Raw genomic sequence first — 144179 nt, forward strand, 5'->3', positions numbered from 1 at the left:
GGAAAAATTTGAGTTCATTTCTGTTCATTTCAGAAGCTGTACTTCCTCTGTAAAAGTGACCATGTTGAATTTGAACTTACCATGGATCACTGAATAAAATTGTTTTCACCTTTCTGAAATGAAAGGTAGTAGAACTAAAGTCTACTGTTATTTTATTCCCTTTCTGATAACTCATAGAATTTATTATTTGTGCCACACACTTCTGCTCTTGAATATGTCGCCTAAATATCTCATTTATGCTATTTTTAATGTTCCCATCTTTGTTGCTCTAGCCTTCTTAAGCTCTTTGTGGAAGAGTAAAATATTTCTTCTGTGGTGAAACATATAAATATTTACAGTAAGTGGAATAAATAGATTATAAATAAACAGTTCAAGTCAAATTTTATTACAAATTAGTTACAAAAACTTTTATTTTTAAACTTTTTTTGTATTTAGGAATTATAAATACCAGTTTATGGACCTGTAATAATATGATACAAAGGAGTCTTATTTGTTCATACTGAATAGTAGTTCTATCTTTAAATTAAGTAAATTACAACCTGAAGCTTAAAAATACACATATGCATATACACATATACAACTTGCAAACAGGGATTAAAATAATTTTTTATCTAAAGCCTTAAAAAGGTTAGATATATGCATTCACAACATTGAATCAGAGATTTGTTTTGAGAATGAATGTTGATGCTTTTAGCAGAATAATAATCTCTTACAGCAAAATATTTCTTTATATTTTGTCAAACACTATTAAATTTACTATGTATCAATCTTCCACCAGTTCTGTAAAGTAAAAAAGGCAAGAATTATTGTTTTAAAAAATTACCTCAATATTTATCTGGTTACCAAAGAAAGACATTCTTGCAAATAATGTGAAAGATAACAGAAGAAAAAGTTAGGGCTTTCCCCCTCGTTTTACAGAAGAAATTTGAGAGTCGGAGAGGTTTAATGGCTGATTCTGGGTCCGTCGGCTAGGAAGTGGTGGAGCTGGAGTTGAAATCTAGTCAAACTCTAAGACTTAAATGGGTTTTATTCTTTCAATATTATCTAGTGAGTGCCAGCAATGCCAGGGTCTCTAGTAACCTCGCTCACTGCACCACAGTGCCTCTGCTGAGAAACAAGAGGAAAGACACAACATTGCACAGCGTAAAATTCCTGTAGGAATCTAGATCTAAAAAATCTAATGGGACTGTAATGTTAGCAGAATTGTTTACTTTCGTTTTAAGGGAAATGTTTAATTTTCTAATTAAAGTAGAATGTTTCTTCTCCAAACTCTGTTTAAACTATTTGGCAGGCACAATCATTTTAGTGCTAGTTGGGGACCTGCACACTAATGTAGATTGGAGCTACCTCAGACCAGCCGTTCCCATAAATGACCACACTTATCTGATAAGATGTGACCTGGAGGATGTGCAGCTGCTAGAGTCTATTGATGCCTGAGGCAGGAAGGGATGATGTAAGCCAGTTTGGTGAACTACTGAGGGTCTTTCCAAAGTCATAGTCTTGCCCTTGATTCTATTGAGAAGTACCTTGGATTAAACTGTTCCTGACTTTCGCTCTGCCGGTGTGGCTCAGTGGATTGAGCATCATCCCATAAACTGACAGGTTCATGACAGGTTTGATTTCTGGTCAGGGCACATGCCTGGATTGCAGGCTTGATCCCCAGTAGGGGGCGAGCAGGAGGCAGCCAATTAATGTTTCTCTCTCACTTCAACGCTTCTCTCTCTCTCTCTCCCTTCCTCTCTCTTTAAAAAAAAAAATCAATAAAAACCTATTTTAAAAAATAAATAAATAAACTGTTCCTGACTTTGGAAAACTAACATTTAGTGAATTGACTTAGAGACATTTGGTCTAAGTGTCAACTTTATGATGAAGGACCTCAAATGGAGGTTTTGATATTATTTCTGAGTTATACACACAGTCTGTATCTAATTTCCTGGAGCTGCTGTAACAAAGTACCACAAACTGGGTGGGTTAAGCAACAGAAATGTAATATTTCACAGTTTTGGAGGCTAGAAGTCTGGAATCAAAGTCTCAGCAGGGCTGTAAGGGATAATCTGTCCCATGCCTGTCTTCTAGCTTTTGGAAGTGTAGGCATTCCTTGGCTGATAGGTGGCATTCTTCCTGTACCATCATATCATCTTCTCTCTGTGCATGTCTGTGTCCAGATTCCCCTTTTGTTAAGGACACCAGTCATATTGGATTTGGGCCCATCCTAATGACCTCATTTTTATCTGATTACTTCTGTAAAAACCCTATTTGCAAATAAAACCATGTCACTCTCTGGGGCTTAGGATTTCAACATATCTTTATTGGAGGTTGTGATGGTTAATTTTATGTGTCAACTTGGAGGGTGTTTTGTTTTGTTTTAATCTTCACCTGAGGATATTTTTTCCACCTATCTTTAGATAGAGTGGAAGGGAGGGAGAGCGGGGTAGGGGGGTAGAGAGAGAAACATCGATGTGAGAGAGACACATCGATTGGTTGCTTCCTGCACAACCCCAACCAGGGCCAGGACAAACTGCAGCTGAGGTACGTGCCCTTGGCTGGAATTGAACCCACAACTCGGTCTGCAGGCCGAGGCTCTAACAGCTGAGCCAAACCAGCCAGGGCTGGAGGGTGTTTTTGAATATGATTAACATTTAAATTGGCGAACTTTGGATAAAGTAGATGCTCTCCATAATATGAGTGAGTCTCACCAAATCAGTTGAAGGTCTGAATGGAACAAAAAGACTGGCCTCTTTGAGCAAGAGGGAGTTCTCCTGTCCACTACCTTTGGAATTCATTCGCACCATTGCTTCTCCTGGTCTCCAGTCTGCCAGCCTTTGGACTAGAGCTACATCATTGATCCTCTTGGGTCTCCAGCATGCAGATTTTAGATTTGCCAGCCTTCATAATTGTGCAAACCAATTTCTTATAATGAATTTCTTTATACACACACATATGCATACACACACACACATATATGCATACACACACACACACACACACACACACACACACACACACACAGTATTGGTTCTGTTTCTCTGGATAACCCTGACTAATACAGGGTAGGGGAAACAATTCAACCCATAACACAGTCCCAGGGATACTCTCGCAAGTTGAAAAGAGACATGTAGCATAGAACTTTAAAGCCTGTGCCTTATTATCATAGCATACCATCTGTGGTATATTATAAATTTATGAATTAATATCTTAAAAATTCTGTAGTCATCTTGTGACTAGTACCATTATTTTTTTGTATTTAAAGTATCAAATAGACATCTTTGAAATATACCATGAATTTCTAGTCCTGTTTTGGAATTTATTTCTATTTTAATATCTGGAAGCCTCAAAAACTGAAAATAGCTTAGTTCTTTCTGAGCCTTTGAGACTCTACTTAGCCATCACTTCACCACTTAGCACCTCTCCCATTTGCTTCCTGTGGTTAGGAACGCCTTGCTAATTCTCACCTATTGGTCTTTCACTCTCCTGCTTTCTCTCTGACAGGTCCCATTCATCACCTGCTCTGGGAAGTCTCCCAAATAAACGCCAGGCTCATATAATCACTTTATAATTTATTACATATATAATTCATGCTAGTGTAAGAACAATTCTCCCTTTCCACTTTCCACACCGTATTCCTTAGCCTCTTTTACACTTCAGTATGCTTTTGTGAAAAAGTTCTCTCCAATGGCCTATAGGTCAGTCTAAGGAATTTGGATTCTAAGGCGTAGTAGGGAGCCACTAAAGCATGAGAAGCAGGTGAGCGAAATGATTCCATGTTTGCTGGAATGGTTCCTCTGGCTCTTCTGTAGAAAATGGACTAGAAAAGGCAAAAATGGAATGAGAAGACAGACAGGAAGTTCAAATATTAATCCACAAATGAAGATTTTAGCTCTAACTGGAATGGTTGCAATGGAGACTGAGGAAGGAAAAAACCCCACTTGGTAATGGGTTAGAAACGGGAATGAGGCAAGAAGAAGTTTCCAGTAATGACTAACAGATATAAAAAGATAGTCAACCTCACCCATAAGATAAATGCAAATGAGTTTCTATAATGAGATAACATTTTGGTAACACACTCTGTTGGTGAGACTTTGGGAAACAAACACTCTCATTTAATGCTGGTGGGAATGCCAAATGGCACCTCCTCTTTGGAGGACAATTTAGCAACATAAACATTTACTCCTTGACTTAGTAATCCCACATCTAAAAATCACAGGCAAATATACCAAATTGGTACATGTACAAAATGATTCCTCCTAGCAACATTTGTCATAAAAACCAATGAGTACACTGGGGCTTGGCTTGTATTGCTTACAAAAATTGATTGTTAAATTTTCAGGAATTTTGCAATCTGTTTGTTAAACATAGTGGTTGCTGAAAAATAAATTATATAAACTTACAATTAAATAAACTATATTTAAAAGCAAAGGTAAAAGAGTATCAAAATTCATCATTCATTAATTATTTTATCCTACTTTATTATTATCTATGTTCTTGATGGTATTTATAGGTATTATATCTGAATGGTAGAAAAGCTACACCAAGGTGTGCTATTGTACATCACTTCCCAGTTTCACATCCAGTGACATGAAGTCAGTAGCTTGAAATCAGCCATGGTGGGAGTATTTACACCACATAGAAATTTGCAAACACTCCAAATCAGAGCTTTTTCCTCTGGATTAAGCTGATTGTTAAATATTAACCACACACAACTAGCAAAATAGTCAAACATCCACCAAAAGGGTTCTGATGAATAAACCATGATATAACCACTCTATAAAGTACAACACAACTATAAAAGGAAATAGGGTTGTTTTTAACTGCTATGAAAGTGATCTTCAAAGTACAGAGGCAAGTGAAAAAAGCAAGTGGAAGAAAAGTAAGTATAATATGTTACGTTCTACTTTTAAAAAGAGAGAGGACACAATGACATACATTTTTGTTAATTTTTTTTAAATAGCAGGCTAAAGTGAAAAAGTTTTTTGTTTTTTTTTTTTGTTTTTTTTTTTAATCCTCACTCGAGGACATTTTTCTATTTTTTGTTCAGATAGAGTGGGAAGGAGAGAGAAAGAGAGAGAGAGAAACATCGATGTGAAAGGGACACATCAAGTGGCTGCCTCCCACACGACCCATCCAGGGCCAGGGACAAACTGCTACTGAGGTACGTGCCCTTAGCAGGAACCGAACCCGGGTTTCTCTGGACCACAGGCCGACGCTCTAACAGCTGAGCAAAACCAGCCAGGGCTAAAGTTAAAAAGTTTTAAAACAACTGCATATAGGGAGGGAGAGGGAATAAACTGTAAGAAAGGACAGATGATGGTCTTCCTTGAATGTACTTTGTTTGGTAGACTTCTTTGGAATCATATAAATGTCTTAGTTAAATATTATTTATATTTAAAAAGAAATCCCTAAAAATCTTAAGCAAAATGAAACAAATCACTCTATACAGTGAGTTGTTGGCATACTCACAGAGAGAAGAATTATTTCAAATGAATTAAGAACACATTAATTTAATTTTCCTAGTAGAATATATTCTGAGGACCAAAGTAAGTAAATTAAGGTAAAAAAATCTTGAACAATTTCCCATAATCATATTGTTAGTGATAACACTAGTTATGTTATCTTGAAATTATTTTATGCAATATAGGATAAAGAAAATAAGTAATTGTGTTTATACCATTAAGAAAAAATATTTTTTACAATAATAAAAATAGCATAAATATAAAATCAAAGAAGTAAAAACATTTTCATCTTAAATGTAAAATACTGGGAACTTATTTTTTTTTAAAAAATATTTATGTTTTCTTAGCTTTGTACACTGAACAAGCCTAGAAAAAGTGCAACAGCAATGAACACTCTTAATATCCAGATTGTGGTCTCCAAATACCATTTACCAACACGACTCCTTGAAGAAATGGATGATCTCAGTCTTGGAGCAAAAAATTTCTAAGATGATCTTGTAGTAGCTTATTATTCTGGAAAACAATGAGGCTACCAGAGACTATTGAGATTTGTCAAAAGAACTCAGGAACCCTGACTGGGTAGCTCAGTTGGTTAGAGAATTGTCCCAGTATGCCAAGGTTGCAGGTTTGATCCTCAGTCAGGGTACATACAGGAGGCAACTAATAAATGCATAAATAAGTAGAACAATGAATCAATATTTCTCTCTCGTCCCTTCCTCTCTTTCTCTAAAATCAATAAAATAAAAAATAAAGATTTAAAAAAAGGACTCAGGATGCCATTTGCTGACATTACAGGGTGTCATTTTCATCTGCATGTATGCACTTTTTTTTTTTATACACACTTCTTAAGAAATTTTCAAGTACTAAGTATATTGCACACAGTGGGAAATGAGTTAGCTTCCTCTCAAATAATATACCTGTAGTCATCAGAGTAATATTAGCTATGCTTTCATTTTTTAAAAAAAAAATTTTCTTTATTGATTTTAGAGAGAGAGAGAACAAGATAGAAACATCAATAAGAGAGAATATTGAGTGGCCACCTCCTGCATGCCCTCCACTGGGGATTAGGCCCACAACCTGGGCATGTGGCCTGACCGGGCATCAAACTGGCGACTTCTTGATGCATGGGTCGGTGCTCAACCATTGAGCCACACCGGCCAGGCTATGCTTTCATTTTGATGAAAGAAAGATATATCATGCAAAGTGTTTTTTGGCTTAAAAATTTAAACCTTAATAACAATACTAGAAAATGGAAAAGGCTTATTTTCCCATCTATGTTTGTTAGATTTTAAATTTGGCTTAGAGCCCTGGCCAGTTTGGCTCAGTGGTTAGAGTGTCGGCCTGTGGGACAAAGGGTCTCCCGTTCGATTTCGGTCAAGGGCAGTACCTCAGTTGCAGGTAGGTTCCCAGCCCTGGTCAGGGTCATGCGGAAGCAATCAATTGGTATGTCTCTCTCACATCAATGTCTCTCTCTCTTTCTCTCTGCCCCCTTCCTTCCCACTCTATTTGAAGATAAGTGGAAAAATATCTTTGGGTGAGGATTAAAAATAAATAAATTACTTAATTTGGCTTAGAGGTCAAGATGTAATAATTTTTTAAAAAGAACTCAGGAGCCAAATGGAAGAAGCTTCTACTGGTCAAATATGACATAATTTAAGCATCAATAAAAATTATTACTGCAATGAATTGAAACACATAAAAACATTTTTTTTTTAATCCTCACCCGAGGACATTTCTCCAATTTTGTTCATATAGAGAAGGAGGGAGAGAGAGGAAGAGAGAGAGAAACATTGACGTGAAAGGGACACATGGAGTGGCTGCCTCCCTCACGACCCCAACCAGGGTTGGGACAAACTGCAACCGAGTTACATGCCCTTAGCCGGAATCAAACCCGTGACTCATTGGTCCTCGGGCCAACGCTCTAACCGCAGAGCCATACCAGCCAGGGCTAAAAGGTTAAAGTTTTAATTTTTATTTGTTTATTTATTTTTTAATCCTCACCTGAGGATATTTTTCCATTTATCTTTAGAGCGGGAGGGAGAGAGAGAGAGAGAGAGAGAGAGAGAAACATTGACGTGAGAGAGACACATAGATGGGTTGCCTCCTGCACGACCCTTACCAGAGCCAGAGACCCAAGTGCAATCAAGGTATGGGCCCTTAATCAGAACTGAACCCAAGACTCTTTGGTCCATGAGCTGAGGTTCCAGCTGCTGAGCCAAACTGGCCAGGGCAAAAGGTTAAATTTTTTAAAATATGACTATCTAGTTTTTGTTTTAACTGGGGGGGAATGAAGATGCCATCTGCTGATATTACAGAGTGGGGCAAAAGTAGGCTTGCAGTTGTGAGTAGATGAAACACAGAGTTTATTCTTGTATTATCATTTTTTAATTATTATATTATTTTCCATTCAAGACAGGAAGTGGCCAATAGTAATGAATAGTGCTGAGAGGTCAAGGAAAATGCATGCTGAAATTAATTATATCACTGGTAGCAAGTTCAGCTCATGACTCACATTACAGTTTATTTCTGTCAGAATACTTTTCAATAAAACAATGGTGTGATTCTAACTTGATAAATAATAGAGACATTTGCTTCTACTATTATAGATATAAATATAAAGCTTCACCTAAAACAAATCTTGCCTTAAAATACATGAAATATGCAAATTTAGACACTCAAAATATAATTTAGAGAGGACTTTTCTGTGGTTAACAATAGAATTTCTTACTGAAATGATTCAGCCTACTATTCTTTTATATGGGGATTTCTCCTAATACATTTTAAATACAATTCAATTTTCAAATCTGTCAGACATGACATTTTATAGACACATTTTCTGTACAGCTATACTATGATTTTTATATGTTTTAGTGTTTGCTAAGATTAGGAAGAATTTAAACTTTCAGAAAGAATAAAGCTTAAAAGCTGTTAAACACAAATTATTAGCTTTTTTTTAACCACTCAAAGATTACCTTCTTTAAATTTTTTAATCTTATTTTAGTTTCTATGAATAAATTGTTGGCATTTATGTTCTTGGGTTCTTAGGGAGAATCTTCATATTCTCAGGAAAATTATTTGTGATTAGATAATAGTGAAGAACTCCATTTTCATCTGCATATATGCACTTTTTTTTAATACACACTTCTTAAGGAATTTTCAAGTACTAAGTATGTTGCATACAGTGGAAATGAGTTAGAGAGCTTCCTCTCAAATAATCTACCTGCAACCATCAGAGTAATATTAGCTATGCTTTCACTTTGATGAGAGAAAGATATACCATGCAAAGTGATTTTTGGTTTAAAATTTTTGAACCCTAATAACAATACTAGAAAATGGGAAAGGCTTACTTTCCCATCTATGTTTGTTTGATTTTAAATTTGGCCTGGATGTCAAGATGTAATTATTAATGGTCTGACTCTAATCTGGAAGGAAGGGGGAAAAAGGAAAAGAATAGAAGAAAATGACATGATACTTGACATGAACTGCTTAGTCAAAGGAAGACCATGGAAGTGGATGCACTCCTCTTTCCTAGTGTCTACAGTGAAAGAAAAGGAAATAATAGATACATTGGAGCTGCCAACCACAGGACCAGAGCAGGTTCACCCCCAGCACAGTGACAGTGACACAGTGGGTGTTCAGTAAATCAGTATAGAACAAACAAATGAAGCTTGTGTTTGCACCTGTAATGAGAAGCAAGAGGCAGTGTGTTCAATAATAATAGCCAACTAGTACTGCATGGTTTTCATGTGCCCAGTGCTGCAAATAATTTTAATAGCCATGATTCATTACTATTTCCCATGTGCTCTACTACTTCTTTCCAGACAATTACTAATTGAAGCTTCAGAAGGTAGCACTATTATTATCACCATCTCTCATTATTTCATCTTACAAATGAGTACAATAAAGCACAGAGAGGTTAAATAGCTTCCCCTAAATGACAAAGCTGGTCAGAGGTAATTCTGGGTTTGAACTGTTTGCATTCAAAACTTGCTCTTTTAATCTTCAGGTCATGCTGTCTACTTTCTGTATCTTTAAAAGCTTTCTAGTCACTGCATTTGCTAAAATCCTTCCATTTCACCCAATTCCTTTGGGTGTGCCTTAGTACTAAACTCTTTCAAGGCTGTCTAAGGAGACTACTACTACTACCAGCAGCTTCATCTGCCACTCTTGGAATGTACTTGTCTTCCAGAATCACTGACTTTCGGAGCTGAGTAGCAGCAAGAGATCAGTATAAGGTAGTAGCCAAGAACATGGGCTTTGGCCTCGGCTAGATTCAAATCCTGGCCTTGCCCCTGTACCAAGAATTTCTTCAAGTTCTGCTTATTATAATCCCACCTTGGGAAAATAAGCATGTATGGTGAGAAGAAAATAGTTGCATACTACTGACCACCACTGACTACATTAGTTCAACTTCCTACTGTTACTAAACTCTGGCTCAGCCAGCCAGTCAGGGCAATCCATTCACTGAGGAGTGGGACCCTATTCCTAATGAGTAAGCCTCATTGTTAATGATTCCTTACTTCTGATAAAGCAACTGTGTAGGAAATGGAGCAGTGAGAAGCTGGCCTATTCTTCTGACAACAGGAGAAGGGGAAAAGTCAAGACCGTAATGACATTAAAATTAGTCCAGCAGTTTTCTAAAGGCAGTCTGTGTATTCCTGGGGTCTCCAAGATCCCTGCAGGGATCTGCAAGGCCAAGCTATTTTTATAACAAAACAAAGGTGTTACTTTTCTTCTTCATTACAATAATATTTACTAGTGGTGCAACAGCAATGATGAGGCCCTGGCTGGTTTGCTCAGTGGTTAGAGCATTGGCCTGTGGTCCAGAGAGACCCGGGTTCCATTCCCACTAAGGGCACATACCTTGGTTGCAGTTTGTCCCCGGCCCTGGTTGGGGTTGTGCGGGAGGCAGCCACTCGATGTGTCCCTTTCACATCAATGTTTCTCTCACTCTCTCTTCCTCCCACTCTATCTGGACAAAAATGTCGTCGCATGAAGATAAAAAAAAAAAAAGTAATGGTGAGTAAAACTGTTGATCACTCAGGAAGAATCAAGGCAGCGACAGCAAACTGCACTGGTAAATATATTCTTCACCATCATACTGTCACAATAAAAATAAAAGTCCAGGTTCACTTAGGAATATCGTTTATATAGTAATAAAAAGGATGAACTATCAGAGCTACACTCCTTGTAAATGTTCTGCAGATGACACGGGAAATGTGCACAGAGCATTGCAGCAGCATGCTGAGGGAGGGTGGCTATCTCCAGGAAAAGAATTTTACGCCACTGAGTTACAAACAGAACCAATTTATGTTTTCATGGAACATCATTTCTACTTGAAAATAAGATTGAAAAATGATGAATTATCATATTGGGTATTTGAAAGACTTTAACTTTTTTTAATGAACAAATAAACCTGACATTACAAGAAAAACATGGTATTTTCTTGCCCGTAATAAAATTTATATCTTTAAAATTTTTTAAAATATTTTCTCTTTATTGATTTTAGACAGAGAGGAAGGAAGAGAGAAAGAGAAATAGAAACATCGATGAGAGAGCCCTGCTCTGTTTGGTTCAGCAGTTAGAGTATGGGCCTGTGGGCCTGCAGTCCAGAGAGACCTGGGTTTGGTTCCCGCTAAGGGCATGTACCTTGGTTGCAGTTTGTCCCCGGCCCTGGTTGGGATTGTGTGGGTGATAGCTAGTTGATGTGTCTCTCTCATTTTGATGTTTCTCTCTCTTCTTCCTTTCTCCCTCCCGCTCTATTTGAAGATAAATGCAAAAATGTCCTCGGGTGAGGATAAAAAGAAAAGAAACATCGATGAGAGAGAATATTGATTAGTTGCCTTCTGCATCTCCCCCACTAGGGATCAGGCCTACAACCTGGGCATGTGCCCTGACAGGCAACCTCTTGGTGCATGGGTCGATGCTCAACCACTGAGACACACCAGCTGGGCTAAAATTTGAGTTAAAGAGAAAATTTAAATTTTGGAAAACTTGAGTTCACCACAGTGAACTTGATAATTTCTTTACAATTAAAGCAGTGGTTCTGAACCTGTGGGTCCCGACCCCTTTGGGGGTCGAACAACCCTTTCACAGGGGTCACCTAAGACCATCGGAAAACACATATTTCCGATGGTCTTAGGAACCGAGACACGGCTCCTCTATCCATCTCCAGGCGGGTCCACCCACATGCAGACACGCCCACATACAACATGAGGAACTGTGTTAAAGGGTCACGGCATTAGGAAGGTTGAGAACCACTGAACAGGCTTTCCTGATGAGATTGGTGGTGATATTAATTTTAAAAATTGTTTGATGTTGTATAATAAAATGAGTCAATATTCAGAAGATATGAATAAGTCAGTAAACCAATATTTTTCCAATGATTAATGAATAATGTTACCAAACATGCATTAGTAAAAGATCCACTTAAAGTTCAAAATAGATGGGACAGACAGAACAAGTGAATTGTCCAATATCAGAAATAAATTGTTGAGGGTCTGAGATTAGAATCTGGCTTCTAAATTCCTATCTCCCAAGAAAAATTTCTAAAAATATGACCCGTGCTTTAGTGGTAGTTAGCCTTGTTAAGATTCTGAAGAAGGATATAACCCCAGTCTTATTCCTGATCATCAGAACTTAAAATTTAGAAATACTTCCCAAATTTTTAATGCTAAAACATTTTGAGAACTTCTACATTTACTGTTTATTTTTTATGCATCTATTGACAAAATGCTACAAGGTATTATATTCAGTCTACTGACAATATGTGGTATACATTTTTATCTTAATTGGACCCCTTCCAAGGATCCAAATCCCAGAAATTGGAATTCAAAGGTCTTTATCTAAACTTTAGAAAGAATTTATAAACAGAGGTAGCTATCAGATTCAGACCAACACAGAGGCAATGTGTGTGCGCGCGCGCGCGTGTGTGTGTGTGTGCGTGTGTGTGTGTGTGTGTGTAAGAGATACTTTTCTCAAGAGAAGTCTGTCTGGTGCCTTTTCCAAAATTCTAGCAGCTTGGGCTTGGTGGGAGAAATGGGCTGTCTAATCTCCTTTGTGAACCTAGTACTTCTCTGACCTTAACCAGTGCTCTAGATATATCTTATTTCACTCAGAGATATAATAGCACCATATTACTGTATTGCCCAACCAAACCCAGGTTTGAAGCAAACAGGAGCTCCAAACTAAGAATGGCCTCGTACAAGTATAAGGCGTTGTCAGTGACTCATCATATTCTGCCCAACATTTAGGCACAGATAATTTCAGAGAAATCTTACACATTATGTAGCCAGCCCTCATTTTTTAAAAATGAGGATACAATAGCTCAGAAAAATTAAGTGGCTTGCTCAAATTTTTACGCTGAGTTAATGCCAGAGATGGAATTGAAAACCACAGGCCTTTCTCTGTACCGGGACTTGATCACCTAATTGCTTTTTTCCTTGATTGCCAGTTCCCCATCTCTAAACTAAGACTGAGGTTTTCCTAACCACAACAAAAAGGATACAGTGTGCTAAAGAACTTGTTAAATAGAATCAAGGAACTCTATTTAATTTTCTAAAGAGAGAAAGGCTTGTCAAATGTCAAGAAGTTTTATAATAGTGTAGTCAGTTGATACAGGTTCTTAGGTTTCAATTACAGGAAAATATTATTGCCAAAGTCTGCAAGTGCTATCCTAATTTTTCAGATTACTTCCTTGGAAAGTGTGCTTTTGATCTGCTCTTCCAAAGAAGAACAAATGTGCAGACTTCAATGCTTAATAAAGTTGAAAGCTTCTCCCTGGGGTAACTGAAATTTTTATCAAAGGGGCGATAGACCTGGTTGCAGCTGCAACAAAGAAGTGCCATATAAAGCCAAGTGGAAAGCAGTTATCCATCACTGGTGGTACAGGGCCATTGAATGTGGTGATATTAATTGGAACCCATTGCACAGGACATTCCACTACATGCTGGGCAAATGACCCTGAAAGTTTTGAGTCTCTCAGGTGTATAAAAAACGTTCAGATGTAAAAATAATCATACAGATGGTGAATTCACTATCCTTGAATGAGCATAGCTACCCTGAAATCTAGGTAGCTGAAAAATTTCTTTTTTAAATAATGCCCTTTGAGTGAGTCCCCATATATGCATCTTCTTTTACAACCATTTAAAATTTGTCTTCTAATAATTTCACACAGAGCTTTCAGCATAGCAACATTCAAAAGAATAAAATCAATGAAACATGGCAATTTTACTTTTTTACTTTTGTGCTTTGGGAAAATTGCAATGAAAAGATACAAGGCAGTTCAAGTCGGAATTTCTTTATTTCTTCCAAAATGAATAACTTCTAATCTAACTGAAAAAATTAGAGGGAGTTAAGACCAAGGTAGGATGGAACATGTTTCAGGTATGTGGGGGTGCAATCCTTATGCACTTAGGATTTAAACTCTCATATCTTTAGATGCTCATATTGTTCCTGATTGCAGGTTGTGTGTAAAGAGCAATCACTGCATTTGTCTTTTAGGCAACAGCTATTTCTGAGCTTTATCACAGCCTCTTTACCTTAGTCTTTAAACTAAATGTTAAAAGAAAATCCCACAATGTATAATAATATCAATGAATAATAACCTTAAAATGTCAGAAATATAGTCAAGATATAGCCAACTGATGAGAATAATCCCTTTCTTGAATTCCCAAATTTTGCCCAATTTTATAAATAAATTGTCTAGAATACAAATCATTGAAAATGTAAGCTCTAGATAGATAATGGCCGGAGGATGAATGTCCTTTAAAATATCATACTTCAAACCAAGTGTCATTTACTTGTGATTCAAAGTCTCACATTCTTATGTACATCAATCTTTTCATCAAGCTATACAACATATGCTAAAAAGATGCTGAGTTTATATTATGTTCAAGTTCTATTTTCCCCTAAGAATCAACACATAATGTTGACTGGATTTTGGATTAATGTGTTTGTCTAAAACATAACATTCATAAGAAGTCCAAACATAGAAATCAATACATTTACAAACACATTTTCTTAAACTAATTAAAGCAAACGGAATAATTATACCTTTTTCTCTTCCATAACCATAACTAGGATCTCCTCTATATTTACCTTTCTACCAACTGGTAAAACTTGAATGGCATCTGCCTTTCACAAAATGATCACCTTTGAATCTGTTGGAGCCCCCAGAAAGCAGGCATTATTATTGCCAAGGAGAATGGGGAGGATATTTACAACCAGAGCTCATTTGACATGGGAAAATGTCTATGGATAGCCTACCTATTTCTTACGGGTCAGATATCAACGAATATATTATTTAAGTAGAAGTAACATGACCTCTTGAATCATCTCCATTGGGTAGACTGGAACTGGTGAAAGACAAATGACAGATGAAAGAATGTGAGATTCCACTGTGGGCCTTGCTTCCTAAGTAGTGTCTTGCACTGAGCGACAGTCAGCACCAAGATTTAATGGCGATTACAAGATAGAAATGGTAAAACTTGCCAGATTCTCTCTTTATAATGAATAACTCTGGTCATTACTGGTTTCATTAATTACAACAGTAATAATCCAACATGGTTATCATTGAAAAAAGACTAGCAGGACATTAAATAAATCATTTTCATACCAAGTCATTATGTTGTCCATAACACTTTCTCCCACAACTCTCTACTAAAATTGATGTGGCCGTAATATTCTGGAAAGGTTGTGAGCAAACACTATTCTGTACGTGGTCTTACCACAAAAACACAACAGTAGGTAGAAAGCTATAATAGAAATCTCTTTCTAGATTATCTCCTTTCATAAATGTATATCACCTAGTACTACCCAAACAATTTATCTGTATGCACATTGGGTAATCAAAGTTGAAAATTTTCATTCCCCAAGCAGAGTACAAATGTTTTAAAACAATCATGCTTTTATGGTATTATTTTTCTTAGTGGCTGATAAACTGTGACATTTTACCTGCCTAAAATACTTATCAGAGAGATCTGAGGAACATTTGATGGTCCACTGAACTAAAAATCAATCACCGACAATATAACATAGTAGGTTTAAAATCAGACAAATCTAATTTGAATTCAGACTAGAACACATACCAATTCTGCAACTTAGATCTGGTTATATAAGTTCTCTAATCCTCAAGTTTTTTTTTAATTTTAAAAATGAAAATGATAATACTTTCAATATAGGGTTGTTATGATTAAATGTGATAACACATTTAAAACCTTTAGCACAGTGTCAGACATATAGTAATTACAGAGATAAATGGTAGCTATCAGGACCTCCACCAGACTTCATAGTTCTTTTAAATTAGAAAAAAAAACCTGTAGGTATCAACTTAGAAAGCAGAGCATGAACTGGATTTTAGCCTTTCCTGGCCATATCAGGCAGGTGCTTCTTTTCAGTGTACAACCTGCACAACTGTATTCAGAAAACTTGGGAGCTACTATAAACAATGGCACCTGAAATTTCCATCATTTAAATAATTCCTTGTTAATATGCTTTATTCCCTCTCTCTAGGAAGCACCTGCTATTTGGACATTCAATGAAAATAAGAACGTGAAGAGATAGATAATTTAATATACACTATTTCTGGTATCGATAGCAGAAAGATATCTGAAAAACCCTCCAAAATTTGGAAACTAAAATACACACTTATGAATAACCAATGGGTCAAAGAAATCAATAGGGAAATTAGAAAGTCCTTGCAACTGAAATAATATAAATATAACATTTCCAAATTTATGGAATATACCTTAAGGAGTATTTAGAGGGAAATTTGTAGCATTAAACTCTTATCTTGTGTGTGTGTGTGTGTGTGTGTGTGTGTGTGTATGTTACATGCCCCTAGCGGGAACCGAACCCGGGACTCCCTGGTCCTCAGGCCGACGCTCAACTGCTAAGCCAAACAGGCCAGGGCTAACCTCTTATCTTAAAAAAAAGAAAAGTTTCAAATCAATGACCTTGGGTTTAATCAAGAAACTAGAAAAACAAGATCAAATAAAGCCCAAAGTTAGCAGAATAAAAGAAATAATAAGACCACAACAGAAATCAATAAAATAGAAACCAAAAACATTAGGGATCAATAAAAAGAAAGGCTTGTTCTGTGAGATCAATAAAATTGGCAAACCTATAGTCACACTATCTGATCAGGAAAAATGAAAGAAGATACAAATGACCAAGATCAGAAATAAGAGAGGTGAATTAACTTCAGATTCTACACATATTAAAAGCATAATAAGGACATATTATGAACAACACTATGCCATCAAATTCAACAACTTAGGTAAAATATTAAAATTCCTTGAAAGACAAATACTACCAAAGCATTTCTTTTGGAAATGTCATTTTTGCTCAGTAGGCAAAAGCAGGTTAGCATATATAATGAAAGAGAACAGAGGCAACATGGAAAATTATAGGGCATAGTCATAATGATAGTTTTTAATACCCAGAAATTTTTAGTTCCTTTCTGATCAGTTCTTTAGCAAAAAAAAATCAGTAGAATCTGAGATTATAATTTTAAATATGTCAAAGATGTGATGGAAAGCATTTTACTTTAAGTCCTGAAAAAATAGTCATTGTGTTTTATATACTTTTAATGTAAGATTTTAACTAAAAAGTAGTTTTAATGCAGTGAATAAGGCAAAGTGAATGATTTCTTGTATTCTCCAGAATTATATTTGTATAAACTTGGATAAAATATCTATCTATAATCTTCATAAATGACATGAAGTAAAAATCTATAATATATAAGGGGCTTCCACCAATTAACAAGAAAGACAAATGAGGCTGTAGAAAAATGATCAAAAGATATTTACATTGTGACAATTCAAAAGAAAAAATTGAAATGTCCATAAAATTTAAAATATTAAACATCTTCAACTTTCTTAGTTATCAGAAACATACAAAGTAAAACAATGAAATAGCATTTTTTACCTATTACATTGACAACAAGTAAAAGACCTTAATAATCATTGCTGACAATGAGAAAATGAGAAGTACCATAATTTCTTTTATAAATTTCTATATCTTGAGAAGAGCAACTTAGTATTATCTAGCAAAGTTTAAAGCGCACATATCCTGAAGAAAACACAAAACATAAAAGCATCACCTCAATGGATGCAGAAAAAGCATCTGACAAAATCAACAGACTTTCATGATAAAAAATTCAACAAACTAGAAGCAGAAGAGAATTTCCTCTACCAAATAAAGGGTATCTACACATAAAATCTACACTTAATAGTGAAAGACTGAATGCTTTTCTCTAAGATTAGGAAAAACATTGTGTCTGCTTTCACTACTTCTTTTTAACACTGTACCAGATGTTCTAGCCAGGGCAATTAGACAAAAGAAAGAAATAAAAGATATCAGATTAGAAAGAAGCAAAACTATCCCTATTTGAAAATTATATAATCTTGAATGAAAAAATCCTAAAGAGTCCACTAAAAACACCACAAGAACTAACAAAGAAGTTCAGCAAGTTTCAAGATACAAGATCAATATACAAAAAAATCAATTGTATATGCTAGTAATGACCAATTTCAAACAAAATTAATAAAATAACTCCATTTATAATAACATCAAAAAGAATAAAATACTCTGGAATAAACAACCAAAAATAAGAAGTCCAAGACTTGTATGCTGAAAATTACAAAAAATTTTTGAAGGAGAGTAGAGAAGATCTAAATAAATGGAGACATAACCAAGGATCATAGATCGGAAGACAATATAATTAAGATGGCAATATTTTCCAAATTAATCTACAAATTCAACCTGTCAAAATCCCAACTACAATTTTTGCAGAAGTTAACAAGGTGATCTGAAAATTGATGTGGAAATTCAAGTGACCCAAATGACCAAAACAATCTTGGAAAAAAAGAGCAAAGTTGAAGGACTCACCTTTTTTTTATTTTGAAACTTACTATAAAGCTACAGTAATAAAAACAGTGTGGTACTGGAACAAGAATAGACATATATTAATGGAATAAATTGAGAGTGCAGAAATAAATCCTTACATATACAGTTGATTTTTGTCTAGGTTGCCAAAATTATTACTCAATGGTTTAAAGAATAGTCTATTCTTAGATCAATCACTATTTCGATGGAGGTAGACCACAATGATTTGTAGGGTCAGAATCCAGTGCCCACTGCTGGGGTCAAGAATTCCATCCTGGATAGACAATTCTGACATCCACATGGAGTGGGTGAGGAGCAGTTTACACACATACCCAAATGCTATAAAGATACAAATAGCAGATGTTACTTAAATCAAACATAAACATTTTTTTCTGGAAGTATGACCTTGAAACAGAGAGAGAGAGAGAGAGAGAGAGAGAGAGAGAGAGAGAGAGCGAGCGCTAAAGTGGAACATGGAGATGGGGAGGTCTGTTAGATCAGAGGTGACTTAAATATAATGAACTGCTTGTGAATAGTAGCCAATAGGGAGTGAGTGGTTAAAGATACAAAATAAATAAAAGTTAATCAATAAATCCAAAGAGATCATTACTTCCAAATCTCCATCAGAAAATATATTCAATAAAAAAAGTTTCTTCCTGGGTCCTTGGAAGATAATTTAGGCTCTCCCTTAACTTTCCTCTTCCTGTTTAGGTAACACAAAGTTAAACCACCAATTTAAATCACATTATATAGTCTATGCAGTCATTGGAACTTGAAATCCCAATGCCCAGGTCATTATGTTAATCAGAACTTCAATCTTCACTAATAATAGGAATCTCTTCACTCACCCCTTTACCCAGCCAGGGCATAATTGCAAGGCAGGCCACCTGCCTTTGCCAAAGGGGATGAGATAAACTCGTTCACCTCTTCCCACATTCTCAGCTGCTGTTGCTGACTCCTGTAAATTAAAACACTATGAGGCAGGTGAGGAAAGAGAAGTAGAAACTTTCTTTTATTATTGGTAGTATTATCAGATGACTTTTCACTCTCTAGTTTGGCAGCTATTTAAAGCAAAATCTTTTTTCTTTAAATCTTCACCCAAGGATATGTTTTTATTGATTTGAGAAAGAGAGAAACAGCATTGTGTTGCCTCCCATACACGCGCCTACTGAGGATTGACCCACATCCCAGGTATGTGCCCTGACCATGAATCAAGCCCACAACCTTTTGGTGTGTGGGACCACGCTCCAACCAAATGAGCCACTGGACAGGGATAAAGCTGAGTCATTCTTAAAGCTGGCTTTATGGGTTCTTTAGAGAGTATCCTTCCAACTGCAACTTCCATGACATAGACTATTCTTTCTGCGCCAACTGCAGCTACTGGTCTACCCTTAGCTGCTGCTGTATACAACAGTCCACCTCTCAGTTTCTCTATTGGAGACCCATCACCTTCCCAGGCAATCTTCTTGGAAACATCTTGCTATGTGAAATTATACATTTTCCTTATTGTTTAAGTCAATTGAGTCATAGTTTTAGGTTATCTGCAACCAAAGCACTTTTACTGATAATAGTGACTTAATCCTGTTTTTAAGGATTTTTCCTTGTATCCTGCTTACTTTTTCCTTGTATTCTGCTTACTTTATGGATTTCTATTTATAAAGGGAGTTTCTGATTGTTTGTGTGTTTGATTTCTCTTTAGGAAGTTTCAGTAGTTTTGGTTTGGTTGCTCTAAGCTTAGTACTTTCAGAGAGAGCCTCAGAAAATATTGAGAAAATTAATGAATTATGATTATGAATAAAAATTATAATAAAGAATTGTTTTTAAAAGTCATGAGAACCTATCCCAAAACAAAAGGCAAGGTTTCTAGACTTTTCTCCTTAAGACTCCCTAAGTGAGGTTTTTTTTTTTTTTCTTTATTGATTTTAGAGAGAGAGGAAGGGAGGAGGAGAGATAGAAATATCGATGAGAGAGAACACTGATTGGCCACCTCCTGCATGCCTCCCACAACCTGGGCATGTGACCTGACTGGGAATTGAGCCAGCGACCTCTTAGTGCATAGGTAGATGCTCAACCAGTGAGCCACACCAGCCGGGCCTTAAGTGAGTTTTTAAAATCGATGTTTTATTTTCACTGTATTTTGAAAATTAGAATGTCCATATGTTTAAAGCAGTAACTGTAAAATATTTGCTTTTAGAACTGAAAAGAAACCAAAAGAACTAGAACAAAAAGCACTCATTTTGTACCCGGCTGCATGTTAAACACACAATGAACCAATATGAACCCAAATATAACTGCTCTTTTCAGATGTCTGTTTTATTTCATAAGTAACATATAAATATATTATAAAAGATTCATATAGTCGCAAAGTAATTCTTTTATAAGTATTTGAATACATACATATATATAAAAGACTTTTAATATTTTCCATAAATAGAGTCATTGTAAATATATTATGGTTCTGTGGCATGCATTTTTATATAATAATTTGTTTTGAAAAATTTTCCAAGTCAGTATACAGAGCTCATTTTAACAACAGCATAATATTCAATAGTGGAGTGCATATAATTTATTGAACCATATCTACTACTCAATATTTAGGTTCATTCTAATTTTTGCTTATTATAAACAATGCTGCAACTATAAACATTCCTTTATTCACAATTTCCTATAGCATTTCAAAAAATCAATTGAGACATATATACCTGAAACAACAAAATATTCTCTGAATCATTCCCATATGCTTACTCAAAGTTCTTGGTTCAGTTACATCAGACAATTGTCTAACAGGTTGTAATAATATATCATTTAAACAAACAGATCACTGCCTGCATGGACATTACCTAAAATAGTATGCTTAATAAATGTCTCATGTCTCAAAATGGAACTGCAACAGACAAGTTCATGAGCTGACTAATCTAATTGAGAATGCAAGCTGACTTTTGGCATTGCTTATTAGACCAAATTTCTTTCCCTCCTCCTTGCCCCTTTTCTTCCTCCCTCCCTCCCTCCCTCCCTCCCTCCTCCCTCCCTCCCTCCTTCCTTCCTTCCTTCCTTCCTTCCTTCCTTCCTTCCTTCCTTCCTTCCTTCCTTCCTCTTTTTCTTCTTTCCTCTTTTTCTTTCTCCCTTCTGCTCACATTTGTGGGTATCAGATGTTGATGAAACATTTTATATTATACCTTTCACGTCTTGGTACTTCCATTACCCAGTGAGGTATAGCTGTATAATAATGACACAGATGACTAATAAGAGGTGTTTCTAATTTTCACAACATGTTAGAAGACTAAAAGATCAACTTTGAAAAGCAGTCCTCTTTCTTGGAGAGTATTATGATAAGCAAAATAAGCCAGTCAGAGAAAGACAAGTATCACATGATCTCACTTATATGTGGAATCTAATGAACAAAATAAACTGATGAATAAAACAGAAACAGAGGTATGGAAACATGAATTAAACTGATGAATCTCAGAGGGAAGGGGGAACAGGGGAGCAGGAAGAGATTAACCGAAGAATTTACATACATATATGCATCACCCATGGACACAGACTATAGGGTGCTGAAGGCCTGGGGTGGAATTGGAACAGGGAGGAAGGCAGCAATGGGGGAAAAAGAGAGGAGACATCTATAATACTCTCAACAATAAAGATTTTAAAAAAAAGAAAAGTAGTCCTTTTATAAGCAGTTACAGAATTATACTTGTCAAGCTGTTTTTCATTACAAGGGAAGACTTGCATTACATTTTTATTGCCTGAAAGAAAACCCTGCCATGCTTTTCATGTTATCGTGTTGTCTATATATAGATTTTCTCATTCAACAAAAATGAACCAGAAATTTGACTAAGTTTTACATAAGGTATCAAATATTCCTGTGGCCCATGGGTCAACAAACCAAGCAACAACACCAAATCTTCCTCATATATTACCACCTGCATTAGCAGCAATTCTTAGTTTAGCAACCTAAGAAGAATATTGTAACAGAATCAAGGTCTGAAGGCATCATAGGGTATTTTTAGACTTCTGTGGGGTCATGATCTGCTCTTTTTAGGTGTGGGTTTCATGTATTAAAATTCAATAACTAGTTTTCTCCACTTTCTAAAGCCATCAAGGCAAAAAGCATAATGAAAAATTCTGTGGGGTTTCAAACAGTAACAAGGAAACCTTTAAATTTTACTTCCCCTGCTGTTTTCAGTAGTTATTCAACTTGTTTACTGTTGTGCCCTAGGTCTTCCTAGGCAGCCAGTTGTAAAAGGCTTCTGTGATTTGGCACTGTAAGAGTCCACAAAGTAATGAACACTAAGTTATTCCAATTAGCACACATGCCAGGTCAGATATCAGTCAAGTGCAGCAATAGATAACATTCCTTTCATGTGTAAGGAATTTTGTTAAACAAAACATCCTGCAGGTTGAATTTAATTTAACTGTACTAAATAAAGAAAATTTTCAGAGACTTTGTAAATTGATTTCTTGGAAGGCTATAAAGTTGACTTAGTATTTCAGTTGAATCTTTAAACTAATCTTAACTATACTCTCTCAGCATTTTCATACTAATATCAAGAGCATTCTCTTCTTACTTTGACCAAAGATTGTTTTAAAATGTAATGAGTTAGAATCAAGTTTGCATTTGTATCTCCAAAGGCACTTACAAAATTAAGGGGAAATATTTAAATGCATTAGTAAATCACGGGAGATTTTCATTCTAATTCTGATTCACTCTAAATAATCTTAGGGAGCTCATAAGTGTATCATATCATTTGCGATTTATAAATCATAAATGCTTTCTCAAATTTTGATTGTATGATAACATAGTGTATCATTATTTTTCAAAATTTTGAAGTGTGTATTTTAAATGATTGTATTAATTACATGGAAAAAATAGGTGGCTATTATATTCTCTTAATTTTGCAGCATATGCAGTTTATTTGATTCCTGCTCAGTGGTGGCATGGGATTGAATCATAAGAGATGGAAATTCCATTTATTACTCATTTCAATGACCAAGGTTTGCCAAATATTCATCACTAAACCCTTGGCTGCTTCCATTTTTTAAACAAGAAATATGAGGTTCCGAGAGGTTGAATAAGTTTCCAAAGCTCACATATTTTAGTAACAAATCACAATTAGCTTTCTGGAAATTTCAGGATGTGTCAATTTACCAAAGATCTTAAAATATCACTGCAATGACTGAAGACAAGAATGAATTATAGCTGATGACATAGAGCAGTAGTCGTTATATTCTTTGTGTCCTAAGAGGGAAAAATGGGCAAAGTATATAAACAGAATAAGAAATATAAATAGCCAATTAACATATAAAAATTTGCACCCTCACTAAGAACTAAAAAACGGTAGATATACACAGAAAAAAAGTCTACAAGGACATACACCCCTAATGATAATTACTTTGGGGAATCAGGATTGTGGAAGAAAAGACTTTAATTTTCAAATGGAAACATTTTTGTATTTTTTATATTTGTTACAACCAAAAAATATGTAAACAAATTAGAAAACAAATATTTACTAAACTTCTATAGTGTATGGGTACTGTATTTGGAATATACCAGTGAACAAAGCAAAAATTCTTATTGCTATGGAGCTTACATTCAACTTCTGTTACATTGAGTCCAAAATACAGCTGAGGTACCTTTAATTTAAGTTTAATTCAGACAACGGCAGCAGAAAAATTTAACAGAGGGAACTGCTGTCTCAAGCAACATAAGTTACATTGAAGTGGATTTGTTTGTTTTTTGTTTTTAATGGCTGGGAAAGAAAAAGCCACATGTGGAAAAAGAGACAAAACAAACAAATAAAAACAGAACTTAGTGATAGATAACATTGCAATATATAAACTATCTTCATCTCTAATACTAACCATGTTTTATGATTTTAAAAAATTACCTAAAGCATGAATCACAAAACTTAAAGTAAACCAAGAATAGGGGTTAGAATTTATACATGTAACAGAAAATGATTTCCGTAACACATTTGAGAGACCTTTTAGCTTTTTGTAACTTGGGTGTCAGATGACAGGAGGAAGAAATCTATGAAAGAAATGAGAGTACATCAAAATACAATCTGAATTCGGGCTTTGAATCTTAGCCCACTGGTTCAGCTAATTTGCTGAACGAGGTATTGTTAATATTCCAGAGCAGGGGCATTTACAACTTTGGAGCTGAATAAACCAAGGGACAAAGTGATTGCTTCAAAATCTCCCTTTAATTAAAAATTGATTCCCTTCTTACAAGGGTGACTTATATTTCTGATTTCGTATTTTCCATTATCAAATAGGTAGCTTATGTTGTTCCACACATAGAAGGTACTCATTTTTATTTATGAGCACATACATATTTTTCAAATGTCTTTCAGACATTAACATGAACACCATATCATTCACGGTGTGGTTTCAATCAATTTTAATTTTTAAATATTCTTAAATATATACTTGAAGATTTTTTTCTGCTACAGGACACATTTCATCTGAATTTGATTTTGAATGGTACAACGAAGTTTTCAAAATGCTGTATATATACCTTGTAGTTTATCAATTACACCGAAGAAAACACTAATTTCCAAGTACTCGCTTGTAACACCATAGCTATATTCATATTGAATACAACAAATTATTCTATAGAGAGTTGTTGCATATATGAAGATAAATTCTGTCATATATTCATTCAAATTCCATTCTGCTAATCTTGGATTCTGAAATATATATATTTATATATTTATATAATATATATTAAATGTACATTATATATACCTATATATCACACATTTTCTTTGCACACTGAATGTATGCATTTTACTTATGTATTTATTTAACTACAAATAAGAACAAGTCAAAATAACACTGTTGGAGAGTGATTTCTTATTAGAAGAAAGTAATGAATATTCTTGGTGTATTTAATACTGTTATTTTTCAAATGTTAATACTTGCCAGTTAAGCATTCCACATTTTTTAAATCACATTCTCCTGGCAGTAAGGTGACTATATATTATAAAGTGAATCAAAATATTCTTGATTCTTTTACACATGATTCTTCTAAAAGTTTCTTGTTAAAATCAAGTAGTCCTCCAAGAATTGGTTGACATGTTTTTTCGTTAAGCTGAATTTTGTTTTTACCTTCTCAAACCAAACGTTCTATTTTATTGATTGTGAACCAAATTGATATCAAAAGTCTTGAATTCATGTCTAAAATGGAATTTATGAAACAAGCGCATTAGGGTAAGTTACAATGATTAATTTTGCTGTGGTATTAAAATCAGAAAGAGTAGGTTTTGATTCTCTTTCAAATTCTAAAGTAATACAATGTCAATGAAAATACACACAAAACAGTTAGTTACATGTTGATGGAAGATGAGTGGACAAAAAAGCTATAGTAGGGACTTCCAGTCAAGATGGCAGCGTAGGTAAATGTGGCATTGCATCCTCCCACACCCACATCAATGTTACAACTAAACTACAGAACAACCATCATTCAAAACCGCCTGAAATCAAGCTGAATGGAAGTCCTACAACTACAGAATAAAAGCAGCAGCCACATTGAGACTGGTAGGAGAGGCGGAGGCGGACTGGCTGGTCCCACACCCACATGTGGCAGATAAAAATCAGGAGGACACCTCGGCTGGGAAGGTCCTCCCTGAGGACTGAGGGGTCCCCATCCCACACCAACAGCCCTGCTCAGGGTTCCAGTGCCAGGAAGAGAATCCCCATAACTTCTGGCTGGAAAAACCAGCAGGAACTGAGGCTCAGGGAGGCTGAGGCGGCTGGAGCCCCAGGCAGCTCCTCTTAAAGTGCCTGTGCACAGACTTACTCAGACTTGCTCCCTCTGAGCTCGGGCAGGAGGCAGCTTGAGGGGCACCAGAGACACACAGGGAAGAACTGAGCTTTTTGGTTTGGGGATGAAGGCTGGAGAGACTGCTGGCAGAGGCTGACGTTGCTTTGGTGAGCCCTTTCCTTGGGTGGGATATAGCCACAATATCTGGAACTCTAGCAACCTGGCTCACACTGGTAGCCCCGCCCTGGTGATTCCCTGAGGCCCCGCCCCGCCCAACTTTCAGGCCCACCCAAGCTGTTTCCAGTGGCTTTACCATAGGATTGACCTGTCTTGGATCCTGCTTCAGACTTTCCTAAAATCTCTTAAACAAGCAGCATTTGGTCTCCTCATACCTCTCGTTAAGTGGCTGTGAGCCTGGCACTAAAAGCAACCAACCCTGGTTCACACCTTGGCTTTTCCTGGATACCTCCAAGCCCAGCACAAGAAGCAGCCATTTGTAGATCACTTTGTAACTTATGCTGGGTGGCCCTGGATAGAACACAGGCAGTGGCTGACCTTGCCCCAGAACCAGCACACCTAGTGGACAACTTCAGACCATTGAAACACCACCACCCGCCCTGGCCGGTTTGGCTCAGCGGTTAGAGCGTAGGCCTGCGGTCCAGAGAGACCCTGGTTCGGTTCCCGCTAAGGGCGCGTACCTCGATTACAGTTTGTCCCCGGCCCTGGTTGGGTCGTGCAGGTGGCAGCCACTCGATGTGTCCCTTTCACGTCGATGTTTCTCTGTCTCTCTCTCTCTCTCTCCCTCCCACTCTATCTGAATAAAAAAATAGAAAAATATCCTCGAGTGAGGATTAAAAAAAAAAAAAGAAACACCACCACCCAACCACCTCCACAAGTGACACCCTCAATGAGTGAACTCAGTGTACCAGAACTCTAATGAAGTAAGTCTTGCTCTGTGTGGTGGACCCCTACATAGCTGATCCTCCAAGGTAGTCAGAGGCCAGTGGCTAGTGGGCACAGCCAGTCCTTGCAGCTGATCTGCCTGAGTAAATCCCTCTCACTGACGTGCCAACAGCAATCAAGACTCAATTACAACAGAAGTGTGTACAGTCCACATTAGGGATGCACCTTGAGGGCCCAGCTGGGGTGAACAGGGAGACTGTGCCACTGGATCCTACAGGACACCTACAACAATAGGCCACCCTACAAAGCCCAGGAGACATAGCAACTCCACCTAATACATAGAAACAATCACAGGGAAGCAGCCAAAATGAGGAGACAAAGAAATATGTCCCAAATGAAAAAAAGAACAAAACTCCAGGAAAAGAACTAAACAAAATGGAGATAAGCAATGAATCAGATGCAGAGTTCAAAACAGAGGTTATAAGGTTGCTCAAGGAACTTGGTGAGACAATCAAGGTACTTAGTGAGACCTTCAAGGAACTTAAGGAGATCTCCAAGGAACTTAGTGAGAACATCAACAACATCAAAAAGGACCAGTCTGAAATGAAGGATGCACTAACTGAAATAAAGAATAATTTACAGGGAATCAATAGTAGAGTAGGTAAAGCCAAGAAGCAAACCATTGATTTGGAATATAAGGAAGCAGAAAACACCCAATCAGAATAGCAAAAAGAAAGAAGAATCCAAAAAAAATGAGAATAATGTAAGGAGCCTCTGAGACAACTTCCATTGTGTCAACATTCGCATCATGGGGGTGCCAGAAGGAAAAGAGAGAGAGCAAGAAATTGAAAACCTATTTGAAAAAATAATGACAGAAAACTTCCCTAACTTGGTGAAGGAAACAGACATACAAGTCCAGGAAGCACAGAGAGTCCCAAATAAGTTGAACCCAAAGAGGTCCATACCAAGACACATCATCATCAAAATGCCAAAGTTAAATACAAAGAGAGAATCTTAAAAGCAGCAAAATAAAAGCAGTTTGTTACCTACAAAGGAACTCCCATAAGACTGTCAGCTGATTTCTCAAAAGAAACTTTGCAGGTCAGAAAGGAGTGCCAAGAGATATTCAAGGTGATGAAAATCAATGACCTACAACCAAGATTACTCTATCCTGCAAAGCTATCATTTAGAATTGATGGCCATATAAAGTTTCCCAGACAAGAAAAAGCTAAAGGAGTTCATCACCACCAAACCAGTATTATATGAAATGTTGGAGGGTCTTCTTGAAGAAGAACAAAAATGTGAACAATAAAATGGCAATTAATACATATCTATCAACAATTGAATCTACAAACAAAATGAGCAAGCAGAACAGAAACAGACTCATAAATACAGAGAATTTTTTGTTGCTTGCCAGATAGTTAGGGGCTGGGGGGATACGTGAAAAAAATGAAGGAATTAAGAAGTAAAAATTGGTTGTTAGACTGATGAACCTCAAAGGGAAGGGGGGAGGGAGGGTGGGATGAGATAAACCAAAGAAATTCTATGCATATATGCATAACCAATGGACACAGACAATAGTATGGGGAAGGCAGGAGGGGGGTGGGAATGGGGAGGAGGGCATCAACGGGGAAAAAGAGGTGGAACATCTGTAATACATTCAACAATAAAGATGAGTTAAAATAAATAAATAATAAATAATAAAAAGCTGTGGTACATATACACAATGGAATTCTATGCAACTGTAAGAAAGAAAGATCTGTAGCTTATCCTTTGAGAGGACGTGGAAGGACCTGGAGAGTATTATCCTAAGCAAAATAAGCTAATCAGAGAAAGACAAATATCATATGATCTCACTTATTTTTGGAATATAATGAACAAAACAAGCTGAGAGGAACAAAATAGGTCCAGAGACATGGAAGTGGGGTGAAGACTGACAAACCTCAGAAGAGGTGGATGTGGAGGGAGGGAAGAGATAAACCACAGAACTTTTACCCATGTATGCTTAAACAAGGACATAGACAATTAATGCTGGGGTGGGAGGCGGGATTGGGAGCAGGGTTCAATGGAGGGGGGAATAGTTACATGTTGTTTTAGTAGTAGAAAGGAGAAAAGAAATAAGTAACAATTATTGAGAACCTAAATTTGCCAGGTGTTTTTATTTTAACCCTTACAACAGTATTATGATGTATAAAATGTTATTTTCAATAATTTAGAGATGTGGGAAAGTAACCTTCTCAATGTCACAAGTATTAAATGGCTGTGTGGTTCAGCCCAGAATGGGTAACATAAGAAATTCAGTCTTGAATGATTATACTCTGCTGCCCATCTGATTGGTCTTAATTTCCTTCATCTCCTGGTTTACTGTTAATTTACCATTATCATCCTCCTTTTTCTCCTCCCCAGTCTCTTTTTTCCCCCCTTTTCCAATAAAAATCAAGAAATACAAGAAAACAGCATACATTGCTTCATGTATTAGGAAAACTACATTATGGTTATTCTAGATATTTTAGGTAATTTATATTCCATTTTTAAGGTCAAAACCAACAGAGTCCTAAATAATTGTATCACTTAGGGACTGACTGGTATATTCAAATTGGATAATGTGAGAAGAATTAAAAGGAGACTTAGTAAAAGTGCAATCAGGGTATAGGGAAAGAACATGTGACAGAGCAGTAGCAGCGGAATCCCACCCCCCACCCCCCCCCAGCCCATACACACACTGCTAGCTAGGCCTGCAGAGCAAGGGGATTTGTGTCTCCCAGCACTTGGAGACTCAGAAAGCTCTGTGAAAGGTAACTCTGCTCTTTAGTCAATGGATGCAAACACATGTGAGATGGTACATGTGAGATGGTGGAACCAGCCCATGGCTCATGGCTCTCTGCCCTCTTATCATCTCCTGGGGTTCTCTATTGGCGGCATCCCGCAAAGTTAAAAGGCAGAAAAGACTGCTGATACAGTGTGTACAGCCTCCCAGGGCATGGAGAAGTCTGGAGAAGAGTGGAGAGGGGGCAGAGGGCCAAACAGAAGGTGAAAACTGGTGACAAGAGGCAGTACAGCTACTCTGGCTAGGAATATTCCTTGTCTTCCAAAAGCTTTCATTTTTGCTAATATCAAAAATAGCTTTCCCTAATTAATCCCATTGGAATTCATGTAATTTATTTGTACAAATTGGAATGACATTAGACATTTTTATCTGTGCCTGATTATCACTTCTTTCAATACATATCATTGTTTCTAAGTTTTCGCAACATGTAATGTATGTTACTACTAAATCATAGAAATGGCTGGCCTGGGGCCTCCTAGGTCAAATGGGTGGGAGGCCCTGGTACAAAGTTGAGAGTTGCTATGGTCCCCAGACTGTACTAACCTCAGGGAGCTGGTATTGCACAACACTTAAGAATAGAAGCTCTGAAGCCAGACGCTTCTGCTAGCCAGCTGTATCATATTGGGTAAATTATTTCTGTTACCTATTTGTAAAATAGGGATAAAACTATATATCTCAAAAGGTCATTCATTCCAAGGTTTAGATGAATATGTGCAAAGTGATTACAGCAATGCCTGACACAGTAAACGCTGAACCAATGTTAGCTTTTATTATCTCAAAAATTAATATTTGGGGTCTGACACAAATTAGTAAAGCAACTCAGAGTGACTTTGAGACCACATAAAGAAACATGGTAGAAAACACATCTAAATGACCAATTTGCAGGTCTCTCCATCTGTCTCAAGGGGTCAGAGATCCTTCTTTTTTACAGCTGCATAGTATTCCATATGCATAACCCATGGACATAGACAATAATCCAGTGAAGGCCGGTGGGGGAGGGGTGGATGAGGGGGGTAGGGAGGGTCAATGGGGGAAAAGGGGGACATCTGTAATAGTTTCAATAATAAAGATAAATTAAAAAATATATTGAACTAAATAAGTAAATAAATAACCAATTTGCAGGCAAACAACATAATCCCAAAAATCAACTTTGCAACATGGGATCTGGTCTCATATCAAATCTGCTTTATGTTTAGGCTGACTATTATATTTCTCTCAATTCACAATATTTTGGGGTCATTCTAAATGACCACAGGTTTAGGTCAAATTGCCCCCACCCCCACCCCTGGGCTCCTCTTAGCTGATCGCATATCTCAAATACCTTGAACCAGCCACTTTCCTCCTCTCTGTCTCCTGCTTTGCTTTTGTTTCATTTAATGCTTTTTCACCCTTCTTGTTCCCACAGTTCTCTAGTTAACTTTGCCTACTTTACACTTAGGACCCTGGATTATTCTCTCTAGAAACCTGTATCTTTATTCCTGTCAAGTTTTCCTCATACAAAATGATTGCCTTAGAGTAGTCTTTTTATATATTATTCATAACTTTCATGGATCCAAAAAGTGAAAGCATAGAAGGCATGCTATCATAGAAAAAAATAAAGAGTATTACTAACAACCTAACAACCACAATGTTTTCCAAACTGCAGGCCATGACCCGTTATGAGTCACCAACTAAATTTCATTGGCAGATTCTAGAATATTTTAAACTAAACAAAGTACAGCCCTGGCCGGTTTGGCTCAGCAGTTAGAGCGTTGGCCCGCAGACCAGAGAGTCCCGGGTTCGGTTCCCAGTAAGGGCACGTACCTCTGTTGCAGTTTTTGTGGGTGGCAACCGGTCGATGTGTCTCTCTCATGTCAATGTTCCTTTCTCTCTCCCTTCCACTCTATCTGAGAATGAATGCAAAAATATCCTCGGGTGAGGATAAAATAAAATAAAGTACAATTAAATAGGATGGAATAAAGAAATATCAGAATGCAACCATAAAATAAGAGTATGCATTGTTTCATGAAATTTTGGTATAGTTTTTCATGTGTATATATGCTTGGTCACCATGTAAAATGCATTTTTTACTCTGGTTCAAGATATAAAAAGTTTGAAAGCCACTCTAATATAGCATATTTACTTGTTATTTGTTTTTAAATGCTCTTAGTTCTTTCTACAAGGACATTTATATATTTTTTTAATCCTCACCTGAGGATATTTTTCTATTTATTTTCAGACAGAGTGGGAGGAAGGGGGGAAAGAGAGAAAGAGAAAGAGAGAGAAACATCCATGTGAGAGAGACACATCGATTGGTTGCCTCCCACAGGACCCCAACCAGGGCCAGGGACTGAACTGCAGCCGAGGTATGTGCCCTTGGCTGGAATCAAACTCGCAACTCTTTGGTCCAAGGGTGACACTCTAACAGCTGAGCAAAACTGGCCAGGGCCATTTGTACATTTTGAATTAGATTATAAGCTGCTTGAGGGAAGGGACTCATTCTCATTTGCTGTTTATATAACAACTCCACAATTCTATTGAACCAACATTATTAAAGTCTTAACACATACAATATACTAAGTATACAAGAAATACTGACCATCTTGACGTCTATATACTTAAAGAAAAAAAAAGGCAATGATAGTTGAAATAAGTCTGTAAATGAAACATCCAATTACAATAGGTCTCTAAATTACCTATAGGAAACCCATTACTGTTTGTTCAATACCAATAACTTAAAATTTAAAATTGGCTGTATACTGTATGTCACGCTAGACATTTTGTTAGATGTTTAAGACTAACATACTCCCAAAGAGTTCATGACCTATAAAAGTCATGTGTTTTTATGAGAAAGGTTTGAGTTATAAGTATTAAGTGCTTTTCCTCAAAACATTTCTACTGCAGTGGGCATCATTATTTCCTAAAGAAGAAGAAGCATGTTTAGCGATATTAAGGTATTATTCGGATTTTAATCCCTTTGAATTCAAAGCTTTTTTTGACTATATCCACTATAATAGGCTTGAGATTTTTATGTGGCTTCCTTTACCAAAGTCCAAAGTATGGAGAGGCGTAGGACTGTAACATTCACATTTATCAATTAATCAATATTGTGGGGGTTTTTTAGTGCCTACTGTATGTTCATGTTCTAGAAAGAAGATAAACGTGAAAACTTAGGATAGAAATTAACCACTGAATTTAGGGACTCCCATAAGGTTAGACAAAATTAATTGTCAGAGGAATGGACTTTATGAAAACCACTGTAAGAGTCAAATAGGAGATAAATTAAAGTTAGGTTTGGTTACATAAAGCATTTCAAAGAAGTCACTGCTCCCATATCATAACACAAATTTGGAATAGCCCTAAGAAACACCGCTTATATGCCTCTCCCCCCAACTCATGACTCTAAAATGTATACATTTGGGGCTAAATGGATGAGAATATCAGCAGCAAGTAATTATAGTCTAATACAATAGTTTTCTATAATTTTACAAAACTAACAGTTTCTTCTGTGGCAGGCTAACAATGAAGTGTCGAAGAGATAAAAGCAGAGCTGATCTCCATGGCCTGTTTGGCTTAGTGGTTGGTCAGCGGAGGACTGAAGGGTCATGGGTTCAATTCCCGGTCAAGGGCGTATACCTGGGCTGCAGGTTTATCCCCAACCCTGGTAACGGTTGGGTGGGAGGAAACCAACCTATGTGTCTCTCTCTCACCGATGTTTCTCTCTCTCCCTTCCTTCCTTCCACTCTAAGAATCAACAGAAAAATATCCTTGGGTGAGTATTAACAACAACAACAAAAAGAGCTGATCGTGGAGAGAAGAATGGTGACACAGAGCAACTCCCTTCCCTACCCAACAGTATCCAGTTGTTATATGATTGGAAATAATTCAGTAGGGCAGATATATCTTCATTCCTTTATTATTAATGAAGGACTAATCCCAGCCCACAGCAAGCATGGGAAAGCACAACTTGAGAAAGTTGTAGGAGAGTAAACTTAAACAGCCTTTAAGACTTTACAAGGCACATTGTGACATTTCATTTTCTCACTATCATCCTTTGTTGTAGGTTCCAACACACATTTTAGACAATTTGGGCAGGATTGTGGAATTTCAACGTATCTGTTTAATTGATTTTCCTTCAGGGGTACTCATACTAGTGACTTTATAAATGTGTTCTTAAAATAATTTTGAAATAAAAAAATATTTTGAAATAGAGGATTATTTGACAATGCCAAAAATCACTTGTTTTTTTGTTTTTTTTTTTAATCCTTACCTGAGGATATTTTTCCATTGATTTTTTTTTTTCCAGATAGAGTGGGAGGGAGAGAGAGAGAGAAACATTGATGTAGAGAGACACATTGATTGGTTGCTCCCACATGGGGTCAGGGACTGAACCCACAACTGAGATACGTCCCCTTGACCAGGAATCAAACCTGTGGCTCTTTGGTCCGAGGGCCGACACTCTAACCACTGAGCAAAACCAGCCAGGGCTAAAAATCACTTGCTTTTTATCTCAGAAAAATAATATAGTTGATTAGTGATGGTGAAATGAATCTATACTTTTTCATTATCTTATTCAGTATGCTTTGAGATTTCCTGAGTAACTGAACATATTACTTTCTTGGTTCTCTTGATTTTAAATTGACATGCAAGAAAGGCTTCACTTTTTATATCAACTATTACTTATTTACCCCTTTTTGAATATACATTGATTCAAGGGATTAGAATCCTAATTATACCTTAACATCTTTAACATGTTTCCTCTTCTTTATTTTTCTTTACTTTTTATCTTCACCTGAGGACATTTTTCCATTTTTTGTTCAGATAGAGTGGGAGAGAAGAGAAGAAGAGAGAGAGAAACTTCAATGTGAAAGGGACACATCGAGTGGCTGCCACCTGCATGACCAACCAGGGCCGGGGACAAACTGCAACAGAGGTATGTTAGCGGGAACTGAACCCAGGTCTCTCTGGACCGCAGGTCGACGCTCTAACCGCTGAGCCAAATGGGCCAGGGCTGTTCCTTCTTCTTTAAAGTGGTGATGGAGTTGTCCATCTAATGATCATCTGTTTGTAAACTAGTTTATAAAATTAATTACTTGTCAAATGTCAAGTTAATGAAAGTGTATAGATGTATCTTTAAGTATTATCATTATAATTCCCATATATTCCTACTGTAGGTACATAGGATAATTTGTTATTGTAAAATCCCATTTAAACTTCACTTCCTCCAGAAAATAGTACATTGTTCTGCATGATTATGTTATTGTACCCTGCTCTGGGCTCTAATAGGACCCAGTCCTTTTCCCCATCTGAAGCCTGTTCTATTTGAATGTAATTGCTTGTTCAGTTACCTTTATTGCCTGATAAAATGAAAGCTCTTAGGGAACAAGAACTTTTTCTCACCATTATATCCCCACATCGGCCTAGGAAAATATATGACATAAGTCTAATAAATCCTTGTTGAGTGAAGGAAAAGTCAAAGTTAGAGCTTTTTCTCCATTTTACTAAAGTTTATTTTCAGTACTAAATATTATTACTTAAAAATTAATTAGTAATACAATTTCCTAAGGTTCTGATCACTTTGCTGTTTCTCTAACCCATTATTATTTGCATAGGAAATGCAATAATAATGATAATAACAAAACAATATCATTAAACTGCCTTCACAATATATTTGCCTAGAAATCTGGTGTCTTTGAATAAAGGATCATCAAGAAGATAAACTTCAGAGTTACATCACATGTTGAGTTGTTGTAATTATATGTTATTCTCCAAAAATGTCATCTTCCTAAAATTACATTTTTCCCTAAGAAGATAATTCTTAGTAGAGGAAAACAAAAACAAAAAACTGTTTCTGTTTTCTGGCCATAGTAGGGAAATATTTTACAAAACAAGATCAGAAAAAGAAGCAAAATAAATCTATAAGCAAAATTGTAATAAAATATCAAGACTGCTTGGGTGCATTAATAATTTTCTTTAAGTTTTCAAGGTTTCCTAGGAGAAGTCACATATTATTTGGTCTTTCTCGTGATTAATGCCAAGCCAATCTTCATTTAAACAAACAATATGATCTATGAATAAGTTTCATGGTTACTATCTTGATACTAAAGCTTATGCACAATTTAATTAGTAAATTGAAGAACTCAAAGGAAATTGAGGATCCAAACATTATCTCCCTTTTCTCCTCTTTTCTCCCACATTTTACTCCCTGGGAGAAGATGTGAAATTCATATAATTTACAATTTTTTACTCAACATATACCCATCAACAGAATATGAGAGTTAAAAAATTGACCATGATTTTTTTGTGCTCTTCATATACTTAGCATTTAACAAATACTTAACATGTTGTGTGTATTCCAGAAATGTTTAATTGATGAATGAGTGAACAAATGTTTTTATAAGTGTGAGTTATTCTTAAAATCACACTAAAATTTTCAAAAATACTACCTTACTTTCCTTACAAATACGTGTTTGGTTACATTAATTATGTTAACCAATGTAACTAATAATAGCAGAGGAAAATAAACTTAATGGATAAGAAGCTAGCTATTTTCAGTGGATTGAATCCAATGCACCCTTGTCATTTCCTGTTTTTATGGCTTCTTTTCTTTAGAAAAAAAATTTTTTTGTGAGAGAGAAAGAGTAAGAGAAAAACATTGATCCGGGTGCCTCCCGTACACACCATGACCATACTCACCCCAACAATACACACCCAACCTGGGACCAAACCTGCAACCTGAGCAGGAATCAAACTGGCGATCTTTTGGTGCATGAAACGACACTCAACCAACTGAGCCACACCAGCCAGGGCTCTATGGTTTCTTTAAAAAAAAAAAAAATTGGTTTTCTTTTTTAATTTTAGAGAGAGAAGAAGTGAGAGGAAGAGAGAGAGACAAACATCGGTGAGAGAGAACACCAATTGGCTGCCCTCTGCATGCCCCCCACTAGGGATCTGGCCCACAACCTAGGCATGTGCCCTGACTGGGAATCAAACCGGTGACCTCTTGGGGCATGGGGTTGATTCTCAGCCACTGAGCCACACCGGCCAGATTCTATGGTTTCTTAATAGCAGTGTGTCATTAGTACTACTGAAACTCCTTTTTAAAAATAATAAGATTCTTCATGAGGAACAAAATGAAAAACTCACACAAGGAAAACAAACAAACAGTTAAACTGGTCAAATGATTCATCATATCTAAGGGAAAAAAATTCTATCTATGCTCAATTAGAGCAGATGTCTTCTTTCCCATTTTTGCCCAACTACACCTACCTGACTTAATGTTCTTTGTACAGAACTATCTTCCTTTCAATATCACCAAGTATAGATTCAGAGCAAAACAATTTTAATCAAATTCACATGCAGATTATAGAGTCTCCCAGCCACTTCTTCTTATCACAATTGACCAGAACTGTGGTACTGCCAGGCTTTGTAGAGTTTTAGAATAATTTTCTTTGATGCACATTTCATATCATTATGAAATGATATGGCCTGTTTAAAAATGTTTCATAAAACCAATTCCTTCTCCTATCTTAATAACTCTTTGAGAGTATTGGACAATAAAATTTTTTTAAGTTATTTATTTCCATCTTTTTGGCTTTGAAATTTTCTTTACATTGAAAATGGGAGAAAACAGTATTAAATTTCACCTGTGTTTCAAAGTAGTTTTACTTATTCCAAATATATTTTAAAAGTACTACAAAGTATATATCATCTGTAGTTATCTTTCAAAATGTGTCCTAGAAATAGTCAAAATTAACAAAATTGGTTAAGTCCAAAATACAAGGAATTTTATAGTAAAATTGAAAAGGATTATTATTTTAAGTTTGCAAATAATCTTTAAAAAAATTTAGGTATATCATGAACTCATAAAAGCATATAAAAATCAGGCAGTCTAAACAATAAAAATAATAATAAATACCCATAAAACCCATTAGCCTAATATATAACACATTATCAGTGTCATAGAAGCTGTTTTAACATCCTTCCCAGCTGGAAAATCTTTCTCCCATCCCAAGAGGTAACTGCTATCTTGACTTCTCTGTTTATTATTTCCTTGCTTTTCTTTATAATTTGTATTACCTATCCCTTAGCAGTTTTATGCTTAGTGTTTAGTTTTGAAAACCTAAATAACAAATCCAAACCTAAATGTACACAGAAATGGTTGTATTACCAATGTTACATATACCTCCCAAGAAGAACAGAAACTGAACAGAATTTGTATGTTACAGTTTTGCTTCAGGTTCCCTGATTTTATTAATCCTCAAGGGAGGATATGCTCACAGACATTTTTAAAGAGAGAAAGAGAAAGGGAGAGAAAAACATTGAACTTGCAACCAAAACATGTGTCCTGACTGGGAATCAAACCCGCAACCTTTTTTTTAAAAAAAAATTATGTTCTTATTGATTTTTTAGAGAGAGAAGAAGGGAGAGATAGAAACATCTATTGTCTGCCTTCTGCACACCCCCTTCTGGGGATCGAGGCTGAAATCTGGGCATAGGAATGAAACCAGGACCTCTCAGTCCATGGGATGACACTCAATCCACTGAGTCACACTGATCTGGCTGGTTTTTTTGTTTTGTTTTGTTTTGTTTTTAATTCTATCAGTGAGCAAGGCCATAAGTGAATTGACAGAACATCATCAGGCCAGTAATGTGGGTTAAATTGGAGAAGACAGAGACAATACAAGGAGGACAAACTTAGAAAAGGTCATTAATATAGCAAAAGCATAACAGGAATATATATATACATGTATATGTATGTGCATATGTGTGTGTGTGTGTGTGTGTGTGTGTGTGTGTGTGTGCGCGCGCGTGCATATATATATATATATTTCCCTGAAGTATTAAAAATATACACTTTATAGCATACACTGCACACATGCAACAGACTGAATGTTATGTCCCTACAAATTCATATATTGAAATCTTAATCACCAAGGCAATGTTATTAGGAAGTGAGGCATTTGGGAAGTGATTATATCCTGAGGTGGAATCCTCATGAATGGGATTCTTATAAAAGAAACCCCAGAAAGATCCCTTGCACCTTCCACCATGTGAGGTTATGTTGAAAAGACAGCCATCTATGAGGAAGTAGACTCTCACCTTATACCAAATTTGCTAGTACCATGATCCTGAACATCTTAGCATTTAGAGCTGTGAGCAATAAATTTCTGTTTTTCATAAAGCACCTAGTCTGTATTTTGTTGCAGCAGTCCAAATGGACTAAGACAATGGTATATTTATTTATTTTGAAAAATTAGAGCTTCTGAAAATTAAAAATATGATAGAAAAAATGAAAACTCAAAACAGAAGTTGACCATAAAATTGAAGATATCTTCCAGAAAATAGAGCAAGAAGATTAAGAAATGAACACTAAGAAAAGATACGAACATTAGAATATCAGTTTAGGAGATATACTATCCAAATAGAAGCATTCTGAAAAACAATAACACAGAAGGAGAGGGATAAGTTATCAATGAAATAATTCAGGAATATGCCCCCCCAACAAGGCATGGTGCCAGATTGAAAGACCCTACCATGTGCCCAACACATAGATATACATATACCAGCAGTAAGCAGATCATCAAGAAATTCCACAATACTTGAGACAAAAATAAGATATTATAAAGCTTCCATGAATAAAAACCTTTGACTCAATAAAAAGACAGGGGATAAGGATTGCTTTAGACTTTTCAGTAGCAACATTGAAAACAAGAAGATACTTGACCAATGCATTTCAAATGCCTGAAGAAATCTTATTTCCACCTTAGAATTTTAGAGTCAGCCAAACTATTATAAACTATGAAGTAGAATAAAGATACTTTAAGACATAACAAAATGTAGAAAACTTTACTTCCCCACATCTTTCAGAAGAAGCAACTAAAGATTGCAATCCTTCAAAGAAAAAAACAATTGAGGCAGTAAACAAAAGACTCTAACACAGGAGAGAGGTGAAGTGAATATCCAGGATGAATGTAAAGGGAGAGCTCAGGATGACAATTATGCATCTTGTGAAGTGTATAACCAGTCCAGTTTAGAAGAGGTAAACAAAAAAATCTGGGGGGTAGGAAGCATTTTCAAGATGAACCTGTTACAATATTTGCTGCAAATCAATTTCTTCACAGGACAAATTTAGACAACTAGTGAAGAGTTTGGGATTCAGTTGTTAAGTAGTTAGAACATTAAGCAAATTAAAAACAATAATTTAAAACTCTAGAGAGGATGAGAAAATGGAGGTGGAGTGAATGGACGCTACACAGACGATCTCCCAGAACCAAACGGGAATTACAACTAAAATAAAGATAAATCCTTGGAAAAAAGCAACAGAAAAGCAGCAGGACAGGACCATATAACCAGGGACACTGGTAGGGTCTGTGGAGGCGCTAGAGGGTGGCGGGCTGGGAGCCCACATATAGCAGCAGTCCAAGCTGTGAGCAGCGCCCTTAGGGAATAAAGACCAAGCACGCTCCATAGCGCAGAGAGCCGGGACAGAGTGCTAAAATAGCCACAGCCACTCACCTGAGGACTACGGCAGAGGGAGGGCAGACTGGACTGGAACTCAGTGGGGACAACCGGGATTTGGAGGTCACTCAGAGTTTTTGCTGAGTTGCAGCCACAAAGGACAGTGGCCAGTGTGCTCCTTCCCAGAGCTGTGAGGAAAAGCAACAGCTCCCCTGTCCCAGGAGATTCAGCCTTTCCCAGGTGAGGCAAAGAAATGCAAATTGAGGCTCCTTAACAGACAGCATGGATCCCACCCTCTGGAAATCCTCTTATGCAGAACACCAGGGCTACATTCCAAGGCACTGAGTAAGTGAGCTACTAGCCTCCATGAAAAAGCTAGAGGATAACTGAACCTTTCCTGGACTTGTAAATCTACCCAGGAAAGTAAGACTTGACAGTGGCGTTTAACGAGGGCCCACCCAGGCTCATCCAAACCCAGCAGATGGAGCCACAAACAGCAGAACACCAACACCCACAGGGAAAATTTGGCAGGCTCCAAAACCCACTGAGATAGCCAAAATGGTGAAACAAAGAAATAAATCCCAAATGAAAGAACAACAGAACTCTATCAAAGATGAGATCAATGAAATGCAGTTAAGCAAATTATCAGAGGTAGAGTTCAGAGCCATGATCTTGAGGAAGCTCAACAGCGTGAGTAAAGACATCAGCATCATGAGTAAAGATATAGAAACATTGAAAACAAACCAAGTGGAAATGAGGAATGACATAGCAGAAATTAAGAACACATTAGAAAGACTAACCAGCAGAGTAGAGGAAGCTGAGGACAAAATCAGTGAATTAGAAGACAGCGTAGAAAAAAATCAACCAATCAGAAAACTGAAAGGAAAAAAACAATTAAAAAACAGGAAGACAGCTTAAGAGAACTGTGGGACAACTGGAATCATAATAACATTCCCATTATAGGAGTCCCCGAAGAAGAACAAAATGAGCAAGGGTTAGAGAATATATTTGAATAAATAGTGACAGAAAACTTTCCTAACTTGGTGAAGGAGGAAGGCATTCAAGTTCAAGAAGCACAGAGAGCCCCAAGTAAGAAGAACCCAAACAAGCCCACACCAAGACACATAGTAATCAAAATGCCAAAAATTAAAGACAAAGAGAGAATCCCAAAGGCATCAAGAGATGAGCAATAGGTTACCTACAAAGGAAACCCCATAAGGCTCTCAGCTGACTTCTCAACACAAATACTATAGGTCAGAAGGGAGTGGCATGAAGTAATCAAGGTCATGAAAAACAAGGATCTGAATCTAAAACTACTCTACCCAGCAAGGCTATCATTCAAAATAGAAGGTCAAATAAAGAGCTTCCCAGACAAAAAAGGGCTAAGGGAATATATTAACACCAAACCAGCACTGCAAGATATGCTACAAGGACTGCTGTAATTAGTAGAAGAAACAGGAAGAAAAATATAACCACACTAAATAAAAGTGGCAGTAAATAAGTACATATCAATGATCACCTTAAATGTGAATGGTGTGAATGCTCCGATAAAAAGACACAGAGTAGCTGAATGGATAAGAAAGCATGACTCACATATATGTTGTTTACAAGAGACCCACCTCACAACAAAAGACTCACATAGGTTGAAAATGAGGGGATGGGAAAAAATCTTTCAAGCAAATGAAAAAGAAAAAAAGTCTGGGGTAACAATACTCATATCTGATAAAGTAGATTTCAAAATGAAGACCATAACTAAAGAAAAAGAAGGCCACTACATAATATTGAAAGGATCTATCCAACTGGAAGATATAACCTTGATAAACATATATGCACCCAATATAGGAGCACCAACATATATTAAAAATCTTCTGGACGACTTCAAAGGAGAAATAAACAGCAATACTCTCATAGCAGGGGACTTCAATACCCCGCTGACATCACTGGGTAAATCATCTAGACAAAAAATTAACAAGGAAACACAGACTCTAAATGAAGCGCTAGAACAAATGGATTTCATAGATATCTACAAAGAATTACACCCCAAAACTGAAGAATTCACATTCTTTTCAAGTGCATATGGGACATTCTCAAAGATAGACCACATGTTAGGGAACAAACTAAGTCTCAACAAGTTCAAGACGATTGAAATAATATCAAGCATCTTCTCAGATCACAATGGCATGAAACTAGAAATCAATTGCAACAAGAACATGCAAAGATATTTGAAAACATGGAGGCTAAATAGCATGTTATTGAACAATGAATGGGTTACCATGGAGATCAAGGAAGAAATTAAAACCTTCCTGGAAACCAATGAAAATGAACATACAACAACACAAAATCTATGGAATGCAGTAAAACTACTTCTGAGAGGGAAGTTCATAGCACTACAGGCCTATCTCAAGCAAGAAAAATTTCTAATAGACTATGTAACCTCACAACTTAAAGAACTAGAAAGCAAACAAAAAGAAAACCCCAATCAGTAGACAAATGGATAAAAAAGCTGTGGTACATATACACAATACAGTACAATGCAGCTGTAAGAAAGAAAGATCTCATATCCTTTGAGATGACATGGAGGGACCTGGAAAGTATTATCCTAAGTGGAACAAGCCAAGCAGCAAAAGACAAATACCACATGAGCTCACGTATTTATGGAATATAATGAACATAACAGTCTAAGGAATGGGGTAGACCCAGAAACATGGAAGTAGGGTACAGACTGACAACCCTCAGAAGAGGGGGTGGTGGGGAGGGAAGAGATACACCACAGAACTTATATGCATGTATGCATAACCAATGGACATGGACAAAAAAAACAGGGACAGGGCGGGGGGGACGTGGAAAAAAAAATAAAAGAAAACCCCAGAGCACATAGAAGGGAGGAAAAGTGAAGATCAGAGCAGAAATAAATGACATGGAGACCAAAAAGCAAGTCAAAGGATCAATGAAACAAAGAGCTGGTTCTTTGAAAAGATAAACAAGATTGATGGACCCTTAGCTAGACTCACCAAGTAACAAAGAGAGAGAACCCAAATACACAAAATCAGAAATGAAAGACAAGAAATAATACTGACACCACAGAAATACAAAGGATTGTTAACAAATATTATGAACAATTATATGGCAACAAATTCGACAATCTAAGCGAAATGGACTAATTTCTAGAAACACATAGTCTCCCAAAACAGAACCAGAAAGAGATAGAACACTTGAACAGACCAATAACAACAGAAGAAATTGAAGATGTAATCAAGATTCTCCCAGCAAACAAAAGCCCAGGCCTGGACGGCTTCATGGGGGAATTTTACCAAACATTCAAAGTAGAACTAATACCCATTCTCCTCAAACTATTTCAAAAAATTCAAGAAGGAAGACTTCCAAACTCGTTCTATGAGGCCAGCATAATTCTAATATTAAAACCAGAAAAAGACACTACAAAGAAAGAAAACTACAGTCCAATCTCCCTGATGAGATGCCAAAATCCTGAACAAAATACTAGCAAATTGAATCCAGCAATACATAAAAAAAATTATCCACCATGACCAAGTGGAATTTATCCCAGGGATGCAAGGCTGATACAATATTCGCAAATCAATAAATGTGATACACCACATAAACAAAATGAAAGATAAAAATCATATGATCATATCAATAGACGCTGAAAAAGCATTTGACAAAATTCAGCACCCATTTCTGATAAAAACGTTCAGCAATCTGGGAATAGAGGGATCATATCTTGACATAATAAAGTCCATATATGAAAGACCTACAGCCAACATCATACTCAATGGGCAGAGACTAAAAGCATTTTCCTTAAGAACAGGAACAAGACAGGGATTCCCACTTTCGCCACTCTTATTTAACATTGTACTGGAAGTCTTAGCCACAGCAATCAGACAGGAAGAAAAAATAAAAGGGATCCAAATTGGAAAGGAGGAAGTGAAACTGCTGTCATTATTCGCAGATGACATGATTCTATACGTAGAAAACCCAAAAGACTCCATCAATAATCTACTAGACTTAATAAATGAATTTGGCAAAGTAGCAGGACACAAAATTAATGTCAGGAAATCAATGGCATTCTTATACACTAATGATGAACTCACAGAAAGAGAAACTAAAAAAACAATCCCATTTACCATCACAGCAAAAAAAATTAAGATACCTAGGAATAAACTTAACCAAAGAAATAAAGGACCTATTTGCAGAAAACTACAGGTCATTGAAAAAAGAAATAGAGGAAGATATAAAAAAGTGGAAGCACATACCTTGTTCATGGTTGGAAGAATTAACATCATTAAAATGTCCATACTACCCAAAGCAATCTATAGATTCAATGCAATCCCCATCAAAATACCAACGACAGCCTTGGCTGGTTTGGCTCAGAGGTTAGAGTGTTGGCCTGCGGTCTGGAGAGACCCAGGTTTGGTTCCCGCTAAGGGCATGTACCTCCGGTGCAGTTTGTCCACCGCCCTAATTGGGTCATGTGGGTGGCAACCACTCGATGTATCCTTTTCACGTTGATGTTTCTCTCTCTCTCCCTCCCACTCTATCTGAACAAAATATCGAAATAAATGTCCTTGGGTGTGGATAAATAAAAAACCAACGACATACTTCACAGAACTAGAACAAATACTTCAAATGTCCATTTGGAACCAAAAAAGACCTCGAATAGCCACAGCAATCTTGGGGAAAAAAAGAACAAAGTTGGAAGGATCACATTACCAGATTTCAGGTTATACTACAAAGCCACTGTAATCAAAACAGCCTGGTACTGGCACAAGAATAGGCAGATAGATCAATGAAACAGAATAGAGAACCCAGAAATGGACCCAAGACAATATGCTCAATTAATATTTCACAAAGGTGGCAAGAGCATACGGTGGAGTAAAGACAGCCTCTTTAATAAATGCTGTTGGGAAAATTGGACAGCTACATGCAAAAAAAATGAAACTAGACCATCAACTTACAACAAGAATAAACTCAAAATTGATAAAAACTTAAACGTGACTCATGAATCCATAAAAATCCTAGAGGAAAATGTAGGCAACAAAATTTCAGACATCATACGCAGCAGAAGTTTCACTGATACATCATCTAAGGCAATAGAAACAGAGGAGAAAATGAACACATGGGACTACATCAAACTCAAAAGCTTCTGCACAGTAAAAGATACAATCATCAAAATGGAAAGGCAAACCCCTGTATAGGAGAGCATAATTGCCAATGATATATCAGACAAGGTGTTAATTTCCAATATATATAGAGTGCTCATACAACTCCACAAAAGGAAGATAAAGAACCCTGTTAAAAAATGGGCAGAGGAACTAAATAGACTCGTCTTCACACAAGACATACAAACATGGCTAAGCTATATGAAGAAATGCTCAACATCACTAATTATCAGAGAGATGCAAAGTAAAACTACAGTGAGATATCACCTCACACCTGTCAGAATGGCCACCATCAACAAATCATCAAACAACAAGTGTTGGTGAGGGTGTGGAGAAAAGGGGACTCTAATACACTGCAGGTGGGAATGCAGACTGGTGCAGCCACTAAGGAAAACAATATGGTGTTACCTCAAAAAATTAAAAATTGAACTGCCATTTGACCCAGTGATCCCACTTCTAGGAATATACCCTAAGAAGCATGAAACACCAATCAGAAAGAATATATGTACCCCCATGTTCATAGCAGCACTATTTACAATAGCTAAGATCTGGAAACAGCCCAAATGTCCATCAGTAGACGAATGGATAAAAAAGCAGTGGTACATATACACAATGGAGTACTACGCAGCTGTAAGAAAGAAAGATCTCTTATCTTTTCAGACGACATGGAGGGACCTGGAAAGTATTATCCTAAGTGAAACAAGCCAAGCAGAGAAAGACAACTATCACATGATCTTACTTATTTGTGGAATATAATGAACATAACAGTCTGAGGAACAGGGTAGTCCCAGAGAGGTGGAAGTGTGGTACAGACTGATAATCCTCTGAAGAGGGGGTGGGGGGAGAGATAAACCACAGAACTTATATGCATGTATGCATGAACAATGAACATGGACAACAAAGCCTGGGACAGAGCAGGGAGGGAGAAGGAGGGATATCAGTGGGGTAAAAAGGAGAAACATCTGTTACAAAAATAAATTAATTAATTAAAAAATAAAAATGAATAAAAAGAAAAATATGGAGAAATATGTTTTACTAAACAATAAAAATACATAAAAAAATAAATAAAAACTCTAGGAACATTATGAAATAATCCAGAAAAATTATCATTTATTTTTGCTCAGCTCTGAAAATATGATTATATATAGATATATGGTTTTATATATGTATATATAAAATAACATTGATCCAATTTATATGCCAATAAGATTAAATTGGACAAAGGGCAATATAAAGTATGCATGTTGTAGTGAAAGCAGTAAAAAAAAGAGAGCTAAGGCCTCCTCTTGCATCATGGGAAGTGAATAGTTAATACCAACATATTATTTGGAGATGTAAAGGATAGCAAAATATTAAGCTAAAAAGTTCCAAGTGATTATCTCTGGGAAAGAGGGAAATGATTATAGGTGGGCATGGGGCACTGCAGTTCCTAAAGTTTCTTGAGAACTAATTGATTCTTTAAATGAGGTATACATTCTGACAAAAAGGAAAAACAGGAGATATTCAAAGGAAAGAAACAGCGTTCTATGTGCCCTACAGAGAATCCAAGACTGAAAGTCTGAGGTCTGGTAGTATCAGAGGTAGAAGGTGACTGAGAAGTAGAAGGATGTTCAGAAGATCAGTAGACAAGATATAATTCTCAAGTTTAGATTCCTAATCCAGGCCCCACATTATCAACTTAGTTTTCCACTCTTAAACTGACTTCCTACACCATCTGCTATAGGTAACTCTTATTATCTAACTAACTTTTTTTTTTATCCTCACCCAAGGACATGTTTACATCCATCTTCAGATAGAGTAGAAGGGAGAGAGGGAGAAATATTGACATGAGAGAGACACACTGAGGGGTTGCCACCCATACAACCCCAACCAGGGCCAGGGACAAACTGCAACCGAGGTACGTGCACTTAGCGGAAACCGAACCCGGGACTCTCCAGTCCACAGGCTGACACTCTAACTACTGAGCCAAACTGGCCAGGGCTATTATCTAATTTATGCCAGAGTCCACCTAATTAGGTTGTTAATGGTACCAAACATGTTGTGATGTAGCTGTTAAGGGCATGGATTTTAAAATCAGAAAGACTGAGTTTAAATTCTGACTTGATGCTTTATTTGTTCTATGGTCTTTGGTGAGTTAGTAAACATCTCTGAGCTTTAGTTTTTTCTGGAATGAACAGTAATAAGGGCTAATGAGAGGATTAAGTGAAGTAATATATGTAAAGGTGCTGACTACAGTGTCTGGCATGTAATGAGTGCTCAACTATTATTATTAAACTTCAGAAACATATTACTGTTAGAAACAGTATTTTAATCTAAAGTATGAGACTTTATTTGAATCATTACGGGTATTTGGTGCTTTTTAAAACTACTAGTCATGATTCATTTGGATCACAAAATCAATTCAGTGAGTCGTTATCAAGAATTTAAAAAACTAAAACAAAGTAGTAATGTATAGACTAGAGTACTTTGCACTAATAGGGTTTATTTAAGTGTTGATGGGAGGAAAGCATGCTATTTGAAGGTGGTCATGGTTCTCTCTTTTTAAATAAAACCACAACTACAGTTATTTTTTTTTTAAATGTCCATTTTTACAATAAGATAACTCCTAGTTTTCAGGACAACCACAAGCCAAAGAGGTTCTTTTGTGAGCCCATTGCATCCTAGTTCATCTTTTATGCTTAATAATAAAATTGTGAAGTCTTATAAGTTTAGTTTATAAAATGTCTTTAATAAACTTTCATATTTTAAAAGAGGCAGATATACATTTATCACCCAGGACTTGGTTTTTAAATATAATTCCTCAATAAAAGATACCAGGTCTCCTTGGAGAAATGGATGAGTCCACAACAGGGGATGGAAAGTATAAGATGAATCTGGAACCTCTTGCTGTGCACGGAAGTTCATATTGTTCAAATATTGATGAGCCATGTTAAAATAACTTGCAACCCAGTTTGAAGTGGCTCCCACTGGCCAATTCTGGAACAAATTGCAAATCTTAAGGAATAGTTGGGAAAATAAGTTATTTTTGGGCTGGGTTAGTGAAAATACAAACTGAGCCCTGAGCATCTTATAGTAATAAAAAGCGAATAAGTACTCCAAAAATAAAAGATTTATTAAAGGAGCCAGCCTGAAAGAGCGTCTAATGGCCAGAGCTGGAACAATTTGAACAATATAAAGTAGTATAAAATTAGACCCAAAGTATAAACTAAATAACCACGAGTTCATGCTTATATAAATAACTAATAATGAAGGAACAAATTTTCATTACTGAAGAATTCCAAATACTACATGTAGCTTACTCTTCCCTCCTGTAAGTGGAGTTTAGTCCTGCTTCCCCCTCTCCACTACCACTCCACCCTGCCCTTGAATGTCGATAGCGGTCATTACTTTCCAAAGCACACAGTATGAATAAGAAACAAGTGCAGTGGAGAATTCTAAAAAACACTACCTTAACCAAGTGATCAGGCTAATATTACCACTGATAAGTCATGCTGATGGCATTTTACCTCTGTGATATGATGTGATGAGGACACCACCTCTGTGGTATTCTTTCCCTAAATCCATAACTCCAGTCTCATCATGATAAAACCATTACATTGAGGGACATTCTAAAAAATATCTGACAAGTACCTGTCAACTGTCAAAGTCTTGAAAAACAAAGAGACTGAGAAACTGTCACAGAGGAGACAATGGAGACATGACAACTGTAGGCAATTTGGTACCCTTGAGTGGGTCCTGGAATAATAAACGAATATTAGTGGGAAAACAGTGAAATTTAAGTAAAGTCTGGAGTTACTTGAAAGCAATATAACTTGGTTTTGATAAATGTGCAATAGTAATGTAAGATGTTAACTTTAGGGAAAACCAGGTGAAGGATATATGGGAACATTCTGTACTAACCTTGTAACTTTTCTGTAAATTTAAAATTATTCCAAAATAAAAAGTTTATTTAAAAAGAGCAAATATAATTTAATAACAAAACATTAATAAAGAACTGGAAGTAAAGAGATCTTGGCCAGGTGGTAAGTTGGTTAGAGCGTCATCCTGATACACCAAGGTTGCAGGTTCAATTCCTGATCAAGGGCACATACAAGAATTAACTAATACATGCATAAATAAGTGGAACAACAAATACATGTCTCTCTCCCCCCCCTTCCTCTCTCTCTAAAATCAATAAATTTTAAAAAATGATGATAACATATTTTCGTATCACATTAAAATAACTCAAACTAAATACGTACAGTGCCACAGAACTGATCAAATCTTAAGTTCTTACTGTTCCGGTACCTGTGTATACAAGGCTTCATTATGTGTGTTTAGTTCTATTTTAAAGAACATTTTCCTATTTAATTTATAGTTTTCTAAATTAGAAATAGTTCTATGCAGAAAACTTGGAAAGCATAGAAAATAAAGCCACTGCTTTAAGATAACTATTGTTAACATTTTGGTAAAAAGCTTTACAATATATTTTCATGCAATATATGTATTTTTTTGTACAAAACTGATCCCACATACAGTATTTGATCATCTTCTTTTCATAGTTAACATGAGCACTTTCTCATATCAATATATATTCTTCCAAAACTTTATCTCTAATGGCTGCAGAATATTCCATGGTAGAGTGTTTAAAAAAAATGAAAACACTTTTATTTCTGTGAATCAAGTGATATATTCATTCCAAAAATTCAGACAGTGTAAAAAATATAGAAATTATAAACTTTTTATTGATGTTATGTACCCTTTCTGGCAATATACACTATTAATATTAACTTCCAGACTATTGATCTATCTAAACACACACACACACACACACACACACACACACGCACACACATGCACATACACACACTTACAATGTGATTTGCATGTTTTGTAACTTTTCCTTTAAAAGTTCATAATTTTTTGTTTTATTGAAATATAATGGACATTCTTTTCTTTTAAATAATGAACATCTGTTCAAAATGATGTAGATAAAAATAGATCTATATCAAAATTCTGAAGTTTGAGTAATATTCCATTATGAATATAACATGGTAGCAGCAAACAAGGTCACTGATGTGGGCCATGGAAATGGAAAAGAGAGGACTTAAATCCCAGTTCTGTAATTAGAACTTGTGTGACTTTAGATAAATGTTTGCTATAAATCTCAACTGCTTAATCAAAATCATGAGGTCTACTAGCAGGAGTGGTCAAGTGTTAATGGGAATCACGGAAGGATCTAAACTAAAATGTTTTTAGCATGCAAGGCCTGAAGAGGACCAATATTCTTCAAAGTTCAGATAATATGGAATACTTTGGCCTGTGTCCAAATGTAACTTTAGCAGCCCTCACATTGAGTCACTCACATTGAGATACAAAATAATACACTGAAGGCCAGAGAGAGAGAGAGAGAGAAGGAAAAAACCCATGAAGCAAAACTAGGACTCTCATACATGGCTGGTGGGAACGCAAATGGGGGCAGCCACTTTGGAGGAGTCTGGCAATTCCTAAAGCTTAAACATGACGTTATTACATAAGCCAACTATTCCAATTCTAGGTATATACCCAAGAGAAATAAAAACATACATTTGTCTATACAATAACTTGTACAGGATTCTTCATAGCAGATTATTACTAATAGCCCAAAAAGTGGAAATGATCCAAATGGCTATGAAAGGATGACTAAATAAAATGATGTGACATGTTCATTTGATGGTATATTTGACAATCGAAAAGGAATGAGTAGTGATACATGATACAAACGTTGGACACATTATGCTGATGGAAAGAAGTCAGTCATGAAAGACCACATATTGTATGATTCCATTTGTATGAAAGGTCTAGATAGACTAGGCAGATCTAGAGTTAGAGTAGATTAGTGGTTGTCTAGGGCCTGAGATTTGGGGTGAAATGGGGAATGATTGCCAATAGGTACATGAATTCTTTTTGGATGAAAAATGTTCTAAAATTGATCGTGGAGATGGTTGCACCACTCTGTGAATATACTAAACACCATAGAATTGTACGGTTTAAATAGATTCATTATAGGGTATGTAAATTATATCACAATAAGGCTGTTGGAAAATAAAGCAAACTAGAACATTACAATTCTGAAGGATCATAATGGGATGGTATATCAAGTGTTGGATAGATGAAGCCCTTACTAAATGATGCCTTACTCATTGACGGTATTTCAGTTGTCTGTTTTCTTTGCCACAATCAGCATTTTAAAAATCATTCTGTACATAGCAATACAATACTGAGCACTTTTGCAGACACCATTTCCTTTCCGAACTTTTAGAGATGCAGAAGTGCTGATCAAATGTTATGCACATGTTTTTAAGGAGCCCCCGCCCTCCCATCCCCCAGAAAGGCTGGGCCAGTGGGCATTCCCTGGAGAGCATCGAGTGCCAGCAAGGCATCGTTTTTTATAACTTTTCTGTTAAAATGATAACACGAAATACATATTAAAGAGTCCTAGCATCATTTCTGAAGGTCTTGTTTTGGGAAGGAGTTTTAGTCTTGTTCAAATACTCAGAGTCTCCATCACGACCTTCCGGCCCGGTGCGGGCTCCGGCAGACGAGCCGGAGAAGCCCTCTGCCCCGACCCCGTCGGTGGAAGTTCGCGAGCCCAGCCGGGCGGGGCGCGCGCGGTCCCTGCACCACGCGTTTCGCTGGCTGCTCCCAGCCGCGGGCGGGAACCTAAACTCCGGCAGGCTGTGCCCGTCCGAGTTCAACTGCGAGTCAGTTTGACGGAGCTCAAGGGCTAACAGGTGGGGAGAGGCTCGGCCGAACGGGTCAGCCGTAGAACTGTGGAATTTGACTCAAGAGAAGACCACCGATTTTTTTTTTTTTAAAGCGACAGGCTAAAGAAGTGGGAGCTCCTATCGTCTGCACATTCTTCGGCTCCTTCTCCCCTCAGAAGTTTGTGTCGGTGGGCGACTGGAGCCCCCACTGCTGCTCTTCCCTGGGTGCGACACTTCCAGAAGTTGTAGGGCAGGATTCCCGAGAACAGAAGGAAGATGAAAGGGCTGGCGGCGTCGGGGTAGTTCTCTCCGGGGCGGCTGCAGGCACCGGCGGCCGAGAGGGCCCGCTGCGGGCGCCGGGGGCGGGGACGTAGGGGCGGGTCAACAAAGGTCGGCGATTGTTCCGGGAGGAGAAGCGGGCGTTGGCGGCGGCGGGCGGAGCCCGGGGCGAGTGAGGTAGAGCCCAGGGATCTCACTGGGAGAGTCAGGGCTGCGCGGTGAGACCCCGGCGGAGTGGGGCGGGGGATTCCAGTCCCCGCCCTGTTTCCCCGCCCCTCCCCCCGCCTCCCTCTCGCCCCTCCCCCCTCCTCCCCGCTGGTTGGAAAGTTTCTAGAATCTCTTCCCAGCGGCCTTTGCGGTTCCAACATGGCGGAGCTGACGGTGGAGGTTCGCGGCTCCAACGGGGCTTTCTACAAGGTACCCTTTTGCCGCTTTGTCGGGTCTTCTGGTGGCTGGGGCAGGTTTGGGGGCGGGTTGGTGGTCCCGGAGAGTGAGGTTTGGGGTCAGAAAGGGTGGCCAGGCCAAAGCCCGAGGCCGCTGGGTTCCTTGCTTCTCCCCCCTCCACCCGCGGTTTAACGGTCTCGGAGGCCCGGGCTCCGTTATGTTTTGAAACAACACGTCGGACACCTCTTGCGTTTTCCTACTTGTGAACCTTTTTCTTGGGTGCCAGCGCGACCCCCGGCCGGCCGGTGAGGAGAAGCCGAGTCGCTGCCGGGCGGCGGGGAGCTCCCTGGGAGCAGGCCTGAGCGCCGCGAGGTGGGGGAGTCGTGAAAGGAGGCGGTGGGATTGTGTGGTCACAGCCGCTCTCCCGCCCCTCCGACCGGGTCGAGCGGGAGCGCCTCGGCCGGCGGCTCCCACCCCTCCCCATCCCGGGGGGGGGGGGGGCGCGTCGCGGAATCTTAGGAATTCACCTTTGTACTAGGGTTTTGGGCTAATAAACTTTACTGTCTGAAGAAGAATTGGGTACCGATTTGAGGGTTAGGATCGAAGATAGAAAACTAGAAAACCTTGAAATGTGGCGGGTTGAAATCTTTTTGCGGCCTGGGAAATTGGGCGGCGCGTGAATCCCTCTGTTACGGAAGAAAAGGCGAGAGTTGCAGGCGTTCAAGTGTGATTTAAAATGGGGAATGGAGCCGAGAGACAGGTAGGGAGGTGGCCAGTTTCTTTATAGCTGTACCCAGTGTTTTTGGAAGGTGTTGAGTTTGTTTTGTTGTTCCCCCACGAGGGTTTTTTTGTTTGTTTCCATTGGGAGGAAGGAGATTCATTGCTATGGGATCTGGGCTGGAAAACGGAAGAAGTCGAGAGTAGAGGAATTTAGTAGGGGCTTCCAGGGTAGGGGTCACATAACTGAAAATGAAGTCCTTACTGTTTAGTTTTGCGATTGTAACGGTCTCCTCCCGATTCTCCCTTTCTCCCCAAGTATGCCAAGATGTTACAAGATCAATACAAAATCTCCCCAGCTGTTGTCTGTCAGTCAATCTCACTAAGCCAGCATCTCAAATGTTTGAGAGTCCTGGCTATTTTTATGAAGGGGCCTTCTCCTTATACAGGAGTATTGTGCATACGCAGAATGTGTTCTTCCTACGTTTCCTTTTAGCGTACCTTTTATCCCACAGGATTTTATTTTATTTACTATTCGACATTCAGCTTTTTTTTTTTTTTTCCCTTTCCTAGTTTACTGGTTAGCTATGTGGATTTGGGTTTAACTGTCACGTGGTAATAACTCAGTGAGAAATCACAGTTGGCCTCTAAAGGGTCTCCCTGAGCTTTTTTACAAATTTATATCTCCTTAGCTCTTCATCATAAAGTAAAAACAGTGATTGATGAGAATGAGTTTTAATGTGTGACTAGTTATAGTAGTATAACTTTAAAACTTGGTGTCAGACCCTGGTGGGGTAGTTAAGTTGGTTAGAACGTCCTCCCAGCTCTCCAAGGTTGCCGGTTCTATACTGGGTCAGGCACATACAAGAATCAACCAATGAATAGGTAAATAAGTGGAACAACAAAATCGATGTTTCTCTTTCTCCGGTCGGTCAATCAATCAATCAATCAATAAATATTTGGTGGCAGACAAAGGAACTAAGTAAAATTTGAGTAGATATTTTATTGGCTTCTGTTCTTATTCAAACCTAGTGGTATGCCTTTTCTGAATGACTGCAGACACAGTTGTGGCACAATGCACAAAGAATGGGTTTACTACACTTTTCCTATCAAGGTAGATAAGGTTTATTATTTTTGCATCCACACTCCCTCACCCATGGAAAAGTTTAAAATTCTCACTATTTGGCTGTACAGTTCTTGTGTAACGGAAGCATGCATTTGTTTTGGTCATATTGAAAAGTGGAAATGGGTTGTTTTGTCAACATTACTTTGCAGCATGTAGATGTTAGAACATCATTTCTTTTTAGCTAAGTATACTTTATGTTGATTGCTACACAGGATAGACTTCATTTCTTTTTTATAAAACTAAGACCATCATTGAAAGTTTTAGTAAAGACTGTTTACAGTTTTACTTTGGTTTCTTAGTATTTTTCAAAAATCAAGTCACAATAAGTCAAATGTTCCCATTTTGGAACTATATAAAGTACTATGGTGATCCTACCCACCTATCCATACTTCACAAATCTGCTTGATCCTACTTAGACTTTGATTCCATTAGTCAGTGTTACTAACAAAGGAAGGTGGTTCTTTGGCAAAGGTTGGGAAGGACCCCCCCCCCCCCCACAGCCACGTTTTTATGTACTAAAATAATTGCACTTGAATATTTGGAATTTTATGTCTTGTCATAATCCACTTGTACGTGCACATGCACTTTGTGGAAACTAGTCTAACGAACCCAGGAAGAGAGAAGAGAAGGGTGAAGTGGACGAAGTCCTGGGTTTGAAGTTAAACAAATGGGACTTCTAGGTCTGTACTTCAGCTTACCATTATCTAGCAATGGACCCTGAACAAAACTTCTCTGGGTCTGTTTTCTTTTGTGTAAAATGAGTTTGAAAGAGCTTGGGGGTCCCCAATATTTTTTTATCCCACGAAACTGCTCACTTGGAACCATTTGGCTTACTACACAGTGATTTTTAACAGTGTGAATTAAAATTAATTTGCATATAGTAAAATTTGCCCTTTTTGTTACACAACTATATGACTTTTGATAAATGCTCACAGTTGTCTAATCACCACCAGGATGAAGAGAGAGAATGTAGTTTCACCAGCCCCCAAATTCTTCCCAATGCCCCTTTGTAGTCAACCTCTCCTAGTTTGTTTTCTTTTCCCATATTTTGCGTTTATTAGAATGTCCTATGTGTAGAATCATGTACCTTGTAGCATTTTGAGTCTGGCTTCTTTTATTTAGTGTCGCAGCAATATTTTCTAATTTAAATAATGCATGGTTAGTGAGGGAATTTTGGAAACTATCAGAATTGCCTTGAGATAACAGCTAACATTTTTTTTTTTGGTACATGCCCCTAGTGGGAACCGAACCCGGGACTCTCTGGTCCTCAGGCTGACGCTCCAACCGCTGAGCCAAACCAGCCAGCTCTAACAGCTAACATTTCTGTGTATTTTTCTTTCTGTTGTGTTTTTCAATGTACAGGTGATTGATTTTCCTTCTCTATTTCTTCCCTTTCCACCATATGCACAGACACACGCTTGCTCTAAATTTGTATTGCCAGTGAAGAATTTCAGTCATGGGATTAGTAGCCAATATCATTATGCCTTGAGGCAGTGCTCTGTAGAAATTGATTAAAGGTTTTCTCCTGGAACTAAAATTTTATTTCACAAATTAATTGGAACCAATGAGAAGCTGAATATTTGATCAAAAGTTAGGATAGTCTCCCCCCAATATTAAATATTTACACAAATGATAGCATGTCCTGTATCTTGTGGTTTTTTTTTTTTTTTTTAAGGAAGGGGGGTAGAGAGACTTAGGGACATCAGTTCATTGTTCTACTTATTCATTCATTGGTTGCTTCTTGTTTGTACCCTGAGCGGAGGTCAAACCTGCAATCTTAGCAGTTCCGGACAATGCTCTAACCAACTGAGCTACCAGGCCAGAGTTGTATCTTGCTTTTTTTTTTTTTGGTATGTGCCCCTAGCGGGAACTGAACCCAGGACTCTCTGGTCCACAGGCCAACACTCCAACCCCTGAGCCAAACCGGCCAGGGCAGTATCTTGCTTTTAATAATTGAACAGTGGATCTACAGTTAAAGAGATAAAAACCTGATATGTTCCTGTTTGCAGCCCTTTAAGTATAGGGATTGTAACAAATGGGAAATATGCTACTTAAACACTTGATAGGGGATGTCATATAAAAATTAGCTTTTATAGTCTTTTCTACCTGGAGTGTGGCATTTTAGGGTTTATACTATTAGCCGTTTAAGATGCCCCCCCCTTTAAGTTGTGAGATAGAATTTACAATCTATGATTGTTAAAGTATTTACATTGTTGTGTAACCATTACCACAATCTTATTTTAGAACATTTTCATTATCCCCCAAAAAACATTGTGTCCATTTGGGGGTCATTAAAATGCTTTTTAATTGATGTACCTGATGTACATTTGCAACTTGCATAGCCATAGGGCAGAACATAATTTAAAATATCAGTTGAAAGTCACTTATTTTCTGGCTCATGTAGAGGACAGTTTCCATGGTGTACCAAGGAAATGTGTAATATCTGACATGGAGGAATGAAATACTAGATAGAACTAATTGCTTTTAGAGCTCTGTGATTTCTTTGACTATGTAATTGACTACAAAACAAATTTTAAAGTACTGTATTACCAAAATTTTCTTACCTTAGCTTATTTTAATATTAACATGAAATTTGATAGTAATTAAATTACGTGGATTTATTATCACTAGTCATGATAACCTATTGGAGTTACAGTAAAGGAGTTGTGTTCTGACAGTGTAAGACTTTTCAGAGTTAGTATAGTTTATTGTTCATTTCTTTATGGAGAGTAGTAATTAAGGAAAAGATGGTAGCTATCTTAATATTAGGAATACTGTTAAATTAAAAACATACAATTCTAGATATTATAAAGATAATTTTTAGTTTCACATGTTTTAATATGCAATTGTTATAAAAATGTAAAAGAACTAAGAATTAACTAATTGAAAATTCTAATACTTTTTTTTTTTTTTTTTTTTTATTCCTCACCTGAGGATACTTTATTTATCATCAGATAGAGTGGGAGGGAGAGAGAGAGAGACAGAGAGAAACATCAATGTGATAGAGCCCCATCCACAGGTTGCCATCCTCACGACCGACCAGGGCTGGGGATGAACCACAACTGAGGTACAAACCCTTGGCCAGAATTGAATACGCTCCTCATTGGTCCACTGGCCAACAGTCTAACTGCTGAGCCAAACCTGCCAGGGCTAATTTTTAAAATAGAATTTAAATACTTTTGCTGTTATGGTTATGAGAAATCTGAAAACAAATTAATAAAATGATCTTATCTACCTAGAGATACATTGTCAAGGCCTTGGCTTTATATACTTACAGAAAGCATACTTTTCCCCATATTTTTACTTTTTTGCAGCATATATTTCCAACATTATATTTGTGTGCCTTCTGTTAGATAATAGTTTTCTATGAGTGCCTGTTATTTACTAGATATTCTATGTAACTTATACATGTATTTCCTGATTTTTCTCTCAAGGATTCCATGAGGTATGTGGTATTATCTTCATTTTACATGATTAACTTGTCCAAGGTTACACTGTAGCTGAAGTGAGATTTAACTCTAAGGCTTCTCACTTCCACTTCCATTTGCCTAGTTGAGCATAGTCTTCTTCAAAGGAAATTTTAGGGTAGTGAGCTTACATTGTAGTTAGGAACACAGGGTCAACAGACACTCCACTGAATAGTAACTACAGGAGTGAGTGCTCTACCGTAATTAAGGGTGTAGCAAACTAGTTGCTTGTTTGTTTTAGTGCGAAGAGCAATATTCCTTCCATCTTCGACCTAATTCTTGTACTGGCTAGTTGTGAGACCTTGTTGTTTTTTCATTTGCAGTATGAGATAGTTGGATATCTTCTAACACAATTTTTCAAGTGGTGGAATCTGCTAGGTTCTGCTTATATTTAGCTCTAATAACAATAATAGCTATTATTTATTGAACATGCAGGCTATCAGATGGTGCCAGTACTTTACATGAATTTATCTCATTTAGGGGAATTAGTGTTATCTACCATCAATTGAGGAAACTGAGACTATAAGCGAATGTAGGCCCATTAATAGGCTGATTAAAGATTCAGACTCTAGCCTGGCCGGTTTGGCTCAGCGATTATTAGAGCGGCGTCGGCCTGTGGTCCAGAGAGACCCCGGTTTGGTTCCCGTTAAGGGCACATACCTCATACCTCGGTTGCAGTTTGTCCCCGGCCCTGGTTGGGTCGTGTGGGAGGCAGCCCTCTGTATGTCCCTTTCACATCGATGTTTCTCTCTCGCGCTCTCTCCCTCTCCCTCCCTCCCACTCTGTCTGAACAAAAAATAGAAAAATGTCCTCAGGTGAGGATAAAAAAAAAGATTCAGACTCTAGAGAGCCTGATGTCTTTACTATACTATGATCTTTTTGAAAGTACAAGTATTATATGGCTTATTAAATCATTATTAATTGTAAGTTACTACTAATTAATACAATGGGAGTCGAGAGGACTGAATTGGGAGGATTCCTGGATTTGAGCCATGTCTTCACTTGGCAAAAGTCTACTCTTTACTGTATAGTAGCAACTAGCCATGGGGCTCAAATGTGCTAGTCTGAGTTGAGATGTGCTTTAATTGTAAAATCCATACTGGATTTTAGAGACTTAGTATGAAAAAAAGCATAAAACTGATTAAATGTTTAAATATATTGGATATATTGCATTAAATAAAATAAAATTTTTGCCTGTTTTGACTTAATATGGCTACTAGAAATTTTAAAACTAGATATATGGCTCAAATTATAATTTTTGCTGGATATAACCGTCCACGTATTTATACCATCCTCAGTTATTTGTTGGCTTTCGATTGAAAGTGTAAGCTATTTGGGAAATACTTTAAATATTTTATATGTACACATGTAGTATGAACTTTTTTTATGATGTGGCACTTGGTGGTGGTAATTGTGCCACATAACATTTTTTTTTGTTGATGCTAGAGCTTTTTTTTAAGTTTTATTTTCCAGTTACAGTTCATGTACAATATTATATTAGTTTCAGGTGTACAACAGTGATTAGACATTTATATACCTTTTGAAGTGATAACCCTGATAAATCTAGTGTTCATCTGATACTATACATAGCTATTGCAATATTATTGACTCGATTCTCTACAACATGTAGTATTTTTGAGTATCGAAAGGCTTTAGAAGATTCTTTGGCAGATCTTTAGCAAATAGTAAGAAGCTGTTTTGATGGTTGTTAAATTTTCTAGGACCAAATCTTCATAAAAACAGCTCAAGCAAAACAAAAGCAATGCAAGACATTGCTTTGTTAATCTGAACATACATATTTACATGTATGACAATCCCTTTAATTTATTTGTCCTTACATTAAAGAGGCTGAAAGCCATGGCAGAACTGAACCAGATTAAATCTTAGTTAAATGTCAGTTGTTTTGTCTCTCATACTCTAGCCTCAGCACTTTCTGCTTCGCGTTTTTTGGAGGATGAGGAGAGGTCTCCCCCAGTAATAACTGATGGAGTTTATATGTATTGTTGACAAAGGAATATGCATTCCTCTGGCAAGATTTCTTTAAGATGATTAGTTATATTAAAACTTCTTTCTTTCTCATGTTACAACTTTTTGGTTTTACAGTTTTTTTTTATTATTTTCAAGTCATATGTTTTCCTGTGACTCAATGTGTTTACTTAGTACATAGCAGGCCTTCAGTACATACTGAATGAACACATGAATCAGTCATTCTTGGCTTTTGTACGCTCTCTGACTTATTGTTAATCTTAGTATAACATCACATGTACAAAACTATCTTCATAATTTTTAATTTTGATTCATACTGAACTGAAATAGGCTTTTTTTAGGGGTTATGTAGTGATTCTGGTCAAGTTCAGATATTGTAACAGAACCTTATGTATACAGAGAGAACTATAGGGCACTTCAACTCTTTGAAATAGGAAAGTTGGAATAGTTTTTGGGTGGCCATTTGGAAACACTAAGCCATTCCATTTCAAGGAGAACTGTTGGGTGTTACAAACCTGTGAAATTAACAAGCCAAGAACATTACTGGTATGCAAATATTAGTAGATTAATGCATTTTTATGAAATTTCCATATATTGTCGTTCTTTAGAACACTTAAATGTTCAACACTAGTGAATGCTGCAGGTGTGCCTTGAATAACTTTTTCCTTAATAGAACTTATTTCATAATGATGCAATAATTTCTGTAATGTGTAATGTAATTAGTAAATTTGCAGACTTTTTTATTTGTAGAACGTGTGTCCATTGATTTAAAATAATTTTCCTTTGTAGATTAGTTTGTAGGGCTTTAAAAAAGTGTATTGTTTGAAGTTACTTTTTTTTTCTTTAGAAGAAATTTGCAAAGTGTATTTGAAAGTCCATAATTATAATGTGACATTTTAACACATGTTCTTAGGAAATGTAAAACAATATCTGGTAGCATACAACAGCTGAGAAAACAGTAAAATGTTTTTATGAAACACCTACAGAAGTGTTCATTTGACACACACACAAAAAAAATACATGTACTTTTAATTACATTCAGTCAAACAACTGAAAATATATTTGAGGGATTACATTCAGCTATCAGTAACAGGAAACACCCACAGTCTTCCTGACAGGAGGAAGGTGCTTATTCTCAGAGGGAAGGACCAGGTCAAGGCAGCCAGTCAGGGCACATGCAGCTGAGAAACAAACTCCAATGTCCTTTTTGACCGCACGATTGTAGATGTCATGGCAAATCAGTAAAGCATGCTCACTGGCACTGTTAACAGCATAAGGTGTTTCCTATACACATTTTAGACTATATACATGTATAATCTAGAGAAGGGGGAAATTAGATATAAGCATGAAAATATGAATCAGTTACCTGGTGAAATTAAGACTTCTTTTTATTGCAATAGCAGTCTTGAATGTTTGTTCTTGTTATTGTAATCACATGACAACTTAGATCTTTTAGATGTTGTAGACATCAAAGAAACAAGTTTGTTGCTTAGTAAGTAGGTTTGAGATCCATAGAGTTGGAAAACTTAAAAAGATGGGAGTGGTGATGTATATGTGTGCTGAATGGAAAAAGTCCTGGCTTATGAAATGTCTTAAGATGCATCTCAACTCTTTAAAAATATTTATACATGAATATACATATGGATAATTTTACACATGCATAAGTATATTGCTTTATTTTTTGTTTTTCCTTTTTTTCTCTTGGCTTCCTTTCATCACTTGATCTCCTCTTTTCCCCATTTCATTTTAGGTAACCCATTTACAGCCAAGTATACATCGTACCTGATTTTCCTCCATACTCAGTAGAATGGTATATAGATACACATTCAGATACTAATGTAGATTTTTTTCCATGCTGCTCTATAAAAATAAAATAATCTACGTCTTGGCTATTTTCACTTGGCATGTAATTATTTGTTTATGTAATGTTTCACAGTAAGAATTGCCTTGAAATCCAGCCATTCCCCGGTTAATAGACATTTGATTCTCATTTGCTTGCTACTCCATATATCTGCTTCCATTGGATAGGTTTCAAAGAGTGGGATAGCTTGGTGGAAGGGAACTTTTTTGTTGGTTTGTTTGTTTGTTTAACTCTGGTAAAGTTAACAGATTATTCTTCCAAAGAAAATACTTCCTTTTTCTTCCATTGATGAATGTCTACTCTTTTCTTTACGTCCTTGCCAGAATTGGGTTTTATGATTTTAATTTTTGCCTGTTGGATGTAAAGGGTTATCTCATTGGAACTTTGACTTTCAGATCCCCATTTGTAAATTTTAATATTTGTTGGCCATTGGGACTTAACTTTCCCATAAGTTGCCTGTTGCTTGCCCATTTGCCTATTAGTATGTCATTTGTCCCTTTTTGAGATGGCTTAAGAGTCATTTATTCTAAGAATGCCCCTCCATATCTATTATCTGTTGACATTCTGGTATCCCTGGCCATAGAAAAGTTTTACTTTTTTATATACTGAACTACTTTTTCCCAGTTAAAGATTTCAGGGTTTCCAGTCCTGGTTTAGACAGCCTATGTTTAGATTATACATAAAATTTTTTAGGTTTTCTTGTAGTGTTTCATTAATTCACTTTATATTTACATCATCAAACTTATTTTTGAATATTTATAGGCAGTTGTGTTAGTACCATGTATTAAATAACCTGTTTTAAACTGTTTTTTTGTTGTTTGTTTTTGGCATGTGGGGAATTGGGTATTTGCTCTCTTTAGCCAAATCTTCCTCACTTTTATGGTTGGAGTGGGAGGAGGATGTCCAACTCCAAGAAAGCTGCGTCTCATTCAGGGTTTATAGAACCTCCTGAGAATTGCTCAAAAAAGTCTCTTGGTTTTTCTGGGAAGACCATAGAGTCGCCTTAGTCACAGAAAGGGGACATTGTTACTTTCTTTTGGGCAAATCAAGCTAGTTTGGAATCTTATTTTTCTTATTGCCTTGGGCACTCCTTTTTGTTTTACCTACCACATAGTAAATAGTGGATCTGAGCCCAATCTTAATAGCGAAACCCCACTATATACCACAGTATCTTCAGTAAGAGATATTTTTCCTTTCTCTACTGATGAGTTATTTTTCTATATGTTAACTGTATACATAGTTCAGAAACAAAATGTTTTATTATAAGTTATTGAAATTACCTGACATAAAAGTTCAGGAAGATTTACCATGGTATTTGGGGGATGGGGCGGGCAGAGGAGTATCTTTAAGTACTTCTGGCACACCTTTGAGTGCCTGGGAATACCTTAGTTTAAGATGCTTCAACTGTTTGCAAATTGAGACTCATATATAAAATTGCTTAGGTTATGATGATCACCTGCATCTGGGAGCCCCAACATTAGTTCTCAACCCAATAGAGTCATCTGAATTATAAAACACAGACTATTTTCTCAAATTTTCAAGGATGGCACATAGCTAGTGCCATTCTAGATGCATGGAAGAGAAATTAATTTATAATGGACGATGAATGCCTTAATGATTGGACTGTATTCTCCTACAGCCCTGTTTAAGAAATAACTGATGTATTCAGTTTTCTCTTTTTTAATCCTGTAAATTGGATCATATGTGTGTAGAGTGTAAAGTAGGACGATAGATGATTCTGACTGTTGGCATGTTGATTTGAGGTGTAAAAGTAAGCCAGAGTTAGAGAGCTCAGGTTGGAAGTCGGGTTTAGAGTCCAGGAAATAGGTTAGGTTATTTTTCCATATATTGATTTGGGAAGTTAGTGGAAGATCCATACAATTTCATTGTATTGAAAATTGTATCAGTTGTAAGAGGCACTAAAAGGAAATGTTGCCAATTAATCTGAGTGTTCGTTTTCTTTATCTTTTAGAATTCTTGTATACTTATTGAAAGGTTATCTTTAAACACTTGCATACATAAAATGGAAAACAAGCATTTAAACTTAAACCAGTAAAATTAAATTTGTTAAAACATCTTTACAGTCAGGTGATTGTGTTTCTTCTCACAATATCTTTCTCAGTGCCATGGAGAGCATTGATGTTGCAAGCAAACTTTAAAAGAGCTTTCCTCTATTATCTCCAGGATTTTCTTCCAAGACTTTTCACCCACTCTGCAAGTTTTGATGCTGGTGCTTTCTTGATTTTATCAGAAGGTGTCAGCAGAACAACCTTCTGGTAAGAAACCTCAATCTTTCCTAAAATGGTCCTTCATTGGTTTGCTGAATGAAATGTCTAGGTGTTGCAGTTAAGTGTCAAAGAAAATTGCAAGCAAACCAAGTTTGAGCATACTTTTATTTATTTATTTTTTAATTTGAGAGAGAGAGAGAGGAGGGGAAAGGAGAGAGAGAAAGAGAATCATTGATTTATTGTTCCCCTTATTTATGCATTCATTCATTGATTCTTGTATGTGCTCTGACCAGGGATTGAGCCTGCAACCCTGAAACCTTCGTGTATCAGGATGATGCTTTAACCTTTTGAGCTCCCAGGCAAAGGCCTTGAGCATGCTTAAGCAATGACATTTATATTTATATCCTGACTGCCACATGACTATCAGGTATTCTAAGGTGCTATCCATCAATTGTAAGAAGCATCCTAATTTCAGAGATGTTAAATCGTTAGAATTGATGGGCTGGGAACTTAGACTGAGAGGATGAATCAATAAATAAACTGATAATTGATCAAAGGGTAGCAAGTGATAAGTCCATTGTGGCAGTTGTTGAAAAACAAAAACCTGAGGCAAATTTTGCATAAATTATGTCATTTTCCTTTTTCATGGGTTTTGTTTTTGTAATTGCATTTATCCACATTAAACTTTACCTGATGTAGTTGGGGAAGATGGAGACTTAACCCACTAAGATAGGCCCCATAGGATCGGATATATAGAGAATTTATTCCAATCAGTTTATTTTTAGACTACATATTTAATCACATTTGCTTCAATAATTAAGTCATCAACTGTAATATTTAGAGAAGGCATAAAAAATGTAGTTATTTTACTGTTGTGCCAAATAAATGAAAAAATAAAATCTCTAAATTTCACAACAATGATTCTGAGAGAGACTTTAAGAAGAAAAACTGATAGAAGTATCAAAGCTGGATTGAATCTTAAATTATAAGAATACTTGATCAGTTGTGAATGTGAGAACTTTCTGCTTAAGAGAAGAAATGTGATCTAGAGGTTTGATTCCTGATAGATGCCTTGCTTTTACCACTTGAGATTGGAGTCATTAAAATTACCCTTCACTTAGCAAGACGGTACTGTCTCTTGCTCGGTGTAATGGCAGTCAGCAAACTCTTCTAAGAAGAAATTTGAAATTTACGAAAGAGTTACAGCTTAGGGTATAAATCTTGAGTTTTTGGCTCTGGACTTCCCCTGGAAACCTTTGAAGATTTGTACTGTCTGGTTTACGTTAATAGTTTGCTGAGTATTAAGGTTTTAAAGTTTCTGTTTCCCCTTTCTAAGGAATGTAAATTTAGGATAGTAGTGAATTACAATTGTAAGAAGTTATTAGTGTATTTTTAATAATCTAAAGTAATAGGCGACTTTGAAATGATAGTTACTTTGCAGTCAAAGGAATTTTTCTAGACTAGGATGGTATGTTCTTAATGAATTTAGTGGGAATGTTTGCAAAGCGATTCATGCATCTCTAGATTTCTATGCCACAGCTCAAGCAAAGTTTCTGATGAATTGATCAGCACTTTAAACATTAACATTTTATTTTAACTTGTGTTTATGTTTTGGATAGGATGACTGCTTTTCCAGCTGTGAACTAGATTTTGATGTTTTGTTCTGGAACTTAGCCGTAATGGGATATTTAGGGAAGGTGTCTTATTTCTTCACATTAGTATTGCTACCAGATTTAACCTTTTGGAATTTAAAACTATGAATTAACAAAAGCATTTTATCATCTGATTCATAATGACTTAATGCAAAGAGCTCCAGACAGAAGGTGAGGTTTTAAATTTAGTACTTATAACCTCCTAGGAAGTGAAACTTTGGGGTTATGTAGATGTGTATGGTTTCAGCTTCCTTTCTATAATAGGAGGGACCTGGAAGGTCTGTAAAAGAAGTTTTGTCTATCTTCAGAGTCATTAGCCAGGGTCCATTATTCACTTCTTATTTTTGACTATATATTTTAATCTTTGAATTCCTGAAGTACACTCATACCATCCATGTTACTTTCTGTTTAACTGATAGGATTTTCTTCCCCATGACTACTCATCAAGTCGAAAACCTGTTTTTCAGTTGTAGTTTTCTATAACTTCAAAAATGTATTCTTATGTTAAGCATATCCTGTGCTCCTTGTTCTTGCCAGGAGTCATTTAAGCTCCCATGTCAAAATTGCTGTATACCTTATGCAAATGTTTAAAAATGAAATTGATTTTATATTCTGCTAAGAAAGGATCTACCAGATGTAAAGTGGGAAAAGAAAAGCAAAGTTCAAAATAAATTGTAGTAAATGTGTAAGAGTTTAAAGAGGATTTATATATTATTAAAATTACGACTTATTTTTGTGTGAATTACAATTTCACGTAGTTCATACCCATTTTTCTCTTATCAGCTTGTTTTAACTAGCCTGAGAATATTATAAATTGGGAATTTGACTATGTTATTTTACTCTCCTTTTCTTTCTTTCTTTGTGATATTGTTTGCTTATCATATTTTAGCTTTTAGATAGTATAAATTTATCAAATTTTTTGTTTGTGGCTTTGGGTTTTTTGTTACAAGGGCCTTCCTAGAATCTATTGATTTTTAAAATTTTGAATCTTTTATTTATTGATTTGTGTGTATGTAAATCCATTTTCTTTTTCCTCAATATTTATCTAAATGTCCCAATAGTATTTAAAGTAATCCATTTATTCCTCTATTTGTAATTTTCTAAACGGTAGACCTATTTTTGGAATATACGTCTGTGTCTTTTTTTGTCTGGGTTATTGTGGCTTTAAATGAAACTTTAATGTTTGGGTTAGGGGTAGTATATTCTAGTTACCTTCTACTCCCATTTAAAAGTTTCCTTTTTTAATACTTTCTTGTATGTTTTTAAGATACACTTTGGTGTAATTTTATTAAGAGTACCACTTTTCCTTCAACAGAATCGTTTAGTATTTTAATGGAATCTCATTTAGGGATAGTGTATTGAAAATTTTACAGTATCAAGACACCCTAAGAATGTGAAGTGTTTTTTATTTTCTTATATATTCTATTTATATTTATTTATTAGTCAAATTTCAAAGATTTCTGCATATTTTTGTTGTTGTTGAGGGCATTTCTAGGGTTTTATTTTTTGAATGCTGCTGTTAGAATATTTTTTGTCTTTTATTTTCCAGCTGCTTGTTTTATCTGCAAAGGTTGATTATTGGTTAATTGCCACCTTATTGAATCTTTGAGTTTTTAAATTTAGGCTAGATTGCATTTGAAAAATGATTTCTTAAAATATTGCTTCCACTGTTTAAGGAGTCCTGCTGTTCCCTTAATCTCCTCCCTTATCTCCAGTTTACACATATTGAGATTCTTGGGTTTTTACTATGTGATGTTCTGTTCGTTTCTTCTGGGAGAACGTTCTAAGATATTTTAATGACATGTAAGATGTGTTACAGTGTCTTGTTACTTATGATTATTTTAATTAATTAATTATTTTTTATCCTCACCCCGGGACATTTTTGCATTTATCTTCAGATAGAGCAGGAGGGAGAGAGAGGGGAAGAGAGAAGGGGGGGGGACTTTGATGTGAGAGAGACACATTGACTGGTTGCCACCCACACGACCCCAACCAGGGCAGGGACAAACTGCAACTGAGGTATGTGCCCTTAGCGGAAACCAAACCTGGGACTCTGTGGTCCATAGGCCAGTGCTCTAACCGCTGAGCCAAACTGGCCAGGGCAGTTATTGTAATTTATAGTTAAGAGTTTCAAATGTAGACATTTTGGATTGTGTGAATGAACAAATTAAGGGACCATTTTATAAAGATGCCTTGGAATCTTCTATGTTTGCATATGTATGCAAAGATGAAAAATAAATGTGAAAAGTTTCGTTATGAGAAATATGGTTCCTGGACCAGATGAGGGTGAATAGGAAGAGAGAGAAAATCCCCAAAGGTTGGAGTACCATGAGAAAGACAAAGTTATGGAGACTTAAAGCATTAAACCCCCCTCCTCCCATGCTATGTGCAGACAAATATGGCCACGATTATTTCCAACCCTGCTGTTTTGGGTCTCTCGAGTATAATGGGTCCCACTGTTATTCTGGTGACTTAGAGAGTACAGAAATGTCTTGAAAAGTATTGACTTAGTTCTGCATCAAATGGACAATTTAATAGTGATATGGCCACTAAAAAGTACCTTATCCGTAGCATTAGGGTTTGGGGATTGGAACATACTTATTAACTGTTCATTACAGTCCAGATGTACTTTAAGAACTGGTTGTCAGGCCCTTAATCCATTTACACTTATGCCTAAAGGATTTAAGCAGTAAGAGTAGGTGTCTAGAGCTTTATATTTTTCTTAAAGTTTGTGAAAAATGTGCACCCAAACAAAGCTGATACTGATATGGTGGAAGTAAAGTGGGATGGGGTGGGAAGAGGTATAAGCATTGATTTTTAGATAGGGAAAAAAAAGGAGTTTATTATATAATGAAGAGTAGAATTTCCCAGTGACTTAGAGCTCTGGTTTGAACTAATCCACTGTATAAATATACAGAAATGGTAAGGATTGACATAACAACACATTCCAAATTCTGAAAGTTGTTTGTAAAAGACTAGAAAATGTTACTGAAAGTTGGAAGTATGACTGACCTCTGATGGCAAGATACGTTTTACTCTAATATTCATAACTTTAAAATTCTCAGTTTTTGAAATATTACTTAGAAATGCCAAGGGTATAATAAAGATAGATGTGCTGATAACAACTGAAAGTGCTGACCAAACATGATTGATGAAAGTAGATGTGTGGGTGAACTAGTAGAAATAGAGAAACTGGCCAGGAAATCATTATTATAGTATGGTCAGATAACCAGAGTTTGTATTTAAATGGCAATTCTTAATTTTTAGCTTTGGGAGGAGAGAGAGGAATGAAGAATGTGTCCAGAACTGTAAGAGAGGAACTACTTTAGCACCCTTGAAGAGATAGGAACTGTTAAGTCCTCACTTAACATCATCGATAGGTTCTTGGAAACTGTGGCTTGAAGCAATACTTTCTATAACAAAACCAATTTTAACCATAGGCTAATTGAGTTAACAAAAGTTCCTAAAGCATATTTCTGATCAGAAAAATGTTACCAGACTTAAGACTGAAAACACATTTAATACTAAACCTTGAAATAAATGTGAGCTATACGGACATTTAAGAAAGATTGATAAAAAATGGTTTTCCAACTTTCTTCCAGTTCAGGTTGCGGGGGTGGGGTGGCTGGAGCCTATTCTGGCAGCTCAGGGCGCAAAGCATGGACCAGCCCTAGACTGGAAGCCCTTCCATCGCAGGGTGCACTCATACACACCCACACTCACTCAGACTGGGACAGTTGCACCTCGTGCACATCTTCAGGATGTGGGAGGAACTGTGTACCTAGAGAAAAATACACAGATGCGGGGAGAACAAGCCAACTCCACACTGGAGTAGCCCTGGATGCAATCGATTTTTTCTTCTCCTTCTTAACGTTAAAATGAAACAGTGCTATTCGAGGACCTGCTGTGCTGTATCCTGAATTTTAGGCCTCATATGAGGATGTTTGCATTGAAATAACCCATAGCACACCAGTAAATCAGGTTATAGGTATTTAAAGCTGGAGAGAAATCAGGGTAAAATTGCAAAATCATATAATTGAGTAGTAAATGTGGGAAGAAGGGCACTGAGAGACCATTTGTCTACATTCTGTGATTGGTGATTTCTTTAGTATTAAAGAAAATGAAATAATTGTATTTTCAGCCTCATCTGTTACCCTCATTTCTCCAAGTTGGAAAGATTTTTCTGGGGTGGTATTGGTGATCTTGCTTTTATTGGTTTTTCCATTGTCATTTTGTTTCATAGTCTTTGGTTTTCCAGTTTGCTTAGAATAATGTCTTAAGACACAGTAAATAAATATTAGTTGTTGTTGCTTTTCTAAAAAATCACTCTTCTTTATCTGTCTTATGAATTTCCCAAATTTTGTGGCGGTTTTTTTCTCTATTGGCTTTTTTTTTTTTTTTTTTTGGTGGGTTTATGCCTGAAAATCTTTTTAGTATTATTTAATGGACTTTGGAAAGGGAGATGAGGCAAACAGATGTGTTAATTTCTGCCATGTTTTAACCAGATACTGCAAATGTGTGTGTGTGTTTAGCTAGTTTTTAGTGCATCTTATGGAGTCTAGTGTGGTCTTTATGTTTTAGAAAACTATTTTCTAAGTACGTAGTGTTTCAAAGTGTGTGTGTAAGCATTTTACTAAGGTTGAGAACTTTGCAGTTCTGATTTACAGAAATATAAAGTGTCATTTAATGTCAGTTGTAGTCATGCAGGTGCCAAGGACTGCTTGCCCAAGGGTACATGGTAGGAGAGCAAGGGTTCAAGCAATAGTTGTTCTACATTCAAGTCCTTTGCTCTTTCTTGAGTATGTTAGGTTTATCGTTTCTTTCAGCTGTATTCATCAAATGAAAATAGAGTAATTTTAAGGCTAGAAAATGACTGCTGATTTTTACTGAGAATCTATATGTGAAACAGGTTATGGTACTGTGTGAAAACAGTTCAGAGAAGTTAAGTAAATTCCAAGGTCATACATTTCACAAATGATAGAAACAGAAATCAAACTCAGATTTGCTAATTCTGAGCTCTGTGTTCTTTTCACTACTACACATTTTCTTTATGTCTAATATTGCCTTTTAGAGTTAACATAATGTTTACTTGAATATTGATACGCTTTTAATAATGTTTTTGTTTTTTGTAGGGATTTATCAAAGATGTTCATGAAGACTCCCTCACAGTTGTTTTCGAGAACAAGTAAGTTATTTTTTATTGATATAGACCTTAATTTTAAAGATGGGTAGTGCCAAACAATTTGCTTTTGGTTCTTTCTATTGCCAGTGAAATGACTTTACTTTTGGGAGGGCTTTTGATGGCTTGATCATGTTATGAATAAGTTCAAATAATTCTAGTTTTAATAACTCTTTGCCTGTTTTTCTGCCCAGACTTGACTCAATATTTTATTTTCATGACCCTTTTCTTTGCCAAAACACACGTGAACATGAATCACCAGGTAGTTTTTGCAAAAATAGATGGCACAGATGGGATTATAATATGCTTAATTCTTTAAAAAGCAAATGTTGAAATGATGTTGTAGAAGGCCTTTTAAGTGGTCTTGGTAGTCAGAATAAGTATTAAGTCAATTTCAAATTGCTCATTAAGCAATATTAATTTTATAGATATTGTAATGGCTAGGTAATATTCTAAAATGGAAAGACTATGCTGGACGTGGTTAGAAAGGGTTAGAAAGGAGCACTGTATAACTGAAGGTCAGAAAAAGAACTGTTCAACTTTCACTTTTAAGTTGCTCTGGAACTGCCTGAAAAGGTATCTATCTGCCCAACAGCTGTTTCATGTAGAAACAAGTGTTGTGATGATTTCTGTCTTTGAGCAGCTGCCATTTAGACAGTAATGATGAAAAGCGCTGTTTATGTGTGTGTCGTGCATCCCGTGCAGATAGATACTATAGGAACATTTTATATGCTGGTATATCTCCTAGGTATATGAATGACCAGTTAGAACTTGAAGTTATTCATCAGCTCAGCTTATAAAATACATCATAAAAAAGATCAATTAGGCAATAGCTAAATTAGTAACTTTGATACATATTTACTGTAAACATTAAAAGTAAGCTTTTACTAGGCTTTAATTATATATGTGTTCATTGTAGAAAAGATAAAATTGTGAGAAAATTAAAATTATGTAATTCAGCTATTCAAAATAATTGAGTAATTTCTGTATTTCTGTGAATATGTGCACTAAAAAAGAATTATGCCGGTTATATTTTTTATAATCTCTGGAATTATGTTTCAAATAGTTGTAAATGTGTTTGAAATAAGTTGATTCCACTGTTAATTTGACAGTGGTGTAGATGTGATATTATTTTGAATCTAAGTTACTACTGTGAATATAGTCTATATCATTTGCAGAATAATGTATGTACCTATTCCCTTAAGATGAGTAATCTGACAGGTAATCTAATTATTTTCAACACGGTTAATTATTTATAAATTTCATCAAGACTTATGCAAAATTTTTTCTGCCTCAACAAACTACTTGGAAAATGTGTAATTATGAATGTTGTTTTTTCCTTAGGGAAAGCTAAGTGATTAATTTGAAAAATACACAGCACTTAGCATAGATTATAGCTTCCATTTTTGAGGGTATTAAGACAAATATTTTGAAATTTTTAATTCCTCTTCTAATCCTTCAGTTGGCAACCAGAACGTCAGGTTCCATTTAATGAAGTTAGATTACCACCATCACCTGATATAAAAAAAGAAATTAGTGAAGGAGATGAAGTAGAGGTATGTATTTGTAAGTTTTCTTGTGTGCCTATTATTTTAAATAAATATTCCTGTAGGAAAATCTGTTTTGCTGATTGAGAATAAATTGAATTCCTTTTTTTTTTTTCTGTTGATGGTGACTATATAAGTAGCAATGCTTGAGTTTTGGAGTCACAACTTGGGGGGCGGTATACAGAAGGGAAGGGAGAGAGGGAGGTGTGGGGGCGAGAGAGAAACCTCAATGTGAGAAAGACACATCAATCAATTGGCTGCCTCCTGCATGACCCTGACTGGGGTTGGGAATCAGGCCTGCAACCCAGGTATGTGCCCTATATCAGGAATCCAACCTGTGACCCCTTGGTCCTGATGACCCTCCAACCTCTGAGCCAAACTGGCCAGAGCTCAACTCTTCTGTTTTTAGCTTTGTGCCTTGGTCAAGTTTCTTTATCAGTAAAATGAAAATAATGAAATGTGAGAGTTAAGGATGATAGTGCATTTGAATTGCTTTGCACAGAATCTGGCACAGAACTAATGTTTGCTGTTTTCCTTCTTTTTCCTAATTACTTAAAAATTTTTCTTGTGCTTTTTTTTTTCTCAGTATCTTTGTTAAATACTAATTATCACCCTTTATTGTAGTGATAATTAATATAGTTTATATGTAATGTGAAATACTGTAATTAGTATACTACCTTGTTGAATATTCTAGAAATATCTGGAAATCTTTAAAATTACAGGAAAAACAAAAAGGTAAAAAACAAAAATCACTGCCCAGAGATAAAAACCACTGTTCATGTACTACATACTATTCCCAGGCTCTCCTTTGCCCCTTCTTTTAAAAATAAAAATGAGATGATTTGTACTGCTCCTTTATGTCTTGCTTTTCTCACATTTAATAGGTCTAATCTTTGATCTGTCTTCAATATGTTAATGTTGATTAATATGCCTATTGTTCTGTAGAAAGAAAATTGAAATCATTGTCAAATAATGATGTGATGAGTTTGTTAGAGATAGAAAATTCGACTTTTGATTAACACAATTTCTCAGATATTTAGCTCAGATATGCTAAATACGTTTATTCCAAGGGGTTGGCTCCATAGTATTGAAAGAGAGATTTTCACCCAGCTAGTGTGGCTCAGTGTTTGTCAACCCATGCATCAAGAGGTCACGGGTTCGATTCCTGGTCAGGGCACATGCCCAGGTCCCTAGTGGGGGGTGGGCAAGAGGCAGCCGATCAATGTTTCTCTCTCATATCTCTCTCTCTCTCTCTTTCTCTCTCTCTCCCTCCCTCCCAGACTATTTGAAGGTAAATAGAAAAATATCCTCTGGTGAGGATTAAAAAAAAACTGAGAATACATTATATATTTATGATTTCTGTTTTCAGTTCATTGGGGTATTACAGACATTTTTGTGTCTGGAACATACAGATTGCCATTTTTTCTAACCACCCCATAATGTTCCTTAGTACAGATATATCGTGATTAGAAGATAATGAAATTGACAGATTTTTTTTTTTTTTTTTGCTATTATAAAAAGAAAGAGCCAGCCCTGGCCAGTTTGGCTCAGTGGTTAGGCTATCAGCAAGAGGACCGAAGGGTAGAGGGTTTGATTCCTGGTGAAGGGGTACGTACCTGGCTTGCAGGTTCTATCCCCAGCCCAGGTCAGGGTTAGGTGGGAGGCTACCAGTTGATGATGTGTCTCTCACACTGATGTGTGCCACCCCCCCCCCCCCAAATCTTCCCACTCTTATCTAAAAAACAGTGGGTTCTTTATATTCTCTTGAGCTAGTTATATAATGTTTTGGGATACTGGAAGGGCAGTAGAAATCATTCCTGTGATTTCACGTGAGGTGTGCTTTGTCTTTTGTTACAGATATGTGCCTTGTTTAGCAAGTTAACACACACACACACATACACACTTGGATTTAACATATTTGATAATAAAAATGTTTATTTTTGAATTGTGGAGTTTTCTGCTTGAAATAAGAATTGGCAAGTTTTATTTTTATGATATATGCCTTCTATCTTTTATAGCAGATTATCAGACATTATGGTTATTCATTCATCTTTATATTTTCATTATAACATTGGGATAGGTACCTTGAGAGAAATTAGATAAAAGAAGTAAGAATAATTTGAGATAGGACAGTCTTACCTTGCAATTTTTTTAATTCAATATTTATTGTTTACATACTACCTTTAATAATGTTTCAGTTTGATTCTGCGACCAATTTGAAAATTTTGGCTGCTGTAGTTAGTCTTTCTCCTAATACCAAGTCCATTATTAGTCTTAGTGCTTGGGAAATGCTTAAACATTAAAAAAGAAGTGAACATAATATTTTTATTATATCTTTGTCTTGGAAAATGGCCAGTTTTTAAGACTTATGAACCCCATTAGTTAGTGATCAGCCACAGATATGAATGTGATAATATTGTACAGGTAGGTACATTAGTGTGTTATAGATGTTAAGCTTGCTTTTCTAATGTACATTTTTTTATTTCTTCATAGATTGTAATGAGATGAAATGGTGAATATAGGGGAATGAGAAATGTATCTCATGTAGTTGTAAAATGAGTCATTATGATTACGTATTCAGTTTAGTGCTTAGCATTATTTAGAAATTTTCTTTATAGTTTGGTGAAAACTGGTAAAAAAATTTTTCTACCTCTGGTGTGTATTATCTCTATTTGGTTGTGACTTTGAAAGGCATAGTTGAACATTATTAACGCGATTGAAAAGTTAGCAACATCAGACTGGAATTTCATTTAAGTCACAATTTGGTGTGTGCTGCAATTTGGAGACATTTTATAATAAAGTTTGACTTGGAGTTATTAGGTAGAATGAATCTTTAAATAGGCTTTTGGAATTTGATTCTTCATTTTCTGTCCTTCACTCCATAAAACTATAACCTTCAATCTGAGTACTATTATGTTTTTAGGTCTCCCATAGGCACTCCTTAGTTGCCTGCTTTTTTGAGCTCTTTTATGGATTTGAAGAAATGTACAGTGTTAAAGCAAGTGGGCCATAGCTTTAGTGTGTGAAAGCAAGGAGGGCCATAGCTTGGTTTAGAGTGTGAATTGCTCCCTTGAAATAGTTTGGGGATTTAAGTGAAATCTGAAGAAAGGGAATTTCTATGAGGTTGTCTTATTCCAATGACATCGCAAGCCATATTACTGGAAGGTTGTGCTTTGGTAAAAACAGAATTAGAACAAAGGGATTTAGGTAGTTTTAAGACCTGTTTTTTTCAGCATTTGTGTTTAAGGCATTCTTTCACTATAGATCACTAAGAGATACTTCATCTTGCTGAACTGCCTTCCTGAGATAGTGCTTGGAGTTGGCAAGAACTTTCTGTTCTTAGGGTTTTCTTTTTGTTTTTATAATCCTCAGTATACTAGGAAAAATAGTCATAATTTATCATGTGGGCCCAATAATCCATATTCACTGGTTTAAAAAATATTTTTAAGTCATTTTACATACAATTTTTAGAAGTAAAAATGACAGGATGGCAATGATCAACATTATAAGATATCTTAATAAGCATTTAAACATAGTACATCTAACTCTTTTATTCAGTATTTTTTTTGTTTTGATAATACATATACCTAATAATGTTCCCTAAATTACTGCTCACCAGCTATCATACATAAACTCAAAACATCCATCTTATAAATACGAATCTCAAATTTAAAATACATTTCTAGTAAGTTCTGATTTATTACGTCTTTGGGTTCATTTTACACATGAGTTATCAGATTGTAATACATTAAGAATAGTTGGAACTGTTGGTAGCTTCTAATTTTATTGAACAAAGCATAGTCATCTTTGTGCTTTAATTACACCATCTTTTAAAAAACTTGCACTGTTTTCATATTTAACCAATTGGATTGACTAACCCACTGAATTTTTTGCATTACTTCTTCATCTGTTTCTTTCTGGTCATCTTTGTATACACATCTATCTACCTGTGGCATTTGGCCACTTACTAACTTAATTGAGTATGTTTTGGTGTGCAAACATAAAAGGTAAAACAATACTGTTGTGTGTCAGTGTAGAAAAACAAGAATGGTCCAGATACTTGTTGCAGGATTTTGTATAATGGAATCCCAGTTGAATATTATAACTGGGTGAGAATACTAAATTTCCTTTTTTCTCCTTAGAAATGTAGTGTTTGGGGATATTGATTTAGGATGTTGTCATTTGAAGACTTTGTCTGAAATTCTGCTTATAAGATAATTTCACATTGATCATTAGATTCTGGAATGCTGTTGGCTCTGTGGATCAGTCTGATTCCTCTAATCATCGTGCAAGTCCTTCCTCTGTAAATTTTCTTCTCTTGGCAATTATGGGTTGAAAATAAAAATTCTGAATTCTTAAATGTTTAGCAGTGGCCAAAAAGCAGACTACAAGAATGTTGTTTATAGTCTTTTGTATATTTCCTTGAAAGACTATGCAATAAACTAGAGGATGATATGGTAGTAGTGATACATTTCACTGTTGTATCTTTCCAGGTAATACCATCATTTTTCTGTTTCTTTAGATTTTTAAAAAGTCATAGTTGGAAATAATTGAATGATGATGAAATAGCAGAGGGTTTATCAAGATGAGGAAAAATGTGATCATTAGATTCTACCTTAGATTTATAAAAGGACCCACTAGATACATATACTAATATCAAGATAGAGTAATTTTGTTTTCCTAAAAAATTAATTTGTTTTGGAAGACCTATGAGAAAGGATAAAAGTCAAAATAGTTAGATATGCTCATAAAATAAATGCAAAAGCTAAAATTTGAGTACCCTGGAGCCTAATTGGTATTAACACCCCCCCCCGCCCCATAGCCTTTTTCTAATGGCGTACGATAAAGTTTATAATGTTTTGGCTTATTCATTTATGGTTTCAATATTCTACCACTTCCAAAATCAGTCTCAGATCATCTTTATAAGAAGCTTCAAGCTTTTCAAAACTATTTGTGTATTAATAGTTTGCATTTATCTCACAGATAGCTGTTAACGTGTATTGATAGATTTCTCTAGCCACTGATGGTAGGGGTAACCTTGGTTTAGTCATCTCTACTTAGCACCTGACCCACCCCACCCCAGTTTTCCATGTATTAAAAATACATTTTAAAAGCTGCTCTATCATAAGAAATATCTGCAATCCCTAATGAAAGCTTTTCTAATGTACAATGTTAAAAACAAAAACACCTGATGATTCCAGATACAGAGCATATAAGACATACTTTTTTTAGATAGGAGGTTTTGTAAGATATTTATGTACTCTGCTAGATGTACTAATGTGTGTAATTTTTTGTTCAGCTAAACACTCAGTACATTTGATCTAGGTTCTTCAGCAAGGGGTCTAAATGTCATATCCTTGAAGGAATTTTAAGTTCTAGCTTACTTTTTTGCTACCTGAACCATCAAAATACAATGTCTGAAGATGAACAATGTTAACAGAAACTGAAAGACCTGTTTTATACTGTGTAAAACTGCCTTGAAAGAAGCATTGCTTTAATATTTGTTCAGTAAACCCTCATGAACTTGAATTTGATTTTCAAGGAGCCAAATTGCCCAGAAAGGTTCTTTATTTTTTTAGTAGTAAAAATTTAGGCTTACGTAACTCTTTTTTATTAAACTATGTTTAGTACACCAATTTCAGTACAATAACATTTTTGATTCTTAAGTTTATTGGGACTTGGCGTTTATAATAAGTTATTTACAGTGTTGAAATCTTTTAGGATGAATGGTTGAGGGCATTTTTTTTTTCCTTCTCAGGTATATTCAAGAGCAAATGACCAAGAACCTTGTGGATGGTGGTTGGCTAAAGTTCGAATGATGAAAGGAGAAGTAAGTGATGTTAACACTTTGTGACTAGTTTCCAGCGAAGTGCCTCCAATTCTTGGTTTCTGTAAATGTTACTCCAACCGTTTTGTTTCTAAAAGCCTACTTTAGAAATAGTTGATCACACATTTAAAAAAATCATCACCATTAATTTCTGTTTGTATTCTGCATTTGTAAACACCAAGGCTACTCTCCAGTGGTACACCCTGAGCATGTGAGGACTACCAAGGTTCATGCTGTAAAAACCTATAATCTACTTTAGGCAAATCAGTTTGATGTAACTAAGCTGTGCTTAGTATTTGTGCCACAAGGGGGAGGGTCTACTGTTTAAGCTGAGCAGTGTAATTAGAACTTCATTTAAAGCTTATTATTTTTGTTCAGATGGGATTTTTATAGTATTTTGATGTCTTTTAGTTTTATGTCATTGAATATGCTGCTTGTGATGCCACTTACAATGAAATAGTCACATTTGAACGACTTCGGCCTGTCAATCAAAATAAAACTGTCAAAAAAAATACCTTCTTTAAATGCACAGTGGATGTTCCTGAAGATTTGAGAGAGGCGTGAGTAATTTTGTTTACTATTGAATTGTTTTGTGAATTCAGAGGATTTTTAAGTGCTACAAAAATCTTTTTTCCCCAAACACCCAGTTATAAACTTCTGATTAAAAATCTTTTTAATGAACAAAAGTTTTAATGGGTGGTGTCAAAATGAAATACTGGGGTTTATATTATAATTGCCCTCTAAATTTAATCTGTTATTTAGGTCTTACACATGAATTAATTTCTCTATAGGTGTGCTAATGAAAATGCACATAAAGATTTTAAGAAAGCAGTAGGAGCTTGCAGAATTTTTTACCATCCAGAAACCACACAACTAATGATACTGGTAAGATAACTCCATATTTTAGGTAATTAATGGATATTGCACATATTTTTTAATAAAATATTTTTTAAAAATAAAAGCTAACTTGGTGTGTAGTGAATTTTCTAATACAGTGTGGGAGAAAAAAATTTTTGTAGTTAAAAATGTTATTTTTGTTTCTTGAGGAAAATTTTAATATGACATTCTTAACATCTTAAAATTCTTAATGTGTGGGGTGTTGCATTCCCTCTCTCCCATCATAATGTGAATAGCAGAATTAAATAATACGGAAATTCTGAAAGGAAAGTAAGATTACTTCTGGGAAAAGGGGAATATGTTAGGTGAGAGAAGTATAGTTGATGAGAATCATGGAATGCTTTATTGTGAAGGCCCCGTTTGTTGTATTGTCTTGAAAAATGATTGTTTTTGAATTAACTTGTTTATTTATAGTCTGCCAGTGAAGCAACTGTGAAGAGAGTAAATATTTTAAGTGACATGCATTTGCGAAGTATTCGTACAAAGTTGATGCTTATGTCCAGAAATGAAGAGGCCACTAAGCATTTGGAAGTAAGTGAATTTACTCATAAAAGGTATTTTGTGTGTCTCTGTTTCATAATCATATTCAAGTTCCCTGGCTCAAAGCTACTTGACTGTTAGGTTAAGGCAACTTAGGACCTAATTTGTGGCTAGTACCTGGAGTCATTGTGTCCTTAGAAGAATTGCTCTTTTTGTATTAGTTTTCTCAATTATACCCTTATTTGTGAAATGCCTGTTGAGTTTTTTTCTTTGGACTTAGATGACAGGTGCCAAAGAGCTTAGAAACTTACTAGGTATATCCAGTAGAACTGTATTGCTAATTCTTCTTTATTCTGTTCTTAATCTTTTTTTTTACTTCCTTCTTCCCTGTCAGTTACAATACACTTCCATTAGTAACTAGATTACTATAACAATTCTTGTGTAAGAGAAGAGTAGGACAGACAACATGTAGTTTTTAAAAAGAGCCTATAGCTGGCTGGTGTGCCTCACTGATTGAGCATCGACTCATGCATCAAGAGGTCGCTGGTTGGATTCCAGGTCAGGGCACATGCCCAACTTATGGGCCCGATCCTCAGGGGGCGGCATGCAGGAGGCAGCCAGTTGATGTTCTCTCTCACGGATGTTTCTATCTTTCTCTCTCGCTCTCCCTTCCTCTCTCTCTAAAAATTAATACAGAAAAAAAATTAAAAACACAATTTAAAAAGAGCCTATAGCTTTTCTGTCCTGTCCTAAGATACTCCTGTTTTCTCCTATTCATCACTGGGAGACTTATTCCTGCTACCCTCCCCCAAACATACATGCATTTACACACTGTATTAGAGAAATTGAGGCATGTTTATCTTTAAGACAACTTTGTGAATGTGCTTCTTAATTTAAAAGTTACAAACAGGATATGCAAATGAGTTTTGAAACATGACTCATCTGAACTGGAGAATTGCTTGTATCAGTTATTCTGGAAAATTGTTTTAGAATTACTCTTTTTCTGTGACCTTGACTAAAGAGACCCATCAAACTTTTTTTTCCCCTTTTCATTTTATGACCCCAAATGAGTTTCCTTTATTACTTTTTTCTTTTTTTTTTTTTTAAGTTGTAGTAAAAGTGACATAACATAAAACTTACCTTCTTAACTATTAAGTTCAGTGTAGTTTCAGTAGTGTTAAGCATATTCAGATGGTTGATCAATCTCTACAACTTTCATCTTACAGAACTGAAACTCTATACCCATTAACCGCCCCCCAATGCAATCTCCATTCTGCTTTCTATTTCTATAAATTTGACGACTTTGGATACCACAGAAAGTGGAATCATATAGCATTAGTATTTTTGTGACTGGCTTATTTCACTAAGCGCATTGCCTTTGATGTTTATTCACATTGTAGCATGTCAGCATTTTTTTTAATACTAAATAATTTTGCATTGTATGAATATATCACATTTTGTTCATCCATTCGTCAGTCTACATAGTTGGGTTGCTTTCACTTCTTGACTTGTGAATAATGCTATGAACATGGGTATACAAAAAGCAAATTTATTTTTGTTTTTTTATAATAAATTCTAATTTATCTCTTTTACTAGTGCACAAAACAACTTGCAGCAGCTTTTCATGAGGAATTTGTTGTGAGAGAAGATTTGATGGGCCTGGCAATAGGAACACATGGTAGTAACATACAGCAAGCTAGGAAGGTTCCTGGAGTTACAGCTATTGAACTAGATGAAGATACTGGAACATTTAGAATCTATGGAGAGGTAAGCTGCTTTCTGTCTCTCACATAGAATAACTTTGCTGTAACATTAACTACCGTTTGATCACATTTATATGGGATTTCATTTTGACAGTGCAAACACTTTAAAATCAGTCAACTTAGTAGTTATTATACATATATGCGTGTGGATTGAAGATATTATGATATTTGCAGCAATGAAAGGTTTTTGAATAATGTGTGTACTATATTCAGAAGTTTCTTAACCAGCTGCTTCTGGGTTTAACTCAGTTTTATGTACATTACAAACAGTTTATTAAAATATTTCTTGCGTGCTTACTATGTCAGGTACTGGCAGTTGTAAATAACATACTAGAAAACCTTCGCTAGATCTTGAATTTAGATACTATTTTGTCACTGATAATGAAATCTGTGTGTACAGGAAAATATTTCGAGAAATAAATAATTTAAAATTTTCATTGAGACCATTCTTTAAATTAGAATATATGGATAAGGTGTTTTTTTGGGGTGATAATTTTAAGTTTTGGCTTTTCATACATAGCTCTTAATGAAAAGCTTGAGTCATAAATCTGATTAGAGCCAGATTTTATTTCTGAAACCTTTAAAAGTGGCCAGTATAGGATGCAAGGCTGGTACAGTATTCGCAAATCAATAAATGTGATACACCACATAAATAAGATGAAGAATAAAAACCACATGATCATATCAGTAGATGCTGAAAAAGCATTCGACAAAATCCAGCATCCATTTCTGATAAAAAGGCTCAGCAATGTGGGAATAGAGGGGTCATATCTCGACATAATAAAGGCAATATATGAAAGACCTACAGCCAACATCATACTCAATGGACAGAAACTAAAAACATTTCCATTAAGAACAGGAACAAGACAGGGATGACCACTTTCGCCACTCTTATTTAACATTGTACTGGAAGTCTTAGCCACAGCAATCAGACATGAAGAAAAAATAAAAGGGATCCAAATTGGAAAGGAGGAAGTGAAACTGTCATTATTTGCAGATGACATGATATTATACATAGAAAACCCTAAAGACTTTATCAAAAATCTATTAGACTTAATAAATGAATTTGGCAAAGTAGCAGGATACAAAATTAACGTCAAGAAATTGACGGCATTCTTGTACACCAATGATGAACTCACAGATAGAGAAACTGAAAAAACAATCCCATTTACCATCGTGCCAAAAAAATTAAGATACCTAAGAATAAACTTAACCAAAGAAGTAAAGGACCTATTTGCAGAAAACTACAGGTCATTGAAAAAAGAAATAGAGGAAGATATAAAAAAGTGGAAGCACATACCCTGTTCATGGATTGGAAGAATTAACATCATTAAAATGTCCATACTACCCAAAGCAATCTATAGATTCAATGCAATCCCCATCAAAATACCAACGACATATTTCATAGAACGAGAACAAATACTTCAAAAGTTCATATGGAACCAAAAAAAAGACCCAGAATAGCCACAGCAATCTTGAAAAAGAAGGACAAAGTAGGTGGGATCACAATACCAGATATCGGGTTATACTACAAAGCGACTATAACCAAAACAGCCTGGTACTGGCATAAGAACAGGCATATAGACCAGTGGAACAGAACTGAAAACCCAGAAGTGGACCCAAGGCAATACGCTCAATTAATATTTGACAAAGGTGGCAAGAGCATACAGTGGAGTAAAGACAGCCTCTTTAATAAATGGTGTTGGGAAAATTGGACAGCTACATGCAAAAAAATGAAACACCATACACAAAAATAAACTCAAAATGGATAAAAGACTTAAATGTGACCCATGAATCCATAAAAATTCTAGAAGAAAATGTAGGCAACAAAATTTTGGACATCATACGGAGCAGAATTTTCACTGATACATCACCTAAGGCAACAGAAACAAAGGAAAAAATGAACACATGGGACTACGTCAAACTAAAAAGCTTCTGCACAGCAAAAGAAACAATCATCAAAATGGAAAGGCAACCCACTGTATGGGAGAACATCATTGCCAATGATGTATCAGATAAGGGGTAAATTTCCAATATATATAGAGTGCTCATACAACTCAACAAAAGGAAGACAAAGAACCCAATTAAAAAATGGGCAGAGGAGCTGAATAGACACCTCTTCAAACAGGATATACAAATGGCCAAGAGACATATGAAGAAATGCTCAACATCACTAATCATCAGAGAGATGCAAATTAAAACTACAATGAGGTATCACCTCACACCTGTCAGAATGGCCGCCATCAACAAATCATCAAACAACAAGTGTTGGTGAGGGTGTGGAGAAAAGGGGACTCTAGTACACTGCTGGTGGGAATGCAGACTGGTGCAGCCACTATGGAAAACAATATGGTGTTACCTTAAAAAATTAAAAATTGAACGTCCATTTGACCCAGTGATCCCACTTCTAGGAATATACCCTAAGAAGCCTGAAACACCAATCAGGAAGAATATATGTACCCCCATGTTCATAGTAGCACTATTTACAATAGCTAAGATCTGGAAACAGCCCAAATGTCTATCAGTAGATGAATGGTTAAAAAAGCAGTGGTACATATACACAATGGAGTACTATGCAGCGGTAAGAAAGAAAGATCTCTTATCCTTTGAGACGACATGGAGGGACCTGGAAAGTATTATCCTAAGTGAAATAAGCCAAGCAGAAAAAGACAAATACCACATGATCTCACTTATATACGGAATATAATGAACCTAACAGTCTGAGGAATACGGTAGACCCAGAAACATGGAAGTAGGACACAGACTGACATCCATCCCTCAGAAGAGGGTGGGGGGGGGGTGGGAAGGGATAAACCACAGAATTTATATGCATGTATGCATGACCAATGGACATGGGTAACTAAGCCGGGGACGGGGCTGGGGTGGGTTGGGGAGGGGGGTGCCAATGGGGTAAAAAAGGTGAAATATCTGTAACAAAAAAATAAATAAAATTAAAAAAATAAAAGTGGCCAGTATAACAAAGTAATTAAAATGAAAGGCTTTGGAGTCATACTGCCTGAATGGGATTCTGTCTACCACTTTGAGTGGGCTTGGAGAAAGTTACTTAATCTCCCTGTATAATTTTCCTTACTGTAAAATTAGAAGTATAATAGTACTTACTTACCTTGTAATTTATGAAGATTAAATACATTCTTATTTTAATTATTTTAATCCTCACCTGAGGACACTTTTTCATATATCTTCAGATAGAGTGGGAGGGAGGGGAAGAGAGAGAGAGAAACATCGATGTGAGAGAGACATATCGATTGGTTGCCTCCCACACAACCCTACCAGGGCCGGGGATCAAACCACAACCGAGGTACGTTCCCTTGACCGGAATTGAACCCGCAACTCTGGTCTGCAGGCTGACGCTCTTAACCACTGAGCCAAACCAGCCAGGGCAGATTAAATACATTCTAAAATTTTTTATTGTATATGGTATATATGAGTACACAATACAGTTGACCTGTGGTTGTTAAAGAACAAATAATAAAAGTGGACGTAACTATTACTGAGAACTGTGAATTCCCTTTAGGGAGTTCCCCATCTCCCATCCTTCAGTCTTTTAAAATTGTACCTATTCAAAATGAGGAATTTAATGATCTTATCAATTGATATTTTTTCTAGTGCATCTCTGCAAAACCAACTTTTTAAATCTTTTATCTTGATAATAAAAAAAAAATGCAGGCAGTATAGACAATATGAACAATTTATTTTTAATATTTACCTGGAGATACTCAACATGGAAGAATGACCAAATAAATATATTTGACTGGGTTTAAATTTGGCTAACATCAGTAAGTTAAAGAAACTCTTGCTAATTTTCTCAGAAACTTTCAAAAAGAGACCTTAGAGATGTCTAACATATTTGTGTTCTAATAGTACTTTTTTCTTAGTCTTTTAATGATTGCTTTTTTAGAAAAGTACTTCATGAGTTATTTGACCGGAAATGTCACTCTAGTGGGCTGAGCTTGGTACTAGAACGTACTATTTCAGGTTGTTCTCATTTCTCATATTTTTGTTTTAGATTGTGGGGTTTATTTCATGTTTGTTTCTCTCTCCTCACTCCCCCAGAGTGCTGATGCTGTAAAAAAGGCTAGAGGTTTCTTGGAATTTGTGGAGGATTTTATTCAGGTTCCTAGGAATCTTGTTGGTAGGTACTTCTACATGTTAAATAAGTCTATTTAATTACTTACAGTGACTTAATTGAAAATTAGTCTTGTGTGGTATTTTATATCTTTTAAGTATTTTGATAACCATATTTGTTTTTATTTTTTCAGTAATAACATTGTATGTGATTTGTATCTTTTTATGATAAAAAAGTAAAGATGTCTTCTTCTGTTCAGGGTAACACACTAATAAAGCTCATGGTTTTTATAACAATTTGCCATTACAGTTTTTCTTAAGCCAGTTTATGCCTTGTGCAGAGTAAAGTAGATGTACATGGCAGGAGAGGAAGGTGGTGATGATAAGATGATAGGAGGTTTCATTGTTTTGTTTTTGATGCCATTAATGCAAGCTATTGTACCCATGGGTTATAAGTTAGTTGTGCCAACATTTTTGAACCTGGAGTTAAATGAGCATTATAGCTTGGAATGAGTTGTTTAATAGCTTTGTTATTGATATCCTGTAGATCTGCGCTCCGTCTTTTTAAATGCTATTTGAGACAAGTGGGAAATCTTTTGTCACACGTTAAATGTCACTGATTTTCCTAGAAGTTTAATATAAAAATAATCATCACCATAAAGTAGTGAAATGTATTAGGAGAGATGAATTTTTGTCACCTATTAGTATCTCCCCCCAAAAAAAGTTGTTTTACCTTGTTGAAATCGAGCCCCTTGGGCTCCATTTATAATTAGGCCTATTCTGCCTTTAGGAAATGATTTCTTTGATATCTGTGTTTTATTTGTCAAATTCTGTAAAACAAACAGTGGGAGAAAATCTAAAAAACAATACTTCCACTATTCAAAGATGTTTTTCTGGCCTATAACAACTAGTATGCTCTGGTACAGTAGTCTACAACACAGTAATTTAGATTAGTTTTTTGATACTCAGTTGTTACATAAAATGCTTTTCAATTTTGCCTAAATAGTTGAGTAGTTATAACATACTACCAATTAAGTAAGCTCTACTTTATCTGTTTTTGGAAATCACTCTTTATTGTAGACTGATTTTAATAAATGTTATCAAATATTTATTGTCACATGAAATCACTGTAGACAAAAAAGCTGCTTTTGAAAATGATCCCCTTTTTATTTAAATTCTACTCATTTATTGACATAAGTACTAACATTGGTTTGCTGGTTTACAGAGTGTAATTTGACTTAGGTTTCTTCACTTGTAAAACTGATTTGGAGGTATGTACTAGAGAATCAGGATTCTATCCAATTCAACAATTCTATAGAAGATAGCCTCAATCTTAGAGAGTTTGTGGTAGTGTTAATTTTGAGTAAAAAATTCCGCATATTTCAGAAGTAAGGAAATGGGATGTATTTGTAGTTCTCTAATTCTTTATTAATTTATTTTGTGCAATGATGTCCGTGCCTGTCATGTCTCTTTTTTCCTCTACCTGTCTTGGTTGGCTTTGATTTGGGTTATTTGTGTACTCTTTAGGAAATATACATTAGCAGCAACTATTAAACGCTGGTGAAATTTTCAGAAGAAGTATAAAGATTTCAGTTGGTTGTTGTGTATAATAATACTCCATTTTCCTCCAAAATATTTTATGGGTGAAGCAGTCTTTTGAAAAGTAATACATTCTTAGTCCAAGTGAAAGAGAAAAAGAGGACTGAGGAGTAAAAGGGAATGAGGACTACTTGGTGGGTAAGTTCCAGAGAGGATTCCTTTACACATTCAGGTTCCAAGAATTCTAGAACTTGACCATTCCCATCCCTCCCAAATACCAAAGAAAAATATTATGTGAACCTAGATTTGAAAATGAATAGAAATTTTGCACCTTTTAGAAGCATTCCTTAATCGTTTCTCTACTCTATCCCTTAAGCATTTTTGCTCAATGCTCAATTTATACTATAGGTCTGCTTCAGTTTATCAGTATGCTTTGGAATTTAAACTGGAAATAGTTAAAATTTTGATGGTCTCTGATGGGACTAAATAAAACTTGCAGCTAGGTCCCTGCCACGGACCCCAAAAGGGTGATAGATGTACACTTAACACTGGTATGGTTCACAAGAAGAAAGGGGCAAAAATTGGGGGTGGGGGCATTATGATGTATCAACCTGATTTTTGTTATTTCGAAAAGATATTTGCTTATTTTTAGCAGGGTCAAGGATGGAGTTGCTGCTTGAGCTTCACTGTGTTAACAATGAAGGTTGCTTTTATATGCTGCTGCTAGGGCTGCTCAGAGAAGACATGTGAATTCCCTGACCTACTCTGTTTTATTTTTTTACCTGTTCAATTGCTGTTGCTTTTAAATTTAGGGTTATTAATGGGAAGGAAGCTTGAGAATAGGAATGGAAAATCCTGTAATAGTATCTTTGCTATGTTGACCAGCTTACTGTTGATATTGTTCCCTTACTCATTCTTTAATGGAAACTGTTTTTTCAAGCATGCGATAGGAAAAACATCTATTTTAACCCTTGTTAGCCAAAATTAATTTATTGTGGAAATAGATTGCGGATTTAGTGAAAATTATTGGGGATTTTGACTCAACACAAAAACAAATACGGTGTTGCTGTTAACTTTATAAGGGTACATCTGTTTCATATAGTGAAAGTTACCTGAATATTCTATTCCTTGGTTACACTACCCAGTATTGGTTTATTTTTCATGGGTGGGGAGCCTTTTTTCTGTCAAGGGCCATTTGGATATTTATAACATAATTTGAGGGCCATACAAAATTATCTTAAAAGATAGCTTACTATATTTGGTCAGGCTAATTTGGTGAGGCATGTGGCATTAACTGGTATTGATTTCAAGGGCCTCATGCAGCCCCTGGGCCCAGACGTTCCCCACGCCTATAATATGTGAATGTATGTTGTAACTGATTGAGCTCTTAAGGGGAAGAGAAGTCTTCCCGCTCCCTTTTTAGATTGTCCTTTAATTGTTGAATACTACTGTTGACAGACTTAGAAGTTATGTGTGGAAAAGGTAAATAATGTGCATTTTATGTCATTTTATAGTATTTCATATCTAGGAAGACAGCATACCATATACATGCTGTGTGCATTTGTATAGCTGAAGTAGTGAACTTACTGGTATAAAATGTTATACTTGCTAAATGTTAACATTTAATTTCTATGAAGGGAATATTTATTTTAAAAGCTATGTCTTCAAGTCGCAGGTGTCTTGAACAAATAGAAACTTGAAAATACAAGATTGAACTTGTTAATTGTTTAAATAATTATATATAATAAACAGATTGATATGATTAATGCCAAAATAAAAGGGTTTTTTTTTTTTGGCTTCTATGTATATAAACTTTTGAAATGGGTTGAACTTTTGATATTTTAAAAATATAAAAATGATGTAAAACATCTTTAAAAATGTTTAGACTTTGCAAGATGTTTTTCATGTGAACAGTATTGTCAGTCCAGTTAATAAGAGCTTTAGGCATACTGGAGAGAAGGAAGTTTCAGACCAATGATAAAATTTCTCAGTAGTCTTTACGGGGTGAGTTAATTGAGAGTACAAAGATAGAGCATTGCTTGGTTTTTATAATTTGATAGCAAGTCAAATTATTTGGAAAGGATAGCAGTATTGGTTTTACCATCATATTTGTTTTCTCTTATTGAAGGAAAAGTAATTGGAAAAAATGGCAAAGTTATTCAAGAAATAGTGGACAAATCTGGTGTGGTTCGGGTGAGAATTGAAGGAGACAATGAAAATAAACTACCTAGAGAAGATGTAAGTATTAAAAATGTAATTTTAATTGGTCTATTTTTTTTCCTTTTATTTTTTTTTCTTGGCCTACTCAGTGTTACTTTGTAGTTTGGAAATTATATCTAATGTGCTACTTAGAAAATTATATCTAGTGGGCTACTTACACTTTGGTGCATGGGTTTTTCTTTTTTTAAAAAAGTTCTGTTTCTTGTAATATTTCTTGGCATACTTAGAAAACAAGTCTTAATTGTGGACCTTGGGTTCTTGATTGGTTTTTCAGTACTTCAATAAAAAGCCAATTTTTTGATAAAAAGCTTCAATTTTATCATCTTAACAATTCTTTTTTGTACTTAGAATGTAAAGTTGTTCAATTTGATACTCAACAAGTCTTTTATGAAGGACTTCTTGATAACGCTGTCCTTGACATTTTTATACAATTTGAAAGCACTGACCATTTTCTTAATTGAAATGTTTAAGCTTTTATGTTGCCATTTTGATACAAACTTTCTGAAATTTCTTTTCAGTCATTCTTCACACATGTTGATATTTTGTTCACAGTGCTGTTCTTTACTCTTCATACATCACTTTTCAGGATATTTTTTCTTTGTGGCTCCAGTAAGTCAGCTCTGTATAGTTGACTTAATCTTGGTCTGTCTGAATATAAGGCAAGGATTTTCCTTCAGATTATCTTCTAGTAGTACATGCATAACTTCTTCAGTTTTGCACAAATAGATTACTGTTTGGAGAGTTTATTAGCCTGTTGGATAGAATCAGTCTCATAAAACTAAAAAGAAAATTAGATATTTAACCTAGATAAATAGTCTCACTTTAAGTATGTTGTAAAGATACCTATCAAAGACACTTCTTTATTCATTTTAATTAGTTATAATGTGGAGGTAAATACAGTCAAAACCAATGAGGATAAACAAATGACTTAGTGTTATAATTATACATATGAGTACTTGTGGCTCAGATTGATTTCATCTTGCATTGTTTCGAAAATTGCTGTAAATCGCAAGTAACTTTTACTTATTCTTAAGCAAACTTCCTTCCTTTCCCCCCATTTTTCATAACTTGAAGATGCCTTTGAGATAAGGAATAAAATTGATGGTGTCATACTACTATAATGGGCACTTTCCCCCTTTATGCTTAATATATAAAATAATGGAGGTCCATTGGCATACCACTACCATTAAAAATTAGTATCAAGATCAAGATGTGTACTGGTGAAGGCCATTAAATGACTCAAGTATAAATCTCTTAGCTTGATACTAATATCTGATCTTCCCTTAGCTTGATTTGTCCCAGTTGCTTTTTAATATTTACTGTCTTGTTGCAAGTGAATTTTTCTAGGTTCCCCTTCATCAATAAGAATGTGTGCTATTTAGTGTTTGTGGTATTGGTCATTGTTAATGCTATTTCTGTGCTAGGGTTAAATTTAAATGCTTATAGAAACCAATCAGATTATGTAAACGATTAAGCAGGTGGAGATTTACAAGATAGGAATGGGAGGGCATCCAGTGTCTCTATAAAAGAAGCAGATGCTGCTCAGCTTTAATCTAGTGGGAATGGCTGCATTGTGTTGCTGCATCTTCTGATATTTTTAAGAGAAGCTAGAAATCTATAATACTATATAGAATTTGAAGGTTGGTATTGGTTTATTTCGGGCCACCATTTCACAGTTTAAGCCTCTAAATCCCCTGGAGACTGTTTATAATTTGCTTTCTCTCAAGTCTTTGATGACTCACCTCTGGTCTGAGATGACCTTTCCCACCTGTATTCATAGTAATTATTGTTGGTATAATAAGGTATTTAATGATTTTCTTTTCGTCTTATATATTTTCTGATTTATGTCTCCAAGCCAGGTCATAAACTCCTTGAAGTCAAATAAAATTTGAATCTCATATTTTTCATTTTTTCCCTAGCACAATTAATTATATAGAGTAGGTACTTGATACATATTTTAAATCATTTAATTAAGATAAAAATATGTTTGTGTAAAAGAATAGCACAGAAGGGTATAGTGTGATAAATAAATGTGTATCTATGTCCTTTCTATGGCTGTCCTCTCTCCATCATGCCTATCAGATTTTCATCTGTTGTCAGTTGCCTTTTCTTATCTGTTTTGCTATTAAAAAGAGTTTTGCTGCAGACATCCCTTATGACTGGAGAGTAAATTCCTGAAAGTGGATTTGTTAGAACAAAGAGTATATGGTATTTAAATATTTAGATACTGTTAAATTTTTCCCACACATTTCTTCTACCAGTATCGAAAATGTGTCTATTTTCCAATATTGAGTTTAATCAAACTTTAATTTGTGCCATTCCAGGTGTACTTGCATATTTTTGTCTTTTTTTAAGAGAGAGAGAGAAAGGGAGAGAGAACATCAATGTGAGAGAAACATCCATCTGCTACCTCCTGTATGCCCCCCACTGGGGATGTAGCCCGCAATCCAGGCACGTGCCCTGACGTGGAATCGAGCCGGGACCTCTCAGTCCATGGAACAACTCTCAATCCACTGAGCTACACCGACTGGGCTTGGCTATTTTTGTCTGTCTTTATTCTACTGTATTATTATTATAAGAACTTTACGCATTTTAAAGAAATCAGTCTTTTCATATGTTTGGCAAATATTTTTTGTTTCTTTTGATTTTTTTCTGTGCAGACATTTGAAATTTTTACATTGTTTTTTTTTAGACTTATGCTTCTATGACATGACATAAATTTTGTGTCATGTTTGGCAGGGTCTTTCCTACTTATAGATTACTCAGAAATCCACTTATATTTTACTTTCCAAGTATTTTTATTTTTTAGATGTGTAAATTTTTACTTAGTAGGTTAGAAAACCTGATATAAACTGATACTTCGGAAGTCATTTCTTAGCCCTGGCCAGTTCTCTTTCAGTGATTAGAGCGCCCCTGCACCAAAGGGCCTCAGGGTTGATTCCTGATCAAGGGCACATACCTGGGTAGCAGGTTTGATCCCTGGCCCCCACAGATGTTTCTCTTTTCTTGCCCTCCCTACTCCCCGCCTTCCACTCTCTAAAAATCAGTGAAAAAATTATCCTTGGGTGAGGATTGAGAGGATTGAAATTTTTCTTAAATTTTTAGCACACTTAAATGCAAAATTGCAGTGCAAATTGGAATATTTTTTTTTGGTGTGATGTATAACAGGAACAGGGATCCAGCTTTATTTTTCTGAGTGCTAGTTAGTTGTCTAAATACCATCTATTAATAATAAGCAATTAGTTTTTAGCAAATTTAAAATAGAAATTTCACTGAAATAACTTTTACAAATGAATTTATAGATTCAGTAATAATTATTTACTCTTTAAATTTTTTTCTTAGGACTTTATAATAGCCATTAAAATATGTACCTTTTTACCTCTTCTTTTCTTTGACGATAACATTTCCAGTGCATGGTCAAGGCATTGCATTTCTCTTATTCCTTGCAGATCATCTGTCTGGAATGACTTTGACTTTCCCTTGTCTACCTACTTGATAAAATCCTTGTTATTTTTAACATCCACTTTAAATAACGGTAATAATAACCCCCCATTTGGAATTTATTGGGGTGACAATGGTTAACAAAATTATATGTTTCAGGTGCACAATTCTACAACACATCATCTGTACACTGTATTGTGTGTTCGTCACCCCAAGTCAGGTCTCCGTTGATCACCCATTTGTTCCCTCCTATACCCTTTTATACCTCCCCATATACCTCCTAACAGTGATGATGATAATATAATTTCCTGTACTTTTCCACATATGGGATGGCATAATTGACATTCTGTCATATCACTGATGGTGTACAGTGAGATTATTACAGGAATGTTTAGTATCTTTTCTGAGATTGTGATGGCCTTTATAGCAGCAACTTTGTTTCCTTATTCCTTAACATAAATTCTGGAAATTAACAAGTGAATGTTACTTGGAATTATGTAAGGATATGAAATTGGCTGGCTAATTTTATGACTGGGCAAATTGATTTCTCACCTGTAAAATTGGGATTTTTAAAATGTTACTTTTTAATGAACATAAAATAAGATACAGATTTAGAATGAATAGTATAGTCCCAGAAATACAGTTTGTGCTTAAAATTTTTTAGATATTCCTCACCACCCTCCTCTGCCTTATATTCACCTTTACATCCTCTTATTTGTCTATGAATTCCTGAGGACAGGATCAGGACTTCCTTACTCTTAAGCTTAAATTATTAGATTCTCTTTTTTTTTTTTTTAATTAATTTTATTTATTTATTTATTTTTTTGTTACAGATATTTTACCTTTTTACCCCATTGGCACCCCCCCCCCCCCCCCCCCCCCCTGTCCCCGGCTTAGTTGTCCATGTCCATTGGTCATGCATACATGCATATAAGTTCTGTGGTTTATCTCTTCCCACCCCCCCACCCCCCATCCCCTCTTCTGAGGGATGTCAGTCTGTGCCCTACTTCCATGTGTCTGGGTCTACTGTATTCCTCAGACTGTTATGTTCATTATATTCCGTATATAAGTGAGATCATGTGGTATTTGTCTTTTTCTGCTTGGCTTCTTTCACTTAGGATAATACTTTCCAGGTCCCTCCATGTCGTCTCAAAGGATAAGAGATCTTTCTTTCTTACCGCTGCATAGTACTCCATTGTGTATATGTACCACAGCTTTTTGATCCATTCGTCTACTGGTGGACACTTGGGCTGTTTCCAGATCTTAGCTATTGTAAATAGTGCTGCTATGAACATGGGGGTACATATATTCTTCCTGATTGGTGTTTCAGGCTTCTTAGGGTATATTCCCAGCAGTGGGATCACTGGGTCGAATGGAAGTTCAATTTTTAATTTTTTGAGGTAGCACCATATTGTTTTCCATAGCGGCTGCACCAGTCTGCATTCCCACCAGCAGTGTATTAGAGTCCCCTTTTCTCCACACCCTCGCCAACACTTGTTGTTTGATGATTTGTTGATGGCGGCCATTCTGACAGGTGTGAGGTGATACCTCATAGTTGTTTTAATTTGCATCTCTCTGATGATTAGTGATGTTGAGCATTTCTTCATATGTCTCTTGGCCATTTGTATGTCCTGTTTGGAGAGGTGTCTATTCAGCTCCTCTGCCCATTTTTTAATTGGGTTCTTTGTCTTCCTTTTGTGGAGTTGTATGAGCACTCTGTATATACTGGAAATTAACCCCTTATCTGATACATCGTTGGCAATGATGTTCTCCCATACAGTGGGTTGCCTTTCCATTTTGATGATTGTTTCTTTTGCTGTGCTAGATTCTCTTTTTTTATGTCTTCATAGTTGTTGAAGGTTACTACAACTTTCTGTAAGCTCCATTATAGCAGTGTTCTGTACTGCAGCCTTAACATTTGCCCTGTCATATTTCCTTATACTTTTTAATTTCCCATATCTAAAATTCACCAATTAAATTTTTAAAAAATTAGTTAGAAAACAAGTCATAGAGTAATTTCTTACACAGAATCAAAAGTTGTAAGCTACACTTAGTTCCATAACTGTTAGGAACTATTCTGTAAAATCAAGAAAATGAGAAGAGACACTGAAACCAATTGGATCACTTTATTTAGGCTTTACTCATTCTCCTTATTCAATAGTAAGCTAGAAGTGTATTTCTTTTTTTAAAAAATCATCAATTTATCTTAATTCTTTTTCCACTTTTTAAAAACGTTTCTCTTTTGAAATTCAGGAAAGTAAACCAGGTTTAGGTTAATCTTTTGACTTGCTTTTAATACCTGTGACTAAATATATGCCCTTACCAGTAATTACTTCATTTTTTTGTGTATTTATACTCTGCAGGTGATACTTTTGTTAATTGAGAAGCATTCTCTCCAACACATAGACATTGAAGGTTTTGTTATCTGAGCGCACATGAAAGGGATAACCTATCACTGCTAAAGTGATAGGATGTATAGTCTGTATATTCATGCCAGAAATTTCTTTAAATGTTGGTTTATATACTTAGAAAATTAGATTGAATTAGAAATGTAAAAACTGATTTAAATTTTTTAATGCTAAGTTGTAGTGCAAATATAACAAGTTAATGAAAATCTCTGTTCAAATTATATTGATTTTTTTTTAACAGTATATTTTTAAGTCTTGAAGTTTAATAGATATAAATTGCTGTGTGCTTTAGGAAAGTTATCCAAAATTATATATTGGTATGTCATATTTAGGCTGGAACTTTCTTGAAATATTAAATGCCTGAGGACGTTGTTTTCTTACAGGGGATGGTTCCATTTGTATTTGTTGGCACTAAAGAAAGCATCGGAAATGTTCAAGTTCTTTTAGAGTATCATATTGCTTATCTAAAGGTTTGTATATCATTCACATTTATATTATTGTTGCTCCCCACATTAAACTTAAATTTAAATTAATTTGATATTTGTTTGTAATGAATTTCAGGTGTTTACATTTAATTTAGGTTCAGGTATGCCCTGTTTTTCTTTATGAGAATTTAGAAATAAAAGGTCCTTTGCCATAATGAAGTGATTTGCTTCATGCTCATTGTTGCTCTTTTCTTTTGAACTTCTATATTTCTTTCCTTACTGTTAAATTATAGGAACACTGTCATCACTTATGTACCTACATGTTCTATACTGGAACTGTTTTGTTTTGACCTTGATGCTTTACATGCAAACAAGGCACAGAATCAGGAGTGAAGATTGGCTTTCTTTGTAATTGGTATTATCTGAATCATATGCATTATCCTCATAGACATCATGTGATAATTCTAAACCATTGTTTCTAATGTAGTCTGTTAGAGTTGATAAAGAGCAAGGGTTTTAGAAAAGAAAAACCACACAAATAATTAAAAGTTGTATTTATTATTTTCTATTGTTCCTCCTTCATTTCTGCTGTATTTCTCTTGTTTAGAGTATAGTGATGCCCTCAACTGCTTTGTCTAGTATGTTTTCTTTTTAATCACTCATATTATAGCTGCTGTGTTAATTTTTTTTTTATCCTCACCCGAGGACATTTTTCTATTTTTTGTTCAGATAGAGTGGGAGGGGGAGAGAGGAAGAGAAAGAGAGACAAAAACATTGACGTGAAAGGGACTCATCGAGCGGCTGCCACCCGCATGACCAACTAGGGCCGGGGACAAGCCGAAACCCAGGCACGCGCCCCCAGCGGAAGCCGAACCCGGATCTCTCTGGACCTCAGGCTGATGCTCTAACTGCTGAGCCAAACCGGCCAGAGCTGTGTTAATATTTTGAAAGCACCTCTGATAATCTCATTCCATTCTTTAAAACCTATCTTCATATAAGTCTCAATTCAATCTGGCATGTTTTGCCTTCCAGTACTCTACTAACTTTTATAAAGCTAAGAGGTTTGTTTAGACACCTTACTTTCACACCCTGTAATGACCTCAATTTCTGAATGAACAGGCCTACTAGTTCATCTAGGTCACAACTCAGGTGTCACTATTTTGATAGGAAAGTAGGTTATTAATGGTACCTCATAGGTGGTAAATGAACCTCATTTAGCAGGGTTTTAACTCTTACAGAGCTAAATCTAGTAACATTGTGTAATTATTAGCTATGTAATAAATGGGTTATTTTAACACTTGTCAAACATCCCCTTGGAGGAAGAGAGTCCTTGTGTTTTTTACATTGCATGCCTATAGCACTTAGCATGGTTGGCACACACGAAGGCATCAGTGAATGTTTGGTGAATTCGAATCAGCAAGTGACCTTGCAGATTGTGTTTGCTAGAAACACAAATTGTACGTGACCAAATGCCCAAGATCACAACTTCTGTAATTGGTAGGGAATGTAGCTCAAGTTTTAGACTTTAAGAAGACAAAAAGTTACAAATGAGATTTACCCTTTATTGTTTTGATTATAGGAAGTAGAACAACTAAGAATGGAACGCCTACAGATTGATGAACAGCTACGACAGATTGGTATGGGTTTCAGACCTTCTTCCACCAGAGGGCCTGAAAAAGAGAAAGGATATGCCACTGATGAAAGTACCGTCTCTTCTGTACAAGGTTCTAGGTCTTATAGTGGAAGAGGCAGAGGTCGTCGGGGCCCTAATTACACCTCCGGTTATGGTAAAAAAACACTTTTTTTTGGTACTAGTTCTAGTTTAGGTGCTCCAATACATTTTTTGCTTAATATTATTTTGTTCCTCACTTTATCTTGACTTTGAAGGTAGTGAATAGTTCTGAGGTATATGTCTTAGTACTAGTGATGGCATACATTATATTAATGATGGTAAAAGGCATGCAGTGTTCAACAGCTATGTAGTGCAATGAAACGTGTTTTTGTTAAGTTGGTGGTTCATGATCATTTATTCTACATATTTAGAATAAATACATATATATGAAACTTGATTTTCAAATATTTTCCTTGTACATTTGTATGTCTTTTCCAATAGAAATCTAGTAATGCTGGTGATACAGCTAGGAATCGAATCATCTTTTGCGTATCCTCTGAGGAAAGTAAAAAGGAGAAATATGCTAACCACTGTGCCAAGATTGCATATAGCAGATATGTACTATATCTGTACTAGCTTTTAAAATATTTGTTATTGGCTCATTCAGGAGTCCTGAATATTAACTTCTCTGGATTTATTTTTTGAAATAACAGTGTTTCACTAAAATGGGGGCTTTAAAAATTAGAACCTAATTAACATTTTTCTAAAGTGTATTTTACTCTGAGGATGGGGCCTAACCCATATAATGAGGGGCCAGTGGATGGTGATGGTCAGTAATTCTCTAATCCTAAATTCTCACTTTTCCTCTTCAGCTTTGGAGTTTTCCATTTTTCTTCATTTGGACTTGGATCTTATCCGTGATCTGATTATTTTCCTTCCTCACTCCCTTTCCTTCTCTCTTCTCCACTCCCTTATGCTATTCTAATTGCTTTGGAAAAACTATTTCATAAGCCCTAATATAAACGCATTTAGGGAGTACGTGAAAGCTTACAGTGTGCAGATTCCATATCCAAATTTCAGTGTCATGTATGACTGAAGGATCTTTTTTTTTTCTTTATTGATTTTAGAGAGAGGAAGGGAGAGGGAGAGAGACAAAAACATCGATTAGCTGCCTCCTGCATGCCCTCTTTTTAGGGATCAAGCCTGCAACCCAGGCATGTACCCTTACTGGGAATCGAACTGGCGACCTCTTGGTCCATGGGTTGATGCTCAACCACTGAGCCACACCATCTGGGAGACTGAGGATCATTTAATGTCAAGTGTGCACTATTTTTTTATTTGTTGTAGAGTTGGAAGGTTAATTTTCCCTTTCCTTTCAAATCTTAATTTCTTGATTTTATTTGTTTTTAAACTTAACCCTGTATTGAAACATGAAAAGCAAATTCCAGTAAAGTAAAATAGTTTAGCATGTGAAGGGCTGAGAGTTGTAAACTATTATTATAGTCCTGAAAATACATTTTAATACAAAAGAAAAACAGTAGTTATTAGAAATTAAGTATATACTGAATGATTTTAGAGGTATACAAATTAGTAGTACAAATAATCAGATTTGGCTTTTTGGATGATGAGGATGACTTCCTTGAATAATTTTATGACCCTCTGTGGGAAGTCAAGGCAGATTATTGATGAGAGATCACTTTTTGGCAAAATGCTTTTGTTGAGAGTAGATAATAAATTTATGTGAGTGGCCCTGGCTAGTTTGGCTCAGCAGTTGGAGCATCGGCCTGCGGACCAGAGTTCTGGGTTCTGTTCCCGCTAGGGGCACGTACCAAAAAAAAAAAAAATTACATGAGTGGTAGAGGAATATGAATGTCACTGGGACTGAAGAAAGCTCTGCATGCAAATTGTTCAGTAGATGGCACTCTTAACCTCTGAATCTTTACAGAGGAGTAATACTGTATTTCTTGAAATAGTCATGGAACTTAAGTGGGCTTGAGAGAAATAAAATCATTTAAATCTGGTTATAGATTATCTTGTCCACTTAATAGCAGAATAACATTTTTAGGAGATAATACATATAAACTATATAAGAAACATTTTCTTAATATAACATGTCTGAAGTTGGTATGTGTCATATAATGGATGGTGTCCATTTAATTGGCAACATTATTTTAATGGCACACAAAATATGTCTTGGAATGAATGGATGGCATGTGGATTTGATATAATGTGGTATTATACCTATTAAGTTTAGCATAACAGGATCATTGAAAAGGATGTGAACCATCTTCATAGGTGATTTTAGAAGTTTTAGAGTGGGAAAATCTGATTTAAAATTTTATTAAAAACAGGTCTTTTAATTGTTGAAGTCATTAAAAGTTGACTCAGTTTCATGAATTATTTTTAAAGCTTTTAAAAATTTTTGTAAATAAATTCAGAAGTTCTTACATATTCCATAGGTTTTCGTCACTACTTGTGAAGTGATAAATTGCCCTTATTTCAACAAACCATCAATTAATAAAGTTCTTTTTTGTCTTTGGAAAAAGAAGTGTTTGGGAGATTCATGCTCTTCTGTGAGACACTTATTTCTAACAAAGATTTGAATATGAATAATAGAAACTTACTGTACTCTTCCTAAAATATATTTCCAGCTAATACTTAATCCATTCTTAATATAATTGACAACTTACATCCATATTTAATGGCTTGTGGAGAAAAACCATACACTGAAGAGTTATTTAATGTATTTTTTGTTAATCCTCACTCGATATTTTTCCTTTTTTTTTTTTTTCAATAGAGTGGAAGGAAGGGGGAGGGGGCAGACTGAGACAGACATTCATTTGAGAGAAGCACATCAATTGGTTGCCTCCTGCACTACCCTGACCAGGGCCAGGGATCAAACCTGCAACCCAGGTAACATGCCCTTGACCTGGAATGAAACCCGAGACCCTAAGTCCAAGGTCGAGGGCTGATGCTCTAACTGTGAAGCCAAAATTGCCAGTGCTGAAGAGTTCTTTCAAAGGAGAAAAGGAAGTTGGTAGCCTCCTTCATTTGTTAAACTTCACATTTTATTTTCTGTACCTTAGTAACTTCCTAACTTTTGCATCTGAAGAGCTCTTGTGGTTTGCTTTTATCATCAAATGACTGTAACATTTAAATGTAAGGAACTTAAATTTATCATGGAATCACTTCTATTTGGGAGTTTAGCAAAGGAACTTCAAAATCTTGCAGCATATTTACTCAACAAGAAAAAATGGTTATGTTCATTGGTAGGCATCTGGGGGCATTTAGAGTTATGAGACAGAGCTTCACCCTTTAAATTTATCATAGACCAAGTAAGAAGTAGATCCAAAGAGATAAAAAAAATAGAAAACAACATTCGGCAACACTGCATGATAGGTATACATTACGTCTAAGGATATAAGAGAAGGGGAGAGGTCTGTTTTCATTTAACTTGGTCTGAACCTAGAAATTGAACTGGACTTTTGAAAGAGTTATGTTTGGGTATATGATAAAAGGAAAGGATGGAAGTGACATCTCAGAACTACCTAAGAATGGAAGTGAAAATGATTGTGAGTGTCACATAAATCTACTATAGTAATAATGATATTGTAGGCTTCTATAACATATTTGTGGTGTTTAAATTTTTATTTTTTAAATTATTTCCCCAGAAGAAAATGGGATTTTTTTCCTTTTATTGATTTTTAGATAGAAAGGAAGAGAGAGATAGAAACATCGATGAGAGAGAACATCGATTGGTCGCCTCCTGCATGCCCCCGCTGGGGATTTGGCCCACAATCTGGGCATGTACCCTGACCGAGAATCAAACCAGTGACCTCTTGGCACATGGGTCGACACTCAACCACTGAGCCACACTGACCAGGCCTGGTGGTTAAATTTTTAAAGGGTCACTTTTAAAATAGGTCATTTGTAAGTCAGAAATGGTCTGAACTTTTAAAATCAGGCTGAAGTTTTGTCTTGTTGATCATGGCTTTAATTCCGTTGTTAGTTTGAAGTTGTCTTTTCTCAGAATAACCCTCTTAAAATGTGTTCAGTAATTTCAAATACTGTATTCTGGTAAGAGACTTGCTCATAAAACAGCTATTTTATGTACAGCCACTAAAAATACACTCCTAGTTTATAAGAGACCATTAGTTATCAGAAACATCCTGATTTCAGAGATGTTAAAATATGAAAAAAAAAATGCCTCCTAGAATCACTAAAATAATGGTAAAATACACTATATAACTATTTTTCTAAATATGATTAAATTTGTTTTTAAATACTGGATAGCAGTTACATTTTATTTGATATTATATCTAAAAGTGGGCAAATTAAAAAATATTTTTCCATTAAGTGCACTTTTGTATAATATAATATTTTGTATTCTGTAATACTCTATTCTGTTGGCTGTAAAACAATTCAAGTTTTAACTAGATACTAGATTACTAGTATAATAACATTTATTTTTTAGGTAAGAAAGTTCAGAATCAGTGTTTTTATGTATGTATGTATGTATTTATTTAGAAGCAGCCAGATAGGGTTATTTAAACAGTCATCTGCAGGAAATAACTGAAAATTTTTACCTTTTTCTTTCTATTCCTATAAAAATTTTGCTTGTGTTTTGTTCTTTCCTAAGGTACAAACTCTGAGCTGTCTAACCCCTCTGAAACAGAATCTGAGCGTAAAGATGAGCTGAGTGATTGGTCATTGGCAGGAGAAGACGATCGAGAGAGCCGACATCAGCGTGACAGTAGGAGACGCCCAGGAGGAAGAGGCAGAAGTGTTTCAGGGGGTCGAGGTCGTGGTGGACCACGTGGTGGCAAATCCTCCATCAGTTCTGGTAGTCTTTTATATACTATGTCAACATCCTTTCTTTGTAAACATTGTAACTTTATACAAGTTAGTTCATTTCCCAGGGCCACCCATTTTTGGAAGTTTCTCTTGCCATTCACTGTCTGAGGAAAATAGTACAACATAGCAAAACAATATGAGGAAAAGCCTTGTAGAGTGTTTATCATTGAAGGTTTGGCTAGAATATTTGGGTCAGAAACTTTAGTTGGCTGATTCTCTTTCTGTGGGCAGATATTTATAACTTCAGTTTTGGGGGGCTTACGTATTTCGAATGTTTTCTCTATAGAATTTGAGTGTTGATGTATTTGTTGGCCAGACGGACCCAGAGAATTCTTATGCTTAGATCCAAATACCTTCGTATACTTAATATTGAAAAGTCACTGAAAAGCATTTTTTGCTACACTATACAACTACTTTGGGAACAGGAAAAAATTGTGAAGTCAACTTAAAACTTTTTTTAAAACTGAGGAATTGAGTTGTAAAGATAAGTGTTTGGAAGACTGAAATTTGAGGTGTGCAAGCAACTTCTTATGTTTTTGAAAATTTTAAGTGCTATAACTTAAGTGGAGTTGTAGAGTTGCTAGAATGTTCTTGCTTAGCATAATGGAGTGGGGGTAGAATTGTCAGGGATACTTGGACTAGATTATATCAGGGATATAATCTTAACATATTATTTGTATACCACTTCAAGAAAACCACTCTTAATGTTATACTATGCCCTATGAAAGTATAGTATTTTAAAGGTTATAGAACATTTGTATGTATAATTAAATATATACCAAATGTACTTACAAATTAGAAAAAAACAAATATCACAAAATTTAGGGACTTTTTAAAAGATACTCTGTAGTTAAGTGAAATTCTTTAATCCCTAAAATTTAGTTTATAGGCTTTCAGGTAACAAGTTTTATATTTTAATACATTGTTCACTATTACCAAGGTTTATAAAATTATAGTATGCTGAATTGCAAAATAAATGTACTTAGTATTTATGATTAATGGATAAACAGTGTTTTTTGCAAAGATGCTAGCTTGCTAGCTGTTACCAAAGGAAACTTAGAAAAGTCGTGATTAGGTGAATTTCTTCTGTAATTTGATTGGTGGAGGCAGTAAATGCACATAGGTAAGACGGGTATTTTTTTCTTACAAATTATATCTTAAAACTTTTTCTTTCCCACCCTCACCCCACCTTATCCCACCTTCACTCTTTGTTTCTGGAGGTGGCCGTACTGGTCAACTTTCATGTCCACATTTTGCTATAACCAGTTAGAATTTCAACTTTTTTAGTTTGTTTTTCTTTGTGTGTGTGTGTGTATAGACTTGTTTTGATTGCTTCATTTTATAGTAACAGATTTCTGGTAAGTCATGGAGTGGAGGTGTTGTTGAGTATTATTTGGAAATAGTCCATTAATATTAGCAGAAAGAAACAACAGTCGCCTTGAACTCAATAAAGGTGACAGAAGCTCTTTCTTAGAATTAATTTATATTAGCTAAATATTTATTTTTCTCTTTTTAAAAATTTTTCTAACCCCTGGGAAGGATTAGCTAGGAATGTGAATGTCAGAATAATGTACTATATCCTAACATTTTCAAAATAAGTCAAAGAGAAATGGTAGGAAGCTGAGGTGTCTGCTCATCTTCTGCTTTAATTTTTCATTGCCATTTAAAGTTTTTTTATATTTGTTATTTTCCAGGTAAAATAGTGATACGGAAAACATTTGAAGGCAGAATATATTATTATTGGGGGGAAATTAAGTTTCTTTATTATTAATATAGCTCAATGTAGATCAGAACATTCCTAATAACTGCAGCTCTCTTAAACAAATGTTTCTTGCCTCTGACATGCATATAGTGCTCAAAGATCCAGACAGCAATCCATACAGCTTACTTGATAATACAGAATCAGATCAGACTGCAGACACTGATGCCAGCGAATCTCATCACAGTACTAACCGTCGTAGGCGGTCTCGTAGACGAAGGACTGATGAAGATGCTGTTCTGATGGATGGAATGACTGAATCTGATACAGCTTCAGTTAATGAAAATGGGCTAGGTATGTAAGCATTTAGGGGGAGGATATATAGTATAATACTGTTAATGTATGAAACTTTTTAAAAAACTAAAACCAAACAGAATTTGAAAATTGGGTGTTTCTAGTGCTTCAAAAAAAGTAGGTTTTGTGTCCGTCTTAAATGTCTAGTTCTCAGATTTGTATAGCCAAAGTGTTTGAAACTGAGAGGGTTTATTAAAGTGCCCTTTGATGCCATTAAATAACACAAATACATAGACTTCAAGGCACTTAATACTCTTATTCTTCCTAAACCAAAATTGGGCTTTCAGCTTACATCTTTAAAAATTAATTATAAGTAACACTAAGTGAAAGTATGTATATTGAGTAGGCATTAATTTCCAAAGGACTAAAATGTCATTAACTTTGGTTAAAAAATAAACTGTATTGGAGAGGAAAACTTTATCCCAAATGATGGCAATTTTAAATTGTCTTAAAGTTTGTGTAATTAAGAGTTAAAACCCTCTTAATTTCTAGATGATGACTTCATTTTGTAAATTTATTTGGAATCCTTAAAACTAGTATTTTTCCTGTCAGTAGTTGATGTTGATTTGTCTTCCCTATTTAACTAGAAGGTTCTCTTCTCTTCCCCTTTCTTGACTCATTGAAGGAACGAAGTTTTTGTTTTGTTTTGTTTTTATCAGAATAGTTCATGGTAAATTTTGCAATTACAGATGATAGTGAAAAAAAACCCCAGCGACGCAATCGTAGCCGCAGGCGTCGTTTCAGGGGTCAGGCAGAAGATAGACAGCCAGGTAACTTGAGTGGACCTGCTGACACCACCAGGTCATAAGCATGAAAAAAATTGTCATGTGTCTGCTTTCTAAATATATTATACTTACATATACACATGTGTGCATATGCATACATTCAAGATGTGCATTGCTTCCTCAACTAATAAGACTACTATTCTTAAGAAAATGCATTCTTCCTAGACACCGTAAATGTTTGGTATCCTGTCTAATTGACTAATGTTATGTCTCAATTTGTTTCAATGGAAATACTGTTGAGAAGACCATTATTTTATCTGCTCGGCAAATTATTCACACTTGAGTTGGGGCCTGCCATCCCAGGGACTGTGTTGTAGATTGTGATTGAGGTTGATTGGCAAAACTGGACAGCTTTTGCATGGTGCCTGCTTACTCTGTCTGCATTCAGCACCTAATTTTTGTGGGAATTGTTATACCCACAGTTTTTTTTAAAAGTATAAATGAGAAAAATACTCGCAAGTGTCTTTCTCCTAATAAGAGGAATGCATGTTATGTTTTTGTTTATTGTAGTGTGATGCTTTTTCCCTACACCTACTAACTATTCAAATTAATAATAGTACTTACTTAGTTTTAGAATATTAATTTTTAAGTAGTCATGTCAGTAACTTCAAAGAAACTTGTTTGTGTCTATATTATTTTGAACATAATTCCATTTCTTGTGTACAGAGAATCACATGTATATTCACAATGAAGAATTTGTGTGCACCAGAAATAAACCCCTTTTAAACTAATCAAATTTTGCATTCTTTCCAGAGCAAATTCTTTCATGTGTTTTCCCCAACTAAAGAATGTAAATTCCAGTATCTTTAGTATTTTAAGTTTAGTGATTATAGAGACATTTGGAAAAACCAGTTAAGGTTATTAGTTCCCATTCTTGAAAAATTCATGTTTTAAAGATAGTTGTAAATTTAAAAGGAATTAAATATTGTCAAAACTAGAAAGTTTCCAGAAAATATTTGTTTTCCCCTTTTCCTACTCTTTTTAATGTTATAAATACATTTTAGATCAAGAGATTGTATTTTGTTTTTTTCAAGCTAGCACGGCAGTGAATAACAGTACAGTTGGCCCTCGTTTATCATGGTTAATCAGTTCCAGACTCTACCACGATAAATGAATTTCCGCGAAGTAGGATTCTTTATTTATACAGTCTCCCTCGCCGCTCTGCACTTCTGCTATCTATCATTCCGATAGAGTGAAGCAGAAGCGCGGAGTGGCGAGGGACGACTGTATCTGGCCATACTTTATAGATAATAAAATTCAAGCTATTAGTATGGGGGCTTATCATAGGATAAATTACAGTGTAATTTATTAAGTAGATGTTAAGTAGATGGATGGTGGTTTATTACTAAGTCAGTGGACAGAGAAGAAATAATGTAGTGGGTTTGTTAAAGAAGAGGCAGATTTCTGCGTGGTATTAATTGAAATTTGAGTAATACGGAATTTTCAATAACTTGTGTTCCATATTGCATTTATCCTTATTTTGCTCTGTTCTTTGGGAAAACTACTTTTCATATTTAAAACTCCTTGCCTTCCCTAGCCTGTCCCCTCCCTACTCTCCTGCAACCCTCAACCTCAACAAAACAAAACAAAACAAAACAAACCCAAAACCCAAGATTAGAACAAGCACACCATTTTCTCATTGCCCCTGGCAGCAGTTCTAGGAAGGCAGCTTCCATCTAAAGAATATCAATATTCTCTTAAATACACAGTTATTTAGTATATGTGCTGCAGAAGCGAGCACAAATACACAATTATTTATTTTTGTCTCATTTGCTTAAAATGTGTTGTCCTTAATGTAGATTAAACAGTGAATATTCTTTATTATTCTTAGAAGGTGACAATACACTAGTGTCCAGCTGATTAATTTGGAACCCTTAGAGGAAATTCTAGAGTCCAAATTATGTTGCACATTCTGTATCTTTTCTATATATTATAAATGTGTATTAATCTGTATTGAATTTTTGAGTGGCTTATATTATAAAGACTAGCTATAGATAGTTTTTTTTGTTTGTTTGTTTTTGCTTTTTAATCAACTGAGGTTGTTTTGGTTTTACCTCCCCTTGGGGGACAGGAGGGGCACTGGTAAGTTTTTACCTTTCCAGCTAAGTGCCTCTTAATTGATAACCTATATCAAAGTATATTATTTTGTGTCTGTATATAATGGATGAAGGGTAACAAGACTTGTCAGGGTTTCTAGGTAGATGAGTTCTTCCAGGTATCACTGAGGGCTGAATTATAGAAACAGTAGATTTATTTAAGGTGCTCCTCAAACTAGAATAATTCCTAGAATGGTTTTGCCACCATGTATGTAGACCCAACAACAAAGATGATTTGATAATATCTTCCTCCCCAATTTTGGAAACCATTATTAAACGTATTTATATTTCATTAGCAGTGAATTTAAATGAATTTTATAGCTAAAATGAGCGAACTGAGTTTCTTAAAATTTGGAAGAAAAAAGGCAGTTAATTTAGACAAGAAACATCTGCAGTGGTGTTTCTAATAAATAATATGTATTCTGAATTATGTTTCCTTGAGATTTAAAAAATTCATTTAATAGTTTTAGATGACACTTGGATCTTATAAAATTATTAGCATGTTAAATTATGACTAAGAAAAAATGAATTTTAAATATATAGTTTTCTATTATATATCAATGATTTATTTTTATATAATTTGAACCTGGTAGACCAATTCTTCTCATACCTAGTATTTTAATTTGAAATTTACTTGAATTTTCATTCTTTACATAATTAACCTGCTCCCTTACTTTAAAATACACCATATTTCACATAATCAAGGATTTTTCTTCATGAATTTCTGATTGAAAATAATTCTATCAAAGAAAGAGAATGGTTATTTTGATATTTCTTCAGATAAGTGAATTTGAAGTCGCAGGTCCTCAGAGGTATAAATTTAGTGGGACTAAACCAGAGTACCTGTAGACAAGAAGTCAGTTGTGGCACTGGGTTGGCAGTAGGATGTTAGCTCGGGTTAATCTTTTTTCTGTATTACAACTGCCATCCGTCCGCTTTATTGCAACCCCCACCCCACCCCAAGCCAGTCCCTCAAAAGATTGAAAGATTGGTAAAGTGGGGAGAGGAGTGGTTAGTAAATTCATGGTGGCCCTTCTCTTACCATGATCATTGTTTATTTACATTTTTAGGATGGTTGTCTGTCAACTTTAGTTTGCTTGTAGTTTTTTATTGTAGATCACTCAGAATGGTTTCTAGTGTGGAATGTTTAAAAGGAACCATAAAATACCACACTTGGATTTCATCTTGTGTTATTTAAAAATAAAACAAAAACAAACAAACAAAAAAACCAGAACAATTAATATTTGATTAACCTTTTACATCTTTGATGAAATTTTCAAATAGAAGTATGCCACACCATAGTTAACACCAAATTTGCCCCATTTTTTCCCCACTGCAAATACTGTCTGGGCTTAGAGTGCTGCATTTCCTGTTCTTGGTTGTGGATTTCTGTATCAAGCTTATGCCACAGCCGTTAAACAGAAGCAAATGGCTGGATTCCTGTGAAAGAGGACATTAATCTAGGCTTCCTCGATCTCCAGCTTAAAATTTTTTATTGTTACCACTAAGTCACAGGCACATTTTTCAAGCTTTGTTTTTGGTTGGAGGTGGTACCCAGCTTAAGAAAATTTTGAAATTGGGTAACCCACCATTAGTTTATTTTAAAGTAAAATTACTCTTTATCCATAAATAAACTTTAGAAGTATTTTTCAACACCTGTAATTTTTTTCTCATCTTCAACAGTCACAGTTGCAGATTATATTTCTAGAGCTGAGTCTCAGAGCAGACAAAGAAACCTCCCAAGGGAAACTTTGGCTAAAAACAAGAAAGAAATGGTAAGGAGAATTTAACCTGTAGGTTTTGTTGCCTTCTTTTTTTTTTTTTTTTTTTGTATGATTTAGCTTTATTTTTACTTAATTTTCTGTATGATCACTTGTTTCCCCCAACTAGATGAATAATATTTTAAAGACTATTCTTGAGTTTGTTGTTGGCCCCAGGTTACTGAAGATAGAATGCATGCTTGAGCCTGAAATACTTTTCCGTTAGAACTCTAAATAGCATTTGTAAAGTTCAGTCTGCCCAAAGATACTGGGCTGGTAGACTGTTGCTTAATTTGGGGAGCAATAGGCTGCATACCTGTTCTTGGTGATGGATAGACCTTTAAGTGTCAATTCTTTTAATGCTTTAAAGGATTTGATATGTAACTGAATTTTTAAAAAGGTGAGTAAAGTAGATGATTATTTGCTTAACTTAGGGTGTTAACTATGTTTTACATGGTAAGCTTTCCACTGGTTATAATAAAATTGGGTACAAGTTTTCAGTAATAAGCAAGTACAGATTCAATCCCTGTGGTTTAGGGACCTCTAGGTACTAGAGACCAAGAGTTGAAAGACCCAGAGAGGTGGAGTACATTGGTATTTGTTTTGAACTTTTAGAATATTTGAATGATTTGATCCATTGTGGTGTATGAAACAAATTATTTATTAGCTAATTAATGTTTATGTAGCTGTTTTCCTCCTTAGCTATAGATTTCATTTATAAAGAAGTTGAAAAAGTTGTCTCCCTTTGGCAGGCAAAAGATGTGATTGAAGAGCATGGTCCTTCTGAAAAGACAATAAATGGCCCAACTAGTGCTTCTGGCGATGAAATTTCTAAGCTACAGCAGCGTACTCCAGGAGAAGAAAAGATTAATACCTTAAAAGAAGAGAACACTCAAGAAGCAGCAGTCCTGAATGGTGTTTCATAAACTGAAGAAGTTCCTAGTTTACAGTTCTTTTACATTACATTTTACAATAGTGCTTGTACAAGCTTGCCAAAGATAGAATATGGATCGCCAGTCTTTACATCGCACTTTCAGTTCCTCCATTTGGAATTCAGAAAGGGGAGGGATCCTGAAGAAATCATATGTTAAACATACTTTGACACCTACTGTGTTATAAAATATATCATCAGATGTGCCTTGAGAATAGTATATGTAACATTAAAAAAAGTTGCTGGCTATAGGAAATGTTATTTTGTTTTCAAAATATGGCAGAGATGGGGGGGTGGGGGGGGTGGGATCCCTAACGTAATATTCTTTATGAAAGCATTAGCTGCTTTTGTTACATTTTTAATAATATGCAACCACTTCTTCACCTGAGGAAAACTAGAGTGAAATGCAGTCTAAAATATTTTGCACTGAATTGTAATTTCTTCAGTAGTTTAGTCTGGAAACTGGTCTGTTTTGATGTGTTTTTAAAATGCTGTATGTAGAGGAAAATCTGCAGACCACTGGAATACATTTGTTAAACTCATCTGCAGGGACACTGGGTGATATTGGCAGTGACTGTTCTATATTGAGGCTTTGTTTGGTTTATTTATTAAAGTGTACAGTATTTAAAAATCAAACATAGCTTTAGTTAAAACACTAAGGTGAATTAGTCATGTCCATTCAGATATAACCTGAACTACTGAAAAGATCAATTTCCAGAAGGTTTATTCTGTATAAACTACATGTTAGTCTTCAGTAGAGTATATTTTCCTTTTCTTTTTTCTTTTTTTTTTCCTTTTTAAATTTTTTTTTATTTTGTTTGTTTGATGTGCAATATGTTTTTGTATGCAGGTAGTAAATAAACTTTGATCTTCCATTTGCTGATTTTTAACTTTCTACTTTTTATACCCACTGTTGCAAAGTAGTTGGAGCTACTTATAGACTTAGAATAGTATCCTGATTGCTTTTTAAAAAGCATTTACACTTGTTCATAAAATCAAACTATTATTTGGTCAGTTAATCATTTTGTAATGAATCCTCTGAAATCTTAGCACTTAAAATTTAGTCTGTTAGAGTAGAATCGCTTAGGAAATTTACCAGACACTTGATATTAGGAAAGTCTTTGGAACATAAAATTGTGATCAAAGACAACTTTGGAAGGCAGTGGGGTAAGATCTAGAACTTAACTTTTGCCTTTGATTCTTAATAAATTATTTTTATAAAGAATTATGAGCAATTTTTAAATATGGAATAGGCCACTGACTTGCTTTTTGATTCTCAAGGAAATAATTTTGAAGGTTCTCATACTAATGATTGTATTTTTTGTATATATTTTAGCCAGATGGCTTAATTTTAGAAAGATAAAGACTTTTACACTGTGTTGTAAAAAGTAAAAATACAGTAATTTATGAAACTAATTATGAGGTCATATAAAATAATTGTGGATATATGGGAGAGTTTAGCTCCACAATATATAGATTACTGAGCAAGAAAGCCGTTTTTGTCATTGGATGTCTTAAAGTGTTTTTTTATGTGCATAATTTGTGTTAATTTTATATGTGCATAAAATTTTAAGTGATTTTAGTTTATAATGATTGAAGAATTCAGGGTATAGTTATAAATGTAGTAATTGCCAGGTCAGTGTACATAACACTAGCCCTCAAATTTATTGTTGAGGTTAAGATGTAATGTTATTAAATGCTTTTTTACAAAACCCTAGTAACAATTTTTAAGTAAGGTGTGTTGTGAATAGTCAGTCCTTGCACATTGAATAGTAATATGAGGTAATTTCATATCCGTTTTAAAAAATTTATCTACAAGTCTTTTTATTCATCAAAGTTAGAAACAAGTAAAATTGTTGACCTTTTTAGTCTTAGTTCTCTTCAGTAATAGGTTTATAGAGTAACTATGAATTAGGAGAAAAATGTTCCTTAATCCCCAAATGGGTGAATATGGTATAAGGAAAAAAAAATTTTTAATTTTCTCCTATGTAAAGCAGATTCACTAAAATCCTTCCATAAAGATTGTTTAGTGGGAAAGGAAGAAAGATAAGACCATCTTTAAAAAAGTGGGTGTAGCCCAAGCAGTTCTTTAGAACTAACAACCAGACTAAATGACTACACCCAAATGACTACACCCAAATGTTTTGTCCTTTAATAACATAGATATTGAAGAATGGTGATAGGCTTTTTTGGGGGGTAAATAACGCATGCTCAGATTCAGAAGTGGAAAGCCACACCCCTCCCTCCACTCACCCACCCCAAGATAACCATTGTTGGTTTAGTAGCCTTCCAAACATTTTGAGAAGGGTGCATCTTTTTTGGCTGCTATACTAATTAGATGTTGCTATGGGAGAACTTGCCTGTGTACATTAAACACCATTACCAAAGCAAAAAACTCTTCTGAAGGTCTTGTGCAGTCATATATTGTGTCAACATATGTGAAATCTGAACTAAATCTTGAAGTGGGAGCTGAGATTATGTAGGGGCAAAAATGATCTTTTCCTGAAACCTTGGAAAGCATAGGATTCTTGGGATTGACATCACCTTTCTTTTTTCTTTTATCCTCACCTGAGGACATTTTTCCATCTTTTGTTCAGGTAGAGTGGGAGGGAGAGAGAGGAACAGAGAGAGAGAGAGAAACATCGACGTGAAAGGAACACATCGAGTGGCTGCCATCTGCACGACCGACCAGGGCCGGGGACAAACCAACCGAGGTACGCGCCCTTAGCGGGAACCGAATCCTGGTCTCTCAGGACCGCAGGCCTACGCTCTAACCGCTGAGGCAAACCTGCCAGGGTGACATCACCTTTCTTAACCCTTCAATGGGCCTAAAACTGTTTTTGCAAAGTGGTGTGGATCTTTGTCAGGTCAATTTGGTTAAATTAGTATGAATACACAGAAACCTTAATTGTAAGTAGTTGAGTTTTTTGTTTTTGTTTTTTTAGAGGAAGTGGGGAAAGAGAAACATGGATGTGAAAGAGAAACATCCATTGGCTGCCTCCTGCACATCCCCTATTGGGGATCAAGCCCACAACTCAAGCATGTGTCCTGACAGAATCAAACCAGGACTTCTCAATCCATGGGACTAGACTCAGTCCGCTGAGCAACACCTGCGGGGCAGTAGTTAAGTATTTTAATGTGAAGTTAAGAGAAAGTAGCACATCAAACTGGTGACTTGGTGAAAAATTACCTGAGATGTTGCTTAGGACAAGGCTGAAGGAGGTTGCTTAAATGCAATTTTTTAAAAAAGTACAGGTATATATAAGCAAGCAAAATAACTAAAGAACAGGGAAACACTAAGCTAGAGAGGATGGAGTCAAAAGTAGCGGGTGGGCCCTGGCCGGTTTGGCTCAGCGGTTAGTGTGGGCCTGCGGTCCTGAGAGACCCGGGTTCGGTTCCCGCTAAGGGCATGTACCTCGGTTGCAGTTTGTCCCCGGCCCTGGTTGGTCGTGAGGGTGGCAGCCACTCGATATGTTCCTTTCGCATCGATGTTTCTCTCTCTCTCTCTCTGTTCCTCTCTCTCCCTCCCACTCTACCTGAACAAAAAATGGGAAAATGTCCTCGAGTGAGTAGCGGGTGGTTTACCTCAGTGGTATTTCATAGCTGTGAGTCTAGTGTTGAACCTAAGGGTCTCTTGCAAAGTTGGCATGTTGACTAAAGGTTGCCGTTAGATTATCATTTGTGTCCTCTGCAAATAGATTTAGTTTTTTGAGGTTAAAACCAACTAGATAACATTCTCATAGGCTGTGCCTACAATGAGCTCAGTCTAGAATGCAGTAAGTTCTATGTCAGATGTGGGGTGGATTTTGAAAATGAGAGTAAAGGAAAGCTATTTTACACTTGGATTTTTTACAAGGCTTCAAGGAACTTGGATTTGAACTGGTTATCTGTGGGTTTGGCAAAAGTACTAAAGGCCAAAAAAAAATGTAACGTTCCATTCAGTCTTCTTGTCTTTGCTATGGTTTGGATCCCCTATACCTGTTTTGTTGTTGCCGTTTGTTTTTTTGGTACGTGCCCCTAGCAGGATCCGAACGCAGGACTCTCTGGTCCACAGGCCGACACTCCAACAACCGCTGAGCCAAACCAGCCAGGGCCCCTATACCCTTTTATAAGTTTATCTGGCATTTGCTGACCCCTTATTTAAAAATTTTAGTTCTTTACTAGGATGCATGCTTGAATACATAGTAGTTAGTTATAATCCATGATGAACCTATGACAGCATTTGGGGAGGAACTGCTGCAATAAATCAACAGTTGCAATTTGCTGTGAACTTTTGACAAGTGGTGGTAATTTGAAACTGCACTCAGCTGCTGGCCATAGGAAATTGCCAATATTTGACCATTTTTGATCCACAAAAATGGCAGTTTCCCATGGTTCAGCCTAATGCATTTTTTTAAATCCTCACCTGAGGATATTTTTCTGTTCATCTTCAAATAGAGTGGGGGAGAGAAAGAAACAATGATGTGAGAGAGACATCGACTGGTTGCCTCCCACACAACCCTGACTGGGGCTGGGGACTGAACTGCAATCGAGGTACGTGCCCTTGACCAGAATTGAACTTGCGACTCTTTGGTCCATGCTCTAACTGCTGAGCTAAACTGACTAGGGCTCAGCTCTTTTAATACATCTTTAAGTATAATCATTTACTCTGGGGTTCCAAACAAAAGTCTAATCAAGAAAACCCCAGTCCAGCTGGTGTGGCTCAATGGTTGGTTGAGCGTTGACCCATGCACCAAGAGGTCGCTAATTCCATTCCTGGTCAGGACACATGCCCAAATTGTGGGCCTGATCCCCAGTGGGGGGCATGCAGGAGGCAGCCAATTGATGTTTCTCTTTCTCACTTCCTCTAACATCAATAAATTTTTTGAAAAATTATTTTCAGTTAACCCCAACTTAACTGGGTGAGGGAGATACATGCAATCTTATAAGGAAATACATGTTTTTTTAAAAAGGGTTGATCAGTGGAAACTTGAAAGTCTGATTCATGTGTATTACTATTTCAAGTACTAAAATATGGTGCATAATGCCCCTAGATAAACTATAATGTAGCTTTTTATAAGAATTCTATCAATTTGTCTATTTCTATAAGAACTTAAAAAGATGTGTAAGTACAGAATGGGAGTTACTATCTTTTTCTGTATTTCACTTCACCTAGAAAGGGCTGGACTAGTTAATATCCTAAGGGCCTTTCCAATGTTCATGTAACTTTAGTCTATAAATATATGTGACCCTGAGTAACACTTAACAATATTCCAAGTACTTGCAACAAGGAGTATACTGATATAAATGGTTTAGTATAAATGTCCATCCCAGACATTTCCGATTAGCTGTATGCAATCCAAAGGATATCAAAAGCAAGGGCAAATTTATTTTTCACTGACTTTCTCAGTCTTGAAGCCCCACTATTTGTATTTTAGGGAGTGAATGTTTTTTGGGGGGTGAAACTACAGGGATATTTTCTGACTGTTTTATACCCTTTTTTCTTTATTGTCAAATGTAACCACTAATTTTCTAGTTTAGTGACTTCATTACAAAAATTTTCCTCTAGTTTTTCTGGTTAAATCATTTGATACTTAATTGTTTCCTGGAGCTTATATCTTTACTTCTTTGAGCCCATTTTTCAACTTGGTGTTTTCAGGTTAAGAAAAGTGTCATATAAACATTATATTTGAAATTTCATTCACTAAGGTGACAGCAAGTATTAACATGTCCCAGAATATACCTTGAAACGGGACTATGTCTTTGTTGGGTGAGGAATAATAGGTAAGAAGATAGAAGTGCTTCCTATATGCTGTTGCTAAGGCAACAGTTGGCTCTAGTTTATACTTCACTCTGAATAACCATCAACACAAAGCAGAGCTTAGGTCATTTAAGTTTCCTGGTACTCAAGGTTACCCTCAATTCAGGATTTTTTGTATAACCAAAAAACTAGCATTCTAAATGTTTTTATTTTACCTCAGATTTACAGGATTTTTTCTATCTTGTTCTTTGACGTTTTTGAGCCAGTTTCTGAATTTTCATTGGAATTAACGTGTTTGGGGGGAGGTAATTTATGTTCAATAAAACATGACCTCACTGCACACTTCAGAATTGCAAAACAACAACTAGTCCTTAACAGCAAGATGCCCTATAAATTCCCGTTGAGACAACTCAGTATTCTACCTTAAAATGTTGAAATTTTAAAACTTGAATATAAATGAAGCACGTAAGTTTCAACAATTTCTTGAATGGTTTGAGTCTTCTGAAATAACTAGACTATTATTCTTGTTTAAATGCTTCCATAAGTATTTCCCATCATTTGAAAAATACTTTGAAGGCAAAGAATTTGCTTAAAATTCTTAGAATGGGAAAAGATTTAAATTCGAAGACCACTCAGCTCACTTTCATCACCAGTTTTTATAAAGTGCAGTGTAGGGCTCATCTAATAATGTCAACACAGAGGCCCAGTGAAGGCAAAAGGAAAAGCACCAGGTAGGGAAATTAAACCTCTGATATGCCAGATCTCTTTAAGGCTATGGGTGGGAATTTCCCTAAAACATCTATGGAGGACTAATTATATAGAGAGCCAAATTACAAAGGAACATAATAAATTATTAAAGAAACCCAGGGCTTAATAATTTTGTTAGCCGTTACCTCAAAACATTTGCTTGGGCTTTTTGTTTCCCTATCCATATAGTGTGGATAGATTCTCATAATTTTCAAATTGGCCCTTATTTTATTTCTTAACAGATGAGGAAGCAGAGCCCTAAACACAGGATGGCTTGCTCAAGGTTGCCTGGCTATTACTGCAGAAATTTGACTTAAAACCTGCACCTCCTAGTCCCTTAGTGTTTTGTTCAACCATTCCTCCCCTTACAGTGGTTCTAAACCTGTTGGTCGTGACCTCTTTGGGGGTTGAACGACCCTTTCCCAGGGGTAGCCTAAGACATAACAGTAGCAAAATGACAGTTATGAAGTAGCAACGAAAATAATTTTATGGTTGGGGGTCACCACAACATGAGGAACTGTATTAAAGGGTAGGGGCATTAAGAAGGTTGAGAGCCACCTGACAAAAAGTCCCCAAGCTAGATGTGTATTAAGTACCAGACACACCTCTACCACCAAGGAAAACATTTGGGTTACCAAATTTGTGAAAGGTACCACACTGCAGCGGTTAATAGCATGGAACCTTGGGAAGAAGTATGCTCTTTATATTTACATTACTCAAAGATTACCCACACAGAAGTTTTCCTTTTTACAGTTCATGCTTGATTGCCTGTTGGCACATTATCACACTTTTTACTTGTCTTTGAAAAATTTGCTTTTAAGTTTTAATTGATACTTTTTTTTAAAATCCTCACCTGAGGATATTTTGCCATTTATCTTTAGAGTGGTGGTGGTGGAGGGATATCAATGAGAGAGAGAGAGACATAATCAATTGGCTGTGTCCTGCAGGACCCCAACCAGGGCAAGGGACCGAACCGCAACCAAGGTTATGTGCCGTTGACTGGAATGGAACCCGAGACTCTGGTCCGAGGGCCAACACTCATTAACTACTGAGCCAAACTGGCCAGGGCTACTATCTCTTTTCTTTAAAGGTCTTGGTCCTAGAAACATTTATTAGTCCAAAGGACTGAAATAAAAGGTTAGCAGGCCAAAATACAGTTGAACCTTATTATTAGAAGATTCCTTATTTGCACATTCACATACTCACTAAAATTTATTTGTAACCCAAAAATCAACACTTAAGGTCCTTCCTGGTCATTTGATATGCAGACTAGTGGAAAATTTTAATCACCTGATGTTCAAAAAGTGATGCTTTGCCTTGTTTTCATACTATAAACAAGAATCCTTTTCATGATCCATTTAGTGCCATTTTTTTTTTTTTCAATCTTAGTTTCCCTATTTAAGATGACCCCACACTTAGTGAAGTGCTGCCTAATGATGCCAAACACAAGGTTATGTTGTGCCACCACGAGTTAGTGGTGTTGGCTGTGAGTTCCATGTTAAGGAATCAATATAGCAGATAAGGTGTCTTTAAACAGAAACACAAAAAAGGTGACTAGAGGCTCATAGGAACCTGTATTTCGCCTAGGAACAGTGGTTCGGTACTTTCAGTGACTTTCTAGACATAACTACTTTGAGTAACAAATCAACTACGTTTTCATACTCCTTTCCTCTGGAAATAACAAGATTTATCCTACAAAGAAGCCATGGCTGCCTCCTCACACTCTAAAACATAACAAATGGACTTGATCTGATTTTAAACAAGGAACCAGGATGGACAATAAACCAAAAGAGCAGATACCCCAACTATGAAACACCCCTGAACATATTCCAATACTATGATTACCTCTGTTATTTTGACCTTGACAGTCTGTTCTCCATTAATAAAAAATTTAAGATGATTTAATAAAATCTAGATGGTAGGTAGCATATACTATCATCTTAAAGCTAAACAGTTAAGTACTGCTGGAGACCATGGACTAGTTATTTCCCTTGTGTGTTTTATACAAGTCCTTTGGTTAAGATCCTTACATTATTTTGCATTAGACCAACATTTGTCCTCAAATGTCATTTAAATATATCACTGTATAAATCCTCTGAGTCCAAGCTAAGTATTTGGTAACAGGGCATTCAGTTTAGCTAATTAGTTATGTTTAAGCATGGTCATAACAAATGCAAAACTTATAATTGTGTAAAAAGTGTTTTTAATGGTCAGTTTCTTGAAAGGGGCTAGCTGAAAACAATGTAAATCTTTTCTTGACTAGAAACAAGACATACTCTCATCTTTTATCAAGTTTTTTATTTTTTTTATTCTCACCTGAGGACATTTTTCCATTTTTTGTTCAGGTAGAGTGGGAGGGGGAGAGAGAGAGAAACATCAACGTGAAAGGGACACATCGAGTGGCTGTTACCCGTACAACCCAACCAGGGCGGGGGACACACTGCAACCAAGGTACATGCCCTTAGCGGGAACCGAACCCGGATCTCTCTGGACCGCAGACCGACGCTCTAACCGCTGAGCGAAACTGGCCAGGGCAATCAAATTTTTAATGTATGAAATTTGAATTGCCAGTGATATATGCATACCAACATTAATTTTTTAGGTCAAAGTTGTGGCTAAACTCACTTTTAAATTCACAGTTCCAAGCAGCTGAGCCAACTCTCCGTACCTTGACAGTCTTTCCTCCCAATAAGGTCAGTCTACTATATAACAATGTGTACTAATTACATCATAATACTTATCACATTGTATTTTAATGACCACTTTATCAGTCTCATTAGATTGGGGTTCCTTAAGAGCAGGAACTTTCATGTTCACTTTGACTTGAAGTTAACAAATTATTTACTAGATGAGTAATGAATAATATTTCTGTTCAAATGGTATGTATTTATCCATAGAGCATTAATATCCAAATATTCTACAATCTGATTTAAAATCCTCAAATTTAAATGAGAATGTTACACCAGCCTATTGACTTAGTTTGTGCTAAATCATTTTTAAAATTTGTAACTTTGGGACATTTTATTATAAAAAGCTGATAGTCACATACATAATTAATAAGAACTTAAAATTCTCATATATTTATTTCATTTTTTAGCTTGACCTTCTAGTAAATCTTTAGCTTCATTGATTTTGGCTGCTATATAAGGAGATCCTCCTACAAGAAAAAAAGAAAAAAGGAATAGTGTTATTATATGGATTCTCAAGTTCTGCTTGGTGAAAAGCTATTCTTATTCCAAGGAATCCCTATGCAATTAGCAGAAATGGTATTCCAATTTTAAAAATAAATATGACACTGCAACTGGATAACCATATATATGGTAATATATTTGATCAAGGGAAATGAGATTTCCACCAAAATGGCACCTTTAAAAAAGCTTAAAACTGCCCGTCCAGTGTGGCTCAGTGGTTAAGTGTCAACCCATGCACCAAGAGGTTGCTGGCTCAATACCCGGTCAGGTATTGACATGCCCAGGTTGTGGGCCTGATCCCCAGTGGGGGACCATGCAGGAGGCGGCCAATTGATGTTCTCTCTCGTTGATGTTTCAATCTCTCCTTCTCCCTTCCTCTATCTTAAATCAATAAAGAAGAAGAAAACTTAAACTGATGACAGGAAAAGAATTTCACAAAACCTACAGACTTACATAACTTTGAAATAATGTAAGTTACCTACCTATACATGATTAAAATTCATAAATGAAGAGCAATTTATTGTACTGTTATTTTAAAACCTTGATATTCTCAGAGGCTTCTGAACTTTGTTGGAAAGACCTTCACTTTGTTTTGTTTTGTTTTTGGTATGTGCCCCTGGCGGGAACTGAACCTGGCACTCTCTGATCCGCAGGCTGAGGCTACAACCGCTAAGCCAGACCAGCCAGGGCTGAAAGGCCTTCACTTTGCTTAAGATCCTTTTTCCATCCTTCATATTTTTTCTTTTCCTGTTCTTGTCACTTTACAATGTCATGTACAGCTGTTTTCTACCAATCTGCTGGAGCAGTGATTCTCAAAAGTGTGATCCCTACACCAGCAATCATCCACATCAAGAAGAAATGTGAATTTATGGGCTCCACCCTAGACTTGAATTAGAAGCCCTCCAGTTCATAAAAGCTAAATTTCATAAAAGAGGCTATGTAGTCAGATACCAAAAAATTACAACTCTGTTTTAACTCAAAGCCCTCTTAATGAAAGGCCTTGCATATAAAATGATTTGCGCACTAGAATGTGTATTTTGTGGTCTATATTTTGGCATTCCAAGGAATTATTTCCTTTCAACACAGCTAAGGGTGCTTAGAAGGGTGTCAGAAACTAATACATTCTATAGGTGCCTAACTATGTAACCTCAAGTTCAAAGGTGTAAATGAATAGAAAATATTACATTTTTGGTTTCATTAACTGAAATTGAACATTTCCTTTAAGAACGTAGTCCAAACCCCAGTTCCCCAAAACAGCAAGGTTAGCAGTACTTGACTATTAGAAGTCATATTTTATCACAATTACAGATCTCAAAACATTATTAATGCTTATCATTACTTCCAAATTATAGTAGTTAATAGATTATCTGTTCACTATTCTACAAATAAAATTTTCACTTACAATTTATTATTTTAAGACAGCAACAACAAATGGATCCAGCCTGGGAGACAGTGCTCACACACAGATTTAGGCATTTCCCTTATTATAAGCCAAGAATTAGATATAAAATTACCCCATTAAAACAATTACATAGTCATTTAAACAACATGTATAAGAAGAATTTAATGACTACTTACCCTTGTCTGGATGATTTAAAAGCATAATTCGTCGATGAGCATCTCTTATTTTTCCTTTATTGGCAGTCGGGCTAATTTAAAAAGGAAAAGGTATTGCTTACTTCAGAGTACTTCTGGATCACATTTAAAAAATGTACATGAAGGGCAATTAAAGATGCATAACGAGTAAGTCAACATAAGAATACAAAGAGCTGTTTAGGAACCTCTTTCCTAGCATATAAGGATGATGAATATTTTGAATCAGGGAACTAAACAGCTCCTTAGAAAAATTTAAGGAATTCTCAAAAATTTAATTGAATTTGATAATATTCATTTCAACAGTCCTTGTATTGGAAAAGAAAGCATATTTAGATATTTGGAAATGAAAGCAGAATTTCCCCCACAAAAACTGTTACAGAGAACAACACTGAGTATTGTGATTATCTGTTGCAAGTCTATCAATTAAAAAGTGCTAATGTGCCTTCTTGTTGGAATTTTGCAGGGAGTGTTTAGATGTTAAAAACGTACATGATACAAATAACCACCTCCTAATGAAATGAGGTCTTTCTTACATTTGCTAATAGCTCTAGAGTTGTAGAAAATATTAAAAAATTAGAAATTATTTTACCTTACACCTAATATTAACGCTGCTTCCCGTTTTGTCATTTTGGTTTCAAACCCGCCTCTATAGTAGCCACCACTGAAGGCCTGAAAGAAGAAATGCATTAATAAGAAAAGATTATTAGAATAAACAGAGTTGCCAAAAATTGTGTATAAATGTTCACTGCACTAGCAGAAAAAGACATTTCAGATAACTTTAAGTGTAATTTTCATGGTATTTTACCTTTATAAGTAGCAACACATATTTTAATGATCATTAAATACCCATTTTTCCCCCCTAGGCAACCTAAACTGTCTTGAAAACGTAAGACAAAAGAACAGTGTCAGTTTTTCTGGGATTGAAGGGAAGATTCCAAGTTAGCCATGTTCTACATAAAAATTTGATCTCATAGTATGACTACATTGTAGAACAAGAAGTACCTCAAGAAGAGGATTTAAAGATCTTTGAGACAAGTGGTTCAAGGGTATTTTGGGGTTTAAGGCAATTACTAAAACAAGACTTTAAGATATATATGGAGAAAATCAAGGTATTAGGCCTTCTGACCTTGTTATATCAGAAATATTTGTAAGGCCTACCATCATCACATTCAATCACAACACAACAATAAAATACTCAGCAAGCCTTCACAGCCATATTCATTCTGACCTGCGACCACAGAAGGTATGACCATTATATCTAGTCATATTCTATAGCCTAAAACTGCAGTGCTACCCAAGTATCATGTTTGGGAGTGACAGGACCCTACACAGTAAGAATGAATCACTTCAGATCCCTGGATCCTTGTGTTTGTGATGCAGAGCAGGGTTGGGGTGTGGGGGATGGACAGATAATGCTGAGGTTAGTTGTATGTCAACAACAAAGTGATATTAACTTTCATGATACAAGAATTGTTAATACTCCTGACCTGATTCTGTCACACATAAAATTTAACTTTTTAGGGTAGCACTACTACAAAATTCAGAACGTATAAATTCTCCTTGCAGGAAGCCAAAGAAGGGGCCCTCAGAGTAATCACTTAGAACTTCATAGGTGTTTGGAAATTTACCCTCAAGTGTAGTTCTAGGCTACAGGCGGCAAAAAACTCAAAAAGTGTTTAGGAAGTCTTACAGATTTTGGTAGACTTTGAAAAACTTGTTTGACTTGAGGCTCCATATGCTTCATGGCTTGCAAAACATAACGGCCTAAAAACAAAAGTGATAGAACAATTAAAAAGTCCCCGGCCTCCCCTACTTCACTTCCACCCCCAAACCACAAACAAACCTGCAAATCCTGCAGCAGCAATGGTCAGTCCAACTGCTACCACTGTACTGGCCTGGTAAGGGGAAGCAGAGTAAATATTTACTTCTCTAATTCCCTATCACACCCATTCTCCCATCTCAACTCGTTACAAGTTTTATTTCAACGGCGGAAACACCTCTTAGGGTGAAAATACTCTGCCCGATGATCCTTCAAGAGGACTTCAACTTTTATATCCAGGGCACTGCGACGGTATCTGAGTTTCGCTGCGGAAGAAAAGGATGATTTCCCTCTTCTGAAAACCCCTCTTTCACCTCGGGGCAAATCAAGTTACATAAAAGTTCAATCAAAGCAAAAGGAAAATAAGGTTTCTACTAGAGAAGCAAATATTTACGGGGGGGGGGGGGGGGTTCCTGCACATTTCTGGTAACACACTCCAACGTTAAACGTCGGCTTGGCTAGGACACGCTTTCCGTGGCACCTGCGGCAGCGTCCCGCCTCGCGACTACAGGGCACGAGAGAGGCGCAAACAGGTTTCAGGACCGAGAAGAGACGTGCCAGCAAGAGCCAGGGGGCGGACAGTGCAAAGGCAGAGAGGGCTGGGAGGGTGTGTTAGAGGAAAGGCAGGTGCAATCGCACGATCCCACTAATCTCCGAGCGCCGGGGGCGGCGGACCAGGGCCGTGGAAGGACACAGGCTCGAGAAGGGCGAACCCACAGCTACGGGACCTGCAGAGCGTGCGTCGCCGAGGGAGACATGGGCTCCCCTCCTCCGAGGCCGCGCGCTGAGGCTGAGGTCTGGGCCGAGTCGCCCCGGACTCCGGAAGGCCGCACTCACCATGGCTCCGGCTCGGCTCCCCCGCCGCCCCCGAGAGCGCCGTTCATCGCAGCCCCGACGCCCCGGCCACCGACTCCACGCCTCTACCAGAAAGCAAGGCGGGCACCCCTAGCAGCGCCCTAACGTCCGCGCACTGGCGCCGAGAAAGCACGACGGCGGCGCGCGCTGTAGGCCGGAAAACTGTCGTAAAAGGCGATAGCCGACGGGGAGGGCAAGGTCGCTCCACCGGAGGGCAGATGGAGAGCACGACTTCCGATTGGTTGGTGGGCGGGAGGCTCCCTCGGTGGGTTCAAAGGTGGGGCCTCGCGGTGTTTTGTCTTCTGCTGGCGGACCAAGGGGATTTGGAAGTTCTTCCAGGGGAGATGTTGGCCTAGGCGAGCCCGAGGAAATACTGTGCAGCCCTACTTAAAATATTTTTCTTGCCCTCCCTCCCAGAACCCCCATTTGTTTATCATCGTCAAGGGTAATGATATCCTTGAACGTGCTGTAGTAGTTCCATCATGAAGCCAAATACATAGTAACCCCAGTAGAGCAAACATGAAGCTGTGTCTAAAAACCCCTGTGTTTCAGGGGTTGCTCGGTAACATTATTTCATTTTTTTTTTTTTTTTTAATTAAATATGTGACTTGACAGGACCTTGTGTCAATGTTTGGGATTTTGCTTTGTGGAATGGATTAGGCACTTCAAAAACAATATTCTGCTCATGACATATCAAAACCCCAACTAAAAAAGTGCTATTTACAATTTCTATTTACAGTTCTCCCCCTCTCCTAAAATAAAAAGTAGAGCTTGATTTTGCCCTTACAAGGCATCAGTTTCATATATCCCTACATAAATGCTTGAGAACAGAAAAACAATGGAGATAATAATGGAAGTTTTACAATGCAATCTTTGGATGGGCAAAATAAGTTTGGAGTTACTTCCCAAAGTATTAGGAATTTATTTACATTGCAATCATATTTTGCTTTGATGAGCTGGTTGGCTATTAGACAATTATACAATTTTGTTGGCTTTGTTTTCCTCATCTGTAAAAAAGATTCTGGATTTGTATGTCCAAGAGCTTTTCTAACCCTGAGATTTTTGTAATGTAACTTATTGTCAATAAATGATCCATCACTAAGGCACTGGTGATAAGTGTACATCTTCCTTTCTTGCCTCTCTTTTATCTAGCTTTTACCCAACAACTACAAACGAAATAATGAAGTGATGCAAAAGACCCTGGGCCAAATTGTCCAGAAACAAGCTAGACTGCCTTCTGGAAAAAAAAAAACAAAACAAAAAACTATTATTGTGTGTTTTTTGTTACATAAAAACTAGGACATTCAGCTTACTTGAGGAACAGGTTACCATACAGAAGCCCCAGGGAGACAGGGATTGGCAACACAGGGAGACACATTGCGTGGAGATAGTCTCTTTTTGGAGGCAAATCAAACTAGATGTACAACCTGGGTCTGTCACTTATAGCTGTGTGACTCAGATAAGTTATTTTTAACTCGGTGAGTTTTCTCATTTGTAAAACAAGGGTCATGATGTCTACCTTGTGAGTTTTTGTGAGGATAGAGATTAAACACAAAGTATATTCTGCGCGTAATTATACCTCAGTGTGTGGCTATTATTATTAGGAGGGAAGTCAGAGTACAAATTGTTGTGCAGAGGCCTTCGAAATTCTCGTGACACCTCGACTCATGGATGTAAATCTGGTATTCCCTTCCCTACCCACTAACAGCATGGAAAGAATCCTTAAAAGTAATCTTTTTAAATGTTCATTGATTGATGAATGGATAAATCATCTTTCTTTGCTTCTTTTAGTTTCTGGTGACTGTCAGCATTCCTTGACTTGTGAGTGCATCACTTCAATCTTCAACGAGGTAGTATCTTGAAATCTCTCCCTATTCTGTCTTCACATTGCCTTTCCCCTTCCTTTCCCCCTTGTGTAAAATGTCCTCTGCTTCCCTCTTTTTTTTTTTTTTTAATTTTTTTTCTTTTCATTGATTTAGAGAGAGAGAGAGAGAGAGAGAGAGAGGAAGGGAGAGGGAAAGAGAGACAGAAACGTCGATGACAGAGAACATTGATTGGCTGCCTCCTGCATGCCCCCCACTGGGGATCAGGCCCACAACCTGGGCATGTGCCCTGACCAGGAATCAAACTGGCAATCTCTTGGTGCATGGGTCGGCGCTCAACCACTGAGCCACACCGGCTGGGCTCCTCTGCTTCCCTCTTAAAGGATACATGTAATTTTATTTAGGGTCCACATCTATAATCCAGTATAACCTCCCCATCTCAAGATCCTTAACCTAATCATAGATCCCTAATGTAATCATAGTTACACAGACTGCTATGTGAGGTAATATTTACAGATTTCAGGTTTTAGTACCTGATGTCTTTGGGGGCCATTATTTAGTCTACTACAGAGAATAAGAGAAGACAAAACAGGGAACTAGCAGGCACAAGAGAAAGGAATCAAGCACAGCTGCCTAGTTTTTCCACCCACATTTGTAAATTAGGTAATTGAATCACTTCTTGGGGAGGAATAAGTGAAAAGTGAGAGGGCATAGCCAGAGTGTTCTTGCATTCTGGCTTTCAAATAGTTTTTGATCATGACTCTTAATAAGAAATATATTTTACATAATGACCCAGGGAATGAATACATACTTGAATATACTCATAAACTCACACACATACGTGCATACAAATACACATTGGAGTTAACATATATTTAAATTTAATTTAAAGTAATGTTCTTGAAGCAATATTTTTTTCCTGCTTCATGAGGTGCTTGCTGGTTTTTTCTATGTCTTAATAAAAGTGTTGGGAATCCATTAAATTCACAGCCCACCAATTGGTCATGATCTGAAGTTTGGAAAGCAACTCTGTAAAAAGCCAAACTTGGAAATAGGATTCTAGGCAAATGAGAGTTGCTATTTTCCCCTAAAAACAATGTGTCAGACATTGTGCTAAATGCTTTATGTGAATGATTTCACTTCATTTGATGAGAGTAATATTAATTTCTGTTTTCCATATGAGGACATTTTGTCTGATATACTTGTTTTCCCTTCCAGATCCCCTCTCTACCATTTTCCATTCTGCTCTGTGTCCCAGACGAGTACATGAAGCTAGGAGGCTGACCTTAAAGGACTGCATCAGTGAGCTCTCTTGTCTTCTGGCTTGGGGTTCAGTTTTGTGTGTGATCAGAAGATTGGAAGGCAGGAGGAGTATGAGTTCATGGTCTACATTTCTCCATTTTCCTTTTTGGTGGTTGTCCTCGAAGAATGCAGTTCCTGGTGTGTGTGTCTCTGTGTGTGTGTGTGTGTGTGTGTGTGTGTGTGTTTTCAGGTAATCAGTCCCACTCCTTGCTTCCTCAGGTCTAAGGGTAGTAATGACTCTATTGACCCTCTCTGCCTTGCTAGACACAGGACATTTGACCATCAATTGCTAGTTTCCCTCAATCTTGTCCATACTTTTGTAAACAGTCCCTTTATTAAATTCTAAGCTATTCCATTTGGGTATGCCATCTGTTTCCAACATGGATTTTGACTTTTATAAGAGGCAACTGAAATAATTCAAGTAGTAGATGATGGTAGCAGTGAAAGTGGATAGAAATGGCTAGACTCCTGCTTTGAAGGAAGAGCTGGTAGAATTTGATGGTGGGTGAGATGTAGTGTGTGGGAGAAAGAAAGGATTCAAGAGTGACTTCCAAGCTATACCTTGCGCAGCTGGAAGGATGAAACTGCCATTTAATGGAACTGGAAAGACTTTAGAAAGAGAAACAGGTGGGAACTTTTGTTAAGTTTGAAATACCAACTTGATAGCCAAGCAATGTTTTCAAGTAGGCATTTGGATATACATGTCTGGAGTCAAGAGAGAAGTCTCAAGTCATAAGCCCAAAGATGGTCTTTGAGTCCACATAATGGATGAAATCATCCATTATTTGAGTGGAGAGAGAAAGACAAGGAATAAAGGCTTTATTTGGGGAATCTTCCATATTTGGAGTTTGGGGAGATGAGGAAAACCAGAAAATTAGACTGAAAAGGAGTGACCAGAAACCAGGTTGAGTGTGGTGTCCTGGAAGGCAAATGAAGAAAGTGTTCAGTGCAGGAACTGTGTAAAATGCTAACAGTCAAAAGAACAACTGACAGTTGACTACTAGAGATCTTTGAAGTTATTTATGAGAAGAGGTTCTGTGATGTGATGGAGTGGATTCTAGAGAGGATAGGAGGAGAAAGAGTGGAGATGTGAATCATAAGAAATCTCTTCCAAGGAATTTTGCTGAAAAGGGAATTAGAAAAATAAGGCAGCACCCAGAGGGAGACACTGTGTAAGGAGAGTTTGTTGTTTTTTTTTTAATGGAAGAAATAAAAGCATGTTTATCTGCAATAAAAATGATCTTCTAGAGGGAAAATTTTGACAAAAGTCATTGAATTATGTAATTTAAGAATGAGAGGAAAATGTAGAGACCATTTCCCCGCAAAAGCTTTGTTTTTAAATGAGGAAACTAGGTCTCAAAGTGGTTGACTGACTTTCCTAAAGCCCTGACAGAGTCTGGTTATCACTCACCTTTGTTGTCAACTTTCCTGATGTATATAATGTCAGGGTCATAGAATTGCCTATCCCTATGTTTCTTTACTCAACTCTTTGGGAATTAGCTCAGATCTGGATTAATGTAGTCTAAATTCCTGACCTGCAGCCATTTAGCTCAGCTCACATAATGCTATATGTAAATGGCACTCAATAAGTACTTTCTGCCCTGGCTGGTTGGGCTCAGCGGTTAGAGTGTTGGGCCACGGTCCAGAGAGACCCTGGTTTGGTTCTCGCTGAGGGCACGTACCTTGGTTGCAGTTTGTCTCCGGGATCCTGTGGGTGGCAGCCAGTGGATGTGTCTCTCACATCGATGTTTCTCTCTCTCTCTTCCTCCCTCTTTTCCTCCTCCTCTATCTGAAGATGAATGCAAAAATGTTCTCAGGTGAGGATAAATAAATAAATACTTTCTTCTCTTCTCCTTCTTTCTACCCCTTTTTATCCTCTTTCTTCCCTCCTTTCCTCCAGTGATGTTGCCCTGGCCTGATAATCTACCATTAGGAATTCACCCTATGGTTGGGGTATCAATATTCTTGGTAAGTAATCATACTGAGGTTTGATCAACAGACTCTTGTGTGACATGTTTTAAGAGATCCTTTTGGTGTTATAACTAGTAAAAGAAATACTTTATTTGGGCTGTAGAAAGAATGAAGAAAGAAGAAATTTAGAGCAAGAGTGACTGAGGACTGGCCTGGCTAGGAATTAGATGAAGACCTAGGGCAGTGGAGAAGTAGATGGGATGCTGGGAAACCAGAAGGGAAGGCCACAGGTCAGCCTCATCTACATTCAAGTCAGGTGACCCCGCCCTGCCCTGTGGCTGTTATATAGTAATTTAGAACTATTTCTCCTGTGAGTTTCTCTCCCTTTTCCTCAACTTGTTTCATTTTTTTTTCCCTCACTGTATGTGTTTTAGTCTGACTTCCTACTTTCTTTTCTAATTACAACTGTTGTGCCTATTTAATCTGGAGCATGTGAGTAGTCAGAGAATTGCAATGTGTGTTGACCAGAGTGACAGCACCCAGGAGGCATGTATTTCTGGATAAAGGCTCTGTTCTCTTCTGGGCTGTGAGGAAGGAAAAGTGAGGTACTCAGGAATTCAGGGGAAACTTGAATTTCCCAACAACTCCTCATTTCATTCCATCTTTGCTTGTCTTTTTCCATTGCCATTCTCAGTCTGTTTCCTCCCTTCCCTAGCCAGGGTTCTACTTGTAGGCAGCAGCATTATGCATTGAATAAATCAAGCCCTCCCTGCCGAGCTGTCAGCAAATGGAACTGACCAACAGAACAGTCTGTGTAAGTGCATCTTGTGCCTGGGCCAGACAGACAAGCACAATTATTTATTTGATTGCTGGAGATTGCCACTAAATGAGAGTGAAATAGTGGGTCTGAGACTTGTTGGTGAATATTATTAATAATATAGTGTCATGCATTAATAACATAGTGTCATGTGAAACAAAGCTGCACTGGAGGGTCTGTCTGAAGTCCCATTTTAAAGCATGTTTTCAGGGAGCTCGATGGTGGAGCAGATAAGAAGTAATAAAGCAAGGTGTCTGTAAGCTCTGGTTAGGAGTTTGACCTAAGCTGAAGCTAAGAGAATACATATTGCTGACGTGAGTTATTTGGTGGGTAGAATGAAGCATGGTATTCATCCCTGGCTAATTGTCATAAAAATCACATTACTGTAGTGCTCTACTGTGAAAAATCATCTTCCCTCCATCATTATCATCCTTGAAGAGAGGCCATTGCAAAAACTCCATGAAATCCTTTCTGGCAACTGTGATGTCCTCAGTTACTGAATAATCAACTTCCTTAGCCCACCCAGCACAGATGACCCTTCCAGAGTCCTCTACTTCTCCCTTCATAAACCTCATAGTCCTGCCAAATATAATTTGTCACCATTGTTCTCCACCTGTGCCCTGAAGTCCCCTGCCCCTGGGCTTTTACTCAAGTCATTCCCTCTACTCCAGGTGCCCTTCCCCCTTCCCATCTCTGTCCATCAGTGATAGGCCTAGGTCAAATGTACATTCTGTGAGGCCTTTTTTGTTCATTCGTTTGGAACAGGTATGCACAAATATTTTATGTAAAGGAATCAGTAGTAAAATTTTTAACTTTGTAGGCTGCATATAGCTTCTGCATTCTTTGTTTTATCAAAATGTAAACACTATCCTTAGCTCGTATACCATTCAAAAACAGACCACAGGATGAATTTGGTTCATGGGGCATAGATAATCTATGGTCTAAACTGGTCTCTCCTTTATATGTATTCCTGTACAATTTTGTGTTATACATGCCACTTATTACATCTAGCCTTGCATAGAAATTGTTGGTATACAGGTATTTTTGGTATTGGATGGAAGATCTTTGAGAGTAGAAATCATGTCTCATGTACTTTATTTACTTCCTACAACATCTGTCATAGTATCTGAACATAGTGCTCAAAAGATATTTGTAAAATGAATGAATAAATTACTTACAGTGTCTTCTACCAAGAACATAATTTATTTACCAACTTTTCCAAGCCTTTATTTTCTTATCCTCACCCGAGGATATTTTTCCATTTTTTGTACAGATAGAGTGGGAGGGAGAGAGAGGAAGGGAGAGAGTGAGAGAAACATCGATGTGAAAGGGACACATCGAGTGGCTGCCACCCGCACGACCAACCAGGGCCGGGGACAAACTGCAACCGAAGTACGTGCCCTTAGCGGGAACCGAACCCGGGTCTCTCCGGACCGCAGGCCGACGCTTTAACCACTGAGCCAAACTGGCCAGGGCCAAGCCTTTAATTTTGTGATAGGTAGGTCTTCCACCTCTACCCTAATCCTGGAAACCCTTAATGATGCCAGGTGCATTTTGAGTGCAACTAGTAATTAGACATAGAATATTGTATCCATGGAACATTTATTATGTGCAGAGCTCTGAGAAAACATCAGCGGACAGCACAGACAGAAACCTCAGCCTCGGTAGTACTTCGCAGTCTAGCTCGGGAAGTACCATCTTAATGTGAACTCTCCTTCTGATATGTCTCAACTTCACTTTCCTATATTTTAGATCATTAACTTAATAATAATATTTGCCACTTGGTTTGCCAGGGTACAAGAAATAATAAAAACTGTAATAGTAGAAGCTGGCATTTATTATATGCCTTAGACAGTTATAGATATCCTTTTTAATATGTACAACCACATGCGGAATTTAATGAAGCAATTAACTGCATTTAGTTATTTTGTTGTCAATCTGGATAAACTGGTGATCACAGCTGTCACTTAACTATACTATAGGAGATAAACCAGTAGACTAGATGCAATATCTTGATCACAAGCTAAATTAAGCAACATCATTTAGAATAGGAATATATGCTTAATAATTGTTAGTGGTTTAAAAAAAAAATAACGTAGCTAGTAAGTGAAGGAGTAGAGGTTTGATTTGAAGTCTGTTTTAAATCCCAAGCCTGATCTTTCCATTATAATCAAAATAATGTTAGATCATGTTGAGTTTTATTCTGAGCACAGATTTATACTAAAATGAACAATAGTGAAGCAAAAAATAAAAATACAAAACAAAAACAAGTACACATACAAGTAGTTGAAAGAAATTAAGATATTTTATGGCAGTCTCTAAAGAAGACACCAAAAGAGGGAGCAAGTTCTTAGTAGTCAGAAGAATTTTCTTAAGGGCCTCTTTCCCTATCGTCTTTCTCATTGTCTGCCCCACACAAAATCAATTAACAGACAAAACTCTTAACCTTCCCAATTCATCCCCAGTGCAGTTTGCTCAGCAGTTTTTCCTCTTGCCACGACTCCTCAGTATGTGTTTTTTCCCTTCCAGTTACTCTTTGCCCATTTACGATTTTACCATTCCTTTATTATATTCTCTCTCTCCTGCAATACACACTGTGGTAGAGTAGATTCTAAAATGGCCCCCAAGATTCCCAGCCACTGGTGTCCACTCCCTGTATGCTTTTATCCCCTAGGGTGTGGCCTGAGCCTGAGAATATGGGTGTCTGGGGAGTCATCCCCCCTTGATTTGATAACATAATATGGAAAGGTGACAATAAAGTCACTCCTGTGGTTACATTGCTCAGTGTAAGACACCATCTAGCAGACTGGAGTGAGATTCTCCTGCTTGCTTCGAAGAAGTAAGCTGTCATGTTTTATTTTTATTTTTTTATCTTCACCCGAGGACATTTTTCCATTTTTTGTTCAGACAGAGTGGGAGGGAGAGAGAGGAAAACAGAGAGAGAGAGAAACATTGACATGAAAGGGACACATCGAGTGGCTGCCACCCGCACGACCAACTGGGCCAGGAGAGAAACTGCAACCGAGGTATGGGTCCTTAGTGGGAACCAAACCCAGGCTTCTCTGGACCACAGGCCGACACTCTAACCACTGAGCCAAACCGGCCAGGGCAGCTGTCACCAGTGAGGTGGGGGTGGGGGGAAGCCCTGAGGGGCTCTCGCAGAAACTTTGAACAGACCAATAACAACTAAGGAAATTAAAGAGGTAATCAAGACTCTCCCAGCAAGCAAAAGCCCAGGCCCAGATGGCTTCACGGGGGAGTTCTACTGAACATTCAAAAAAGAACTAACACCCATTCTCCTCAATCTATTTCAAAAAATTCAAGAAGAAGGAAGACTTCCAAACTCGTTTTATGAGGTCAGCATAATTCTAATTCCAAAACCAGAAAAACACACTACAAAGAAAGAAAACTCCAGGCGAATATCCCTGATAAACATAGATGCCAAAATCCTGAACAAAATGCTAGCAAATCAGACCCAGCAATACATCAAAAAAATTATTCACCATGACCAAGTAGGATTCATCCCAGGGATGCAAGGCTGGTACAATATTCGCAAATCAATAAATGTGATACACCACATAAACAAAATGAAGAATAAAAACCACATGATCATATCAATAGACACTGAAAAAGCTTTCGACAAAATCCAGCATCCATTTCTGATAAAAACACTCAGCAATCTGGGAATAGAGGGATCATATCTCAACATAATAAAGGCCATATATGAAAGACCTACAGCCAACATCATACTCAATGGGCAGAGACTAAAAGCATTTCCCTTAAGAACAGGAACAAGACCAGGATTCCCACTTTCGCCACTCTTATTTAACATAGTACTGGAAGTCTTAGCCACAGCAATTACACAGGAAGAAAAAATAAAAGGGATCCAAATTAAAAAGGAGGAAGTGAAACTGTTATTATTTGCAGATGACATGATGTTATACATAGAAAACCCTAAAGACTCCCATCAAAAATCTATTAGAGTTAATAAATGAATTTGGAAAAGTAGCAGGATACAAAATTAATGTCAAGAAATCGACAGTATTCTTATGCACCAAGGATGAACTCACAGAAAGAGAAACTAAGAAAACAATCTCATTTACCATCATGGCAAAAAAATTAAGATACGTAGGAATAACCTTAACCAAAGAAATATAGGACCTATTCGCAGAAAACTACAGGTCATTGAAAGAAGAAATAGAGGAAGATATAAAAAAGTGGAAGCACATAGCATGTTCATGGATTGGAAGAATTAACATCATTAAAATGTCCATACTACCCAAAGCAATCTATAGATTCAATGCAATCCCCATCAAAATACCAACAACATACTTCACAGAACAAGAACAAATACTTCAAAAGTTCATATGGAATAAAAAAAAGACCCTGAATAGCCACAGCAATCTTGAAAAAGAAGGACAAAGTAGGTGGGATCACAGTATCAGATATCAGGTTATACTACAAAGCTACTGTAATCAAAACAGCCTGGTAATGGCACAAGAACAGACATATAGACTAATGGAACAGAACTGAGAACCCAGAAATGGACCCAAGATATTATGCTGAATTAATATTTGACAAAGGTGGCAAGAGCATACAATGGAATAAAGACAGCCTCTCTAATAAATGGTGTTGGGAAAATTGGACAGCTACATGCAAAAAAATGAAACTAGACCATCAACTTACACCATACACAAAGATAAACTCAAAATGGATAAAAGACTTAAATGTGACCCATGAATCCATAAAAATCCTAGAAGAAAATATAGGCAGCAAAATTTCGGACATCATATGCAGCAGAATTTTCACTGATATATCACCTAAGGCAACAGAAACAAAGGAAAAAATGAACACATGGGACTACGTCAAACTAAAAAGTGTCTGCACAGCAAAAGATACAACCCTCAAAATGGAAAGGCAACCCACTGTATGGGAGAGCATTATTACCAATGATACATCAGATAAGGGGTTAATTTCCAAAATATATAGAGTGCTCATACAACTCAACAAAAGGAACACAAAGAACACAGTTAAAAAATGGGCAGAGGAGCTGAATAGACACCTTTCCAAACAGGACATACAAATGGCCAAGAGACATATGAAGAAATGCTCAACATGACTAATCATCAGAAAGATGCAAATTGAAACAACAATGAGGCATCACCTCACACCTGTCAGAATGACCACCATCAACAAATCATCAAACAACAAGTGCTGGCCAGGATGTGGAGAAAAGGGGACTCTAGTACACTGCTGGTGGGAATGCAGACTGGTGCAGCCACTGTGGAAAACATTATGGTGTTACTTCAAAAAATTAAAAATTGAACTGCCATTTGACCCAGTGATCTCACTTCTAGGAATATACCCTAAGAAGCCTGCAACACCAATCAGAAAGAATATATGTACCCCCATGTTCATAGCAGCACTATTTACAATAGCTAAGATCTGCAAACAACCCAAGTGTCCTTCAGTAGACAAATGGATAAAAAAGCTGTGGTACATGTACACAATGGAGTACTATGCAACTGTAAGAAAGAAATATCTTTTATCCTTTGAGACAACATGGAGAGACCTGGAAAGTATTATCCTAAGCGAAACAAGCCAAGCAGAAAAAGACAAATACCACATGATCTCACTTATTTGTGGAATATAATGAACATAACAGTCTGAGGAATAGGGTAGACCCAGAGACGTGGAAGTAGGGTTCTGACTGACAACCCTTGGAAGAGGGGGTGGTGTGGGCAGGGAGGAGATAAGCCACAGAACTTATATGCATGTATGCATAACCAATGGACATGAACAACAAAACCTGGGCCGGGGGGGTGGGGGTGGGGAGGAGGGTGTCAATGGGGTAAAAAAGGAGAAACATCTGTAACAAAAATAAAATTAAAAAATGTTTTTTTAAAAAGGATAGTACAAATAGCAAAGAAAAAAATAATAATAAAAGACCTTATGACTAGGACATCAAGGTAGCCTTTAGCAGCCGAGAACAGCCTCTAGAAGCTGGTAATAAGTAAATGTGAGACTTTAGTTCTACAGCTGCAAGAACTGAATTCTGCCAACAACTTCAATGAGCTTGGAAGAGGCCCCCGCCTCAGATGAGGTTGCAGCTCTGGCTGACACCTTGATTTCAGACTTCTGAGACCCTGAGCAGAGTACTCAGCTACAGTGTGCCTAGACTTCTGAGCTAGTGAAGTAATAAGTATTTTTTTAAGCCAATACATTCGTGTTAATTTATTACACAGCAATAGAAAATAAATACATGAATGTTAATGTGGTTTGTGTGATAAAGTCAAGAAGTATCTGGGGAAAGGGAAGGAGTGTATTCATATATTTTTTCCATGCATTTATATTTTTGTATTAGTTACATCAGTATTCTAATCTTTTTTCCCCACCACAATACACAAACAATACACCTGAAGAATGTGATGTCCTCATAACAGTGTTTCCTTATACCTATGAATCTCCAAGGGTCAGGCTAAGGCTTTTGTAGTTTATCAATATCCCCAGGTGGCTCGAATATGCGTTGGGTTGAAAACTACTGCATTATAATATTTTAGGGACTGCTAAAACAGTCTGCCACTCATCCCTGGACTAGATCATACACTGACTGATTTCAATGAGCTGGAAATTTGAAGTCATCTAAAGTGAGAGACCAGTGGTGCCTTCCTCTTCCTGATAAAATTCAGTGTTAAACATTACCTAGATATAACCTTCCCTGCTCCTGTCACCTACCTAAAGATGGGATTCTCTGATCATTGAATCAGTTCTGGGCTCCCAGGAAAGTTGTTATGGCTTTGTTGGTAATTGTAGGTAGCTGGTGGGGTGGGGGGATACCTCTAAGCATCCACAGACCCTATGGTCTACTATTTGAGAGAGAGGCTGGGAGACACGGTAAAGGCAATATGGCTCCTTTTATTAGATTTTCATAGGGAAAAAAAATGTAGACTAAGGTGATATCTGACACAACTCCTCTTTCTCACTGAAAACATAACATCAGTGAGACTATAATGAAAAATGAGAAAAAGAAAATAGTTCCATTTAGATTGCTGGAGAATATTAGAATTAGAGGTGTACCTTGACCCTTCAACCCTTTTAATGGCAGCCATGTGTTGCACTTGCTGGTCTTTAAGGATAAGGTACACCAGCTCAGGAATGACCTTTGATCCTGGCATTCAGAATTCTGCCTTAAGAACCAGGCTTTAGAAGGCTCCATTATGGCCCTTCTCTGGCTGTGCCTTTCCTGATAGGTGATGTGTTTGGGGGGCCAAGGAGCTGTGCCCATTCAGGTACTGTGTTCTCCTTTCTAGACCACACACTGGGAACCCACAAGCAGAGGCTTCTCACTGAACAGGAAAAAGGGAATGATGGGAAGAGAAGGTAGAGATGAGTGGGTATATTGTGCAAAGCCAGGAGCCTCCAATTGTACTGTTGCCCAGGGCCCTGCAGAAGTTAATGTTGGGCCTATACTTCCTGATGCTCCAGCTCATTTTCTGTACCTTCTCCATCTCATCTCCTGTCTTAGATCCACATTCCATCAGGCAGGTTTCTGTTTTTAACTTTATCCTTAATCAGGAGTTCCCTGCATGCAAAGGTTCTGCAAATTTGAATGGGAAAATTTTACATTTTTATTTTCACAAACTTCTAATTGAAATTTATCATTTCCTTTAATTGGGGATATAGGCAACAAACACAGTAATATTAGTAGTACCTATAACTGTGTCACCAGTGGAAATCACAGATATATTTATAGCACATTAAAGTTACAATAAATCTTAAAATATTATTTATATTCATCATACTTTAAATACTATGTAGCTGTAAAAAAGAAGGCTCTATTGCCCTTTGAGACAGCATGGAGGGACCTGGAGATTATTATGCTAAGTGAAACAATCCAGTTAGAGAAAGACAAATATCACATGATGTCACTTATATGTGGAATCTAATGAACAAAATAAACTGATGAGCAAAATAGAACTAGAAGCATAGATGAATGGAACAGACTGACGAATCTCAGAGGGAAGAGGTGGAGGGAAGGGAAGAGATTAACCAAAGAATTTATATGCATTTTTCATAGACATAGACAATAGGGAACTGAAGGCCTGGGGTGGGGTGGGAACCTGGTGAAGGGGGGCAATAGGGGATAAAAAGGGAACTTCTGTAATACTCTCAACAGTAAAGATGAAAAAGCAAAACAAAAACAGTATTTTGATATAATTCTTATTTAATGTGTTAATAAATATGCACATTATATATCACAAATTAAAAACCAAATGTCTATAGCTTTATTTTAATATAATGTTTTTTTTTTCTGTAATCCTATATATTTTTGTTTGACACATTTAAAAACTGTTCTGAGAATGAGTCCACAGGCTTCAGCAGACAGGCAAAAGGGTCTGTGGTTCAAACAGGGTTGAGAACTTAGACACTGAAGTTTGGATTTCCTTGTCTCTTTTTCTCCCACCACCCCTACTCACCTCAGGTAGGAACATCCCCACTAGCCACAGGCCCATAGAATCTAAATGTCCTCTGGTCCTTGCTCAGGTTTGGCTGGTACAGCTCTGCTAGGACCCTGACTTCTGCTGATTTCCCTGGAGCCCCATTGTGTAGCACTGGGCTTTGTTTCATGTAGCCCTTACTTTGAGTTGGGTTCATTTCCTTAGTATGTCACGTAGACATATGTCTGTCACTGGAAAACACTGTTCTTTAAGAGCCACTGTGGCCTCCACACGCTCCTGGTTTATCTAGGTTCATGGTCTTATTTTTTTCTAAGAGCCTCTACTGTACAGCCATGCCAGAAGGACATGTCTGTGACCAGGTGGTTTAATGAGAACTGTGCCCCTCCTGTCTACCACAAGTTTTGAACTTTGTGCTCTCATTTGAACACATAGTACATTGACTATATGGCCACAATCTCTTGATACCCAATCTCTCTGGTCTAAACTGAGTCTCATTGATACTCAGCTCCTGATCTGTCTGCTCTGTCTTATCTTTTTCCTCAATCCTCCTGTCTAATGGGTCACTACATTTTGCCAGTGGTAGGTTTGAAATTTCTTCTCTTTTCTTCATTCTTGCTGATACTGCCTTAGTTTAGACCACCATAAACTCTTGGCTGGGTCATTAGGGTAACTTTATAATTGGTTGCCTAGGCCAGTCTGTATGTTTGTGTGCTTTGATGAAATCAGAATTTTCCAGGCCAGTGTTTGAATGACACACATTAACACAGCTGTGGAAAGAGCATGGGAATGGAAGTTATGAAACCTGGGTACTAGCTAAAAAATAAGTGACCTATGGAAATGGTATGGTGCCGTAAGGTGACATTTTCCTGAAGGAAATAGTCCTATTTCTAGGGGTATTGCACACAAAGTCAGAGGTATGGGCTTACACGGAGATTCCACTGCCCTGGCAGGAGCCAGGCGTGGATTCGCGGTTAGATGCTACTCTGATCTCAAAGAGCTATTCTACTGTGAACCACCTTCTGTGCTATACTTCCTTATCCTCAGGTCTTTCATAAAGTCTTTTAAAAGTGTTTCTCTACTATGGAATTAAGAGGAAGTATCATTTCCTCTCCAAGGCTAGGGTATGGACATCAGCAGGATCTCCAGCAAAATTATCCTCAGCAGAGCTGCTGCTTCCAAAGGAGCAGTCCTGGCAGAGGCTGTGATAAGAAGACAGGGTAGAGCACAAGATACGAAGGGCATTATTCTGGGCCATGCTCTTGTGGCTCACTAGGAAACTCCCAGAAATTATGGTGGGGGTGGCAGAAGCAAGAGAAACACTTTTAATTTCTAGATAGTACGTCAGTGGGGATCATGTTGCAATAATTTAAGTAATAATCTCTGCTAATATGTGCAGGCTGGTGATTTATGGGTTATTTTTTAGTGTATAATTTCGAATTACTTTGGATCTCTTAAAAATGGCTATAGATTCATTATGGCTTATAATTAGAGATATGCTTATTTACAAATAATCCACCTATTGCTAACTGATAGTGAGGAAAAAGCCGATTCAAATTCTTCTCCCCATTTTGGGAAATATGGTAGGATATAAAAATAAAGTATAACAAAAATATATATATAAATTACAACAAGGTATGGAGAACATCTATTTACAAATTGGCCACAAAGATAGCGGATTTGAACAATTTCTCATTTTCTCTGTCAGGAAATCTACTGAATCAACAGGCGATAGGCTTTCTTTTATAAACCTATTTTAAAAAGCATCATTATTCCCTTAAAGTCATTTCTGATGATATTGTAAATGGATAAATAAAATATGGTATAGCTACACAATACATTATTTATTCAGCCAGGAAAAGGAATGAAGAAGTGATAAATGTTAGAATATCAAAGAACCTTAAAAACATTATACTTAGTGAAAGAAGCCAGACCCCAAATTTTAAAATTTTGATTAATTCCAACTTCTCTCTTTTTTCTTTGGTTGATTTGCTTTTGGTATTATATCTAAAAATCATTGTCTAATCCAAGGTCGTGAAGATTTACTCCTATGTTTACTTCAAAGAGTTCTATAGTTTTAGGTCTTACCTTTAGGTCTTTGATCCATATTGAGTTCACTTTTATATATGGTGTAAGGTAGGGTTCAACTGACTTCCTCTGCAAGTGGATAACCTGTTGTCCCAGCAACATTTGTTGAAAACACTATTCACCCGCACCCCCACCTTGCCCCAATGAATTGTCTTGACACCTTGTCAAAATGAACTGACCATAGATATATGGGCTTATATCTGAACTCTCAGTTCTATTACACTGATCTATATATTTGTCCTTATGCGGATAATGCACTATCTTGATTACTGTAGCTGTGTAATAGATTTTGTAACTGGGAAGTATAAGTCCTGCAACTTTGTTATCTTTTTAAAATTTTTTCCTTTGGAGTGGGGCAGACTATTTTGGGCCCCTTGCAAGTTGACATGGATTTTAGGATTACCTTTTCCATTTCTGTAAAAAAGGCAATTGGAATTTTGATAGGGATTGTGTAGAATCTGTAGATAAATGGGCAGTATACCAACTTAACAATGTTATATCTTCCAATCCATGAACATGGGGTGTCTTTTCATTTATTTAGATCTTTAACTTTGTTCAACCTTTTTTTTTTTAGTTTTCCGTGTCCAAGTCTTGAACTTTTTAAAATTAATTAATTTATTTTTGTTACAGATGTTTCTCCTTTTTCCCCCACTGATTCCCCTCTCCTTCTCCCTCCCCGCCCTGTCCCCAGCTTTATTTTCCCTGTCCATTGTTCATGCATAGATGCACATAAGTTCTGTGGTTTATTCCTCCCCCACAACCTCTTTTTCTGGGGATTGTCAGTCTGTACCCCACTTCCACATCTCTGGGACTACCCCATTCCTCAGACTGTTATGTTCATTAAAATCCACAAATAAGTGAGATCATATGATACTTTTCTTTCTCTGTTTGGCTTATTTTGCTTAGGATAATACTTTCCAGGTCTCTCCATGTCATCTTAAAGGATAAAAGATCTTTCTTTCTTACAGCTGCATAGTACTCCATTGTGTATATGTACAACAGCTTTTTTTTCCCATTTGTCTACTGATCGCCATTTGGGCTGTTTCCAGATCTTAGCTATTGTAAATAGTGCTGCTATGAACATGGGGGTACATATATTCTTTCTGATTGGTGTTTCAGTGAACTTTTTTGATTAAATTTATTCCTAAGTATTTTGTTCTTTTTTATTTTTGTAAATGCAGTTATTTTCTCAATTCCATTTTTGGATTGTTTATTGCTAATGTATAGAAATTCAAATAATTTTTTGTATATTGGCCTTAAATCCGACAACCTTGCTGAACTTTTTTATTGGCTCTGATAGATTTTTGTCTTTTGGGGAGTGTGTGTGTGTGTATTCTTTAGGATTTTCTATATATGAAATCCTAAATCATGTCATCTGCAAATAGAGATAGTTTTACTTCTTTCTTTCCAGTATGGATTTCTTTTATTTTTTTAATGTTTTATTTTTTAGAACCTCTAGTCTAGTATTGATAGAAGTGGTAGGAGTGGGCATCCTTGTCTTATTTCTAATCTTAGGGGGGAAGCTTTCAGTTTTTCACTATTAAATATGATGTTAGTGGTGGTTTTTTGTAAATACTCTTTCTAGGGTTGAAGAAATTCTCATCTTTTCCTAGATTGTTGAGTGTTTTAATCATGAAAGAGTGTTGAATTTTGTCAAATGCTTTTTCTGCATATGATGAGATTATATTGTTTATTTTTTCCTTTATTCTATTAAATATCATATAATACATTTATTCATTTTCCTATGTTGAAACATACTTGTATTCCTGAGTTAACATACCAGACTCATAGAATGAATTGGTTGTGCTTCCTTCTGTCATTTGGCAGAGTTTATGAAAGATTGGTATTCTTTTTTCAAAAAAACTTGGTAGGATTCACCAGTGAAGCCATCTTGTCCTGGGCTTTTCTTTGTGAGAAGTTTTTTGTTTTCTAATTCAAACTCTTTACTTCTTATAGATCTATTAATGTTTTCTATTTCTTCTTGAGTCAGTTTTAGTAGTTTGCTTATTTCTAGAAATTTATCTATCTCAGGTAGGCTATTCAATTTTTTTACATACAATTGCTTATAGTATTGCCTTACAATCCTTTTTATTTCTGTAAGATTGACAGTAATGTCCCCTCTTTCATTCCTGATTTTAAGAATTTGAGCATTATCTCTTTTGTTTGGCCAATTTAGCTAAAGAATTGTCAATTTTGTTGATCTTTACAAAGAACCAATTTTTGGTTTTATTTATTTTCTCTTTTGTTTTTCAATTCTCTATTTTATTTATTTCCAATCTAATGTTTATGATTTATTATTATTATTATTATTTTAACTAATTTATTTTTGTTACAGATGTTTCTCCTTTTTCTCCCACAGGTACCCCCTTACTCTGTCCCCAGCATTGTTGTCCATGTCCATTGTTCATGAATACATGCATATAAGTTCTGTGGTTTATCTCTCTCCACCACCCCTTTTCCTGGGGATTGTCAGTCTGTACCCCACTTCCACGTCTCTGGGACTACCCCATTCCTCAGACTGTTATCTTCATTATATTTCACAAATAATGAGATCATGTGATATTTGTCTTTCTTTGCTTGGCTTGTTTTGCTTAGGATAATACTCTCCAGGGCCCTCCATGTCGTCTTGAAGGATAAGAGATCTTTCTTTTTTTACAGCTGCATAATATTCCATTGTGTATGTGTACCACCGCTTTTTTATTCAGTCTACTGATGGATATTTGGGCTGTTTCCAGATCTTAGCTATTGTAAACAGTGCTGCTTTGAACATGGGGGTACATATATTCTTTCTGATTGGTGTTTCAGGCTTCTTAGGGTATATTCCTAGAAGTGGGATCACTGGGTCAAATGGAAGTTCAATTTTTAATTTTTTAAGGTAACACCATATTGTTTTCCATAGTGGCTGCACCAATCTGCATTCCCACCAGCAGTGTACTAGAGACCTCTTTTCTCCACACCCTCACCAACACTTGTTGTTTGATGATTTGTTGATGGTGGCCATTCTGACAGGTGTGAGGTGATAGCTCATTGTTGTTTTAATTTGCATCTCCCTGATAATTAGTGATGTTAAGCATTACTTCATATGTCTCTTGGCCATTTGTATGTCCTGTTTGGAGAGGTATCTATTTAGTTCCTCTATCCATTTTTTAATTGGGTTCTTTGTCTTTCCTTTGTTGAGTTGTATGAACATTCTATATATATTGGAAATTAGTTCTGTGGTTTATCATTGGCAATTATGCTCTCCCATACAGTGGGTTCCCTTTCCATTTTGGTAGTTGTTTCTTTTGCTGGGCAGAAGCTTTTGAGTTTGATGTAGTCCCATGTGTTCATTTTTTCCTTTGTTTCTGTTGTCTTAGGTGATGTATCAGTAAAAATTCTGCTGCGTATGATGTCTGAAATTTTGTTGCCTACATTTTCTTCTAGGATTTTTATGGATTCATGAGTCATGTTTAAGTCTTTTATCCATTTTGAGTTTATTCTTGTGTATGGTGTAAGTTGATGGTCTAGTTTCATTTTTTTGCATGTAGCTGTCCAATTTTCCCAACACCATTTATTAAAGAAGCTGTCTTTACTCCACTTTATGTTCTTCCAACCTTTGTGAAATATTAATTTAGCATATTGTCTTTGGTCCATTTCTGGGTTCCCTGTTCTGTTCCATTGATCTATCTGCCTATTCTTGTGTCAGTACCAGACTGTTTTAATTACAGTGGCTTTGTAGTATAACCTGAAATCTGGTATTGTGATCCCTCCAATTTTGTTCTTCTTTTTCAAGATTGCTGTGGCTATTCAGGGTCTTTTCTGGTTTTATATGAACTTTTGAAGTATTGTTCTAGTTCTGTGAAGTATGTCGTTGGTATTTTGATGGGGATTGCATTGAATCTATAGATTGCTTTGGGTACTTGGACATTTTAATGATGTTAATTCTTCCAATCCATGAACAAGGTATGTGCTTCCACATTTTATATCTTCTTCTATTTCTTTTTTCAATGACCTGTAGTTTTCTGCGAATAGGTCTTATATTTCTTTGGTTAAGTTTATTCCTAGGTATCTTAA

At 36.4% G+C, this 144179-nt stretch overlaps 2 protein-coding genes and 1 long non-coding RNA gene across 12 annotated transcripts in view; 2 read left to right on the forward strand and 1 right to left on the reverse strand.

Annotated features, from left to right (window-relative positions):
- The first annotated feature begins 52657 nt into the window (after positions 1-52657).
- Positions 52658-110658, forward strand: FXR1 (FMR1 autosomal homolog 1). Of its 8 annotated transcripts, XM_036242687.1 has the most exons (18): positions 52658-52874; positions 71011-71063; positions 72520-72613; positions 78363-78434; positions 78843-78991; positions 79223-79316; positions 79743-79859; positions 81405-81575; positions 85646-85724; positions 89325-89434; positions 95649-95735; positions 97270-97327; positions 97415-97477; positions 101942-102145; positions 104009-104209; positions 104899-104979; positions 108774-108865; positions 109603-110052. In XM_036242687.1, exons 1-18 carry the CDS (start codon positions 52824-52826, stop codon positions 109774-109776), a joined length of 1950 nt encoding a protein of 649 aa, XP_036098580.1. In that variant the 5' UTR covers positions 52658-52823; the 3' UTR covers positions 109777-110052. The 8 variants fall into 8 exon arrangements, with proteins under 8 accessions (XP_036098580.1, XP_036098582.1, XP_036098578.1 ...); XM_036242689.1 differs by lacking the exon at positions 104899-104979 and having other exon boundaries at positions 109603-110658; XM_036242685.1 differs by having other exon boundaries at positions 97270-97477.
- An 8111-nt stretch (positions 110659-118769) lies between these two features.
- DNAJC19 (DnaJ heat shock protein family (Hsp40) member C19) lies at positions 118770-123855 on the reverse strand. 2 transcript variants are annotated; one of them, XM_036243278.1, is made up of 6 exons: positions 123712-123855; positions 122899-122950; positions 122746-122819; positions 121645-121724; positions 121038-121108; positions 119268-119425 (listed from the first exon to the last, which is right to left on the reverse strand). In XM_036243278.1, the coding sequence occupies exons 1-6, from the start codon at positions 123712-123714 to the stop codon at positions 119355-119357; spliced, it is 351 nt and encodes a 116-aa protein (XP_036099171.1). In that variant the 5' UTR covers positions 123715-123855; the 3' UTR covers positions 119268-119354. The 2 variants fall into 2 exon arrangements, with proteins under 2 accessions (XP_036099172.1, XP_036099171.1); XM_036243279.1 differs by lacking the exon at positions 122899-122950 and having other exon boundaries at positions 118770-119425.
- Positions 123856-125528: 1673 nt separating this feature from the next.
- The window catches only part of LOC118616864, a 39275-nt gene continuing 20624 nt past the window's right edge, over positions 125529-144179 (forward strand). Inside the window, exons 1-3 of one of the 2 annotated variants that reach the window (XR_004956718.1) lie at positions 125529-125579; positions 126771-126854; positions 128755-128771. This is a non-coding gene — a long non-coding RNA (uncharacterized LOC118616864). Of the gene's footprint in view, positions 125580-126770; positions 126855-128754; positions 128772-144179 lie in introns of those variants that run through there. The other variant, XR_004956719.1, reaches the window with a different exon arrangement.

The sequence above is a fragment of the Molossus molossus genome, unplaced genomic scaffold (assembly GCF_014108415.1).
Source record: "Molossus molossus isolate mMolMol1 unplaced genomic scaffold, mMolMol1.p scaffold_m16_p_5, whole genome shotgun sequence".
Lineage (NCBI taxonomy): Eukaryota > Metazoa > Chordata > Mammalia > Chiroptera > Molossidae > Molossus > Molossus molossus.

Coding starts and splice junctions, on each gene's coding strand:
- FXR1 (XM_036242685.1), top strand. CDS start 52,824: ATGGCGGAGCTGACGGTGGAGGTTCGCGGCTCCAACGGGGCTTTCTAC. Junction 78,992..79,222: donor CCTGAAGATTTGAGAGAGGC/GTGAGTAATTTT, acceptor ATTTCTCTATAG/GTGTGCTAATGAAAATGCAC. Junction 95,736..97,269: donor ATCATATTGCTTATCTAAAG/GTTTGTATATCA, acceptor TTTTGATTATAG/GAAGTAGAACAACTAAGAAT.
- DNAJC19 (XM_036243278.1), bottom strand. Junction 122,820..122,898: donor TGCTGCTGCAGGATTTGCAG/GTTTGTTTGTGG, acceptor TTTTGTTTTTAG/GCCGTTATGTTTTGCAAGCC. Junction 121,725..122,745: donor TTCAAAGTCTACCAAAATCT/GTAAGACTTCCT, acceptor TTCTTCTTTCAG/GCCTTCAGTGGTGGCTACTA.